Source organism: Lissotriton helveticus, chromosome 2_1, assembly GCF_964261635.1.
Source record: "Lissotriton helveticus chromosome 2_1, aLisHel1.1, whole genome shotgun sequence".
Lineage (NCBI taxonomy): Eukaryota > Metazoa > Chordata > Amphibia > Caudata > Salamandridae > Lissotriton > Lissotriton helveticus.
In genome coordinates this window covers 503215946-503360124 of record NC_136059.1, presented here as the reverse complement: position 1 = coordinate 503360124, position 144179 = coordinate 503215946, and positions in this window count along the sequence as shown.

Below are 144179 nucleotides of genomic sequence, written 5' to 3'. Positions count from 1 at the left end.
GCGAGTGATATCTACAGTCAATAACCACAAAGGAGAGAGAACTTAATACTGGTTACGATTATCATTGCTCATGGTGTACTGCATGCCTGACTATGTATGGCCTGCATGCGATAATCAGAAATTGAGCCAATCTGTGACCAAGGGGACCTAAGGCCAGGACTATGCCACATGGTGTCATGTGATGTTGTATAGGTCGACCATGTAACAGCGAAGGCGGTGATCCTATGAAGTCCTTCACCAGTCAGTGGGTACGGGTGAGGAACACAGGCTATGGAGTCTATCTAGTTATTATTCATGACAGATATCTGTCTTTTTATCTCTTCTGATTCATTCAGGCCCCGTGTAATGGTATCAAGGGAATGTATCCATCTACAGTCACGTTTACTCAGTGTGCTGGCAAAATTACCACCTCTGGGGTTGGGTTTCACTTTCTCTACAACCCACCACGTGAGGCTATCCGGTGCATGGTCAAATGCGATTACAGTGTTGTAGTATGCGGCATTTTATTTTCTTAGTAGTTTGTCCTATATACAGGAAGTCACAAGGGCATGTGATGGCATATATTAAACCGGAGGAGTTGCAGTTACTATGGTCTTTAAGAACATATGTGTGGCTATTGTGAGAGAATTCTGTGATATCCTTGGTCATCTGGCAGGCTTTACACAGACCACATTTATGGTGACCCTTAACCTGTGGAAGTCCCCAAAGTGTGCTTTCTGCTGAGGTATACAGTGAAGGTAAAAGAGATTTCACTACATAATCCCTCACATTCTTCCCTTTTCTAAAGGCATGGAGGGGAGGTGGTATGTTACCTAGTTCTTCTGAGACCAAGTGCCAATGTTTATTAATGGTTTTCTTGATGTTGTTGCTTTTAGTGTTGTATGTGGTCACACAGACCATTTGTTCTTCATTGTCAGTCCTAATTCTAGGGACAAGAAGGAACTCCCTATGGTTGTGCCAGGCTCTCTTCCGTGCCTTTTTTAAAAGTCTTATGGGATAGCCACATTCTAGTAATCTCGTGAGAAGCCCTGCAGATTAGTTGAAATAATCATCATTCTTAGAGCAGTTCCTCCGTAACCTCAGGAACTGGCCAAAGGGTAAGTTGTCCCTGAGATTACGTGGGTGATGGCTAGTGTATCGGAGTAGAGTGTTACGCTCACTATTCTTCCTGTATAGGCTAGTGATGAGTGTACCTGTGTCTTCCTTAATCACGATATCCAGAAAATTAATGGTCGCTCTGTCAAGTTCTAGTGTGAATTGGATATCAACTGAACAGGTATTGAGCCAGGTATGGAACTGGTTCAGTTGGTCAATGGAGCCCTCCCAAAGGATAAAAACATCATCGATGTAACAATGCCATATCGTTATGCAACTCAGGAAGGGATTGTTGGTGTTAAGGACAAATTCTTGTTCATACTCATGCATATAAATGATGGCCAGATTTGGGGCAAAACTTGCCCCCATGGCCACCCCCTACGTTCATTCATAGTATTGCCCTTGAAAGTAGAAGAAATTCTTTGTCATGGCTATAGTGAGCAAATCAATGATAAAATCTGTGGGGACCCTGTGTGGGGTGGGTCTGCGATTAAGTACATTTCTCCTGCATTGGAGTGCAGCTGTTTGTGGTATGTTGGTATAAAGGGCAGCGATGTCCATAGTGGCAAGTACATTGGTTTCAGTGTTATAGGGGAGTCCATCTACAAGTTTGATCGTCTGCATGGTGTCCCTGAGGTAAGTAGAGGTGTTGTCTGCAATCAGTTTAAGGAATACGTTGATATATTTACAAAGAGGCTCAATGATTGATCCACACCCATAGTTGATGTGTCTCCCTGGCGGTTTCTGCATATTTTTATGAACCTTAGGAAGGGTATATATAGTGGGCATCCTTGGGTGTTCATTGTTGAGGCAGTCCAGTTCAAGTTGACTTAAGACACCTTCCTCAAAAGCTTTATGTGTGATGTTAGTTATCATTCTGCCAATGTCTTTGGTGGGATCTTTGTTAAGTCTTACATAGTTGCCCGTAACCTCTAGCTGGGAAAAAATCTCATTTTTGTAATCCTGGGTATTCTGAACCACTATAGCCCGCCTTTGTCGGCGGGCTTGATGACAATATTCGTGTTGGATTTTAAGGAGATAAGGGCCTCTCGTTCAGATTTCGTGGTGTTATATTTTACGTATTGTCTTTCCGTATGTATCTTGTTAACATCCCTCATGACAACTTATTCATATGCTACAAGCTTGGGTGGCATCAAATGGGTTGGGGGATTGAATTTGGAAGGTGGTCTCAGACCACTACCAGAGAAAGTTAGTTTGGGTTGGATTTTAAGAAAATAGTGTTTAAGCCTTAACTTACGAAAAAAATTGATGGAGTTCAACTTGGATATTAAAGTTATTGGGCATAGATGTAGGGACAAAAGATAGGCCCTTCGCAAGTATCTCTTGTTCTTCCGGTTTCAGTACATAGTCTGGTAGGTTGACTATTGGGTTGGTTGGGGTGTAGGCTACCATCTGTAATGCTGCCGACGTGTTTGAATGTCTCGATGTGACTCCTGTTGGAAGTGGGTTTGTCTCCTCCCTCTGCCTCTGCCCTGACCCCATGTTTGGGTCCTTGTCCCCCTGGGACGACCCCAGGGGCGTCCTCGTCCTCTCTGTCCCCACCAAGGTTCCTCCCCTAAAAAAGGCCGTTGGTCTGTATAGGAATTTGTCGAGGACAATGTGTCTGTACTGGGGCCTGGACGGTTGGTCTCACCGTCTGAGCCACTACTTGCAGATGAGCCAGAGAAAGTTTGGTATCTTCTATAGTCCCCTCTGCCTCTGCTTGAGTAAGAGCCCTGTTGTTCCCTTATAATAACCTTCATTAAGGTAGGGGTACGTGTGTTTTTTGTCGTAGATCTTGATATCCCTTAAGACTTTATCAAATGTGTCAGCCTGTGTAAAGAGTTCAAAATCTTTGACGGTATTCTATAACCTTTCAAGGGCTTCTTTAGCATTCGTAAGGGTTCGATCATCAATGATTTCCTTCTTGAGATCTGCGACTTCCTTAGTGAGGCGTTCTACTTCCTCGATAGCTGTTTCAATCCCAAGCACTATCCAGTGCCTGGAACAATTGTTTGAGACGAAGCTAACATTTTCTGTTAACAAGAGATGTTAACAAGATACTTACGGAAAGACAATACGTAAGATATAACACTATGAAATCTGAACGAGAGGCCCTTATCTCCTTAAAATCCAACACGAATATTGTCATCAAGCCCGCCGACAAAGGCGGGGCTATTGTGGTTCAGAATACCCAGGATTACAAAAATGAGATTTTTTCCCAGCTAGAGGTAACGGGCAACTATGTAAGACTTAACAAAGATCCCACCAAAGACATTGGCAGAATGATAACTAACATCACACATAAAGCTTTTGAGGAAGGTGTCTTAAGTCAATTTGAACTAGATTACCTCAACAATAAACACCCAAGGATGCCCACTATATATACCCTTCCCAAGGTTCATAAAAATATGCAGAATCCGCCAGGGAAACCCATCATCTCCGGGAGTGGATCAATCCTCTTTGTAAATATATCGACGTATTCCTTAAACCGATTGCAGAAAACACCTCTACTTACCTCAGGGACACCATGCAGACGATCCAACTTGTAGATGGACTCCCCTATAACACTGAAACCAATGTACTTGCCACTATGGACATCGCTGCCCTTTATACCAACATACCACAAACAGCTGCACTCCAATGCATGAGAAATTTACTTAATCGCAGACCCACCCCACACAGGGTCCCCACAGATTTTATCCTTGATTTGCTCACTATAGCCATGACAAAGAATTTCTTCTACTTTCAAGGGCAATACTATGAACAAACGAAGGGGGTGGCCATGGGGGCAAGTTTTGCACCAAATCTGGCCATCATTTATATGCATGAGTACGAACAAGAATTTGTCCTTAACACCAACAATCCCTTCCTGAGTTGCATAAAGATATGGCGTTGTTACATAGATGATATTTTTATCCTTTGGGAGGGCTCCATTGACCAACTGAACCAGTTCCACACCTTGCTCAATACCTGTTCAGTTGATATCCAATTCACACTAGAACTTGACAGAGCGACCATTAATTTTCTGGATATCATGATTAAGGAAGACACTCATCACTAGCCTATACAGGAAGAGTAGTGAGCGTAACACTCTACTCCGATACACTAGCCATCACCCACGTAACCTCAGGGACAACTTACCCTTTGGCCAGTTCCTGAGGTTACGGAGGAACTGCTCTAAGAAGGATGATTATTTCAACGAATCTGCAGGGCTTCTCACGAGATTACTAGAACGTGGCTATCCCATAAGACTTTTTAAAAAGGCACGGAAGAGAGCCTGGCACAACCATAGGGAGTTCCTACTTGTCCCTAGAATTAGGACTGACAATGAAGAACAAATGGTCTGTGTGACCACATACAACACTAAAAGCAACAACATCAAGAAAACCATTAATAAACATTGGCACTTGGTCTCAGAAGAACTAGGTAACATACCACCTCCCCTCCATGCCTTTAGAAAAGGGAAGAATGTGAGGGATTATGTAGTGAAATCTCTTTTACCTTCACCGTATACCTCTGCACAAAGCACACTTTGGGGACTTCCACAGGTTAAGGGTCACCATAAATGTGGTCTGTGTAAAGCCTGCCAGATGACCAAGGATATCACAGAATTCTCTCACAATGGCCACACATATGTTCTTAAAGACCATAGTAACTGCAACCCCTCCGGTGTTATATATGCCATCACATGCCCTTGTGACTTCCTGTATATTGGACAAACTACTCAGAAAATAAAATGCCCCATACTACAACACTGTAGTCGCATTAGATGCCGCGTACCAGGTGCCCCCTTAGTTGATCACTTTTCCACATTTGACCACGCACCGGATAGCCTCACGTGGTGGGTTGTAGAGAAAGTGAAACCCAACCCCAGAGGTGGTGATTTTGCCAGCAAACTGAGTAAACGTGAGTGTAGATGGATACATTCCCTTGATACCATTACAGGGGGCCTGAATGAATCAGAAGAGATAAACAGACAGATATCTGTCATGAATAATAAATAACTAGATAGACTCCACAGCCAGTGTTCCTCAGCCATACCCACTGCCTAGTGAAGGACTTCATAGGATCACCGCCTTCGCTGTTACATGGTCGACCTATACAACATCACATGACACCATGTGGCATAGTCCTGGCCTTAGGTCCCCTTGGTCACAGATTGGCTCAATTTCTGATTATCGCATGCAGGCCATACATACTCAGGCATGCAGTACACCATGAGCAATGCCAACCGTAACCAGTATTAGGTTCTCGCTCCTTTGTGGTCATTGACTGTAGATATCACTCGCCCATATAGGCTTGGATTGTGAACCCGTTGCTCATTATGTACCGTTTCCGAATTTTGGCTTTTTAAAGATCTAATTTGTATTGCCATTGTCCTTTTTGACTGTTCATTCCACATTATAGATGGAATCACTGTATATATTATGCACGTTAAATGAGGCTTTCATATGGTCTGTCATTCAGTCCACGTATACATTGTGGTCATACATGTCATTTTCACTTGTTGTCTAAATTACCTTAACAGTACATTGTTTATTATGTATGTCTAATGTTCAAACTTCTGAACTAGGCCCATTGAGTATCACTGTATATAATATTTCACTGTCATGTTTTCCTCCTATAAATTATATATTGCCATCCAGTATTCATGTTGACCTTCAATTACTCAAGTTCCCACTATGTATGTTCAATACTTCGATTTATACTTGACACAGCCCATGTTATACCTCTACCCTTTGGACTTAAGTGTCTACAAACCATCGGAGCTTTCCTCTAACTCCCCGGTACCCGCCACTTAGCCACCTGAGTCTTTCGACCATGGCTATTGGCGCACGTATTCACTGATGTTTTCCCGCGGTTCCGGGACTTTATTAACCCCCGACCGGAGCCGCGCACACTCAACCTTTGCGGGGAGACTGAACGCTGACGCTTCATCGTTGGTTCAGGTAATTGATTTTCGTACCCGGGCGCCCCTGTAATTCCTCGATGCCACCTGCCCCTCATCCTAAAGTTTCCCGCATGTCTATTTCCAGATCACAGAACCGTGATTAACTCACGGACCGTGACGGCGCTTTTGTAACTTCAACGCGACTTTCGAGGATTTCACTCAGGTATGTCCGATATTTGCATATCGCAGCCTTGCAACCCCCCACCGCCCTTCTGCCCTTGAGTAAACACAACATGGGTTGACAAGCACCTTTGAGGCTCTTCACCAGTAACGGAGGGTAAACCCTTATTTTATTTTCTACCCAGTTTAATTGTGATGCGCACCTTGCCAACCATATCCACAGACCTGACTCTACTTTATTTCTACTAGGCGATCCAGTCAGCCTTTCCTGGTTGTACAAATCCCCGTTGTCCTGAAGAAGATCCGCACATCCGAGGCAGCAAACCGCCCTTGCGCCCTAAGTCGGATCGAAACGTCGATGCCCTTGTACAGGCCTAGACTTACCACTTCTGTGTCCCCTATCGTGCAAACTTGGAATTTATTTCTGTATTTTCATTTGTATATATAATCCAAACTGTTCATAAACAGATGTGTAGCTAGGCTGCATATGACGGTGAATGTTAACCGTCTGTATTGTTTCCAAAATATAGAATCTCTCTTCTTCTATGCCTTGAAATTCCTTCCTCCCTCTTCTTTCAATCAACAACACTGAAGCACTCCTTTATTTCTCTTAGCACGTTCCCTCTTGGAGCAACCTTTCCAAGAAACTGTCAATTCTTGAATATGTTCAAAACCTTCACCTGACTAAGTACGTTAAATGACTTGGTGATTAAGAATACCCCTCTGGGTCTGTCTGTTTGTTTATCTCTATGCTAAATTGATGCTTAAATTATTGAATAATGATGGTAGGAGCCTGTTTCTAATTAATTTGCTGTCTGGCTCCAGTATAAACATAAGAATCAAATGTAACTTTTGTTATTTTGACTAATATCTTTTTGAAAAAAGGTTTTAGGACCACTGTTTTTTGTACCACACAGTATCCAGGTCCAGGACTAACCTTGGTCATACCCCATTTTTTGAAATGGCTCTCTTTACATTCAGCAGCACACACAGAAAAAGGAAAACATCTCCATTAATTGTCTCTGTCGAGCACAGTGTGCCCACCAATGCAATCCTCCCTACACTGCAGACATCCTTGCACCATAGTGCAAGGGTGCCTGCATTGGTGCATGGCAGACTACTGTGCCCTAACGCTATGAAAAAAGACAGGAATGGGCTGTATCTCATAGATATAGCGCATTCATTTCCTTTTCTTTTGAAAGAGGGAAGCGCAGATGGAAGGCTTGGGGCACTGCCATACACCATAAACATGTAAATTAGGCTCCGAATGTCAACCTTTTAACTCGTAAACAATTGGCATGGACCACCATCAGCATAAACCTTTTCAAATCCAGAAGATGTCACACCAACTCCTGACCAACTGCATATCCTGGATATCGTTCCTGCTGAGGATCATAGACTGCCACTCCTTGACCAGGACACTCTCCAGCACATCCTGGATTCCATTTAAATACCATCTCTGGTTGTGGGAAATGCCAGTAGAATTGTGGGGTCTCCATATAATCTGCTTATCACCCAAAAAACGCCACCTGCCAGCCCACCCCCAGCCCTGGACTCCTAGGACCCTCAACTAGACTTCCAACATTGTGTGATAGGAGTCCAGTGGGAGCTGTTAGAGGAGGTGAGGGGGAAGGGAATCCATAGGTACCTCACTCCGAATAAGAACACCTCAGAGGCAATAGGAGGCACCTACCCTCCACTCCATGGTTTGAAAAAGTCCCTGACTGACATCACTAGTGTCATGAGGCAGAGGCATGATCAAATGCCCTGCCAAAGTGGCACCTGTGAGGTCGCCAACCAGCTGGGGGCAATATGCAACATCTTGGAGTCCATGGAAAGGAAGCAAGACACACACATAGTAACAATGGGTGCTGTGGTATCTTAGGTTACAGAACGTTTGGTATGTTGGCTACTCTAACCAAGGGTGCAGAGTAGATTGTTGAGAGACAAGCTGAGCCAGGGGTTGGATGCCGCTCAAGAATTGTCCTTCAGATGAGGTTTCAGTGTAAACTGTTACTGGAATAAAGAACCTCAAAAACTACTTCATGCTGATTGTGGTAACTTTACATTTGGTGACGAGTGATCCGCGTGCAGACGGTTCAAGAATTTCTTTTATTTAAGGAGGAGAAGATTAGCTATGTCTTACCAGCACGCACGAGAAACTGCCTCAGAGTAGCACAGAAACCTTAATACTAACACCACTTCGGAGAGTGCAACCTGATCTCACGGCACAGTGTTACAGTATTCAAAGATGTCTTTACCTACAACACCTTGTGCGGAGTGAAGGGCAGAATGTTAGAGGCTCAAGCACCTGGTGGAATCCAAATTAGAGTGGCTGCTCAGTGCCGCTTGCGACGATCAGGGCAACAAGATAACGTCAGGAAAACCTCAGACGTTGATGTTGTGGGACAGTCTTTAATTATCATTGTCAAGACTGCAGGGGAGCATCAAACGCCACGAAGCAGGATGCGTACGGGCATGCAAACGTGCAGCAGCCATATTACATCGGGGACCGTCTTGTACAGAATCATGTGCTAGTCCCGGTGTATGTAGGAGCTCAGAAGTAGATCAAGTAGAGGAGCTCAAGATTCTCAGTGCTACAACCCTGAAAGGATTGGAGGACAGCCGTTTCGACTGACTTGGCATACGGTCATATGGCTTTCTTGGCATACATAATACGACCCGTTTGATTCACTTGTGATTGGCGCATATGTAACAACCTGCTTTACAAGCTTGGAAACAGTACACAACAGCAGCTGTGAACAGAGTAACATGATAAATGTAGGCATCATTCTGCTAAACAAGCTTGAAAACAGTGCAAAGTGGCAGCTGTGCACATTTTTCTTACTCCCTTAGTTATTATTCTGCAAAAGCTTCACTGCATCTAAAAACACACCTTTTTCCTGAAGCAGGACAAGAGGGGTTGTTGCCAATATGAAACTTAGAACCACACCTGTAACAATAAGGGTTAGGGTTAGGTTTCTTTTGAAAAGATCTAAAAGACCTATTAGTGTTAACTACACTAATAGAAGTGGCATTGTCATATGAAGAAGAATGAAGAGAAGAATGAGTTTGGTCTTTTTGCATCGCGTTAGAGGTGGTGATGGATCTTTCGATGCTCTTGGCAATGTCAATAGTTTCTTGAAGTGTAGGCTTCTTGCAGCTCAAAAGGCGTTGTTGAATCTTTTTAGAAAAACAAGCAAAAACAAATTGATCCCGAATGTAAATGTCGGGATTAGATTCGAATTCGCAAGTAGAGGCCAAGATTCTTAACTGGGCAATGTACTCCTCAATGGACTCATCTTCTCGCTGTCTCCTTTTAAAGAAGTTATGTCTCTCAAGCATTTCATTAGGTTCTTCACCATAATGTCTTGCGAGTCTGGATAAGGCTTCTTTATACTCATCCCAATTATCACCAGCCTCTCCAGTGGGAGGAGAGGATCTTGGGAGGTTTTCAAATGTATGTTGTGCAGCAACACCCAAGCAACCATATAAAATAGCAACTTTCCTCTCAGGAGTGAACTTGACTGCATCAATCGCTACAATATGGTTGGCAAAAGCTCTAACCCATTGACGCCAAGGAATGGTAGGTTTTCCAGGGAGTTGAAGAAAAGGTGGGGGTTGAGCAAATTGCTGAGAAGAAGCCATTAAAATAGAATGAAAAATACCAAAGTTGTGGTTGTAATTGAGAAGAAATAATGAAGGTGGTTGAAGGTGTTCAAGAAATTATAATCATGACTTGAAGCTTAAAACAACAAATGAAATGCAGGCAGGGGTGTGCCTGTCACCGAAGAAGCACACACAAGAATAAATAAATGTGTCAAATATAACAAAGAATATTGTAAAAGTACCAGTATTTAACTCCAGTGTATGAATGAATGCCCAGGAAACGAAGTGAAGATCGTGCTGTAGCGTCAGGCATCAGGAAACTGATTCCGTGTGAGGAACAGCGCGGAGCGTGTAGATGTAGACAGCTGTAGCTAGGCAACGAGTGAAAAATGGCTGCCGAGTGTAACGTGATGACGTGCCAGCGTGATGAGATGAGGCGCTGGAGGATCACGTGTATCAGTGTCAAGTGCGTGTAGAAATTGAAGACGCGCAAGTACAATGACGCTTTGGAACGTTGGGCACTCACCGGCTGAAGCTCGAGCCCTCAAGGCAACCATCAGCATGAAAGGCAAAGCGGTGGAAAATGATGGAAATTCGCCGGAAGGCAGAGTACCGTCGGCTTCAACAGCAGGTAGAAGCGATGTCCGTGATGTCCGTGAGGAGTAGTGAAGTACTTGGTAGGGGTAGGAGGACGGTTATCGAGGTAGTAGGCCGAGTACCTCCTGGTGGGTGTCTGGTAGGTTCGGGACCCGCTCTTCGCCAAATGAGATATGTTGTATTTCTGGACAAGAGTGCAGGTAAGAATCTTCTTTTATTTCAATTGTAATACACCCACAGGAAAAGACCGCCGCTCGACTCCAGGACTCCGGGCAACTGACTAGCGTTGCCCAGAGTTCTAGAACCGAACGGAGGGGCAGAACACAACAAGAGAAGGCAATCCCTCGTGCTGGGAAGACATATACTACAGGTGCCTAATTGATTTTGAATACATGATTTGGCAGTGTCATTCTCCAAGTTAATTGTAACAAGTTTTGTGAAGGTTAGTGTCAACTTGTAGCTTTGATAACTCCTTAGCTGAATGGTTGAGGGACCAATTCACGTAGGGTTGCTTTATAGAGAAAGCTAAAAAGCAATGTGGGAGAAAGACAAACCTTCACTGCAGCCAAAACACAGGAGCATTCAAAGGCATGCGTCGAATAATTCGCAAAGACGCAGTGCAAACAAGCAAGATTGAAAGTGCTTCAGTCAAAGTGGTGTTAGAGAAAGAGAATGAAAATAAATCCATTCAAGGTAAAAGTGACACAGGCAGTAAGACAAGTCGTACATTTTCAGGCAAATGTTACCACTGTGGTGAGATAGGTCACATGACTAACAGAAAGATATGCTCTGGGTGGAAGGGGACTTGTAAGAATTGTGGAAGTAAAGGTCATGTAACCAAACACCGTAAATCTAAAGTAAGGAATGCGAGGGAGTTGGATTGTGATATTGATCCGGTGGAGGAGGTGGTTGTGCTGCAAAATACGGTTGAGGGTTTACAGGGGACTTTTGAAGTGGTGCAAGTCAATGGGGAAGCAGCCAAAATGCTGTTTGACTCAGGGGCCAAAATAACATTGATTCCATGCATGTTTTATGACGACAAGTTAAAAGACATTGTTGAAGCCAGATATAAAACCTCTAGGGTATGGCAGAGAACCAATAAAGCTGGCTGGATATTTTTGGGGTACTGTAGAGGTACTGTAGAAATCAAAGATCATTTGATACCTGGGAAGATTTAGTTATAAATCTATTCTGTGATACTAATTGTACTTTGACCCTGGTTTCTTACCTTTTTATTTTTTTGTATTAATGCTATTTTAAATTATATCACTAATGGACGGACTAAGTTAACTATCATATCTAATGTTGTATTTCTATGTAATAGAATTGCATGAAGAGAATGTTATGCTTCCCATTTTTATTATGATTTTCTTTTATGATATACATATCGAAATAAAGATGTTATGAAATGAAATTAAATGATTTACGTACCAGTAAAGGGTGACTTGTTAATAATCCAAATTCTAATCCCCCAGTTTGTGTAAAAGAGGTTCCTTCAATTTGCAGTGTCATAGATGGATGTAATGATTTGGTGAATGCATTTTTGGATGCTTTCAGAGAAGAGCTTGGGTATCTTAAAAACTTTGCACATGAGATTAAACTTAAAGTCAATGCTCTTCCAAAAGTGGCTAAAATTAGGAGTGTGCCTTTGGCAGTCAAAGACAGTATGACAGAGGAGTTGGACAGGTTGATTGATGAAGGGATAATTAAGGAGGTAGAAGCTTCTGAGTGACTTGCAGCAGTTGTGATGGCCCATAAGGCCAATGGGGATGCAAGATTATTTGTTGACTTGAGGGACTGAACAAAGCAGTGGTTGTGGACAATTTCCCGTCCCCAACATCATTGAAATGTTGTGTTTGCTGAATGGGGCTAAGCTTTTTTCTTTGTTGGCTCTCAGTTCAGCATACCATCAAATTCAGCCAGCTGACTCTTTCCAAGATTTTACTTCCTTTGTCATGCCCTATAGAACATTACATTTTTTTGCCTATGCCCTTTTGTCTTATATCAGAAGTATCTGTGTTTCAGAGAGGAGATGGGAAGGGTATTACAGGGTGTGATGGGTGTCAAGATATATCAAGATGATATACTAATTTTAGGGTCCAATGTAAGGGTGTGTTAGAAATTGGATCTCTGGTTGGCTAAGGATTACGCCAAAGCCAGGCAGAGACCACCACTCTAGTCAGGGCAAGGGAGTTACACGCCAAAGATAACCCCTGCTCAACCCCTTGGTAGCTTGGCACAAGCAGTTAGTCTTATCCCGGAGGCAATGTGTAAAGCATTTGCGCATGCACACAGCAACAACATCCCAGGCACAATACAAAAGGAACTCCACACAAGGTTATATCAAAAATAGCATTTGTATTCTCATAACACATTATAATAGTAAACACATAATGTATAGGGTGCCACCTGGCACTAGGTCATATCTACAAGGGATTATATACACCTGACAGGGCCCACTGGACCACTGTCACAACCATCACAGAGTAAACTTAGTAAAAGTAAAACATATCATAAATGTACAACCAGTAATCACTGGTAACCACTGTGCTCAGCATCAGCCTGTAACATGAATCATATTATGCACAGTATCACATTAGGTGTCAATTACATTCTGCGCCAACCTCACCAGCATAAACCCATTGTGCTATCATCTCATAAGTCTAAATGCATTAGACCCTCACCTCCTAAGCATGCTCGCATTAGGGGCATAAATCACAGTGGAGAATAACCTCCCAAGCATAAACCATATTATGCAAATAATCTCATACCTAAACCACAGTTAGAGGCATCAAACAGGGTGCGTAAATCATACTACATGAATCACATTTCCTAGCACTACATAAATCACATTTAGCACATAGTCTCCTAATAAAGTCCATAGTAGAGGCATTAATTACATTAGGGCCTGGCGCCCTATTAACCTCACAGTCCCCCTGGCCAACTGGCCTCCTCGAAGGGGCTCAAATGCCTGTGTCCAGAATGTCACGGCTGCTGCCTATGCAGTGAACTCCACGGGCGCAACTGCGCAAATCTAAACTTAGCAGCTGCCCACTACTTGCTGGGCAGCTCGGAAACTTACTGGTACCTCTGTGCCTCTGGTCCAACTCAGGGACATCTCACGCAATTGCCCCTCTCATTGCAGCTGCCCGTGCTGGTGCGGCAAAGCTGTGGCACTTCCCATGAAGGGGGGCCTGGCACCTCGGTGCCGTTTGGACCCCCTTAGTGGCATTAAACACATGCCCCCATCGTTGGGGCAGCCCGTCTCTGGCGGGACCGCCCAGGCACTTACAATGTGCCTCAGTATGCCCCCAAAGAACTGTGGGGCCCACTGGGACTCTCTTTCACCAAAAGAACATGCCCCCAAACATCGGAGCGGCCCGCTGCAAGGCGGAGCCGCTCATACTCTGTGCCTCGCACCGGCACTATCTCCCAGAACCACCAAGGAGCCCCACTCACCAGCTGGGGGCGGAGGCAGGGCTCTTCTCTCTCCGCTGAGGGCCGGCAGCACTTCTCTTGTTCCCCGGTTGCGGCGTGGGACCTCCCTTCCCTCCTGGGAGTCCCACGCTGCCATCCGCTGCCTATGCCGCCTTTTCTCTTTACCCGGGCCTTCTTCTGGGACCCGGGACTGTACCGCGGTGCGTGTGGAGGTGGGGTAAGCTCCCGTCCTCCTTTCCTCGCCGGGGCTCCCATCTGCTCACGGGAACCCGGCTGCACTGCGTGTGCACCTCTTCCAGCCCGTTCGCTGGCCCCGCCCCCGTCCCAGACAGATGTGCCTGTCTTCCGGTTTTGCGGCACAGGCCGCAGTGGTCATCTTCATCCAGATGCGGCAAAGAGGGGAGGCCTTGCTCCTAGTTTAACTAAATGTAAAAGCGGGGTGGGCACCCGCGTTTTCAACATTTATAAAGCGGCTAGGCTCCAGCTCGTGGGCGCAATGTGGGGTGGGAACCCGCTTCTCTCTCTTCCAGCAGGGGGTATCCCCACGCAAGGGTTCCCTTTCAGAGAACGGCACGCAGCACAGCGCTGCACGGCAGTGATGCGGGGTGGGGTCCCGCCTCGAACCAGCAGCGTAGGGGGAATCCCACCCACTTGGAATCTTTCAAAGCCTCACGCTGCATGGGAACTCACTCCTCTCCCCCTGGCAAATAAGGTACAGTGCTACCAGGGCACTGAAAGCAAGCAAAAGGTCCTGAAGATCCTTCGATAAAAAGAAATAAGTCCTTTAGAGGAAGGGGCAATGCATGGCCCAGGGAGGCCAGCACACAGGGCCCTCAAGCAGGGAGGCCACCCCCTTGGCGGTTCCTCCCGGGTCCCAGCAGCAGCAAGCCCCCTCCATCAGGAACAGCACATCAGAACAGGAACATTTTCATGGGGTCACAGCCCCTATATTTATATCTCATTTCTCTTTGTGTCACAGCACAGGGCTTGGGATACCAGTCAGAACTGGTATAGGGGAGCTTTGGAGCACTTTCTTTTGCCAAGCTCCTCTTCCCCTTTGTCAGGTGGGGGCTCAGTTATCAGACACACCACAGGGGGCGGAGCCAGCATTGTACAGCCTGGGCATAATCCTATTCAGCGTCAGGGAATTTCTCCTCCCACTACTCTCAGCCCAGGTGTCCCATTCAGCCTAGCTGACTCACCCTGCCCCTCCTAAAGGCACCCACACCTCTCAGCTCCTGTCACTCACAATCCAGACATGCAATTCACATCAGGCAGGCAGACACATAGCACACAGAAATGCCAACTTCCAAAAGTGACATTTCTACACTAGTCACCATAAATCTGTGCACACCATTGCGCTGCATTTATCCTCACGAGTTCATACATACTATACTCGACCCTGCACTCCTCTCATACCAGGAATTACCATGGACACACTTATCCCCATGCATTCCTATGGGGGGCAGACCAATCTCATCACACTCATTCAAAGAGCGCACAAACATTACACTGGGCCACAGTGCTAAAGTGTCCAGAGGCCTAAAACAACAACCACCATGTCAGAGCTTAAGGCAAAAGGTTCAGGTGTGAACCTGCCAAAAAGGGCCAAGCCCAACAGGGAGCACAATGATAGCCTACGTGAGGTGCTTGAAAAATTACAGAAGGCGGGGCTCACTTTGAAGCAAGAAAAGTGTAAGTTTAATGTACCTGAGATAGACCATTTAGGACACTTAATCACCGTATCCAGGATCAGGCCAAATAAAGGATTCATGCATACCATCAAGAATTTGTCTTTGACTAAATGCAGAGAAGAACTAGTGACATTTTTGGGAATGGCGGAATTTTACAACAGGTTTGTGCCAAACGTTGCTGAGAGAACAGTTCTAAAAGGGGCTCTGTTAAAGAAGGGAAATTAATTTTTGTGGTAAGATGGTTGTGAAAAGAGTTTAGGGATTTAAAACTTGGATTGGAAAAGGCTTCAGATTCAGGAAGTTTTGATTCCAAGGATGATGTCATCATGAGGCTAAGGGGTTGGGAGCTGTTTTGTTGCAGAAGTCTGAGGGTGTACGTAGAACTATTTCATTTCTGTCTTGTGGATAGAGGGGTGCCGAACTTAAACTCTCAGTTATAGAGAAGGAAGCTCTTGGTGTATTTTGGGCAGTGAGAAGGCTGAGAAAGTGTCTTTGGGTACGTAAGTTTGAGATAAAGACCGATCATAAGCCCCTCAAAGAAGTTTTTGGGAAAAAAGGAATTTGACCAAATTTCAAGTCACATTAGGAGGTGGTTGGTTGCGCTTCAGGAGTTCGAGTTTGTACTCACACATGTACCTGGAGCTAGTAATTTGCAAGCTGGCTGTCTTTCAATGTTGCAAGGAGCTCTGGTAACTGACAATGTGTTCGAAGAAGAGGACTTTGGTGAGGAAGATTTTGATGAAGAGGTAAAAGTTTGTGTCATCACCAGAAGTATTGTACAGGAGGAAGAATGGAAAAGAACGTTGCAAGATGATGAGTCTACAATATGTTGTTAAAATGGTTTTGGAGGGATGGTCGAGCAAGAATAGGTGTGACCAGCATGCCCTGGCATATTGGGAAGTGCGTAATGAATTGTGTGTGGTTAATGGTAAACTAGAACCACCTCTTGGTTTTTAGAGATAGGCTGGTCAAGAGTGCTCATGCTAGTCACATGGGCAGGCTACTCATGGCCGTCCATGGACTTAATGATTGAAAGGGAAGTACATGATTGCATAGAATGTGTGCAATGTGACAGGGTGTTGAAGTGCAGGACTCAACCCACGATTATCAGGGAACAAACGTTAGGTTGTTGGGTTGACATTGTGCTCGATATACTTGGGCCAGTAAAAGTAGGTTCACATGACAAATATGTTTTGGTTTGCCTGGATATGTTTTCATGGTGGCCAGAGATCAAATTTGCGAATTCTATTGAATTGAAAGATGTGGTGAGTTTCTTAGAAGAATTCTTTAAAAGAAAAGGATTTTTTATAAGCATTGTCAGCTGACCTCTGTTGGAGTGGAAGACTGTTCGAGTGTGAGAGGTGTGAAGCATCAAAGGGCTGCTCTCTATCATCTTGAGTCTAATGGCATTGTAGAATGCTTCATTAAGGTTTTGAAGGAATGTTAGCAGAAATCTTTGATGTCTGGCATGAACTGGGAGGATGGCATGAGGAAGAAAATGAGGGAGAACAAACTCACCCCACATTGTGCAACAGGTGTGTCTCCTTTCATGCAATTTAAAGGGAGGTTGTCGAGTTGTGAGGTGGTACTGGCTTGGGTCATTGAGAGAAGAGCTTTGGTGGATAAACATGTTAGTGATGTGACAGGATGGAAACAGAGGGAACAGGAGAAGTAGATGTAAGCTAAATTGTCTTATGACAAGTGTAAAGCTGTCAAGGAGACATGAATACAGGTGGGGGAGTGGATAAAGATTAAATCTCAGAGGAAAAAAGGAAAATTGTCAAAATGTAGTCAGCCTTGTAGGGTGAAGAAAGCAAGTGTTCAAGAATGTAGTTAAGACCGATGACAACAGAATCTGGAATCTTAATAGAGATTTCAAATGCAGGCCTGTTTTGGGAGGTGATGTAGCTGGTACCCTCGAACAGGGGTTTGGCTAATGAAGCCTAGAGTCAGCCCAAATGTGTAAGAAGGAGACCAGCTAGGGTGGGTGATTATGTTGAACTTAGTAGCAATATATAGTAATGTAATTGTGTTTGCCTTCATAATGTTCCAGTTCATTGTCCCTCCTCACCCTCTTCTGATCCTTCTTTTGTTTTTGGTTCTTTTGTTGTGTAAATAAGGGAGGTGATGTGGTATCTTAGGTTACAGAACCTTTGGTATGTTGGGTTCTGTAATTAAAGGGTGCTAAGTAAATTTCCGAGAGACTAGGTGAGCAAGGAATTGGATGCCCCTCAAGACTTGTCCTGCAGATGTCGTCTCTGTTAACTGATACTGGAATAAAGAACCTCAAAAACGACTTCATGCTGATTGTGGTAACTTAACAGGTACCTACTACAGCGATGTTGCTGCTGTGCTAGCAAACTAGGAGGTCCTTCTCAGTTCTTTGCTGCTTTACTTGTTGATGCATGGAAATGCTGCTGGGGAGAGGGGATCTACATCTTCAGCCCCTGATGTGTGCCTGCTTCCATCAGGTCCAGGACCATCAACACCACAATCACGGAAGGCGCCACACACATCGGATGTTGAAGATGTGACTTCATCTCTTTTCAATGAAAATCTACCCGGTAGCATATTTCTGACAGTTTCTCCCAAGACCTGTGCTTATGTCCATGCCAGTGCACCTCTCAACAGATACTATCCTCCATTTGCTTTCCCACCTTTGATCTCTAAATCACCCACTTAATGCTCCAACCAACCTAGAATCCGGCCTGGAGAAGTTAGCTTACTGGATGCAACATTTGTATCTTAGACTTAATGCAGACAAAACGTAAATCATGTATCTAGGTAACACTTCCAATGAGGAGCTAAAATTGTCATGGCCTAAATGTCTGGGCCCCCCCGGTCCCAAAGTCTGAAATAAAGAGCTTGGGCATGTGGCTTGATAAGTCACTTAAATTTGACCAGCAAGCAATGGCGGTGTCAGAGGTCTGTCACTGCATCCTTAGAATGCTGTGGAAAGTCCTTCCCCTACTTCCCACGAGTGCAAGGAGAATAATGGTCCAGGCCTTGGTCCTCTCATGCCTGGACTACAGCAACTCATTGTACCTAGGAGCAACCAAATCGACTTGGACGAGGCTTCAGGTGGCAGAGAACTGTGCTGCTCGATTTTTGTCAGGTTCATCCAGAATGCAGTCAGCCATGCCCAGTTTAAAGACCCTACATTGGCTGCCCATAGAGGAGAGGATTACATTCAAAGCCCTATGCATCACCCACAAAACCCTTATGGGTACTGGCCCCCTGCATCAACCAGTCACTTATTAATGAATACCAACCAAGGAAAGTACTTCGCTCCACAAACTTAAATCTAGCCACCATCCCTAAAATTCAAAGGATGCATAACGGGGGTCACTCCTTCTCATACAATACAGCTAACATATGGAATTCCCTTCCCCTGAATCTGCGCTCATCTTACCTTTCGGAAGGGTCTTAAAACCTGGCTATTCCAGAATGGTTGTATGACATAATATCGACAGAGTCATATCTTCATAAAGGTAAGTACAAAAATATCGAAACATTAATATCGTAGTACAAAAATATCGAAATTAAAAATATCGTTTTTTTAAATTTATTAATAATAATGTAAAAATAATGTTAAAATACATATAATTTAACAAATATTAAATAAAACCATTAAAACATGATTAAAAAATTAAAAGTAATACATATACATTAAAAATAAATTGAAAACTTAATAATTTAATGTCATTTTATTTTTTTTAATTTCATTTAATTGATTTAAATTAAATTTACATTTATTTTATTTTTACCCTGTACGCCTGTACCCCAAAAACCCAAAACTGACCCTGAACCCTAAAAATACCCCTGTACCCCAAAAACCCAAAACTGACCATGAACCCTAAAAATACCCCTTTACCCAAAAACTGAAAACTGACCCTGAACCCTAAAAATACCCCTTTACCCAAAAACTGAAAACTGACCCTGAACCCTAAAAATACCCCTTTACCCAAAAACTGAAAACTGACCCTGAACCCTAAAAATACCCCTTTACCCAAAAACTGAAAACTGACCCTGAACCCTAAAAATACCCCTTTACCCAAAAACTGAAAACTGACCCTGAACCCTAAAAATACCCCTTTACCCAAAAACTGAAAACTGACCCTGAACCCTAAAAATACCCCTTTACCCAAAAACTGAAAACTGACCCTGAACCCCAAAAATACCCCTTTACCCAAGAACTGAAAACTGACCCTGAACCCTAAAAATACTCCTTTACCCAAAATTAATTAACATTATTTAATTACCAATTAATTATTAATTAAAAATATGTACAAAATTGTATTAATTAATTAACTAATTAATATTAATTAATTACCAATTAATTATTAATTAAAAATATTTACAAACATATATTAATTAATTAACTAATTAATATTAATTAATTACCAATTAATTATTATTTAAAAATATGTACAAAATTATATTAATTAATTAACTAATTAATATTAATTAATTACCAATTAATTATTAATTAAAAATATTTACAAACATATATTAATTAATTAATTATTATTAAATTACTTCCCACCCTATTCCCCTATAAACCCACAACCCGCTCTAATACTAAAACGCAAAATGTTAAAAAAATTACTAATTTTCAAACATACATTTCTAAACATATTTAGCAAACATATAAACAACAAAATAAAATACATAACACTAAACAACAAAATTTCGATATTACTAACATACATACCTTAATCTCGATATTCTGTCTGTCGATATTATGGCACCTCGATATACTATACCATCGATATTAAAACATCGATATTATTGTATATCGATATTTTAATTTCGATATTTTGTCTGACTACCTTCCAGAATATCAACTGGTAGCCGCTTCCCTAGACCTGTTTTCTGCTGTCAGCGCTGGGATGCCTCAGGGTAGCCATGACTAACATAAGTGTTAGTTAATAATAATCTCATCCATGTGTGGACTGTCTATGTGGACTTTCTTTCCTAATGGCAATTTGATCCTCCTCCTCACTAGAACATGCCTCCCCTCAACATGTCCCATGGCATGTATCACCCATGTGTTTGGACAGCCAATGGCTTATAAACTATGCTGGGTTTGTTGCTCCAAAGATTGCCACTTGCTCCTTGGTTCTTGTGTGAATAAAACTACCTTCCAGAATCAGCATGTTGAATTTGTGGTCATGATTGGAGAAGATAGACCATGGTGGATGTGCTGACTCTTAAGATACTACTTAACATCTAAAGGAAAATGTGTTTCTGTGACCCAGAGGTAACTATGCACTGTGGATGCTAAATTGTTTATGTGATCCCTATCTGCTACTAAACTAGCAAGTCGCTGCCTAAGGTCACATGCATGAAGTGCAACAATATTCATTCAGTCAGTGGTAAGACTGAATGTTGTTTCTGCCCTGGTGGGTGATACATCCATGCATACTCGTCAGCAAACAACAGCGATGCAACTAAAACATGGTGCTAGGGACATTGTGTAAGGGACTGACATCAGTGTGGCACCAAACACATCCAAATACATAGCTCTGTGAATGCTAAAAATGAATACTATGTCCATATGAAGAACGGTAGAGCATGGTATTGTCTGGACGTTGGACTTAAAGCGTAGGGCATTGTTGGAATGCCCTCATGATGGACATATGTATGCCCTTTTTCAGTGTATTCAGATGACAGCATGCACATCATATATGGAGTGCAGACGAAGTACAAGCCCAGTCTAACTTACAACATGGTGCAAGGGTGCCAGGTTTCGATGCATATGTTAAAAGTCCAATTTTTATGACCACACTCGGCATAGTATGACAATGCTGGGGCTTTTTCAAGTTAATACTTACTTTACCATGCTATACACAATGGACAGAACCCATGCTTGTTTGTCTCCTTTACTTAGCTCCTTACGTGTGACCAGTGCACTGTAAATGAAAAATGACCGATCAAGGCCCATACAGGCTGGTAAAGATATGATAATGACTTTATGTAACAGCCATTTATGTGAGACCATTTGAGGGGGAAACAAACACCCTGTCCATTATGCGGCCTGATGACACATGAGCGCTCTCCCCTTCAAAATACATGGCAGGTGGTCCACACAGTTCTGAGTCAGTAATGACCTGGCAGGCTGGGTGACAATACTTCGTGCACAGCGTGGGATGGGTCCAACATCAACAATGGTCTTCCTCTGCACTGCATGGCCTGTTTAAGCTATTGTAATGCCCCTGTGAACTGGCCCTTGTGGCATGTTCAGTGTATGTAAGAGAGTTAAGCCGCATCATGCCATAGTAGCCTATATACATATCTGGCCCTTCCAAAAACGAACCGTTAAAAGTATTTTGCTACAGCCACACAACTACAAGCTCATGGTATAGAGGAGCATACCGATAGCCCCACCAACTTCTAGCTTCAGAAGATCCAGGGGATCCTGCTCCCAGCTGATGATATCTGCACACCAGTGCTTTTATTGGTGGACGGTCCGCTCTACACCAAAGACTCCGATCACCTGATACCGCATCCACAGATGCTGCGTCTTATGGACTGGGTAGCCTAGGCTAGTCCCTGCCTTCACTTCTGATCATGTTAGGCAAGTACTTGACAAACAGCCATCGAAGGCCATCAAGCTCCTCCATAAGGTTCTTGGCCCTGGCCCTGCCCCACATCTCCCTACCTCCACTAGCCATTTAAACCCAACAACAACAACACTATAACCTCCCACTACCCCTATAACTATTAACCCCTCCTGAGACAAACACCCTACTATGCACTACACAAACCAACACAAAATACAATTACAGGACAAATGTGACAGTTTTGGGATACGACAGGGACAGCACAGACGCTAACAAGACCAAGAAACAGCACTAAACTCTCCAGCAAACAGCAAACACCTCCACCAAGCAGCACAGACAGCAAGACAGTAAGTGAAAGTGAAAGGAACTTCACATTTCCTGGTTTGTAACATGACTGAGCCATTGCAGCATTTCCCATGTGGATGCATCATGTTTCCAATGCATGTACCACGTTTCCTACTATAACATAGTTTTTTTCCCATGCTTCACTCGAGAAATATCAAAGTGGCGAGTTACACTATGCCCAATACATTTTTTTGGGACAGTTTGGCGTTGATGCGTGACTTCTGCATAACACTCCTTCTACTCAAGCACCACTTTTAGTGGTAAAGCATCACTTTATCTACAAAATCATCAAGTTTACTACTAGAAAGTCACCCTTGTCTAGAAAAGTGTCACCTTTCCTACTAGACTCACTTTTCCTACTCAAGCATCAAATTTAGTGGTAAAGCATCACTTTTTTTGCTGTAGCGTCACATTTATTACTAGAAAGTCACCTTTTCTAGAAAAGTGTCAGCTTTCCTACTAGAGTTTCATCATTTATACTCAAGAATGTGTTTTTACTGACACATTCCTATGACTCTTTGACGATGGACTATGGCTTCTAACCTGATTGTAAACTTCTGAGGGCTCCTTCTAGTTGATGAGATGTGTGTAAGTAGATGCTTCCTGGGACTGTGACATACATGCAAAGACAAGTAATGGTTTCAAACATTTATTGTCATGTTGAAGCTTTGTGACATGTTGGGTAATGTTCCATTGCCAACCAAGTGGATGAAATAAAGAAATGCTGCATAATGTGTGTGTGTCTGCTATTGCCAGCAGCAGTGTTTTGAATGTGTCCGACATTGTCATCCACCTCCTCCATAGGGTCCTGCTGTTGTAGGTCCCCGTCGCAGGGAACAATAATCCACACACATATATTGTGCAGTAGGGCAGACACCAGTATTATTTTGCACACAACTGGGGGAGGGAGCAATAGAGATATCTACCCTCGGAAATGTCCAGACAGTGAAACCAGGCCTAGTGAAGGCTGAATGTTCGCTCAGCAATATGCTATGTCTTGTTGAGTGCCTGGTTGTAGGCCTTCTCCGGCTCAGTATAGGGGTGTGCATATGGGGTCATGACTCATGGCTGAATTCCATATATCTGGTCAGCTGAAAGTGAAAAGTTAGGACAACGGTCAATACTTCTGCTAACTGTTACTGATACATGGCAGGCCATGTGAGTTATGTGTAGTTACATTGTCATACAGATTTCTAAAATTGTTTTCATAATATGTATTAGGAGAAACGGAGAAACAGCGGCCCTCATCCTCCTGGACCTCTCCGCGGCATTCGACACTGTCTGCCACCGCAGCCTAGTGCAGTGACTCAGCAACGTCGGAATCCAAGAGAAGGCACTAGAATGGATCATCTCCTTCCTCGCCGGAAGGACACAGAGAGTCCGCCTCCCCCCGTTCAGATCAGAAGCCACCGAAGTCATCTGCGGAGTCCCTCAAGGCTCCTCGCTCAGCCCCACCCTCTTCAATGTCTACATGAGCCCCCTTGCGGCCATCGCTTGCCAACACAACCTCAACATCATCTCCTACGCCGACGACACCCAGCTGATCCTCTCCCTCACCAACGACCCCGCCACCGCCAGAGCCAACCTACACGAAGGGATGAAAGACGTAGCCGAGTGGATGAGGAACAGCCGCCTGAAACTGAACTCAGACAAGACGGAAGTCCTCATCCTGGGATCCTCGCCCTCCGCCTGGGACGACTCCTGGTGGCCCCCTGCCGTGGGCAGCGCACCCAAACCGACAGACCACGCACGCAACCTGGGCTTCATCCTGGACTTCTCCCTCTCCATGACCAGACAAGTCAACGCCGTCTCCTCGTCGTGCTTCAACATCCTGCGCATGCTACGTAAGATCTTCCGGTGGATCCCCACCGAGACCAGGAAGACGGTCACCCAGGCCCTCGTCACCAGCCGATTGGACTACGGCAACTCCCTCTACGCCGGAACCACCGCCAAACTCCAGAAGAGACTCCAGCGGATCCAGAACGCCTCAGCAAGACTCATCCTGGACATCCCCGACACAGCCACTTCTCCGGACACCTGAGAGACCTGCACTGGCTCCCGGTAAACAAGAGAATCACGTTCCGACTCCTCACCCACGCACACAAAGCCCTACACAACCAAGGCCCAGGATACCTCAACAACCGCCTCAACTTCTACACTCCCACACGCCAGCTTCGATCGACCAACCACGCCCTCGCCGCCGTCCCCCGCATCCGAAGAGCCACCACAGGAGGAAGGTCCTTCTCCTACCTGGCCGCCAAGACGTGGAACTCCCTCCCGACCCACCTCCGCCTGACCCAAGACCACCTCGCCTTCAGGAAGCAGCTCAAGACCTGGCTGTTCGAGCAGTAGCGGACCCCCCCTCCCCAAGCGCCTTGAGACCCTCCGGGTGAGTAGCGTGCTATATAAATGCTGTGATTGATTGATTGATTGATTGATTAGTTATGTAATTGTTTATAGGTTGACACATTTCTCTTCAATTATTCTGTGCTATAGCAAATGCTGCACATGGGCTAATACATTGTAAGGAAGTAAGTAATTTTTTTATTGTTTAGTTATTAAAACAAATAACAAGTAAGACACATAAAAAACAAATTAGCTCGACACCACAGATAAATAACAGTGATACTTAATGTCTACTGTCCTTCATTATGCTGAGGTGTTATTTAGGGAATACTTAACAGTGTTCATGAATTCCTGCATAGAGGCATGATACACCTTTTGTTTGCAAATCCGTAACGTGTGCAAATGAGCCAGGTAAGGTTGAAACAACTAATCCATCATCTAGAATAGAAATCTATGTGCAAAAGTGAACATGATAAAAACCTAAAGTGCTTAGTGCTAACAAAAGTGCTTAGTGCAGGCGGGCCATCCTATTATAGGACTTCCATAAAACTGCATTAAGGTTAAGTTTCTTGTACTAAAAGAACCTAAAGCACTCTGCCTTCTGTCTTGTACGAGATAGTTGTTCTTCTGATGTGTGCTTTCTTCATAATGTGGTACTTATTCCTGTTACTCTCTCATTTCTTAATTTCTGCCATGTAAAATTGAGTTTTTTTTGTCTTTGTCGACGTCAGTGTTCCTGCTGAGTTGGAGCCCTTAGAGACAGTTGACGGTGTTTTAAGCATTTGACCAGTTTGCAGTTCATTTGTGGATCTGATGTGTCTAGGCCTTTTATAATTGCTGCTCAACATGTCCTTATTCTTTTTGCGATAAAAACTTCTCTCAGTAAGTTGACACATGCGTAGATAGGGGCATAAGCATATAAGGTGAATAAAATCCTCTTTGTTGCTGCCATAAATTCTGAATACTGTGGGTCCTTTGTTCTTCTAAGTCAGTTAGTCAGCAACTGACGGTAACTGGCAAAAGCGGTTTGCTGTCAGTTGTTTCTTTAGAGTGAGAGTCACCAGTGCACATGCTTCTTTCATTTTGTTGTCTACCATGGTTAGAAACCTCACTAATTTGGAGTTCAACTGGGGGTCATCAGGGTGGAAGTACACTATCATTGCTTGCGTGTGAATCCCCCAGACGTTAAATTCTGATTTGAGTAGACGGGCCCTTTCTTGCTTTAGGTGAATACAGATCAAGTGTTTAAATCTATGAGGGATAGAAGAGCGCAATATTTTAATGAGGGCCTACTCCTTTGCTCCTCCTGCGAAACAGTACAATTATTTATTATCAACATTAGGGTAGTTCATCTACCAAGTGGACTCAGAGAGTTGCGCCAGATGGCTAGGGTATGTGTCGCTAGGAGATCTGTGAATCAGATCTTAATGTCCTCACACACCTGTTAGGGTGTCATGCTTCATCACTAGGTGCTCCTCGTCTGGCGAGCGCTGCAATGAATGACAGTTCTGGGGGCTTCTTTATCGGGGATATTTTGATCTGAAGATGCTGTAATGATAAATGCAGGTGAGGGAGTTGCAGTGAGTTTAGTAAGTGAGTGCTGCCTTAGAATAGGCTCTGGTATCCATAAACAGCTAATTTAATGAGAAAAGGGTACCAGGACTAGGTAAAAACAGTGGTGCTATATTGTGGTCCTTAGGTATCAGGATAGCTGCTAGTCAAAAATGGTAACTAGTATCATGAGGTCAACATGTTTCGTGCCATGTGAGCCCAATCTTCATGTGGCACTTCATCAGGACCAAAAGTCAGTTCATCCCCTATCGGGGCTGAGGGTCCCCTCGATAATTGAGGGGGACCTAATAATGAATGCTGGTATCCCCTTCTAGGGTGCCAGTCAGCGATTCCACCTAAGAAAGTGAGACATAAGGTGGAAAGGAAAAGAAATGACACACATTTTTAAATAAAGTGCAAGGTGTGCCATACAAGTGCAATCATTTATATACAGGTGCAGTAGTGTAGTTACAAGTCCTACTGAACAGGGTGACGTGTATCTGCTATGTGTTACAGTAAGGTTATCACTCCTTATCATACAGGGTACATCAGGCATTGTATTTAAAATTAGGAAATAAAAACTGCTTTCGCGCAACAAGTAGGTTGAGGACGTCATTATGTATTGTTAAAAATGTTGGCCTTGTACATTTAACTTGGAGGATGCCATATTATTGGCATTGTAATGACTTATCTTAATTGAGGTTCGAAATGCTTCTTAGGCGAATTGGAGGATCCCGACCACAGTGAGGGACACCTTCATTAGACATAAGAGGAGAAGCATCCGTAGACACTAATTACAAACATTCTCTCATCAGGAGTGTTATCATTAGTGATAAGGTATCAGCGCTTGGTGTTTCTACTGAGTGATCTGAGTCGTATTTTGAGATCCCTGCCGTGAATGGCAGTGATCCCAATAGTCAGACCCACCCTGACATTGCAAACCAAGTTGGTAATTTGTGCTCTGTTAACACAGGAAGTGCTTGTGATTTAAGCCTATGTGGGAAGTCAGCTCATATTTTGGAACCCATGTTCGCTGTACTGGTGTAGTGAGTGCATTGGAGCCTGCTATCCATACTCCAGGATACGTTGCATTGTTTCGTATTGGGGGCCAGGATAAGGAGGAGATGACCCCTCATCCTAATCTTCCTGCTGTTCAAAGAGGTCAGGATGGTGCGGTTGTATATATTGTCGAACAAGAGAATAAGGGCTCCTTGTGTCTCCCGCCTTTATTTTGCCGCCGCCCCCCCCCCCACTGTTAGTACTGGGATTTGTGTGTTTTAATTTTGAAGAAGGCCCATAGAGTCAGGTTTTTGATGAAGAAGTTCAACCGCGAGTAGGATATACAGGCCGCGAGAGCCCCAAGACCAATAAATAGCATTACAGAGTTTCGGAACAGCGCGTGATAGATGTCAACCGACTCCCCTCATGACTTACTTGATAGTCGATCAGGACACTACCATCAAACCTACCGTCCTCGATCCGACCTGGATAGCAGGGGCAGCGTATCGGTGTCCGTGTCCAAGTACCAAAGGTCACGTGGGTCATATAATGTCCCGGTGGCGCTTGATGTAAAAAGGCTTGATGGCCGAAATGGCGGCCATCTTTGAGTGGGGGCCCTAATGAAGTTTTCATTTATGTAAAGTATAGTTAGGGCGTCAGGAACAGGGAACATTTAGTTCATGAAGTTGGTGCTCGTTTTTGTGTCTAGTCTAGTTCATAGGAGATGGGTGCAGACCTGGTGGTCTTCTCTTAGAGTCTGTTGCACGGAAGACAAAAGTTATGTAAGTGTGGCTAGTGTGGTGGCCATCCTAGAACGTTGAGAGTATAGGTTATCCTAATGGTGGTTGTAGTGTTGTGGGGTCAGGGCCAACAACAGAGGGACACAGACACACGGAGTTGCAATAGTGGCCAGCAACGTGCTAAAGCCACGCCCAGATCCCTCGGCTATTTATTAACATACATACGCACGGCCTGCGCAGGCGCTGGGCCAGCTCACTGTCATTACGTTCTCGGGGTCACCGGTGGCTATCCCCCTACAGTGTGTGCTGGTTGGATGAGCCCATCTTGCGGGCAACAGTACATTCTTCCTTTGCCCAAAATACAAAAACATGATAAACAGCTCATGTATGCAAACTTATCAACTAAACATTTCTCAGTCTCTTTGATTTCAACTTATGGAACAGTCTTACTTGGTTTGCCCGGTAGGGTCGTCTCGCCAGTTCACCGCAGCCGGCAGCGGGCAACAAAATCCTGGTACCGCTGGGATGGTCTCGGATGGGGCCGAAGGTTGTACCGGCTCTGACTGTCCCTGGCCGGAGGGGTCTGGAACAGGTTTTGCGAGCCGCCCGCCTCGGTGGTCTCTTGGTTGCTGCTCGCACTGGGCTGCGCCGGAACTTCCGGCTCTGGGGTGGTTAGGCTGCTCCTGCTGCTCTGGGGTGGGCGATGGCTGTAACCTTCTCTTTCTTCTGACAAGTCTCTGGGCCTTCCATGGTCGGGCTCGTCCGGTGTTGGGAGTTCTTCAAGGCTATCCAGCGGCACTTTCTTGAAAAATTAGATGTTCCTGGTGACTTTCTCTCCTCCTCGTGAGGCGGTGACCACGGTGCCTTTGACTCCGGTCACGGTCCATGGCGTCACCTCAAAAGGCATCCGGAACTTGCCGCCTGGGTGGCGATCTCGCAACAGCACTCGGTCACCGACAGCAAGGGGGCTGTCCTGGGCTCTCCTCCTTCGGGACGCATCTTGGTTGGTCTTGGTACTTCGCTCCATTGATTGGTTTGGAGGGGTCGGATACGCTGCTAATGCAGAGTGGTGCGGGATGGTGTCTGTCACGGTTCTTCCGAAACAGAGGCGGCTCAGGGGAATGCCGTAGTGCAGTGGGGAGTTAGCCTATACTCCCGGATGAACTGATAGAGCGCCAGTTCTAGGGCTTGGCCGTCGGCAAGAGCTATCTGGATTGTCTTGTTTAGCGTGCGCATCAGCCGTTCCACTTCCCCGTTTGCTTGAGGCCACCTGGGGGTTACTCGGCAGTGCTTGATCCGGTGGGATATCAGGTATTCAGACAGTTCCGTACTGATAAAGGGTGGGCCATTGTCTGTGCGTAGCTCGCCATAGAGGCCATGGGTGGATATTATTTTCTCCAGTTTGGGTATGACTTCCGAAGCTGCAGTGGAAGTCAGAATTTCCACTTCCGGGTAGAGTGAGAGATCATCCAAAACCACCAACATGTATTTTCCACCTGGGAGGCTGCCGAAGTCGGTGTTGGCTCGTTCCCATGGGTATGACGGGCCATCTTCTGTGATCACTGGTGCCGGACGGTTCAGAAGGCTAGTCGCTAGATACACCGGGCACCGTTGAACAATGTCCTCCACTTGCCGGTCCAACCCTGGGAACCAGACTTTGCTGCAAAGCCGTTTTTTTGACTTTACAATGCCCTGGTGCGCTCCATGTGCCAGGAGGGCCGCTTGCTGGGTCAGGCGCTCATGCAGCACAAGACGTGGACCTCTCAAGAGGCAGGCTTCAGCTGAAACGGACAACTCATTTTGCATTTGATATAGCGCCTTTAGCGTGGCCTGCGCTTCCGGGGTGCGGAACGAGGTTGGGCTTTGAAGGGGCTTCCAGTCTCCTGAGGCAAGAGCCTGGATTGCGATCTGGAGACAGTCGTCGTCTTTCGTGGCTCCAATTACTTCATCCAGGGAAAGCGGGAGGGGCCGAAACCTCTCAATGATCATCCTGACGTACTCTTCTGTGGCCGTGGCTTCGGCCGCTTCCGGCTCTGTGACGGGATGAGCGTGTCGCGACAAGAAGTTGTCCGGGTTCCGAGTGTCTGGGCGGAACTTAACAGTAAACTGGAATTCTTGAAGTTGTAGTACCCACTTCTCTATCCGAGGTGGAGGACGTGATGATGATCCTTGGAACAGAGGGATGAGATGCTTGTGATCTGTGATCACCACGAAGGGGTGTCCGTACAGGTAGATGTGGAAGTGGCGGTACCCCCATAGGATCGCCATGGCCTCCTTTTCGATTTGCGAGTAGCGCTGCTCTGTAGGTGTGAGGGTTCTGCTTGCATCGTGGGACGATTCGACACAGGCTTGCTGTTGAGCTAGAATGGCCGCAAGACCCGTTGGGCTGGCATCTACCACCAGTTGCAACTCATGCTGGGGGTCAAAGTACGCCAGGGTTTTGTCTGCAGAGAGTGCGGCTTTAGTTTTCCGGAATGCCTCCTCCTGTTCCGCTTCCCAAACCCAGTGGCTGGTGGACTTGGTGAGGTCACAGAGGGGTCCGGTCACATCCGATAAGTGTTTGATGAAATGCCCGCAGTACGTGACCATGCCCAGGAAGCTGCGAACACCAGTCACTGACATTGGAGCGGGGGCGTCTTGAATGTCCTTGACCTTGTCCGGGTCTGGGCCTATCCCTTGGTTGGCGAACCGGTATCCAAAAAAACTGATGTCCCTGCATAGGAACTCGCACTTCTCACGGTGGAGGGTGAGGCTGTGGTCCTGGAGCCAAGTGAACACTGCCTGGAGGCGTCTGAGATGATCTTCTAGTGTGGGTGCGTGCACCAGGATATCCTCACTGATGTTTCAGGACGCCGTCCAGCCCTTGAAGCACATCTTGATAATATTCTGGAACACTTCCGCGGTGCTGGATATTTCAAAATTGAGGCGCGTGTACCGCCAGAGTCCGGCGTGTGTGGAGAAGTTTGTGAAGGGGCGTGACTCCGGGTGGAGCGGGACTTGGTGGTACCCCGATCGAAGGTCCATCTTCGAGAACCCTTTGGAACCAGCTAGTTATCCAATAATGTCGTCTACCGTTGGGGTCAATTGGCGCTCGCGTTTAATGGCGAGGTTGGGGATCCGCATGTCCACACAGATGCTGACAGCGTCAGGCTGCTTTGGTTTTTTCGCCACCACGATGGGTGATACCCACAGAGCGGGGCCGCTCACTCTCTCGATGATCCCCGCTTGTTCCAGGAGGATCAACTTTGGGCCGAAGATGGAAGGCAATCCTCCGATGCCGGAGGGCAACAGGGGCGACTGATCGGTCGATATGAAGGCGGACAGCTGGGCCTTTTAGACACCCAATCCCATTGAATAGGTTAGTGTAGCCCTGCAGCAGGTGGTCAAGGTCATTGGCCCGGACTCTGAGGGCGAAGTGGATCAGACTGAGATATTGCTTCATTTTACAACCCAGCAGGAATCCTGAGCCCTCTTGTGAAACGTACACTTTGGCACGTTGGCTGGCAGCATCGTGGGAGAGGTCCACCTGGAACACTCCACACAACCGAGGTGGACACCTGGTGTCGTAGGCTTAGACATGCACTCGGAGGGTTCGGCAAGGCTCTGTATACGCTGACAGCCATGAGGTTGATGGTGGCCCCCGGGTCGATTAGTGCAGCTACTGCCTGGTCCTGCGCATTGACGGTGCACATCGGCGCTGAAGGTTACGCAGCTGAGAGGGTGTTCAGCACTCTGACCACATGGACGGTGGCAGTGTCGGGTTCATCGTCGTCCATGTCACTGCTGGCAGGACTGCTGGGAGACAGTTCCACTGGTCGCACTCTCCGTGGTGGGCCGTTTTGCTTCCTCCTCGGCACTGACCGGCACACTTTCGAGAAGTGGTTCACTTTCCCGCACGAGCTGCAGGTTTTGCCTTGCACTGGGCAGGCTCCATCGTGGGGTGTGGGGCCGCCACACCATCCACAAGGGCGGCCGCATGAAGATTGGGCGGGCCTGGATGACGATTGCCTGGAGGGTTTTGGGTGCGTCTCTGCTGAGTCGGCCTGAATAGCGCACACCGGTTCCGTCTTGACAGAGGTGGCAGGTTTAGGGTCCATATGCGCAGCTCTGGCCTTTGACAGTTCTTTGGAGCGCCCGAGTGTCAAGATATCCCTCATTGGCATGTTGTTCTCCTGCAGAACACGTTCTCATAGCTGCGAGGAAGCACAGCCTTGGATGAATTGGGCGAGAACTTCATTGTCTTCGTCCGGGAGGGTGCACGTACTCTCGAGCTCCTTCAACCTTGCGTAGAACACCTCCACCGATTCTTCCGGAAGCTGGCGGGCTTGACGGAGCAAGAACTGGTCGTAGTCGTGGCTGGCGAACGGCTCAAAATACGCGGTAATGGCGTCGCACATTGAGGCGTAGTTTCTGGGTGGACCACCTTCTCTGACTCTGTTTGAGATTTTGTGAATGTCCGCCCCGCCAAGGTGGAGCAACATGGACCGGCGCCGCGGAGCTGCAATCTCTGCCGCCTCAAAAAAGTTCTCGAGGCGCTCTATCCACTCTTTCCAACGCGCAGCTTGGGATGGGGGTGGCCCTGTGACAGCAAAAGGCTCCAGCGGGGGAACTGTGGCCATGTTGGTTCACCTTCGGGCATGTCAGGCTTATGCAGGCGGCCAGGTGTGAAGATAGGGAGGCGGCGGGGCCCCAGAAGAGGTCCACGGGTGGCAGCTAACGGAAGTTGCGACCGTCAGGCGGTGTGGCAGGTGAATTCGACAGGAATACGCAGCGGCTGGGGTGCCTCGTGGAGCGCGTGGCCGTATCAGTGGGCGCCCTGCAGGATAGGAACAGGGCACTAACGTGGCAGCTGAGCCAGAGGTGAGGCAGGCTAGGCCCACTGCAGTGCTAGCATACAGGCACAGTCTATGATGTACTCCACTGGCTGGTGGCAGGCCAGGGCGTGCAGAGTGCTGATCAAAGTTCGAAATATCGTCCCACAGAGCCCCTGAGGCAGCGTGGGGCACATGCAGTGTGTTCTTGCAGCGCCTGATCACTTGTGCACTATATCAAACTCACCGGGAGCTCCGGGGCTGGGCACCGGGCCGGAAAACAGCATGATGTACTGCCGGGAACGCGTGCATGCGCGGCCGGCGTGCAGCTCGTCGGAGTCGGGGCGGGCCGTCCACGGCCGAGTGCCGGTGCAGGCAAAGGAGCAGGCAGGACGTGGCGTAAGAGCCGTAAGTAGCAAACCAGGTGTATGGAGGCACACACGTCTCCAATTCTGAGCGCGGTCTCCCCAGCGGCGTCTAGCACGTGGGGGAATTCACTGCTGGATCGGAGCAGAATGACCTGGAGTCACGGTGGAGGTGCTCCCGTGACGATCGTGCTGGAGGTAGGCGCAGGGTCCGTGGATGAGGTGCTACGGGGTGGCGCGACCACCTCATCGCCAGTGTAGTGTTGTGGGGTCAGGGCCAACAACAGAGGGACACAGACACACGGAGTTGCAATAGTGGCCAGCAACGTACTAAAGCCACGCCCAGAGCCCTGAGCTATTTATTAACATACATACGTACGGCCCGCGCAGGCGCTGGGCCAGCTCACTGTCATTACGTTCTCGGGGTCACCGGTGGCTATCCCCCTACAGTGTGTGCTGGTTGGATGAACCCGTCCTGCGGGCAACATTGCAGTGGCCTGGCTACCATGAATGATGTGAAAGTGCTGCCCCATACAGGTTCAGGTTTGTAGGTTAGAGATAATCAATGCTAGTGGTTTTTGTCCTGTTGGGATATCCCTAATTTTTCTCTGTGGTAGCTATTGCGTACATACTAACGGAATATGCAAATAGAGAGTATGATAAATTGGTGGGGGTATGATGTGATCTTCATAATTTATATAGTCTGGAAAGGGAATGCATTTGTGCAGATAAAGTTCTAAGCACAACGTTAGAGTACATCTCCACTGTTGTGTGTGGATGAGTAATAAAGTGTGTACTCATTTTTGTGGTGTTTTTCTGACATCTGATGTTACTCCAGTGTTCGATGATACAAGTCTTTACTGTACGGGTAGTCATCCCGACATACCTAAGAGGACACGGGCATTCAATTAAATACATACAGTTCTTGGTGTTGCGGCTAGTATGAGTTTGTTGTGTCCAGATCTATTTTTGTTTGTGAGGGTTACTTCTTTAGTATGTTTAGGCAAGCAGCATACCCTGCATTGACCACATGGGCGATGTCCTTTAACGGGGGTCGAGTTCCAAAGTATTCTTTTGTTTATTTTTGTTTCATAAGTGAGCGTGTGTGAACCAACATATATTGTAAGTTGTTCACGTTTTTCAAAGCGAAGCGTGGCATCGGGATGTCCAGGTTGCCAGACTGGATGATCTTACGGTGTTTTCTAATCACTCTACGTATTCTGTTGGAATCCGGTGTGTATGTAGTTACACATGTGATGATATCTTCCTCTTCTTTGTGCTTGGGTTCCAACAGTGCCTCTCGGTTGTTGTTAAGTGATCTCTTGCGGGATCTCTTTATAACCGATGTTGGGTAATTGCAGGCTTCCAGGTTCTTACTCAGGCCGCATCTTTCTTGAAGCTAGTGATGGTGTTGCAATTCCTGCACAGCCGTTAAAATTGACCGAATGGGTAGTTGTCCCGAAGAGCATTCGGGTGGTGACTCCTGTAATGCAGTAATGTGTTGCAATTTGTGGGTTTCTTGATGGTGTTAGTCGATGTCTCTCCATTTCCCAATGTGTTGGTCAGGTCCAGCGAATGGATCTCTGTGGAGGAAATTGTGCATGTGAACTTTAAGAAAGGGTACAGTGTGTTCAACCACGCAAAGAAAGAGTTGCAGGTAGTTTCCCTTCCAAGAGAAGAGAATATCGTCTATGTAGCGATGCCAATCTGGATGTTGCTGGAGTATGGGTTGTTGTTGAGGATGTTCGTGCGTTCGATCTCAGCCACGTACAGGCATGCCAAGCTGGCAAATGTGCTACCCATGGAAGTACCCTGGATCTGGTGGTATAGGGTGTTTTGAAACAGGAAGAATTTCTCTTGCATTGCTATGGTGGCGCTGTTCATGATAAAGCTAATAGGTGTCTATGAGGTCCAGTTCTCAGCTAGTAGGCGTGCCTCCATGACTCCCAGAGTGGCTTCTTGGGGAATGTTGGTGTATAACACTTCCACGTCCAAGGTCATCAAAAGGTTAATCTCCTCACTTCTCTCTGTGCTTGCAATCAAATTCAAAACATCTTTGGTATCTTGAGGGTATGAACAAGAGGTTGCTGGAAGGGATGGCAACATTTGCTGAGGGGTCCAACAGTGAGCCTATGCCTGGGACAAATCGGGTGGCCCAGGGGAAGGAGTATTCCCTTATGAATTTTGGGAAGAATGTAGAAATATGGGGTCCTCGGTTCCGTATTAATGAAGAATTCAGCTTCATTTTTGAAAATCCAACCCTGTGCCTCAGCTGAATTCACAATGGATTTGATCCTTGTGGACAGTGAGCTAGTAGGGTCACTGGTGATTTGTTTGTAGTGCCTTCCCTCTGATAGTTGTCGTAAGCATTTGTTCTTGTAGTCTGTAGTACGATGATTGCTCCTCCTTTATCATCTGGCTTTATTGTGAGAGACTCGTCTTTCATCAAATGTTTGATGGCCATCCTTTCTATGGATGATATGTTGTTGAAGTGTTTCCTGTTCTCCAATCTGTCTATTTCCTTAATGATGGCTTGTTCGAAGGTAAGGATCTCATGTGGGCCATCATGTCTTCATGTGGGGTAAACCTGGATGGGGCTCTCAGGCCTAAGTCCGTCTCAGTAAGAGGTTCCTTGTCCTGTAAAATGGCTTACAATCGCACTTTTCTGAAGACCCCATGTAGTTCCTTTTTAGTCGAAAACGATCTTCCTGTGGAGTTGGCATGAATCCTAGACCACTCTCTAGCACTTTCAATTCAGTCTGGGCCAATACTTTTGGTGAGAGATTCATTACTAGCTTTGTTTGTTGTTCTTGTTACTCAGTTCCATTCGTTGTGGTGGTTGCGGTTCTGGTTAATCTTGCCACTGGTCATGTTTGTGCCTCTGCCCCGGTCTATTCCCAAAAAAAGGCTGTTGGTTCGGGTTGTATTGGTACATGGGCGGTGGTATTTGGAATAACGGATCTCATGGTGGTTGTTGTCCAAAGTAGGGGCCCATTGGGTATCCAAACAACGGTTGTGGAGGTTGATCTCGGTTGTTCTTATAGCTGTGCCATATCCTCCATTCCGTTTCTACACAGACGACAGTTAGTTATAGCTTACCCCCTCTGCCATGGTGGAAGGTGCAGGATAGATACCGTTTTGGGGTTTTGGGAAAGAGGAGGTGGCAGGGTGGCAGATGAATGATGGCAGCCAGGACTGAGGAAAGGAATGAAGAGAAAGATGGCTGGAAGATTCCAGCCACTCTGGAGGCTTTTATCTGGAAGGACCCCAATCCAGGCATGTGTAGTACTGCCATAAGCCTTACCAGTGGAGGTAGGTTGGTAGACCAGTCAGATGTTAGCTGGAGCCATGGCACAATCAGGTGTAGCAGCTCTACAATGGGCTCCTTCCTCAGACAGTAATAGGTGGTAACCTCATCTTCCCTGAGTACTATTAGAGTAGTTTGCTGGTGACAAATGCACTCCCTTCTGCTGCATTGCCTTTGAGGTAGTTAGAGGGGGAGGTGGGTGGTTGAGGTGGGGGGATGATGGTGGTTGCTTCCTTGTGACTCCCAGCTGCAAAATAAGCACATCCATGGTGTAGTTGTGGTTGCAACACTGTCCTGCCCAGCTTCTCTTTCTGTGGCAATGTCAATGCATCATTTCCTTCGTGCAGGTTTTACAGATGCAAGATTTTTTATGCTATCGGAACTCTGCACCACTCAAGCCGCTACTGCGTCTCTTTGGTAAGATCTCATAGAGATGCATGTGTCAGTTTTGCAGTGGAAATTATGATGGAACGCCTACCTTGCATAGTTTAAAACTTACACTGGTGGTTCCAATGTAGGATCCTTTTGAAGGAGGGCTCCAAAATGTGCCTTATCCTCCAAGATACGTCACCTTGTAAATATGGAGTACTGATAGCACCGGCAATGAGTAAAAAGTTTTTTTGACACACTGGAGGCACAAGCTCCTTGTAAATGAGCCCTCTGGTCTGAAGAACCAGTGACAGAATATCAAAAATACAAATATCCTGTGGACAGAATATCATGAAGGTAACTGCAAATCGGTAAATATAGATTACTATTCTTAACTCCACATCTGCATACTATGAATATATATTTATCATCACAGTACATATTTGTGGAGTTACATATAGTAAAGCTTTGCTTATCTATAGAAAATTACCTTCAGATATTCTGGTCCTCAAGATTTTTGACAGAACATTTTGACCCACGATATTTGCTTTTTCGATATTCTGTCTAAATAAATGAAATTTCATGGCCATGATGATGACACTTAGCTTGAGATGACAATGTCCTATTGACAAATGCATTTGCAAGCTCAAAATGAAATTGCTTCCAGGATTTACTTTTCATGAAAATATGTAGGACCCTATTACAAATTAGGCAGAATTAAATTAAAGCATGCTTATGGCATTACTTGTTAAGTTATTCGACACTTGATGTTTGTGGGAGTGGAAGAAACGGACTCGTTTTTTTTAGTGAGCTGTGCCAGATCGAGGAACCATCAGACTATTCAGAAGCACCCCTTTTGTTGTTTCTTTCCTAGATACTGTGGAAGGTCATATAATTTGTAAGTATGGTTCAATGCTTATTGTTGGACCTGGCCCTTTTGGCAGGTTCACCCCGAACCTTTTTGCTTTTTCCTAGCCTGTTGCTGGAACCTGGTGTTGGTGATTTTTGGCCTTTGTGCACTTTTTCCACTGTGGTACAGTGTAAAGTGCGTGCGCTCTCTGTGTATGTGTGGTGAGTGGCCTGCCCTCCCATAGGAATGCATGGGAAATATGTGTGACCATGGTAGTTCCTTAGGTGTGGGGAGTGCAGGGTCGAGTTTGGTATGTGCGAACTCGTGAGATTAAATGCTGCGTAATGATGTATGTGGCATGGATGTGTCTAGTGTGGAAGTGCCACTTCTAGACATGGGTGTGCATGTGTAGGGAGTCTGCTGGCACGTGATTGGCTGGCGCCTGGCTCCAGGAGTGCCTGGGCCTGCTTGTGGATTGACTGTCTGGTTTGAGGATGACAGAGGCTGGGGAGCCCCCAGGAGGTTGTCTGAGTCACCCCTTGGTTGAATGACTGCATCTGCAACTAGAGTGATGGGAGGAGATAGCACCTGAGAGTGAATAGGGCTGTGCCTGCCCGCCACAATGCTGGCTCCACCTCCTGCTGGGCGGCTGTCGCCTCTGCTCCTCACACTGAAAGGAGTTCCCTCTAACCAGTTGTAGCTGGTTCTCACACTGCCTGCACCCTACTAGACAAAGGAATTTGCTGTATAAAAAGGGGCTGTGTCCCCTTCCAAAATGTTCTTGTTTCTGACTTGAATCCTGCCAGGGGTGTGCTGCTGCTTGGGCCCAGGGGAATCCCTGGGCCCTGCCCAGCCCCTGGATATCTGATAGACTTTCCTTTTCTGGGAGCTGCTGTGCTCCACCTTATGTCCTGGCCTGCTGAGGTCCTGGACTCCTGAAGGACTATGCTGCTTTATTTTGGGCATCTAGCGCTTTGGAGCGCTTTATTTCTCCCCCAGTGCTTGAGAGCGCTTTATTTTTGCTTATAGCGCTGAGAGCGCTTTACTTTGCCCCTAAGCGCTTAGTAGCGCTTTTATTTTGTTTTGATTCCCGAGGGTGGCCACCCCTCCTTTTCCGCCATATAGAATCACCGCCATCGGCCCGAGTCATTGTCGAGGCGGCCGCACTGTGATTGGCTCGCTCCGGGAGGCTTGACTGGAGAAGCCGGGCTGTAATTGTTGCAGCACTGGAGGCTGCACCGATGAGCCGCGCTGGGATTGGCCAGCGCTCTGGGAGAGTGGAGAAGAAGATGGCGCCTGCCGCTGTGGGGCTCCCATGACCAAGGGGGAGCCCCGCACCCAGAGAAGAGGCGGCTGGAGGTACCGGCGGGGCTCCGTTCCCGAAGAGGAGCCCCACGCTGTGAGAGAAGCCTCGCCCGCTGCACCAGCACTGCCCAGAGGAGCCCCCGCTACAGGAAGCCAGTGAGTGGGGCCGGAGAGGAGAAGGGAGGGGTGCCGGGACACATTGTTGGTGTCCGCTCCCCCCTCTAGCAGCGCTGGTGTAGCCACGAGGGCTTCAGGGTGCATTGTGATATTCAAGAGCCCGTCGAGGCTCCAACGCGGGGGCACTTTGTTACTGCTTTGAGTCCACGAGGGACTCCAACGACGCCCGCACCCTTGGTGATTGGAGCCCTGAGGCTCCTGGGGCCAGTTTGTGTAATTAGAGCCTGAGAGGCTCACAGTTGTTTCCGAGTCCTCCCGTGAGGGACTCCAACGTTCCGGACATTGTGTTTGAGCCCCGAGAGGCTCCCGCCCATATTTGATTTACGAGCCCGGCGAGGCTTGAGGTGCCATGGTTTTAAGAGCCAGAGAGGCTCATGGGTGCATATTGGTTCAAGAGCCTGTGTGGCTCCTACCTTTGCCGCAGTTCTGTTCGAGGGCTAATGAGAGACCATGCCATAGTTTTATTGTTGTCCCAGCTGCCCAGCAATTAGTGGGCAGCTGCACCGTTTAGGCCCCTGACTTTTGGACTACAGGGCGTCCTAGCCCCAACAAGGCCAGTTGGCCTAGGGACTGCCACAGGTGGTGGCTTATGTAAGTTTTTGCGCAATTGTGTGGTTTTTCCTTGCACCTCTGAATGTTTTTAGGCATCATGTGTTTCTGCGCTATTGAGTTGTGTTCTGGCACCTCTGAATGTTTTTAGGCATCATGTGTCTCCTTGTTCTTACACCGCTGAATGTATTTTTATGCATCATGTGTTTTCTTTCCTTACACGTCTGAATGTGTTGTTGATACATCATGTGTTCTGTTCATGCTTATACCCCTACAGGTATTGTGATACTTAGGTGGTTGTTTTTCTCCTATGTAGGTTTATGCTAGTGAGAGTTTATTTCACTATGTGAGTTACGCCCCTAAATGTGAATTATGCTGAGGGGGAGAGTCTAATGTCTTTAGACTAGTGAGAGATTGCCTACTGTAGTTTTTACTGGTTAGGCCCAAATGTGAGTGATGCGTAATGTGCTATGCCATTATGCCTGTGACACCTCTGAATGTATTTTATGCATTATGTGTCTTTCCTACACCTCTGAATGTTTTTGGCATCATGTGTTTTTCTTTCCCGCACCTCTGAATGTGTTTTTGATGCATCATGTGCCTTGTTCTCTCACCGCTGAATGTATGTTTATGGATCATGTGTTTTCCTTCCTTACACCTCTGAATGTGGTGATGCATCATGTGTAATGTGTTCTTACCTATACTTGTTCTTTTGTGCTACACTTATTCTAAATTCTAAAAGTGCTGATTCTGACAGTGGCCCATGTGGCCCTGTCTTGTAAATAATCCCTTGTGAATATTGCCCGTGCCAGTTGGCACAATGTACATGTGTGATTTCTATCTGATGTGTTTTGACAATATAGAAGTTATTTTTATATAACCTTGTGTGGAGTTCCTTTTGTGGTGTGCCTAGGATGTTGTTGCCGTTGTGTGCTGGCGCAAATGCTTTACACATTGCCTCCGGGATAAGCCTGTCTGCTCATGCCAAGCTACCAAGGGGGTGAGCACGGGTTATCTTGGCGTGTGACTCCCTTGCCCTGACTAGAATGGTGGTTTCTGCCTGGCTTTGGCGTCAGCCTTAGCCTACCAGAAATAGCCAGTTCTAACACTTATGGATTGGAAAGATGTTGTTTATGTGTACTGGAGAGTGAGATATTGGTAAATATTTGTTTACAGTCACTGAGGTGCCATCTTTTCAAGAAGCACAGTGGGACATGTGAATTGGATTGAATAGTTGCAGTGGAGTAAAATATATAGTGGGAAAGCCTCAGATGACCCCACCCAATGAGGCAGCAGAATAAAAAGCACACCTATCTCAAGGGGTAAGTTGAACAAATACACATGTCTAACATGGAATATGGGAGGTATGTGCTTTATTGTTGAGAGATTGATAATACAGACATTCAAAATGCAGGGAAAATCAGGTTATATTCCTGCTAGAGAGGCACCTCACGAAGCATGATGTTGAAAGACTTCAACACAGATGGCGTGGTCAGTTATATAAATTTCACAACTCGTGCTCGAGTGGGGAATTAACCTACACTACAATCTGTTATGTGTTACATGTCTACTGTATAAATCTCTAGAAGGGATCAAAAAAGATATTGGTCGCCTCACCCACAAGTTACCATGGCATGCTTCATGCTTCGTGCCTTTGCACACCTGAGCAGGTAAGTACCACTCTGGTGGGCTCAATCTTGAAGGGTGTTCTTAGATACTTTTTATCATGACAATAGCTGGGGTCCAGGTGAAGGCTAAAAATTCCTCAGGGTAAAACCAAGGGATTTACTTTTTTGCAGGTACCATTGATATGGTTAAAAAGTGGTGATGATGGCAAACTGGACAGACAGCCAATATTAGTGTCTATGGCCCTAATATCGATTAGCTGGAGGTCCTGCATAATTTGCCTCAGACATTGATCACAAATCCTAAACTTCTAGTGATGTTGGGAGGTGATAATAATTGTAGATTGCACACTGATCTTGATAGAACACATTCCCCCTTCCCAATACTTCTGTTGTGAGTTTGACTCACAAGTGGGTAAATGACAGGGGCCTAATTGAGATATGGAGATACGAGTATGGGTCTGATGGGGATATTCTTATTAACGGATGGACCATGAGTTCCACATCTGATTAGATTACATTTTGTGGTCCAGCGGTGTGGGTACAACTTTGGGTTGATTAGAATATCTGCTGCACACATTATTGGGTCAAAGTCTTCTGGTTACAACACTAGACAGGGTAAGTGCACTTCTGCAATACCCACGGGGAGGTTACAAAACTCCATGTCGGTGGAATAGGGCATTCAGAGATTCCCTTAGAAAAACACAATCAGAAATTACTTTGGAGAAAATTAAGGCACTTCCTCGAATGCACAAATCAAGTGGGAGGTATTTAAAGTAGTGGTGAGAGGTCCTCGCATTGAAGAAGTGGTTTGGGTCCAGAAACCATGACACAAGTGATTAACCACATTGGGCAGGCACTTACATAAACTGGAGTAAGAGGTGTCATATGATCCCCACGAAGGAGCTCAGGGCTGAAAGAGAGAAATGTAAGACAACTGTGGAAAGGTTGAGGTGTGTACAGAATACTTAATATATCAGTAGGGTACAGAACAAGGGTGACAGACATGGGAGGTTATTAGCCTGGCTATTTAAGCCAGAATTAAGAGGCTCAACATTCTTTCAGATTTGGAACATACAATCTCAGTTAAAATTCACCCAAGTGGACAGCAATAACCCATTTCTAGAGTACGATTTAGAGATTTATGGTGAAAGAGACTATCCAGTCAAAAACTTTCCCAATTCCTACTTTGATAGATCCCCTATGAGAACAGTATCAGAAGCATCTCTGGAGGCACTGAATACCCAAGTGAGAGAGAGAGAGAGAGAGATAAAATATGCCTTGAAGGAATAGGAAAACTCTTGGGGCCTCATTTATGAGAAATGACGCATCGCTGCGTGAAAGCAGCGATGCGTCACTTCTCAGTGCGCACTCCTTGCGCCATGATTGATGCGTCATATTTATAAAATGACGCATCAAGTCGCAAGGAGTTACAGATACGTCAGTATTTCTGAGTATTTCTGACGTATCTGTAGGCGCAAAAGTGACTTTTGTGGAGTGTGTCACAAAAGTGACGCAACTCCAGCAAAGTGTACTTTCACTTGGGCAAGTCCCATGTTGTTAGTGCTTGCATCAGTCTTACGCTTGCCATGAAGCAGGCGTAAGATGTTGACGCATTAGTGGCCAAGAAATGGCACAGTGAAATCCTATAGATTTCACTGCGTCAATTCCATGACCCTTTCTTGCGTCAAAACGCCCCCCTTGCATACATTATACCTGGCGCAGGTATAATGTGGCGCAGGGGTTTACAAAGTGACGCATCTACCTAGATGCGTCACTTTGTAAATATGGCGCAACAAGGCACATTTTTTACACCACTGGTGCGTCACAAAAAGTGACGCACCAGCGGCCTAAAAGTGACGCATAGCCTCATAAATGAGGCCCTTGGTACCACAATGGGCTAGAATATATGAAGTCGGAAAGGATCAAGATATATTATCTGCCATAACTAGAGAGACCCTAATGGTATTTCTACTGAAACCATGGTGAGAATCACTGTACACAGTATTCTAAAGGACTATGTACATGTTAAATGTGGAGTTTAAAATTCCTATTTAAGTTCATTCGAGGTGATTATACCTACATCTATTTTGTCATTAGTGCATAAGGACTAAAATGGCTTCATCGGTACAGGTAACACCTCGTTGAACATCAGACGATCATTTTGGTTTATGGATAAAATCAAGAGGAACTCCAACTTAGCACCTTAGTGGTGTCAATTGACAGAGAAAATGCATTTGACACCCCGAAATGGCAATATCTGTAGCTACATTAGATTGCATTGAAATGGGACAGGAATGGCTGAAATGGATCTCATTATATTAATGAGTGCCCAATAGCCAAGGTGAGGACAGACAGGGTCATATTTAGTACATAGAATATACTGACATTGCACATTGTCCCCTATTATGTTGAAAACTGGCCCTCTCTCAAGGGTCACCCCAAGCCTTTTGACTTCCCATTCCCATTTTGTACCTTCATTCAGTTTGCATTAAGATTCTGAGCACTTTACCATTGCTGACCAGTTCTAAAGTGCATGTGATTTCTTCTCTGAACATGATATAATTGGTTTACACCTGTTTGGCATACTGAATTTACTTGTAAGTCCCTTGTAAAGTGGCATACTATATACCCAGGTCCTATAAATTAAATTCTACCAGTGGGCCTGTAGCACTGATAGTGCCACTCACAGAAGTAACATTTCAAACTCAGACCTGCAATTGCAAGGCCTCTGTGTGCAGTTTCCCTCCACTTCGATGTGGCATTTAAAACTACTTCTATCACAAAAAAGGGGGTCCGAGAAGATTTAAAGACCGGCAATGATTGACTCCCCAATCTATAAGACTACCACAATCAAAAAACCATTGGGTCTGTGAAATTAACTGTTACAGATGGGGATGTAGCTAAGGAGGAGAATCCCTTTTAAAAGGACGAATTCCCTTACCTACCATAGGTGGCATGCTTCATCATTGGGAATCTCTTCCCACCGAAATACCTACTCATGGTATGGGCTACAACACCCTCACTGAGAGAGAGGAGCTCATGGATGTTTTATTATAATGGAGTGGTATGCTAAATACTACAATGATGAGCTATAGATGGTGAGGGAAGCAAATCAAGTGAAGATGATAATTAAAACTAGCTACAGGGTAGGCAGTTTCTCTTTATTCATGTTTCCCTGGGACAGGATTAAAAATACTGATTGTATTTTTATCAGGCAGTGAGGAGCATTTTCCACTCTTTTGACAAGTGCTCATCACTTTGGTGTGAAAGGGCAGTTGCTCCTTTTTCTTTTATAAACACTCTGAGCGGGTTACTCTTGTACAACTGGCTGCAAGAGTTTGTGCACTCTTAACATTGCTTCTGCATTTTCACACAGTCATTTCTGTTTAGATATATGTTATCTTTTAATTTACTTCTGTGACATGCCTAAGAAGCCTCAAAGCCCTCAGGGTGATTTATTTTCTTACAATACTCACATGCCTATGATTCCCTTATAGAATGGTGTGTCCCCTGAGCCACATGCCAGGGTGAGTTGAGGCGTGTTTCCAAACATCAGCGGGTAGGCCTCTTACAGTACAAATTTATTGTAACAGGAGTTGGTTCTCCTCTTTGTTTTTATTTCTTCTATCACTTGTACCAGAGATTAAGGACACTGCGGGGCAAATTTACAAGCCGCTTATGCCAGATTTGCGCTGCCGTTGCATCACTTTTGTGACACAGCGGCGGTGCAAAGCCAGCACCATGCTGTGGGCTATTTACAACGTGATGCATCTGGGAGATGCGTCTTGTTGTAAAGCCCTGCGCCACATGTGGGCGTTCCGGCGCAGGAGGGGGCGTTCCGGCACAGGAACGCCTCCTAAAAGTGGCTGAGTAAAATCTACAAGATTTCACTCAGTCACTTTTATGGCCATGCTGTGTCAAAACCCTGCGCCTGCTTGAAGCAGGCGTAAGGATTGACGCAGCATTGTAGGGATAGGGGCGCCCCGAGCCTTGCTGGAGCTGCATCGTGCTTGCGACGCAACTCCAGCAATGCGCCGCCTTTCCCCTGGGGGATGCGACACGCATCTGCCCATCCTTGCGCCACGGGGCGCCGCATTGTAAATATGGCGCATCAGTGGTGGCTCACGGATGGGCAGATGCGTCGCACCTCTTCTGGCGCATTCCTTCTGATTAGCAGAGACGCGCCAGAAGTAGTAAATCTGCCCCTAGGTACATAGCAGATAGATGTGGCACGGTGGGATTCCACTTTCTGATGCCTAAGACTGTTTAGCTTAACAAATCAATGCCAGCAACACTGTTTAAATGTCTGACCTACCTTTTTTCTGAATCACTTGTTATATTTTTTCATGTATATATTGTCTTTTCAGGTACCACCGTGAATCCACCACTCTTCGATGATTTCTTAGGATCCTTCTACAGACATTCTTGATTTCTCACTGTTGTTTTAAATGAGCACATTGAGCAGCAGCACTTATCAGTGGGTCCTGCAGAAAGCTGCTACACCTCTGTGTGAGGGTTAACAGACTGCAACAGTTGACCACGTATTGACACAAACTATGGATATATTTGTTTTCCGTGAGTAGCCTATTTTTAATCCTGGCCCGGGGACGGATGAATAAAGGGAAACCATGTACCCTGTAGCTTGTTTTAATTATCACCTTCACTTGTTCTCCTACCCTCACCACCTTCAGCTCATCATTGTGGTATTTAGCAACCCCACTCCTTTATAATAAAACATCCCTGAGCTCCTCCCCCTCAGTGAGGGTGTTGTAGCCTGTACAGTGACTATGTATCACAGTAGGAGGAGATTCCCAATGATGAAGCATGCTACCTTTGGTGGGTGAGGGAATTCATCCTTTTAAAGGGATTCTCCTCCCGATCTGGGTCCTCATCTGTAACAGTAGATGGTAAACAACCATTACTTAGCAAATTTTACTTTGCTATTCTTTTACTTAGCAACTTTTACTTCGCATAGTTCATTACTACGCATGCTTTTACTTAGCATGCCTTTACTACGCATATGCCGTTACTTCGCATATGCCGTTACTTCGCAGGAGAAGAGTGGATGCATGGTTGAAGGTGAAGAGAGGGACCACGAGGAGAGAGAGGTAAGTGGGGCAGTGTAGTGTTGTAGTGTATGTGTCGTGTAGGGTGTAGTGTTTTAGGGTTAAGGGTAGTGTTGTAGTGTATGTGTAGTGTAGGGTAGTGTTTTAGGGATTAGGGTAGTGTTATAGTGTATGTGTAGTGTAGGGGGTAGTGTATTAGGGTTTAGGGTAGTGTTGTAGTGTACGTGTAGTGTAGGGTAGTGTTTTAGGGTTTAGTGTAGTGTTGTAGTGTATGTGTAGTGTGGGGGGTAGTTTTTTAGGGTTTAGGGTAGTGTTGTAGTGTATGTGTAGTGCAGGGGGAAGTGTTTTAGGGTTTAGGGTAGTGTTGTAGTGTATGTGTAGTGTAGGGTAGTGTTTTAGGGTTTAGGGTAGTATTGTAGGATATGTGTAGTGTAGGGGTAGTGTTTTAGGGTTTAGGGTAGTGTTGTAGTGTATGACTAGTGTGGGGGGTAGTTTTTTAGGGTTTAGGGTAGTGTTGTAGTGTATGTGTAGTGCAGGGGGAAGTGTTTTAGGGTTTAGGGTAGTGTTGTAGTGTATGTGTAGTGTAGGGTAGTGTTTTAGGGTTTAGGGTAGTATTGTAGGATATGTGTAGTGTAGGGGTAGTGTTTTAGGGTTTAGGGTAGTGTTGTAGTGTATGACTAGTGTAGGGTAGTGTTTTAGGGTTAAGGGTAGTGTTGTAGTGTATGTGTAGTGTAGGGGGTAGTGTTTTAGGGTTTAGGGAAGTGTTGTAGTTTATGTGTAGTGTAGGGGGTACTGTTTTAGGGTTTAGGGAAGTGGAGGGGGCGTGGAGGGTAGTGTTGGCGTGTAGGGTAAAAAAAGAAAAAATAATCTGTATGCGTAGTAAAAACCTGCAAAGTAATGTACTGTTAAGTAATGCCACTTTAATGGTTTTCTATGATTTTGCGAAGTAATGGCATGCGTTTTAAAATACTGCTAATTAAAGGCATTTGCTAAGTAAAAACTGCGTAGAAAAGGCATGCTAAGTAATGGCATGCTAAGTAACATCATACATTCCAGTAGATTTCATAACCCAAGGTGTTTTTATTCTGGTAGATTTAAAAGGACACTAAAAGCCACCCTGCATAGCTTTTCCTGTCCTTGTAAACAGCCCTTTTACAAGCTGCACTTTGCGTGAAAGGGGCATTCCATGGGTGTTGCTGTGGGTGTTCCAGGCACATTTTGATCCTCAGTGTACAGATTCTGGGCTGAGTGACCAGTTTCAGGATATCACCCCCAAAGTGGTGGAAAGTAAAGTGGAAAAAGGGCGCAAATCACCTGGGGCTACTGCCCCTTACTCTGAGAAACAACAGAGGACAGAGACCCCTTTTTTTTTTACCCTGGATGGACTTTGGCCTGGGGCCTTGACACTGATAGCTGCCAGTGGCCTCAGTTGGTTGCTGTCCTTGTGGACAGAGTTTTCCTTGGGTTGGGGACAGAAGTAAGACCCAAGGTGTGGATGGGTCCAAAACACTTAGCTGGCCAATGTGGTACTATCTGCCTACTGGGATGCATCTGTGAAAAAATTAAGGTTAGTTACTGCAATGATGGGGCCCACAGGTAAGGAGAAGGAATTTCCATGGTTCGCTGAGTGGCCCCAGGGAGCATAGACCGAGGGATCCAGCTGGGTTCAGAAAGTCATAGAACTGGCAAGGCCCTGTTATAGTTGGCCATTGTCCATATTCTATGGACTTAATCAGGTAAGGCCATCAAGGTATTGATTAGTCTACCCTGGATTTAGGCAGGAGAGTGGTTGTGTTGGAAAATGGCACTCTCTGAAGGGTCCCCCCAAACATTTTGACTTCTTCCTCCCATTTTTCCGAGCTTCTTTTTGTTGGCTTAAGGACTCTGAAAATGTTATCACTGCTGACCAGTGGTAAAGTGCATGTGCTTTTTCCTCTAAGCATAGTATAATTTGTTTACATTTGTTTGGCATATTTAATTTACTTGTAAGTCCCTTGTAAAGTTGTATACCATATACTAATGGGCCTATAGCACTGATTGTGCCACCCATAAAAATAGCCTTTCAAACCTGCCTCAGGCCTGGCACTGCAAGGCCTTTGTGCTCAGTTTACTGCCACTTTGATGTGGCATTTAAAACTACTTGCCAGGCCTTAAAATCCTCTTTTATTACACATACATCACCCCTAAGGTAGGCCTAAGGTATGCCCTAGGTAGCCCATAAGGCATAAGTGCTGTTTAAGTAAAAGGTAGGACATGTACTGTTAACTTTTGCCTGGTAGTAACACATACCCAAATTCATTTTACACTACTGTGAGGCCTACTCCTTCACAGGCTAGCATTGGAAAATCCTTAAAACACTTTTAATTTGCAATCTTGATTAGAAAGGAGTAGCTACATCATGTTTTCTGTCTTTGGGATGGTAAATATAAATACTCTTTACTGGCAAAGTTGGATTTAACATTATTATTTTAGAAATGCCACTTTAGAAATTGGGCATTTCTCTACTCTCACTGCTCTGCGAAAGGGTTCTGATGCAGTAGGCAGAAATGCAGTCTCGGGAGCTGGGGATCCAGGTTCTTGTCTCGGCTCAGCATCCTGTGATTCTGGACAAATCACTCAACCTCCCTGTGCCCATGCACAGCCCTGAAAACCCTCACGGTGATAAGCTGTGGTATATTAATCTTAAAATTTAAATGTATTCACATTTCTGAGTGCCATGCAACCTGTCTCTAATACACATCTGTGGAGGGTGACAGCTACACTTTGTGCATTCCCTCTAGACAGCCAGACACACAGGAAGGGTGGGTGGGACACAAAACTCATCTGCATTAATTTAGGTTCTGATAGCTCTTCCTAGGCAGTGTACTCTGCAACACACAAAGGGCTGATTACTCCCCACAGATAACCTGGCAGACAGGGCTGGGATGAAAGGGGACCTGTGTACTTCAAGTGGTTGCTTTGAAGTCACCACCACTTCAAAGGCACAAGTGGGTATTAGTACTGGGGCTATGATCTGGCTAAGGCAGTACATTACTGAACCTGTGAAAAAACTGGTGTACTATAAGGATTAGAAAATCAAAGTAGGGGAGAATGGACCACTTGTAACTACGTTTCCAGGGTTTATCTTTTCGTATTAAAAAACTCTCACACATGCACGTAGTTCGAGGGTGGTATATCTTGATTCTCCGCCAGTTACAATGTGCTAATGCATCATCATCGGGTCTTTGTTTGTTGTATGCTTACCTCTAGCCAGAGGTAACCACTGGATAGGTAGTAGTGTCCAGATATAGTGTCTACAAGTGCTCAAAAAGGGGAGTGAGTTAAAAATTCTTGCTCATCTCAAAATAATTTTGTTTATTCTAAAAAAGATGAATCAAAATTGTTAAAAACACTGGTGCGTAGATATGGATCGAGTAACTGGATCCTCTATACGTCTAATTAAATATCAGGCTGACATGTTTATGCCCCATTGTGCCCAGCCGGGTCTATGGGGCTTTCATCAGGACCAAAGGTAAGTACTTACACAATTTGTGAAGCTACAGTCAGTGGTTCTTATGTTCCACTAGTAATCAAAGGGAGGCCAAACGTGCCTGTAATTGAAAAAAGACACAAAAGACAAAGACAAATACAACGAACATCAATAGTTACAATCAACTGTTCTAGCTACATTTTAGCTTAGGTTCACGACGTTGCCACTAGCCCTCTTCATTTTCTTAGACATTATAAGATGTTTTCAAACATTGGCAGTACATAGAGGATTTACAAAAAGAGTTGATTTTGTATCTCAGAGTTGTTACCCGAGGCTCTGGATCCTTTGTGTTCACTCTTACATCGGATCCTTAATGCCCCGACTGTGTTGCTATCTGTCATGTTAATATGTGGACTCTTTGCGATGTTATAAGGCTATTTCTAATCATATGCCTAAGCTTTTAGCCTCTAAGTCGTGTTGTGGTCCAATAAGGACTCCGTTCTCTTACTGGTATATTATATTGGTCTGCTTTAGGGTTGTCTATTTCTCTTAAAAATCTAAATGCTAGTTTCGCTATTCGAGATAGGGAATGCAATTGATACGTTCTTAACTAGCGTTAGGGATTTAAAAAAAAAACATTTTGCTCCGATGGTTCATACATGAATGGTTTTCCTATTACGGTCGCTTCTCGCCCCACAGATCGAAATTAACAAATGTACTCTACGCAAAAGAACCGGCTTTGTTATGTATTTAAAAATGGCTGTCGGTTGTTCTCAGTTATATTGTTACCTTATATCACGGAATCGTATACCTCAACGGGGGATTCATGATATTTTCTCCTCGTCTGTATGGAGAGAGGGGAATGCGTATTTAGACTTTAAACTTACTTCAAATGCCGCATAGGAGCCCTCGCTTCCCTCTTACCAACTCGTCGTGTTTTGCGATCTTGTGCTGACTCTGCCCCCGGAAGATCCGAGTCGGGTGTTTCCTCATTCTTTTCAAGGATGCTGACCTCGTTACGGCCATGGTCATAGAAAAGGGACTTTCCGCATATGTAAAGGAATTAGTAGAAATACTTGATAACTTCATTTATATCGAGTCGTGTTTCTAATGTTCTATAATCTCCTGTTATCTGATATAAATCCAAAAAAGGGGTGTAGTATCTCTTATATATACACATTTACTTTTATCAAAAACATATTTGGAGCGCTCTTTTCCATTCTAAAAACTATACAAAATGGGGTATTAGTTTCTATTGTTCCCAGAAGCCTCAGATAAAGGTCATTTGGTTGTGACGTGTTTGCAGTGTTTGTATACATGATTTTTATCTCGTACATGTCAATGGTGCACTCAATAGTTGGAGGCTAGATCTTGTGTTTTTGGTTCTTTCAGTGTAGTTAAAGGGGAATTTTTGAGAACTCTTCCCCATTCTAAAAACTATCCTAAGCGGGGTATTAGTTTCTGTAGTCCTCAGAGGCCTCACACAAAGGTTATTTAGTTGTGACATGTTTATAATTTGATATACATAATTGTATGAGATATCTCGGTCGGTTCAGTGGGGCCTTCAGTAATTGGAGGCCTCATCTTGTGTTTTTTTGATTCTTTCAGTGTAGTAGATGCCATGGTACGCCATCATTAAGTCCAGAGACATTTGTTTGTAGACGGTCTACCCATCTTTGTTCTTTCTCAAATAGAACTCTCTCTGCATTGTTGTTTTTGTTTTGTAGCATTTCAATTACTGTCCATCTGATTTCATCAGCTGTATGCTTTTGTTCCAAGAAATGTTTGCTCATCTTTATTGTTGTTTTCTTAGTCTTGATGTTGCTCTTATGCTCACCCATCCTTATTTTCACTTTCCTGCACGTCATGCCGATGTATTTCATGTTGGATGGGCATAAGATCATAGAAACGATGTGAGTCGAGTTACAATTAGTGTGTTGTCGTTGTGTCAAGAATAAGCTCTAGGACAGATTTAAGGTTCTTGTTGCTGATGTGTTTTTAGATACCATGCAAGTTCCACATGGAAAATGTCCTGTAATTGGGGTCATGTTCCAATTCCTTGTGATGTCTGACAGTGATGAACCAGAGGGTGGCAGTGGTGAACCAGAGGGTGGCAGTGGTGAACCAGAGGGTGGCTGTGATGAACCAGAGGGTGACAGTGATGAACCAGAGGGTGGGAGTGATGAACCAGAGGGTGACAGTGATGAACCAGAGGGTGGCAGTGGTGAACCAGAGGGTGCTGTGATGAACCAGAGGGTGACAGTGATGAACCAGAGGGTGGGAGTGATAAACCAGAGGGTGACAGTGATGAACCAGAGGGTGGCAGTGGTGAACCAGAGGGTGCTGTGATGAACCAGAGGGTGGCAGTGATGAACCAGAGGGTGGCAGTGGTGAACCAGAGGGTGCTGTGATGAACCAGAGGGTGGCAGTGATGAACCAGAGGGTGGCAGTGATGAACCAGAGGGTGACAGTGATGAACCAGAGGGTGGCAGTGATGAACCAGAGGGTGGCTGTGATGAACCAGAGGGTGACAGTGATGAACCAGAGGGTGGGAGTGATGAACCAGAGGGTGACAGTGATGAACCAGAGGGTGGCAGTGGTGAACCAGAGGTTGCTGTGATGAACCAGAGGGTGGCAGTGATGAACCAGAGGGTGGCAGTGATGAACCAGAGGGTGACAGTGATGAACCAGAGGGTGACAGTGGTGAACCAGAGGGTGATGGTGATGAACCAGAGGGTGACAGTGGTGAACCAGAGGGTGGCAGTGGTGAACCAGAGGGTATCAGTGATGAACCAGAGGGTGGCAGTGGTGAACCAGAGGGTGGCAGTGATGAACCAGAGGGTGACAGTGATGAACCAGAGGGTGACATTGATTAACCAGAGGGTCACAGTGATGAACCAGAGGGTGGCAGTGGTAAACCAGAGGGTGGCAGTGATGAACCAGAGGGTGACAGTGATGAACCAGAGGGTGCCAGTGGTGAACCAGAGGGTGGCAGTGGTGAACCAGAAGGTGGCAGTGATGAACCAGAGGGTGACAGTGATGAACCAGAGGGTGGGAGTGATGAACCAGAGAGTGGCAGTGGTGAACCAGAGGGTGCTGTGATGAACCAGAGGGTGGCAGTGATGAACCAGAGGGTGACAGTGATGAACCAGAGGGTGCCAGTGGTGAACCAGAGGGTGGCAGTGGTGAACCAGAGGGTGGCAGTGATGAACCAGAGGGTGGCAGTGATGAACCAGAGGGTGGCGCTGCTAAACTGCCCGGGAGCCCTGTGGGTGTGAGCCCCTGTGCTGCTGAGCTGCCCAGGGGTTGTGAGCCCATGCGCTACTGAATTGCCCCGGGGCCCAGTGGGTGTGAGCCCCTGTGCTGCTGAACTGCCCCGGAGTCCTCTCAGTGTGAAAATCATTTGGGCTCAATTGCCTGGGAGCCCTCTGGGTGTGAGAATACATTGTGCTAAGTGTCCCCCTGCCCCCAGTACATATATACCCGTACCGCACAGCACCATTATGCTCTTGCACCATTAAGTCTGGTGCCTGGATGCTCCTGATCTTTGTAGGTGGTACCACCGTCTGGTGCAGTCAAAATATAAAGTCATAACTTGCTACACAGCACCAATAATCACGTGTCTCCCCTGGCACCGGTATGCGCATGTACCAGGCGTGGAGCACCCGCATGCCACTGCACCCTACTGCCCAGCGCCAGCATATGCCTGTACGGGGCAGTTTAGTATGAGATGGGACAATGTCCAGCAGCAGCAGCTGCATGCGCCTGAACCCACTGAGCAGGATCAGAATGGCTTTGTACCAACACGCGCAGCAGAGCTATCTTGGACATCTGAAGGATTCTGGGGTCCTGTGGCAAACGTTTTTTTGCATCCATGAGTTTCCCGAGCGCCATCCCCGTGTAGCTCCTGTGACCAGGAGGCTGCTTTCTCCTCATCTGCTGCTCTGCATGGTCTCTGACCCTTTATAAACAAGATGCATGTGAACTCACATAGAAACCCCGCCCGTTTGGCCCCATCCACCACACACTAGCGGTATGAAACGTCTTCCCGCCCGTCCCTACTATAATGGCCAGCTCACTCAAGGGACCTCGGCGCCTTTTGGCGCGCTGGCAAAGTTACAGGCACACGTGGTCACATATTTGTGCAAATGGCACAAAATTCCACGAGTTTGCGGGAACATTCGCGAACTCGTGGACCTTTTTTGCAATTTCGCACAAATTCGCGAACCGCGAATTCGCAAATTTCACCCATACTTAATTTTGAGTGCTATAAGTATTGCCACTTTGCTTGGCTGCAGCTCTGAGAGAACTGTTTTCTGGTTTGCTGATCTTCCCTGCTGCCTGCCGATCTCTGCTCTGTTGAGGACAAGAACTGGACCCTTCTTACTTGAACCCAGTGTGACTCCAAGGGCTTGCACACTTGCCCCCTGTTCTGAAGTCTCATGGCCATCAAAGACTTCCTTCAACTCTGCAACTGCACCTGGACTCTGCCATCTGCGAGTCCTCCCCTGCTAAGCAGTGCCAATCCAGTCCTGGGTCCTTTAAAGTTGATTTTTGCTGTCTAAAAACCATCAGCATCAACACAGTAATGACTTTGCGCCAATTGGAACCGATGCTTTACCCTTCAACGCCAACACAGGAGTTGATCAACGACATAGACTCGACAAACTGTGCGACTTGATGACGATGGACAATGCGCCTCCACAAGGCAGTGCCTGCATCGCAAAGGGGTTAGACACCGAAGCCTTCATCAACTGTGCAGATTGGTGCCGACGATACAGCTCCATGCACAGGATCGATGATGACGTGGTGCCTCCTCGACTCCTCGCATCAAGTATTCAATGTCAATTTTTGCTCCATCCTAGTTATTTTTTCAACTGGACCTGTCGGAGTCCTGTAGTCGGCCTGCCCTCCGTAGTGGTTGGCCTGAACCATGGATATACCCCGGAATAGCGTGACCTCAAGTAAGCCCTTAGAGCCATTGACTTCTAAGCAGTATTTTTGGTTTATTCTTTAAAAATATATAAATCTGTTTATACTTATTGGATGTTTGTTATTTTGGCCTTTTTTGTTCATAGAATTATTCTCTATTTTTCTAAACCTTTGTGGAGTATTTTTGTGGTGTTTTCATTATGTTACTGTGTGTGCGTTGCACAAATATTTTACACATTGCCTCTTATATGCCTGCCTGCTCTGTGCCAAGCTACCAGAGGAATCAGGACAGGTTATCTTTTAGTGTGTATCTAGCTTACCCTGACTAGGATTGTGGTCCCTACTTTGACAGGGTTCATACCTCTGACAATTAGAGATCCAATTTCTAACACATGGTCTTCCCTTTGAAGACTCAGCACATTGCTGATATCTTGAGATAGAAGGTAGAAGGAGGGGGCATAGCTTTAACAAAGAAGACCCATACCGTTTTGCTGCATGCCATTGATATGCTTTTGTTTTTGTGGGATGGGAGGCTGACTTGGGACTCTTGGTACAACATCTTGGTGAATTAAGTAGCATTTAAGGACTGCAGGTAAACTGATCAATAACATGTACCTTCTGATTTTCGATAGAGGGAGTTTACCTCACTAAAATCAACATTGTCTGGGAGAACACCTTTCCTGCTACCTTAAAAGTGTATTGAGCTTAGGAAGGAATGATTAATGAAAATGTAGTATAAAAGTTGTGAGCCACTGAAGGATGTGCTGATTTCTGGATGGTCTTACCTTTGTCTATCATGAGCAGAATCGCCTGGGCCAAAATGGTCATGTTACTTTTTCAACACCCTCCCATTATGGGAGCAATTCAAAGAAATCTGATATTTTATTGAGGTCCTTTACATTGGGGAATGATAGGCATAGGGGGGCTTTGGACAAATTGGAACAGTCAATGGTGGATGAGGATTATGTGCCCCAAACTTTAAACTGTATTATCTCACACCCCAAATGCAGTGTTCAGCAAAATGGCTAGATGGGTTCAACCTTGTTGAGGTGGCATCTCGGAAACAGAAGTGGGCCAGAATTTACTGATATGCAGGCCTAACAAAATGTGCTGTTTTTTCAATGTACAAGTACACCACTTATTTGCGTCTACGTTCCCTTTCCAAGTTAAATAAAGACTAGTTTAGATTACAAGTCTGCATCAGTTCTGCAGCTGAATGTCCTCTTTCCAACTCATGAATTACTTAAGTCAGACTTTTGTGTATTGGCCAATACCTTTCCAATTTTAGGAGGCTGAGCTGAACTTGTAGTTGAAGGGTGAGATCAATCATATGATCTGTAATTGTAGGTCAATTGGCTACTAAAAAATGGGAATTTTTTCATAAACCAATTATAAAAGTACCTGCAGCACCAATATTTCAAGTTCCAAGCGAATAATCACATATGTGTGGCGTGTATCACATGGTAGTGTTAAAAAATTGCAGAACACATGGTCATAAAATTGTGAACTTATTTAAGTGATGTAACATAATTATTGGTGGTGCAGCCCAAGCAAAAGCTTCTTTCACTAAGTATGAAGGAGTAAAGGCCACCTTAGATTGATCCTTTGGGGATAAACTGGGATAAGACAAAAATACAATTTGCACTGTAAAATTAATGCTTTAAAACATGTAGGATTTAAAAAAAGGTGCTCATGTTAGGATTGCAAAACGGAAAGGGGTCCTTACGAAGGGGTACCAGCAGACTTTTAGCTATAAGATACTTATAGTGGAAAGTGTAGAGTTTAAAGACGGGTTGTATATTTAAAGGTTAAAGGATTATGACGGGGAAGTGGTGTTGGGAGTCTTTTAGAAGGAGGAGTTACAAATGGTATCGGGCGATCCGCACAGGGTCAGGGCACGAAGAATCCAAAAAATGGTACTAGTCCTGCAGGTCTAGTACCTTGAAACATTTCCTCAACCTAACTGCCGCCTACTTGACCTCCGTCTCTGAAAGCGGAGCAAATGTGACAAGATCACAAGATTTAAAGGCATCTTTAGTGCTCATTAACTTTGTGATCAATAAAAATGCCTTTAAATCTGGTTATCTTGTCATCTTGTCACATTTGCTCCGTTTTCAGAGACAGAGGAAAAAAGTTAGTTTGTCATCCCACTCGCCAGAAAGGGCAAGTAGGACCTAAAAACAGCCTGCCCTTGTTAAATTTAGCTCGCATATGCGAACGGTCGAGTGGATTTTTCTAGCCCTGAGGGTGTATAGTGTTGAAAAGATTCTGAAAAAGAAATGCAGTGGATTTAAAAGACAGACATTTGTCAAATGGCGGGGATGGCTCATGAAATTTAACAGTTGGGTGTTGGCCAGCTCCCTGCAGGGTGTGTGAATTTTGGACTGTCTCAAAGCTGTCTGTAAGATGGAGACATTTCCTTTTTATATTTCCCTGTCATCCAATGCCTCTAATGACATGTTCATTGACAACCAGATTTCTAATTACACTGTGACATTGGCTAAGCCTGTTGAACTGAAAGGGGATTAGGAGGTCGCCCTAACAAAAATCCAAAACCCGAGAACATGGAATACATTTACACCAAATGAGGCCAAATTTACATAAAGCTCAGCATGATCCCCTCCCTCCCGCATTAGGTTGTCTACAATTACCATGTTTACAAAGTTTGTCAGCAACAATGCATCATCGTTGAGATTATTAGGTATACCTTCTATAAACATGATATGTGGAAAACTATGGGATAGTTCAATATAAACATCTTGTCAGCAAGAATAATGCCACACAATATTGTTTGGGATAAAAAAAACTGCAGGATTTTCAAAGAACTTCTTCATAAAGTAGCTTTTACCACAGCTTGAGGGACCTGCTAAAACGCAGGAGAATGGATGCCAAAATCTGGTGTCCATAGTGTAGTGGTCGTCTGCTCTAATGTTTCTAATAACTGAACAGCTGTGTTTTGCAGTCATCAATCAGGACCCTTTTATCAAAAACTATGGTAAGGCTTTATGTAAGGGTTGAGTTGTAATTTCCCACTTTTTTTGTACCTGACTATGCTAGGCTAATTCACAACTATATTTTTATCAGTTTCACAAAGTCTGAGGCTGAGTATTCTTGCACCAGGTCATTCAGGCTATCAAAATTGACTTTGAGGACGTTGTTGACATTTAGGGGCCGATTCCGATTCGGGAAATCCCTTCAAATAGCCGTACGGAGCATATTTCCCATACAAATCGTACCCGTAAACGTTCCTGTACGTACGATGAAGTACGATTCGTATCCAAAGCAGATCTCTGTACGAACCGTACTGAACACCGTACGACAAAAAAAATACGTGTGAATTGTGTCCGGAACACGCATTATGCTACGTCCGTATGTAAACAAGCAGCCGTTTTCGGCCCAGCAAGTACGATTCGTCTCTGCGACACTCCGTACAACCCTTTTTCTACGGGATCCGAAAATATCCATAAAAGCAGAGTCCAACCCAAACTGCATCCCCGGTACGCAAAATACACGGCATGAACCCCATTGTCCGTGTCATCCCAATCCTGTACGCCTACAACCTGGTGCACAGAAACCGACGATGGTGCATACGGTGAGAACAACGTACCGCAACAACGGAAGTGTACTTGTACGGTGCGTCTTACTCGGTCATGTATAGCACCATTGCAATAGTAATACGAGGTGCGCACACACGCCATGAATGTTGGGGTACGGTGCATTTCACGCGCTCACGTATGGCACCATTGCAATAGTAATACGATGCGCACACAAGTGATGAATGTTGGGGTACGGTGCGTTTCACGCGCTCGCATATGGCACCATTGCAATAGTGATACGAGGCGCACACACGCCAGGAATGTTGGTGTACGGTGCATTTCACGCGCTCGTGTACGGCACCATCACAATAGTGATACGAGGCACACCCAGGCATCAACCCCATGTGGCCAACAGTATGGGGGTGGGTGGATATGGCTCCCAGCAGAGGGCAGACACATGAGAGGTGGGTGGATATGACTCCCAGCAGTGCCCAGACATATGAGGGGTGGGTGGATATGACTCCCAGCAGAGGCCAACAGTATGGGGTGGGTGGATATGACTCCCAGCAGTGGCCTACAGTATGGGGGTGGGTGCACAGGACTCCCAGCAGAGGCCAGACAAATGAGGGGTGGGTGGATATGACTACCAGCAGTGCCCAAACATATGAGGGGTGGGTGAATATGACTCCCAGCAGAGGCCACACATATAAGGGGTGGGTGGATAGGACTACCAGCAGTACCCAGACATATGAGGGGTGTGCGGATATGACTCCCAGCAGAGGCCAGACATATGAGGGGTGGGTGGATATGACTCTCAGCAGTGCCCAGACAATTGAGGGTGGGTGGATATGACTCCCAGCAGAGGCCAGACATATGAGGGGTGGGTGGATATGACTCCCAGCAGTGCCCAGACATATGAGGGGTGGGTGGATATGACTCCCAGCAGAGGGCAGACCTAAGAGGGGTGGGTGGATATGACTCCCAGCAGTGCCCAGACATATGAGGGATGGGAGGATATGACTACCAGCAGTGGCAAACAGTATGGAGGTGGGTGCAGAGGACTCCCAGCAGAGACCATATATGTGCGGGTGGGTGGATATAACTCCCAGCAGTGCCCAGACATATGAGGGGTGGGTGGATATGACTCCCAGCAGAGGCCAGACATATGAGGGGTGGGTGGATATGACTTCCAGCAGTGCCCTGACATATGAGGGGTGGGTGGATATGACTCCCAGCAGTGGCCAGCAGTATGGGGGTGGGTGCAGAGGACTCCCAGCAGAGGTCAGACATATGAGGGGTGGGTGGATATGACTCCCAGTAGTGCCCAGACATATTAGGGGTGGGTGGATATGACTCCCAGAAGTGGCTAACAGTATGGGGTGGGTGGATATGACTCTCAGCACTGGCCAACAGTATGGGGGTGGGTACAGAGGACTCCCAGCAGAGGCCAATAGTATGGGGGTGGGTGCATATGACTCCTAGCAGTGCCCAAACATATGAGGGGTGGGTGGATATGACTCCCAGCAGTGCCCAGACATATGGAGGGTGGGTGAATATGACTACCAGCAGTGCTCAGATATATGGGGGGTACATCATCATCAGCATACCACAACTACATGGGGGTATGTGCACATCCCTAACTTGTGACTGCAATGATAGTGCCATAGCAACACATCACTTACAGCAGTGTCCCACTCCCTGGAAGATGGATTACTTTCACACACTGCGTGACACACCACATGTGGGTGTGATGTCAAATTCCACATGCATACCCACCCATGGAGGCTGCAGGCAAAATACACACCCTACATAATGACACAATAGTGTATAGTGATGTAACAGCCTACCAAACAAAGAGAGCGAAAGGGAACACACACTGTCACGCACATCCCAGGACTGGTATGAATGTCCATATGGTGGTCGGACCACCAAGATGTAGTCTCTCATGGAAGGAATAGGGTTGAAACCCCTTAGATACAATGCACAAAATTGTGAGTCATGTGCCCAAATACCCTGCATAACCAGGGGCGGTGGGTGACATTTTAAAGTGGTGGGGCGCAAAGTGATTTGCATACAGCACCATAGCGAGCGAGCGCAGCGAGCGAGCCTGAACCCCAAAAGGGGGGTTTCGGGGGATAACCCCCCCCAAGAAAATTTTGAAAAAAAAGAAGAAAAATCGTGCATTTTCAAGCAAATTTGAGAAAGCAGGAAGGTTAATAAAGCAATTGTGAAAGTGCAGTTATTACATTAATAGATGGCATAACATAGGTAGCTGCTTATTCAGTATAACCACAGAGCTTCATACATTCCGTCCTATTATGCTCAGACTGAATCCTGTCACCAGGCCAACTGGCTCACTTTCAAGAACAGGACCGTATTCAAACCACTTACATGGACATACAAATAAGCAAATGACATGGCATTCAACCTACTCTCTGACACCCTACCATGCTACACACCAACTCGGAACTTTAGATTCACCAATCACAACTTTCAAATCAGCAAATGACACGGCTCCCAACACCCTCTCTGACACTCTACCATACTACACACCAGATCAGAACCTTAAATCCACCAATCACAACCTTCAAACAACACCAAAGCCACCATGTTTGCCTCCTAGTTCTGGGACTTTTACATCTCTGTCCTTCTACACTGAAACTCCACATCACCCAATATGTGGCCCATCCAATCGCTGCAGGAATTTCAGATGGCATTGAAAAGACATGTGCTTCAAGGAAAAAGCACAGCGGCATGGCGGATGTCGACAATGGCATTTAAAGAACGTGCAATACAAAATAACGTTATATGGGCAAACATTTTTTATTAAGTAAATAGAACACTATGAGCGATCCGTACAGGAGAGCTGCATAATTGTGACCAATTGACTACAATCAACAATCAAGGGGAGAGGATTTAGCCTTACGGCTAGAGCGGTCGGCTTCGAAGCTGGGTAACCTGGTTAGAGTCTCAGCAACAACACTCTACATCCTGTGGTTCAGGGGAAATCACTTAATCTGCCCGTGCCTACCAATAAAAAAATGAAGGTGTTCATCTATAACGAAACTGGTGCTCATGTAAAGCGCTCTGATACCCGATGTCTCAGGTCTAGTTCGCGCTATATAAAACTCAAAAAAGAAAAAATCTGAACTTCAAGGTCTGCTTAGCCATACAATATGACTATTCAATGATCAAATTATACATGTCCTACACACGGTCACTGCGAGGAACCTATGAAGCAATGACTGATGACTCATATGCCTTCCCCATAGGCCTATACACCCAGGAAGCAGCACGTGACTCTTGCTGTAGCTACTCTGCGAGTCACTCTTGTGGAATGCTCAAGAGGAACTGACCCTTTTCTAAGCGGAACAGCTTTGAAAAACCGGAAAGAGAATGAGCTTTACTCTGTAATGCTAGGAGTGTTGTCTTTATATCTTTGGCACCTCACCTGTTCTAGGGCCCTCCGGTACGCATGCTTGAGCCTGGAACTTCCCATTATCAGAATAAGTGAGTGGATGTGGTTGTCTGCTTGTTGGTCTCTAGTGTTTGTGGCTGTGTGCATGTGTGAGTATGGTTGAGTTTACATGTGCTGGTGTTTGTGGCTGTTTGCATGTGTGAGCAGGTTTGCGTTTACATGTGCTGGTGTATTTGGCTGTTTGCATGTGTGAGTATGTTTGAGTTTACATGTGTTTGGGAAAAGAATTACAATCAATGCAATGAACTCCCCACTGTATTTATGTCCTGAGTAATTTGCCACAGCCTCCTGTGCACTGAGATATCTACACAACAATATTAACCTCCTCCCTGCAGCTAGGCAACATGCAGAAATGCAATTTCATAAAAACTCATACTTACAGGCCTTGGGGATAGCATTTATACCAGATAAAAGCCAGCCACTCTGTTTCTATTAATGTCAGATTTCTGCATCCGTTATCTCTCTAGAGGAACCATGACCAAGGCTGAGAGGTAAAGTGGGCGTAAAATTAGACTTTAAATTTGCTTTTGTAGTGAGATCAAATCCAAACATTGGCAAAGCGAATGTGTTTGACTTTTATAGTAAATACAGATACACACCATCCAAGCACATGTTGACTCGACATAGATGATACATGCATGTAAACATCCATGCACTCTCAGACTAACACAACTACAGTACTACATGCATACATACCATCGGGCAGACCCCCATGCCAACAGAACAACAGACCCCAGGCAAACAGAACAAGAGACCCCCCCACACACAGAACAACAGACCCCCATGCACACAGAACAACAGACCCCCATGCACACAGAACAGACCACCCCAGTGACACAGAACAACCGGCCCCCTGGCACACAGAACAACCGGCCCCCTGGCACACAGAACAACAGACCACCCCAGGCACACAGAAAAACCGGCCCCCAAGCACACAGAACAAGAGACCGCCCCAGGCACACAGAACAAGAGACCGCCAGGAACACAGAACAAGAGACCCCCAGGAACACAGAACAGACCCCCCACACACAGAACAACAGACCCCCCCACACACAGAACAACACACCCCCATACACACAGAACAACAGACCCCCATGCACACAGAACAACAGACCCCCCAGGCACACAGACCAACAGAACAGACCCCCAGGCACCAAGTTCCCTATTCCTATTGAGCAGCAGTTCATGTTAGTAAACGGAACGCGTGTCATGTCGAATCGGACAGCTGGAGAAAAACAGATCGGGTGTGCCCTCAGTCCTGGTGACAAGGCCACACATTAGTGTATCTGTGTTATTCATCAGGACAGCGACATGTGGCACACATGACATATCACACCCAGTCTCTACATACTGCTAGCACTGGGACGTGTCTATAGAATAAGGTTGTACAATAAAGCTTTTGTTCTAAAAAAAAACAAAAAAAAAACGGACAAGACAGATTACTTTTGCAGTTTTGTACAAAGCGAACTCTTCCCGAAGGTATTACAATGTAAGGTATTATTGTGAGTTTTACATTACAGACAAACAAATTCATTTTTGATAGGCGCGAAGAGATTTATGAAGTGGTGGTGCCCAAAAACAACTGCCGGTGGGACCCACCTGCAGCCACCGGTACAAATTAAGCACTGCACATAACCCTAGAAAAGTAAGTAGAGCACTCCTTGTGGGATGCGAGGTCTCAGGATCCGTACCCAGAGTAAACACTTTGTATTTTTTATTTGTAGGGAACAAACAATGGCAGACAGTGCAGGTGTAAAAGCATATAAACTACCAATGTGCAAAAATTTCACACATAATAACTCAGATCAACCGGCTAAATAAATTAGCAAAACATGCAAGTGGAGTACAAGTTACACATAATAGTACAGTTTATGGTTAGTTAATCAAAGTAGTCATACATTTACATAAAATAAAATGTATAAACTCTCTGGAAATAAAGTTCAAAGGTGCTTGATTAAAATCTACAGCCCACAGATTGCAGACCTTATCAAAATCCAAAAATAAAATTAACAATTGGTATAAATTAAAAAGGTAACTGCAGTACACCCCGATGAACCACGATATACTGATGAGGATGATTAGAACAGAATTGAAACATTGAATTCAATTAAAAGGAAGACAATTTGTGAAATCATTTTAGAACAACCTCTTAACTTAAAATTCCACCTGGCCATAGTCATTTCTGAATCAGTCCAAAACCACACAGATCTGTTGTACTTGTTACAATGTGCCAGGTTCATCAGGTTCAACCCTTGCACAGGATCTTCCCTCATTAGACTACAAATGACACGAATCACAGCAGTTTGCAATATCTCAAGCCTTGGCAGCAGCACGCTGATGACAGTGCTAACATCTAGCAGTAAACACTGCTTGTACTAGCACTGTTTGTCACCCTGGGACGACGACTATCCAGTTAGCGGCATCAGATGTAGATGAAATGTGCAGCTTTAAACCCTACTTGAATCTGTGTTTCAAAGGGTGAGTGATCATCAAACTGAGAGCATGTCTCTTGGAGAACAGTAATGATAGGAGTGAGAGAGTGGCCCTGGAAGGCGGTGAAATAAAAGGAAGATATTCCTACTACACTCCAACACCAGAATCCCAAAGTCATCACACTTTAGATATAACCACTGATCTTCCACCCAAGCATTGGTTGCTGTTTGCCAGTCTAATACCTGGGCGTCATCTTGAGAGTGTGCATGAAATACCACTAAGCATGACCGTGAGCAGTCAAGACTAATTAAACCTGAAGAAGAAATGGGAAAGTTTAGAACCTTTACGGACTCAACAACTGAGCGCGACCACTGGAGCTGTAAATTGCCCACATGCACCTTAGCCTAGTAAGAAAGACAAAATCTTGTGCATACCGACTACTAATTCCGAAACCCCAGTTGGGTCTGATGGCTTGGTAAAACTACAGCGACATGTGCTTGATCTCAAAGTCACTGGTTCAAATTCTTGCAATCCCACTCTGCCTTTTATCCTTGCGAGGTCAAGAAAATGAATACCAAGAATTGGGTGACAATAAACATCTGCTATGCAGAAACAAGATTCTCTTCTGGGTGAACATGCACTACAAATATTCATCTGTGTAAGGCTGTTGATATCACTGTGTAATATTCTCTTCCATTGCTTCGGTCTCCAGTAGCAGTATTAACATTGGCCTGATGTTTGCTGGGTTCGAATGGACTTTTTTAGTAAAATGAGAGAGTAACACCTTGTTCTATCTCCCTTGGATGAGTGCATCTCTTTACAGAGGCATTAATGAAATAAGATAAAACCTCAACAAAAAGACCTTTTTTTTTTAATCAATGTATGTGGTTAGATAGATGTTCTTGAGCCCGAGAAATGTATGGAAAGCTGCAAAAATTCATTACAGCGCAGGCGTGGCACAGAAGAGAAGGGTTTAGGATGTGCATAATTATCTGTGGCTATATTTCAACAGTTGTAAATAATGTGGCCCGACTTAGAGCACTACAGTGAGTTAGAGACAATAGACGAAATATTAGTGTTAGGAAAAGACGGCTCTCAATACACTCGGCAGTCTAAGTGCCCAGGTGTCTTTACCATTGATTCAAGCGATCACAAGAAAAACGGCACCATCTGTCATAAGGACTATAGGAGTGCGGTAAATATTTCACTATTCAATTTATTGAGGAAAAGTGTACTACGTTTCTCAACGCCCAGCTAGGTAAAATACGGTATTATGATGCATTTAGCACAACCCATTGAATTCAGCTCGTCCATGATCTTATGTGGTAGCAACTAGGAGGCATGCCATGTTTGTCACCTCCAACTGTGTTTCGGAAGGGTATTGTGATAACAAAAACTATCCATCCATTCAGTTTAATAGTCCTGGTTATAAAAAGCCAATAATATTTTAGTACACAAGTTGTCCCAAGTAAACATGTTGCATTCTTTTACATGCAATTAAGGCATTGGATAATTATGTGAAATACTGAGAGTACATTTTTTTGGGAAAAATAAATGCTTTTGCTGACAGACGTCCAAATTGAATAATTGTTTTCCTGATGGTTGATGGCAGAATTCATATGTCTGAATGCAATGCAATGTAAAGTGTCCTTTTGTTTTTTTTCTAACTCGCTGTGGTTCTGAAGACATCCTGCAGACTTTCCCGCGCCTGTGCTTCTGTCAGTTGTCTCCAGTCCTCTGGAAGATCAGCTGGCTGGGCTGAGTATTCCTTTGCATAAGCTTCATTAAAGCGACTAAAATTAAACTTCCAGTAATCTGAGGCAGCGATGCTGGGATCCGGCTGAATGGACCAATCAGGATACAATGATCGATAATCCTTGTAGGGATGCCATTTGCCTTCAGTGTCAGAATTTGTAAAATTTGATTCTGATGCTACATCAGAAGAGCATAAACAATAAACAAGTTTCTTGGTGTCTGTATCCTTGTATCTACCTAATTCCTGCGATCGATGGACGGTTGCGAAGTGTTCGGTGTGCGCCTGACCTCCAGCCTCACAGGGGGCTTTGCAGAACGGACACTGCTCCCCGCATCCAAACACTTTATTGAAGAGCTCGTCCTGTGGCCTAATGGTCAGTTTAGAGAATTTCGCCTCTATGTCACAGGCTTTAAAGGCTGACAGAATATCACGTTCTATATCAGATAGAAAGAACAGAACCGCCACACAAAACTCGTGAATCACCACTTTAAAATGTCACCCACCGCCCCTGCTACAAACTGCTTGGTTTTATATCCCTTGGGCTACATTTGTAGCCCAAACATAGCCCAAACACCGGAGCAGTCGCCCGACTGCTCCACTTCCCCAAATAACCCATGGATAGACTTCCCTATGGTCAGCTCCCCACTAAATCTCCAATGTGAAAATGAAAACAAATTATTCTATTCAGGATGTAAAAAAGATGTTATCAACACATTCAGAATTATTGCCCTTGTATTATTCACAGATCACAGTCCTATGATACATAGCGCTGACACCTATGAACTGTGTTGCATTTGTTTTTCCTTGGCAGAAACTGGGCCTCAAATGTGGAGGACAAATGCACTGAATGGCAGCACTATATAGGTTTTGCCAAGGCTACATCATAGCGAACATGATGGTGAGAGCAACCACAGTCGGCGCCAGCGCTCGTGACTTCCTGGGGCTGCATCACAAAAACGTCACACTTTCCTTGTTTGTGGCACGCCGCACCTTTGAAAAGTTGCTGCTTGCGCAAAAAATCAAAGTGCCCCATATTAAAATAAATGCTCACTTCCAGTGCAGCTGCAAACTCGCACTGCCCTTGGGGCCACACATTCAAGTGAAATACCTACGGAGCAGCTATTTAAAAGCTGCTCCATGTTTCACTGTGCAGGCGGTAGTGATGTAAAATGTGGGTCCAAATCCAGCCTTTGACAAAAACCACGTAATTGTTAATGAACTCAACATAGTTTGTAAAAATGTTTTCCTCCAGAAGCGTGTCCAGTACAGTGAACTGGAAAAACATGCGGCTGCTGTATTCCTTGGACCGCCCACTGCTGAGGATGTCGTCCACAATGTCTATAATCCTAATACCCAGCAATCAACATATGTTTCAGTATCAATATGATGTGAAGGCCGCTACTCAGACTTTTACCACCCTTTGGCTTAACTTTTGAAATATCTTCTAGGCATTAATAATTACGTTGAAACCTCTCAGTGTCTGAGACTGAGGCTGTACTTACCCGAGCAGAGTATTCGGGGAGATTTTTGAAATCCGCCTGCAGAATGCTCCCAAGAAGGGCAGGGACTCACGACCACGAGGAGGCGAGGCGAGTCGACTGAACCGGATCCTCCAACGTCAGCAGCTGCGAAATGGCCAATCACTGCATGACTACATTCCAGTCAGACACAGTGATTGGCCATTATGCAGTGCTGCTGAGCAGCAGTGCACCACCACGCGCGGCATCCAATAATGGATTGCTGCGCGGTGACCGGCCAAGCCAGGATTGGGTAGGGGGGCCCACTGTCTGCTCGCCCTCTGCCCTTCCTAACGCTGGGGGCTGGCCTGCCCGGCTAAACCTGCACCACCCCTGGTCATTCACTAGGAGGGGAAACTTACTGCGCATGCTTGGGCAAGTTTAAGCCCCAAGCTTCACATGCGCTAGGAAGGTGTACCTGACTGTCTCCTGCTACAGCGCTGGTGACGTCACACTGTCAGTCAAGCTGTGCAGGACAGCCCCCCTGCGCGCAGCGGGTGCTGCCCGGATTCCAGGCTCCACACAGGAAACGACTGGACTTAGAGTGAAATCGCGTTTCACCCCAACTTCAAACATTCCAAAACAAGTCATAGCCTTTGAACAGGCTGTACTGTCTTCCCTTACCAAACTCGAGAGAAAACAAAGTTTTTCCAAGAATAACATCAGCAAGGGCGTACAAAAAGCTATTAGTGATCTGAAATCTGACACTTCAATAGTTATCAAACAAGCCGATAAAGGCGGGGCTGTGGTCCTTTGGCCACGCCCCATGTACCTTGCCGAAGGTTTAAAACATGTAAATAACAGGGAATGGTACAGACCGTCAAAAGAAGACCCAGTCCACGCAATTCAGGACAAAATATCACGACTTACTAAGGAGGGTTTGGACCTTGGTTTCCTAGGACCCAAAGAGTATGAATTCCTCAACAAGAAAATGCCTCGAACTCCGGTTCTCTACTTCTTACCGAAGATTCATAAAGACGACAAGGTACCCCCGGGCAGACCCATTGTCTCGGGTTGCGACTCGGCGCTCGAACCAGTGTCCATATACATTGATTTCTTCTTAAAGCCATGTATTGCCAAAGTCCGATCGCACCTCAGCGACACAACAGCTTTCATCAAACACATTGAGGGACACCCATTCGATGACCAGACTGAGTTGATGGTGACACTTGACGTCGCCTCGCTCTACACCCAGATACCACAGGATGAGGCGCTTGAGGTCATCGAGCTATATTTAGACCAAAGGGAGAGACCCCACCGGGTACCCACCAACTTCATTGTGGCATTAGCAGAAATAACTCTTCGTAGTAACTACTTCAAGTTCGAAAATAGCTTTTACGTTCAAATCAAAGGGACAGCCATGGATTGTCCCTATGCACCGGAGCTGGCTGTGCTATACATGGCACAATATGAGGAGCGTTTTGTCCTTAGTGCCAACCCCTTTTCAGGACATATCATTCAGTGGCTAAGATACATCGACGACGTCTGGCTCCTGTGGCAGGGGAGCCAGGCGGACGTCGAGCAGTTCCATTTGTGGCTGAACGCTCGGCACCCAGACATCCAATTCACACTCAACCAAAGTCCAAAAGAAATGACTTTCCTGGACGTCACAGTAAGCACCCATGAGGCTAAGCTAATTACCTCCTTGCACAAAAAGGAAACAGACCGCAACACCATTTTGCATTATACCAGTTCGCATCCTCAATCGTTAAAAAATAATTTGCCTTATGGGCAACTGTTGAGGATCAGGCGAAATTGCACTAATCTTTGTGATTTTGACTCTCATGCAACACGATTCTGCAACGAGATGGCAGAACGGGGGTACCCCAGAAAGCTGTTAAAACACTCTAAGAACAGGGCCAAATTTACCCCTAGGGAGACATTGCTTGAAAAGAAAGAAAAGAAAGATTTGCAAAAATTGGTTTGTGTGACAACATTCGGCCAACACACGAATCAATTTAAAAACATAATTAGGAATAACTGGCATCTTCTTGAGTCTTTAGAGTATCCTCTCCAAAAACCCATCTTCGCTATGCGTAAGAACAGAAGCATAGGACAACATTTGATCAGAGCAGACAGTCATATCACAGCACCCAAAAGCGACCTTGTCACGCAGTGGAATCTGAAACCCATATGCGGACATCATAAGTGTGGCAATTGTGTTTCCTGTTCAAGCACCATTGAAGGTGACGTTTTTGTAAACAATGGCATCAGATGGAAGCATGACAGCTTCACAAATTGCAAGACTAGAAATGTCGTCTATGCGGTGGTCTGCCCATGTGACAAAGTATATGTTGGCAAAACAAACCAACCGATTAATGCCCGGATTACCCAGCACCGCTCCCGGCTTAAGAAAAAAGTCATCACAGCCCCAATGGTGGAACACTTTACCAGTAATGGCCACTCTGAGTCTGATTTTAAATGGACTGTACTGGCATGGATTGACCCTAAACACTTTCGTGATGTGGATACAATGTTGTTGCGCAAAGAGGCGTACCTAATCCTAAAGTTTGACAGTGTAAATAAGGGTCTCAATAGCCTCAGTGAAATCAATAGAGCATAATCATTTTGTGCATGCTGTCAGACACTACATGTCCCACAATGCACTTTAATGGTCAGCCAAAACTTGAATTCACGTTTCACACTACAGGTCCCAGCATGCCCCATTACTGTGCCCTCCGCCTGATTGGCCCAACACAAGTTTGTTGGTTTGGCCACCTGACCGGCGATGCCCAGAGACATTCACATCTCTGAGACAACGCTGTGGAGCAAGTTCGTTTGATTGGAACTGACACTGTGGTAAGCATGGAAGCAGCCGTTTTTGTAAACTGTTCACTTAACATTGACATGACAATGCGGTAATGCATCCCCCTCCCATTCACCTGCAGATCTTGATTCGAGCGTTTGGTGAAGGACTCGCAATAGAACCCCCAATTTGGACACAGTGAATTTTTTGTCCAAGTAAGTGGTCTGATTTTTTAATTTAAACGCGACTAGCGCTTGTAATTGAATTTAAATAGCAAAGCGGTAACAGGACACCTCCCGCTTTTCCCAACAGAGGTACAACTGTCTCTCTGCATGGTAGAACAGGGACTACATAACAGAACCCACCTTGAGGCTTTTGCAGACCATCGTCCAAGTAAGTTTTTTTCTGAACACCAAGGGGCCCATGCGTGTATTGAATTTGTGAATACACAGTGCACTAAGACGCATTCCACCGCCTTTTTTTCCAGAAAAGTAAAAGAACTTCACCACCAGCGACATAGATGTGGCTTGGCTTCCACACAAATGCAGGTAACTGAGTAACAGATGGTTATTCAACCTCCCCCCCCTGCGCATCTGGCCAACGCTCACTGACTCTATTACTTTGTTGCAGTGCGGGCCACCGAGCACAGACGACATTCCTTTCAATTCGTGATTAACTGTGGGCAGGAATCATACAAGGTACAAACTGTTTGTGTTACCTAACTGCCTGGAGATTAATGGTTAGAAGTCGCGCCAGTTAGTAAAATCATGCTTTTGTTTTTCATTTTAAACAGTGCCCATGGACTAGATAGAATCCGCCCTGATGAGAATCCTGAAAGCTGTTAATCAGGATTCGAAACGCGTCGGCAGTCGTTTATTTGCCAAATTGTCATTTATTGCGGAAATCTCTTTTGGTTCCTGAAATTCATTTGAATAGCTCCCATTCAGGCTCTGTGAGCATAACAATTGGTTCAAATAAATGTTTCTCACTTTCTCTCTGGGTTTCTAGACATTGACAAAGAACCCTGGTTTTTCAAATGTAATAAGTTTTTATGGTCCATGTATTCAATGTGATGTTGGCATTTGTGAATATGCTAATGTTTTTGTAAATTGTTCACTATTTTGTTGGGTTTTGCACTTGTGATTTTGATTTGTTTGTGAATATATATATGACTCAACCATGAGGTTGATAGTGATCTGAGTTCTGCTTATTGTGATTTTCTCTCTTTTTGTAAACTGACCATTCAATTAACAAACATAAAATGTTTTGTGTAAACTAACAAATTGTGGTTTACTCGTACTGTAAGTCAGTTTGTACTTTAATTCACTTGGGGGCATAGGCAATTTTTTTTTCTATGTTCATATTGTGAGGCCCTGCCTACCCTCCTTCCCATTGGGCCCAGCCACATTTGTGTGTTCCGGATTCCAGGCTCGGCGGCGCAAAAACAAATTACTCCGACCTGGTGGCGATTTATTTCAAAACAAGTTAAGTAGACAAGTATTTCAGCAATTCCAGCCGCGGGTCCATGTGGGCTAGTGGGGCTACGCCCCTACGCCCCAATGGACGCACCGCTGCTGTGCATAACTATTCCCAACATAGGGGTAGGCTGTGATTACACACACGCGTAGTGGTGAAAAGGGTGAATGTGTCCATGAAGGCATTTGTACATACTTAAAACACAAGTACAGTGAGTTGCAAGCATGGCACAGACAAATGAGCAGTAGACATCTGTGAGCAGGCATGGCCATTGTTGAAGGGAACGTCACCAAAAAAGGAAATGTGCACACATGTCAGCACAGCAATTGTGCAACTGTCTGCAGTGAAGATGTTAGGTGCCACAGAGGAAGGAACACTCCTTGGGACAATGTTTCTAGCCAAACTGAACACACACAACCAATGATTAATTGCAGAGACATTGTGATGGCACACAGATACCATGGTCCACCTCATGACCATCAACAAAAAACATCTTTCAGAACCCCAAAACATTACCATGACACCAACTCCAGGCCCCTCATCACCAACATCAAGTACCTGAAATGCAATAGTGTTGAACGTAAAATAAAAGGCTTTATTCAGCTGGGAACAATAAGATGTGCAAAAATGAGTCCGTGCTCAAATAAGGCCAATGACAAGTCTACACAAATGTCCTTGTAGGGGGACGTTGGGTAGGCCGTCTACTCCTAACTTGCCTGCACATGGAGTAGCTAATGGGATGTTGACCCTTGGGGGACATCATCGGGGGCAGGACCAGGCACCGCAGGGACAGGAGTGGGAAGGATAGGTGTGGTAGGTGCAGGGGTGGACGTATCCTCCTCAGTGGCTTGTGCAGCGCCAAAGGTGGACAGATACTCTGCACTGCACACTGCAGCCAGTTCATCCAGACCAACCCATGCACCCGAGGGCACTATGGGAGTGGAGGGAGAGGGCTGTAAGGGTTGCAGACTGTGACTCTTGCTGCGTGTATGCGGTCTAACCCCAGTCCCTGTGGGTGTGTCTGCAGACCCCTGAGTGTACGTGCCAGGAGGTGTGCGCTTCGCCTTTTGTGGGGGTGTGCTTCCTGTGTCTGTTGGGGTGTTTGATGGTGTCTTCCTGTGTGTGCGTGGGACAGGTGTGGGAGAGGGGAGTGTGGATGGGTTTGAAGGAGGGGGGACGGACCCCTGCAGGAGATAAACTGCTGCCGTCAGTGATGAGTCCATGGACTGCATAATCCGATGTTGGTCAGACATCGTTGCTGACATGCCCTCCATGAAAGACAACTGTGTCAGGATTTGTGTGTGGGCATGGAGGACATTCAGCATCGATGTCTGACCAACTTGTAACTGGTGGAGTAAGTCCACAGACTCCGCACTGAGGGCAGCAGGAGTGACAGGGGCTGCGGTGCCGGGGCTGGAGGAGACATTGGGGGCTGCATGGACAGAAGGGACGGAAGCAACTGGGAGGGTGGAGATGGTGCTGGAGGGGACGGGGACAGACTCGGTGTTGCTGCAAATTCCCCCTCCTCCTGGGAGTCAGAATCGGGTCAATCGGCGTGGTAAGATGTGTCACCTTCCAACAGGTCCGCAGACTGACTCCCCTCACCCTCCGTGCCACTGGCTCTCTCTGACTCCTCCACGCTGGTGGCACGGGGGCTGGGTCCCTCCACCTGGTCCGTGCAGCTGTCTCTTCCAGTTTCGGGTGATGATGCTGTGGGCAAGGGGAAGAAACAGAAATGCATCAGTCACCTGTACACATCTGACACATGAGCACAAAATCAATAGGTCACACTGCAAATCATGCCATGCATCATGAGTTACAGCCAGATAACTCTGCACATATTTGAGCCTTGTACTGCCCAGTTGGTATAGACACAATTCTTTTTGGACACAAGGATCCAAAGAACACACCTGGCCTCAACTTGAATGAGAAATACACAGAGAAGCTAGTGATTGTTTACAGGAGAGCAGATCAATACAATAAAGTCATGCTACCTCTTGTTCACCAAGAAAAAAACAGAAGTGGTACCCCTAAGAGCAAACTAAACAACCTCACTCCCCAAGGTGTCACCACACTCAGAGCCCTGTAAGTACATTAGTCAAAAATTAAATTTAAATAAATGTTGGTACCTTGGGACGCACAAAACTTTACACAATCGACATGTATTGAATGTGGTAATTTGCCATTTTGTGAAAAGAACACTTATGTGCCTGCATGAAAGATGCCTCACAAGGAAATACACACTAAAAAACATTTCCACATTTATTGAAAAACCTGGCAAAATAAAACACTGTTAGAAACAAATGGCATTGCAGATTGTCCATATACATGGGCCACGCGGAGGTCTTGATGTCTTGACACTCATTAGTTTGTATAATCGACAACTAAGGACTTTCAAGACCCCAAGACCACTGTGGGAACATGTATATGGAGATCAAGGCACACCATTTATTGCTAACACTGGCCTCTTTAAAAAGTTTTGTGTGCACTACCTTGTGAGACATCTATCATGCAGGCACATAAGTGTTATTTACACAATTTGTCATATTAACACATTCTAAACATGAACAACTTTTAACAAGTGTTGTGAGTGCCAAGGTATAATTCATTCATGTGTCACAACTTCAAATATGTCAGTCCTCACATGGGCATCCATTCCCTGATGACACAGTTGCTTGCACATAAAACATACTGGCTGTCATGACTTGTTGGGAAATTGTATACTAGAGGCAGCGGAGCCAGCGCTGACCCTGCACTCTGATTGACAACACTCCTCGCGCCACGAGCCGAGGCCACGCCCCTTTTTAGGCCACGCCCCCTGCCGTCGCCTACTTATAGATGCCGAGTTAAGGGCTCTAAGTAGAAGCTTGAGACACACTCCTGAGGCGGAAGCCGGGAGTGATTCACTTTTAAATATTCTTAAAACTGTCACAATTTAACCTGTGTATTGTTGATTTAAAAACTTACTTGTTGGGAAATTGGATACTAGAGGCAGCGGAGCCAGCGCTGACCCTGCACTCTGATTGACAACACTCCTCGCGCCACGAGCCGAGGCCACGCCCCTTTTTAGGCCACGCCCCTACGGTCCCCACCCATTGAATCAGCATAAATAATGTGCCTTTTCCGGACGCGCAGCGGGCGCGACGTTTGCGCGCCGAAGGCGCGCCTAAGGCAAGCCCGTCTGCGCCCGTCCGCGACCGGCCGGGGCCAGGGGCCACCCCCCCTGCCCAACTATCACGCCAGACCATCACCTATCACCCGCAATCCCTGCTTCAATTAAACCAGACAGTTGGGCCATCCTGTCTACACACATGGGATCCCTCTACCCAACACTCCGTCTGCAACCATTGTGGCTTTCACCTTTTTCATGGTATAAAGAATCCCACTTCATTCTCCATGTTGTTGCTTAACTGCCGTTCGCTCCCTAAACACTCCGCAGAAATCTCTCTACTATTAGAGGAAATAAGTCCTGATGTCTTTTTCGCTACCGAGACCTGGTTACAGGAACATTCTGAACCTGACCTAGTACAAGCACTTCCCCCTGGCTATCAAATATTCCGCCTCGACCGGAAAAAAGGCATCGGCGGTGGTCTGGCTATAATTCACAAAACAAATTACACTGTCACCAGCACCCCCGTAGACTTCCCAGACTGCGAATGCCTCCCATTCTTCATAAAATTAAGTGCCATACATACCTTTTCGGGTATGCTTATATATCGTCCCCCTGGACCACAAAGGCAATTTCTTTCAGACCTCACCTCGATAGCGGCAAGTCTTGCAGTCAGCACTGCTAATTTCACAATTCTGGGTGACCTTAACATCCACCTGGATGACCCAAACGACTCTATAGTAAGGGATCTGTCTTGGGGCCTAAGTGCCCTTGATTTGCACCAACGTGTCACCGGGCCTACTCATCAAAAGGGTCATCTCCTGGACCCCGTTTTCAGCAACTGTAATAACCTCCAAATTGGAATTTCCTCTCCCCTCCCCTGGTCAGACCACTTCCTTATCCCGTTCACCTGGACCCTGCCCGATCACTCCCCCCCCCAACCCCTGTTGGCGCAACGCTCACGTAACTGGTCTAAACTCCACCTAGCTGAGTGGAAGGAACTCCTACTAGGCACTAAACCCACCAACACATCTATCCCCACTCAAGACAATGACAACTTCAACCTGTGGATCACCAGTTCCCTGGATACAGTTTTGCCACTAAAAAATTCCCACCCTAAACGGGGCAATCCTACAGCCCCGTGGTACTCAAACGAGCTACGAGAGGCAAAACGTGTATGTAAGCGACTGGAGAGGAAATGGCGCCTCAGCTACCTCCCTTCAGATAAATCATACTATAGAACAGCAATCAAAAACTACAAAACGGAAATACTTCGAACTCAAGATTGAAAACGCAGCGTCCAAACCCAAAGAAATCTATCGAATAGCCAAAATCCTTCTACAACTTCCGGAACCACCGAAGGACCACAACAATACTCAGGCCCATTGCGAGGAAATAGCTGAGTTTTTCCACCAGAAAATTGAAACGATCAACTCCTCTTTCCCCCTCCTCGTCACTCCTCCCACAGATTTCGTTAACACAGGTAGCCCACCAGTCCCTCCCCAGGATCTGAACAGCTTTCCTCCTTTAGAACTTACTAATTTGGGGAGACTTATGGGACAGGTCAAATCTGGATCACCCGCCGACCCTGCTCCCCCCAGTACCCTCACACAGATCAAACCTTTGATCTCGCCTATTATTCTAGACCTGCCCAACTCCTCACTCCATACTGGGATCGTCCCTTCCCTATGGAAAAGAGCAATGGTCAAAGCCCTTCTAAAAAAAAACAATCTCGACCCATCTAACCCCGCCAACTACCGTCCCATCTCCCTCCTGCCATGGCTCAGTAAACTCCTCGAGAAGCATGTCAACTCAGTTCTCACCAACTTCTTAGAAGTCAATAACATCCTCGACTCTTCTCAGACCGGCTTTAGGCCCCGTCACGGAACCGAGACGGCATTGATTGCAGTGATGGAGGAGGCACGAAGGATCCTGGACGATGGCGGTTCTACGGCCATCGTCCTACTCGACCTAAGTGCCGCCTTCGACACTGTCAATCATAACATCCTACTCCATCGTCTCGGAGAAATAGGAGTGACCGGGACCGCCCTCAGTTGGATGAGCTCCTTTCTGACTGACAGATCCTTCAAGGTTTTTGAGAGAGACTTCTCCTCGGCCAGTAGACCACTTAATTGCGGAGTGCCTCAGGGCTCGTCCCTGAGTCCCACCCTTTTTAATGTCTACCTACGCCCCCTAGCTGATGTCGTCCGCCCATTTGGTGTAAAGATCGTTTCCTATGCGGAAGACACGCAGCTAGTGGTATCTCTGGACCCCCCCCTAAACTCTCAACACAGCCTACACAGATGTCTGGAAGCAGTCGCCACCTGGATGTCCAGCTCTTGTCTTAGGCTTAATGGGGAAAAAACTGAGATAATGCTCCTGGGTAATAACATCGCCAAAACCATCGACCCCATCTGGCCCTCCTGCTTAGGCAACTCCCCGCAACCCAAGGAGCAAATCAAGAGCCTGGGCATCTGGCTTGACCACACTCTGTCCTTCAACCATCAGGCCACTAAGCTAGCTGCGACCTGTTTTGGCCTGATGAGACTGCTCCGCAAAATTCTCCCTTTGCTTCCATTCCACTCAAGACGAATCGTGGTTCAAGGACTGATCCTCTCCCGCCTCGACTGTGGAAATGCCTTATATCTTGGAGCACCCCAATCCACAATCAACAGACTCCAGGTTATTCAAAATTGCGCAGCAAGAATTCTTCTGGATATCCCCCGCCGAACGTCAGTAAGAGCCAGACTGAGAGATCTTCACTGGCTCCCGGTGAGATCTAGAATCGAGTTTAAGAGCATGTGCATTGCACACCGCTCTTACTGGGGAACAGGCCCCCCCATTAACTCTCCCCTTGTGAAAACCTACCAGCCCACTCGTTCTCTCAGATCTGCGACCTCCTACCTCGCCTCAGTACCACGCATCAGGAAGGCCAGATGTGGAGATCTGGAACTCCCTCCCTCTCAATCTCAGATCTGAACCCAACCTCCTAACCTTCCGAAAAACTCTCAAAACCTGGTTATTCAGCAAAACCTCTGTTTAAAACCAAACCTAGCCTCCCTCTTCCTACCCCTCCGGATTAGCTCAAATTTCCCTACAGCGCTGGGACGCCCCTGGGTAGCCATCGCGCTCTACAAATCCTCATTCCATTCCATTCCATTCCATTCCATGTGGAGTGGCACACATGTCCCAACTCAGGACAATGCTTAAGCTAATGGGCCTGCAATTGTGATGAACAAAATCATTGCTGCATTGTGAACACACCCTTATCCCCAGGCAAAATGTCGACACAGATGTCTGCACACAAAGACAAAACAGTGTTGCAGCTGAACTACATACATGTGGCAAAATGTATGAGTCTGAATCATGTCTGGAACAAAACAACAAAGGCTGCAAAGCTCCAAATGAAATCACTGGCCACCATCATAGGGGTAGTTCATGGTGAATCATTGTTCAGCCAATTCTCTCCAACAGGTCACACCTGGCAAGGCTAAATCAGGCGGGCCCATGTAGACCTCTCCCACACAACACCCCCATACCTCAGTCAATGTGATTGATACAGCTCAAGAAGTGAGACCTCTGAATCGGGGTTACAAAAACTGGGCAGCAACAATTCCAAAAGTAACCCAACATCACCTTGTGGGGCTGGCAATACATATGTGTGACAAACAACCATCAACAGATTGTTGTGAATAGGCACACAGGCACTGCCCAGTGTGAGTACGCACAAGCCAAATGTTGTATCCCTGTCCAGTGGACACATGTAGCAGACACAGGAAAAATATAAACTATGCCAGGGGCCAATGCCACAGAGGAAGACCCTTGCTGAACTCACATAGAATGGGCACAGTGTTGGATGACACACATGATTAGGAGGCCAGGGTGTCTCAGGGGACTGTAGTGGGTACACTGGTCCGTGGGTCTGGAATGAGCTGACTGTACCATGAGCAACCGTCATGGCACTATGCTTATCTCCCACTGATGTACATCATGTCTGAGGACACTACATAGGTCATGCATGCTGCAAAGGTGTGAAGTTGAAACCTTACACTCCTATGTTGAGAGTCATCATCAGTGCCGACAAATATGGAGCCCCAACACAGTGCACAGGTCATGGCACAGGGAAGGTCCGAACACATGTCACAGACCACGTTCCCACATGATGCAGAAATCAATGTGCTGTCTGATTTTCTTGTACCCTAGATGAACATGTGCAAATGTGATTACACACAGACCAGGGGACACATGTTAAGGAAGGGAAGGGATGAAAATGAGCACCAGGTGACTATGGGGAGCACTGCACATATAACCTGTCTGAGCTGACACCTCAACTGTGGGAGTGAGCACGGCTACAGAGCACTTCAAAAAGCAGGTGACCCACAACACAATAAACAGCCATATACGTACCCCCCTCCTTGCTGCTGTCTCACCTGCAACTGCCCATCGATGTCTGAGAACACAACCGCCAGGACACGGAGCATGTGGGGGGTCAGGCGATGGCATCCACCTGTCGTAATTTGACAGCAATGGGTTAGCATTTTGCTGAAGCCATCCTGTATTTAGAAGTTATCTTTTCCGCTTTGTGAAAGCCATTTTGTATTTCTGGCAGCCATTTTGTTTGCCATGTGCTCGTCATGTGCTCTGTCCTACCTTTCTGTTAACTGCTCTTGTAATCTGCCTAGAGACAAACTATACTTAGCATCTTCTACTTTCGCACATGCCCAGAAGGGCCTAGCTAGTAGAATGCACCTGCTCCTCTAGTATAACTGTCAGGCTATTTTTGCTGCTGTATGGAGAAGTAACTCTCCTCCCACTTTGTTGAGCAAGAAGATCTTGTATGCCCATCTTAGTCATTTTGCATGCTTACATGAGCCAGGACTGCCCCTTGCATTTATGCTTACTATGTAACCCTAAGCATATATAAAGCCCCAGTTTTCTGTACTCCTCAGACTGCCTCATTCAGTTGCTAAGGCTTCTGTGTGACATAGTCTCACTCATTTGAGGTTAATAAAAATGCTCTTTTGTATTTCAGCTTCTGTGCCAATTTCTTCTTTGTTGGTTTAAAAGGACCAAGTATCAGTGAGACCCCTGTTTCAGGTTTCAATGTTCTTCACACCATGCCGGCGTGGAGGTGACAACTTCAGCTGGACCCGGGCAATACGCCGGGTCCTGCACCGGATGTCCTGCCACCTCTCCTGCATGTTCCTCAGGTGCCAGCGAGGGCCCCCCGCACACCTGATGGCCCTGACGATGTCCCGCCAGATTTCCCCCTTCTCGTAGGCAGTTACCACTCAGGAAGACACAGTGAAACAACATCACTACACCTGCTCCATGTCCCAGAGACACACACTTGCACATCTTTGATAATGTGACCAGGGCATAGGATGCTGACAGGGCTTGCATCATTGTCCATGTGAATTTGGCCTGTGTGAAATGCACTACATGGCATTGAAAGCCAACAGATGGCGTAACGGGTGCAACACACTCACTGATCATGGCACACACTGGGCAACACATGCAACTTCAGGGTGTGGGACAGCACGTGCCAAGCAGTCACATATCCCACTCCACTGAAGCACCCTCAGCAGACCAGACAGACATACCCTGGCACAGATCACTCGCCTGTCACTGACAACAGCGGATACAACCCTCACTTTGCACATGTGCCACTTGGGACTGGGGTGTCACAGGTGTCGTGCCAGCTTTGTAAGTCAGGCAGACAGCACTGCTTACTTGTCACATCAGATCGGTAGAGCTGCTGCATACACCATGCAGCAGTGGTGCAACACATCACAAACACACTCACCCACATGACAAGGCACATTCACACACATCAATGTCCATGAGGCTGTACACATCATTTGGACAATCTCACCACAGGTCCCCTCAAGTCATAAACATCTGTGAGTACAGTCACCTGTCACTCCGGGGGGACCACTGTTCCACCTCAGGACATTTGGAAATAAAGCCACCAAGGTCTGGCACGGCTGAATGTGTCTTTCACTATGCAGTGAATGTCACAGTAAGCACAATGCAACTGAGGAGTGAACACACATGAACTACATCATGCTCACTCTGCATGAGAGACACCACCATGTGCATCACCTGGGACTCACTCCAAACCACATTGCATGTCTGTCCCACCAATACACAATGCCTGTTGTGACACTCACACAACAGGTGCACAGTCAAAGGTAGTGGAGTCAGCACTCACCTGTTCCTCTGGTCTCCCATACAGCTTGCTATACTGTGGTAGGAGGCTGTCCAGCAGGGCCTGGTTCTCCTCCTCTGTGAAGGCTGGGGCCCTCTCCATAGTACGTGCCATGATATGCCAGAGGATGCAGTGTGGTCTACTCCAATGTTGTGCAGGCAAGTGCCCTCTCAGGGGTTCATGCTGCCTTAAATCAGTGCTGCTGAGGGGCTTTCAGTTTGAGGAGTACAGAGTGATAGGTCAGATTAGTTTGCATCGTACGTTTCCTCCAATCCCTTTAAACATATGGCTTTGACACACATTCGCATCGTTTAAAATTTGAGCTTCAGCTCAACAATCATTTTGCAACATTGAATTTTTGGGGCCAACTGACTTTTGCAGGACACCAGTTGGACACATAGCTACTCAAAACTCAGTATCCATGACACCCAGGATGCATTCAGGGCCTACTACTCGTCCCCTAAGTAATTTTGAGATCCACACGCGTGTACTGGGCGTTTCATGCACTCCTGTATGGCACCATTACAATAATGATACGATGCACACACACGCTTGGAAAGTAGGAGCACGGTGCATTTCACGCGCTGATGTGAATGCAGGGGTACGGTGCATATGCTGCCTATCAGCATATGGAGTCCCACAGGGATCCATTTTAAGCTCCCTGCTCTTCAACATCTATGTCAGACCTCTGGCAGAGATTGTGGAAGAGGCGGGTCTTTCCCTATATTCGTATGCGGATGATACGCAGATTTTCTTTTCGCTGTCCACCACTAAAGACGCTACGGCATCTGCCCTTCAGTACGGCTTACGGCAAGTGACAGAGTGGATGCGCCTTAACTTTTTGAAGTTAAATGGGGATAAGACTGAGGTCCTTATCCTGGGCAAGCACAAGGCCCTATGGGGCCCTCACCACTGGCCTCAGGAAATGGGATCCTTTCCCCTACCTGTCACCCATGTCCGCAATCTGGGCATCATTATTGATGATAGTCTCTCCATGAGACAACAGGTGGCGAGTGTTGCTGCCATCTGTTTCTCGATCTTGAGGTGGCTTCCTAAGATCATTTGGATGCTTCCTGCCATAACCGAATGCACGGTAGTCCAGGCACTCATCACCTCTCGCCTCGATCACGGCAATGTTCTCTATCTCTGTAGCTGCCAAACGGTATTGAGAAAGCTACAAGTAGTCCAGAACTCTGTAGTATGCCTTCTTTGTCAAGTTCCTAGACATGCTTACATCTCTCCGTATTTACGTGACCTTCACTGGCTTCAAATTGATCAAAGAATTACATTTAAAACCCTGTGTTACATCTTTAAAATCAAACAAGGTGTGGCACCAGCGTATCTGCAAGAGCTCATCCATCCTTACATTCCTTCTCGTCCCCTGCGCTCTACAGCCCATGGAGACTTCGTGATTCCCAGATTTAAACTTGCAAGAATGGGAGGCCGTTCCTTTTCTTGTCTTGGCCCTAAAATCTGGAATTCTCTTCCAGTGTCCCTGAAGAAATCTTCAAACCTGGCTTTTTTAGTAGCAAATGGTTCTTGACTGCTCTTTTCTAGCAATTTGTGTGATAGGCGCCGGGGAACCCTTTTTGGGTAGCTGCACGCGTTACAAAACTAATTTAATAATAATAATAATAATAATTTCACATGGTGCGTTTCACACGCTGATGCGAATGCAGGGGTACGGTGCATTTCACACGCAGGGGTACGGTGCGTTTCACACGCTGATGCGAATGCAGGGGTACGGTGTGTTTCACATGCTGATGCGAATGCAGGGGTACGGTGCATTTCACATGGTGCTTTTCACACTCTGATGCGAATGCAGAGCTACGGTTCACACAAGAATGACTATCAAGTACTTGTCATTGCATACTTTCATGTGCAGGCCCTAGGTGTGGCAGACAGTGACATAGCACAGGGCATCTAATCTTGTTGCACAATCGATGTGTGGACACATATCATGTGTGATGGGGCACTATGTGGCACACATCACCTTGACACTTGTCACATGTGTATCAGTCCGATTTTGTCATGCACAGCAACACTGGGATGGCACAGTCATCACTACCTGCACCTGTCTCCTAATGCCAGGGACTGGCGCACTTTGTCAACTGGCATGTCACGCTCAGCATGACCCTATGTGAGGTAAACATCACTTACAACGAAACTTTTACAACGCACTACCATTACAACACGGTCATTACAACGCAAACTATTACAACGCATTGCGCTGGGGGCGCTCTAGGATAGGGAATAGGTTAATTTACTATCCAATAACCTTCTCTAGTGTCCACGGGGACTGGAGTTGGAATAGTAAATTAAACTATTCACTATCCAACACCCAAAAGCGCTATGCGTTGTAATGGTATGCGATGTAAAAACCGCGTTGTAAAGGCAGGCGTTGTAATAGCCTGCGTTGTAACGTCATACATCCCTATGTGACTATGTCAGGTATGTGTCATGTGTTATATTGAGGTTGCTGTTTGTGTTCCGTAAACTGCATCTGCTGTTGGTGCATCTAACATGGGTCTGTGTTGAGATGGGAATGGTTTCACATCTACGCACACCATGCCACATGTGGATTCCCATAGCTGTTGGGTCTGTGTGCATCAGACATCATATTTCCCCAGGCATACATGTCTGCGTCGTGTCAATGGCTGTGTTGTTTTGTTGTCACATATACACCTTAATCGCAATGTGTTTGATATGTACAATTGACATTCCATGTGACCTGTGCGTGTGCCTTGCAGTCAGCTGTCTGTATGGGATGACAACCTTCCACTGCAGGTATTGTGACGTGTGTCACTCCGGTGATATCTCGGGCTGTTCACTCAGACCGGCCCAGCAGCTAATTTCAGGGCATGTCATGTTGAGTTGTCAATCAACAGGTGTATCTGGCTTTTCATAGGAGTGCCAGCAAGCTGGTATATGTGTCCAGGATGTATTGCACACGCCAGACTCCATAGTGACCTGATGTCTACTAGCAGTTTTGCATGTCCTATGTACATTGCCATTGATGTTGGCTGACTGTCAATCTCCATTATTCCCAAATATGTCCTGCAGGGCACCGCCTCTACCAAGGCCATTCCCAGACTTGGCTACCATGAGGGAACGTGCCTGCATCCGACGTTACAGATTCACTCAACAGTTGATTCAGGAGTTGACAAACAAGCTGGCACCACTTCTCCAACCGCAACACAGGTATCCTACTGCGCTGACCCCCAAGATAAAGCTGATGGCAGCCCAACATTTCTTTGCAACAGGTACGTTTCAATAAACCATAGCTGATGTTGGTGGAATGTCACAGACGATGTTCAGCCATGTCCTGCGTGATGTTTTGGCAGCCATGTTGGAGCACATTGATGAATTCAGCAAATGTCCGACTCCTGAAGAGTTGAGAGATGTCAAGGGTGATTTCTATGCCTTGGGAGGGATGCCACATGTCATTGGGTCCATTGATGGGACGTATGTGGCTTTGGTGCCACCACAGGCACAGGAGCAGGTTTACCGCAACCGTAAACATTACCATTCAATAAATGCCCTTGTGGTGTGTCTTGCTAACATGCTGATTTCCCACGTTTGTTCACGTTTTCCAGGATTGACACACGATGCATTCATCATGAGGTGTAGCAGGGTGCCACAAATGATGCTGCAGCTGCGCATCGAGTGGGCATGTCTTGTTGGTGGGTAAACTCTGTTAGTCCTGTGCGTTTCAGTATCTTTTGCTCTTACGGCATCTCCTGACTCACTTATTTACATGATGTATCTATGTAGGGGACTCGGGATATCCCAACATGCCATGGCTAATGACACCTCTCCGCAACCCAAGAACAGCGGCAGATCAGCGGTACAATAATGCACACGGGCAGATCAGGCGAGTGATTGAGAGGACGTTTGGCCTCCTGAAGAGCAGATTCCGGTGCCTCGATAAGACCGGCGGATCCCTCCCATATGCACCGAACAAGGTCTGTAAGATCTTCATTGTGTGCTGCATGCTGCACAACATGGCAGTTGAGAAGGCAGTGCCAATCATCCTGGATCCTGAGGAACAGGAACATCCACCCGTTGAGGATCAAGGGCTTGGTCATGATGCAGGTGATGAGGAGGAGGAGGATGATATCCGGAGTCAGCTCATACGCAACTTCTTCTCATAATTGTGAGTCACTGGGTATGAGTGAGCAAGCTTGTAGCATTGAGTGGCATGTGTTGCAATGTGTGTGTCCAGCTGACTGTATGCAAAGTGACTTTGATGTGTGTTCTGATGTGTCACTCGAATGCTGATGTCAGGCCACACAGTAATGCGCATTGACTTTCTTTGAAATTTGCATGTGTCCTACATTGTTCATGTTTCGTAACTGCCCATGTCTATTGCAAAGATTTTTACCGCTGACCTCTTGTGTGTCTGTCATTCCCAGGCTGCTGTACCTGTGTCTGCTTGTGTCATCTTTGTCCTCCTACTATTCCTCATGATGATTGCGACGTGGGCTGAATCAGCGTTCCATGCACGGACATGTGTAAATGTCAATTCAGGTAAGAGATCCAAACAGGCTTTTTGGTGTTGGTACGCTTTGGGAATGTGTGGAAACTGTTTCTGTGCATGTTGTAGTACCATGCATACATGTCTCATTACCATGGATCAAATTACATGTTGCACCACTCCCATGACATGACAATCACCCTTCGTGACACTCATCTGTATTGGAGTGTGGACTCTGGTGAAGGCATCAATGTATTTAAACCGTGCCCCTGACACATTGGGGATGCCATGGGTTGACATTGTGTGGGACATCACAACAACAGGCTCTATGGGGAATTGCAACCTCTCTGTGTGCAGCAGGATGTGTTTGGCTCATCCACTTAATCTTGTGTGCCAGTACAATTGGGTTTCCAACATCCATGTTGTGAAGGGGGCCAGCGTATGTCCCACATGTTCTGTCAACTGTGCTGTGAGTCTGTACGTATGGATGCATTGCCCTTTGTGCCAGTATGTCATGTCACTGCCACGTCGCTTCCTCAGGGTCGGTGGAGAACACTGCGGTGCAAGCCTGCTTGGTAAGTGGATGAGAAATTTCATTTCCCATGAAGCCAAGAACTTGGTGCTGATGATATCAAAACGTTGCGCGGAAGCGAATGTAAATGCTTCCGTGGCACCAGTCGGGTGCCGTTAATTCCAGGATTCTCTTGTGGTGTGCTGCATATCCTGGTCACGGTAGGGGTGCATTTGCGCCATCGCTCCTCATTACTCTCTGTTGAGTTCTGGCCCAGCAGCTTGTTATGTTTGGCATTTCAAAGCCCAGTTGGACGAGCCGATGACTGGCTCTTGTGGGGCTTCCTTGTGTCTACCTAATTCCCTCCCTCATTTGACAAGCTTCTTAAGGCTCTTGCGGGGGCTGTGTAATTTCCCTTCTTGACCCTCTCTGATTCCCTGGGGGAACTATGGATTGTTGGCTTTGTGTGAGACACGCAGCAGCACATTTGAATTTCTGTTTCTTGGACTTTATTCATACAATGTAAATTTCTGGATTACCGCTTGCCTTTAATTTTGTTGCAGCAGCCTGCAGAGCGTTATACCCCCTCATATCGCTGCAGTACTCTGCTACCTTTTATGTTTCTCCTGTGATCCCTGTGCTAGTTGCACAATCCTTGGAACAGGATCATAATATTGGCCATTTCTTTTGCAACTCGTACAACATTATCTTTGGTGTGTTATGGTGTTTCATCAACTTTACATGTGCTATGAATTCATGTGGATTGTTCATCTCTGTTTTCACAGCAGGGGCTTGTAGAGCTCGTCCGGAAGAAAGCTCCAATTCCCCAGGTACGTGGCTCTTAAGGCTTTTTTGGGTATGTTGCTAACTGCTGGATAAATACATGGAAACGTATGGATCTGCCTTCTTTGTAAGTGTGTAGTAATGTCTTTGTTCGATCCTCAGATCCACTAGCACTCTCATTACTGTGATCCCAACTAGGATACAGTGGCTGTTGTTTTCCTTTACAGGTATTACTGTTACAGTATAGGTCCTAAGGTATTCTGTGATTCAGTGACAAGAAGTGTGAATCCTTATGCTTGTTTACCTTTGTTTCAGAACTCCCTCCCTGCTGTTCCCTTCCTTTCCTTTCCTCGCCTGATCACCCTTTTGAGTCTGTCATTTCTACTCAGACCAAGGAGCTATCGGGAGATGGACCCCTTTGAGCATCACATGTTTCCGACGATTCAAGGCCCTGACAGTCACAGGCAGTCCTGTGCACATTGGATCACCAGCAGTACAGGTAGACTCATTACATGACTGTTAATTTCAGCAGACCAATGGCACTGGCCATGAACATTGGCTCATGCAGCATGGCCAATAACACATTCTTGATCCGTTTGTGTAGTAAATGTGTTCACCACAGTACAATGTGCCTCATCTCTGTCACCGCAGATCTCTTTCCACTTTGCATGCGTCATGTATGGCATAACTGTCAAAGATAGTGCGTATGGGAGTATGTGTACTTTGGCAACATGCATGCAGTTCTTCATGGCTAATGATCCCTATTGTGCATGAAGTACTTGGTTGTGTATGTATTTGTGCAGCTTGCTACCCACAACTGGCAGGCAACACCTGCTGACGCTGTGTGTCCTGTGCACAGCTTGGTCTTTTGGAGCCTGATCCTGTGCCCGTCATTTTTGGTTATTGTTCATCCTTTTTCTTTGAGTGACCCATGAGTAACCAGACACTCCTTCCTTTCCATATACCTGTTACACTGAGGCTTTCTAACCTCCTTGTCTTTGTGTGCTAGTTTTTGCCTAGTTTCTCACCCCTGCCGCCATCAGGTGTTCACGCATTCCTGCTGCTGCCTCCCCTGCGGCACCAACCACCGAGGGCCCTGATTATGCAACACACACGCCTCCCAGATGCTCCTCCCTCCCTCCACCCATTCTTGATGCAGTAAACAGCTTGTCTGTGCCACTGTTGCACCAACGCCGTGACAAAGGCAGGACCGTCAGCGCCCGTCAGCGCCTGCAACATGTACAGTGCAAGTCCCTCTGGTGCTTGCATGACCCACGTAACACAACAGACTCATGCTCCAGCCACCCTCCAAGCAATGAACACCAGACAATCAACCACCTGCAATCAGGCAACCCATAAGCGCACACACGACAGCTTTGCATGCTAGGTGTGCAACTCCTACTCCCTACACAATGCTGCCCCGCCTACCAGACCATGTCCGTACAACCAGGTCATGTCCCTCCTACTCCACACCCGCCTCGTCCACCAGCACGCCATTGGACTCTGTTACCTCCTCAACACAACAGCCCCACACATCGCCTTCCTTACAGTAACCTGGTTGAACACATCCTCAGCACACAACTTCAACATTGCCATCACAGACGGATACACGATCACCTGCAGGGACCGCACCATCAATCCAGGAGGATGAATTGCAATTCATTCAGAAATACACCCTCAGAGTCACATACAACACCAAGGACACACTCAGCATTGTCAAGCACCTGTACTTCAGGTTTCACACCAACACCCTGACCACCCTCAGACTAACAGTCATCTACAGATCTCCAGGTCTCCACCCACAATTCCACTAAGCCATCAACAAATACATCAGCACGCATGCCCTCGCCTCCACAGATTACATGTGGCTGCGGGACAGCAACTTCTGGCTGGAGGACAACCACACCACCATCCTTCATTGGTACATCAACATTTGCATCCAGTTCTCCGACAAGCAACACACTGCCCCACACTCCGCTACAGATCCCCAAAGACGCTTGATCTAAGTCACCACAGATGAGCTGCGTGGCACCCTCACCCAGGACACTCCAACCAACGCCACCGCCACTCCCTGAAACCTCACACACTGGATCAGCGACTGATCCAACATTCTTGCCACATTGGCAGACTTTCCTGTGAAACACAGCAACAGTTAAGCCACCTGGGACAAGGCAGACATATTGGACTCATACAGATCTAGCCGGACTCTCGTGCATACCTTGCAAAACAAATTTTGGAAAAGGGGGGTGGTGATGGACAGAGTTTCTGAATGATGCAGAAAACTCTTACCAAGTCAATAGATCATGGTTTTAATCCATCACCGTTTTTTAGCTCACTGCACCATCCCAGCTCAGAACCTGGCTATATGCAAATTAGTCTGTTCCTGTCCCAGTGCATGATGGGGACAGGGCAAACCAAACTACCAAGCCAATTCTTATACTGGGAAGGAAAGAAGCTTCTGGGGACCGGTTTCTGGCATCACAGCCTTCTTCGGCCCGGCTTGCTTGAATCCTGATGGTGCAATGAGCAAGGGACTCATGTCTGAGTATACCCTCCCACACATAGTGTGGATAAAACCGATTTTGGAAAAGGGGGGTGGTGATGGACAGAGTTTCTGAATGATGCAGAATACTCTTACCAAGTCAATTGATCATGGTTTTAATCCATCACCGTTTTTTAGCTCACTGCACCATCCCAGCTCAGAACCTGTCTATATGCAAATTAGTCTGTTCCTGTCCCAGTGCATGATGGGAACAGGGCAAACCAAACTACCAAGCCAATTCTTATACTGGGAAGGAAACAAGCTTCCGGGGACCGGTTTCTGGCATCACAGCCTTCTTCGGCCCGGCTTGCTTGAATCCTGATGGTGCAATGAGCAAGGGACTCACGTCTGAGTATACCCTCCCACACATAGTGTGGATAAAACCGATTTTGGAAAAGGGGAGTGATGATGGACAGAGTTTCTGAATGATGCAGAATACTCTTACCAAGTCAATAGATCATGGTTTTAATCCATCACCGTTTTTTAGCTCACTGCACCATCCTAGCTCAGAACCTGGCTATATGCAAATTAGTCTGTTCCTGTCCCAGTGCATGATGGGAACAGGGCAAACCAAACTACCAAGCCTATTCTTATACTGGGAAAGAAACAAGCTTCCGGGGACCGGTTTCTGGCATCACAGCCTTCTTCGGCCCGGCTTGCTTGAATCCTGATGGTGCAATGAGCAAGGGACTCACGTCTGAGTATACCCTCCCACACATAGTGTGGATAAAACCGATTTTGGAAAAGGGGGTGGTGATGGACAGAGTTTCTGAATGATGCAGAATACTCTTACCAAGTCAATAGATCATGGTTTTAATCCATCACCGTTTTTTAGCTCACTGCACCATCCCAGCTCAGAACCTGGCTATATGCAAATTAGTCTGTTCCTGTCCCAGTGCATGATGGGAACAGGTCAAACCAAACTACCAAGCCAATTCTTATACTGGGAAGGAAACAAGCTTTCTGGGGACCGGTTTCTGGCATCACAGCCTTCTTCGCCAGGCTTGCTTGAATCCTGATGGTGCAATGAGCAAGGGACTCACGTCTGAGTATACCCTCCCACACATAGTGTGGATAAAACCGATTTTGGAAAAGGGGGGTGGTGATGGACAGAGTTTCTGAATGATGCAGAATACTCTTACCAAGTCAATAGATCATGGTTTTAATCCATCACCGTTTTTTAGCTCACTGCACCATCCCAGCTCAGAACCTGGCTATATGCAAATTAGCCTGTTCCTGTCCCAGTGCATGATGGGAACAGGGCAAACCAAACTACCAAGCCAATTCTTATACTGGGAAGGAAACAAGCTTCCGGGGACCGGTTTCTGGCATCACAGCCTTCTTCGGCCCGGCTTGCTTGAATCCTGATGGTGCAATGAGCAAGGGACTCACGTCTGAGTATACCCTCCCACACATAGTGTGGATAAAACCGATTTTGGAAAAGGGGAGTGATGATGGACAGAGTTTCTGAATGATGCAGAATACTCTTACCAAGTCAATAGATCATGGTTTTAATCCATCACCGTTTTTTAGCTCATTGCACCATCCCAGCTCAGAACCTGGCTATATGCAAATTAGTCTGTTCCTGTCCCAGTGCATGATGGGAACAGGTCAAACCAAACTACCAAGCCAATTCTTATACTGGGAAGGAAACAAGCTTCCGGGGACCGGTTTCTGGCATCACAGCCTTCTTCGCCAGGCTTGCTTGAATCCTGATGGTGCAATGAGCAAGGGACTCACGTCTGAGTATACCCTCCCACACATAGTGTGGATAAAACCGATTTTGGAAAAGGGGGGTGGTGATGGACAGAGTTTCTGAATGATGCAGAATACTCTTACCAAGTCAATAGATCATGGTTTTAATCCATCACCGTTTTTTAGCTCACTGCACCATCCCAGCTCAGAACCTGGCTATATGCAAATTAGCCTGTTCCTGTCCCAGTGCATGATGGGAACAGGGCAAACCAAACTACCAAGCCAATTCTTATACTGGGAAGGAAACAAGCTTCCGGGGACCGGTTTCTGGCATCACAGCCTTCTTCGGCCCGGCTTGCTTGAATCCTGATGGTGCAATGAGCAAGGGACTCACGTCTGAGTATACCCTCCCACACATAGTGTGGATAAAACCGATTTTGGAAAAGGGGGGTGGTGATGGACAGAGTTTCTGAATGATGCAGAATACTCTTACCAAGTCAATAGATCATGGTTTTAATCCATCACCGTTTTTTAGCTCACTGCACCATCCCAGCTCAGAACCTGGCTATATGCAAATTAGTCTGTTCCTGTCCCAGTGCATGATGGGGACAGGGCAAACCAAACTACCAAGCCAATTCTTATACTGGAAAGCAAAGAAGCTTCTGGGGACCGGTTTCTGGCATCACAGCCTTCTTCGGCCCGGCTTGCTTGAATCCTGATGGTGCAATGAGCAAGGGACTCACGTCTGAGTATACCCTCCCACACATAGTGTGGATAAAACCGATTTTGGAAAAGGGGGGTGGTGATGGACAGAGTTTCTGAATGATGCAGAATACTCTTACCAAGTCAATAGATCATGGTTTTAATCCATCACCGTTTTTTAGCTCACTGCACCATCCCAGCTCAGAACCTGGCTATATGCAAATTAGTCTGTTCCTGTCCCAGTGCATGATGGGAACAGGGCAAACCAAACTACCAAGCCAATTCTTATACTGGGAAGGAAACAAGCTTCCGGGGACCGGTTTCTGGCATCACAGCCTTCTTCCGCCTGGCTTGCTTGAATCCTGATGGTGCAATGAGCAAGGGACTCACGTCTGAGTATACCCTCCCACACATAGTGTGTATAAAACCGATTTTGGAAAAGGGGGTGGTGATGGACAGAGTTTCTGAATGATGCAGAATACTCTTACCAAGTCTATAGATCATGGTTTTAATCCATCACCGTTCTTTAGCTCACTGCACCATCCCAGCTCAGAACCTGGCTATATGCAAATTAGTCTGTTCCTGTCCCAGTGCATGATGGGAACAGGGCAAACCAAACTACCAAGCCAATTCTTATACTGGGAAGGAAACAAGCTTCCGGGGACCGGTTTCTGGCATCACAGCCTTCTTCGGCCCGGCTTGCTTGAATCCTGATGGTCCAATGAGCAAGGGACTCACGTCTGAGTATACCCTCCCACACATAGTGTGGATAAAATCGATTTTGGAAAAGGGGGGTGGTGATGGACAGAGTTTCTGAATGATGCAGAATACTCTTACCAAGTCAATAGATCATGGTTTTAATCCATCACCGTTTTTTAGCTCACTGCACCATCCCAGCTCAGAACCTGGCTATATGCAAATTAGTCAGTTCCTGTCCCAGTGCATGATGGGAACAGGGCAAACCAAACTACCAAGCCAATTCTTATACTGGGAAGGAAACAAGCTTCCGGGGACCGGTTTCTGGCATCACAGCCTTCTTCGGCCCGGCTTGCTTGAATCCTGATGGTGCAATGAGCAAGGGACTCACGTCTGAGTATACCCTCCCACACATAGTTTGGATAAAACCGATTTTGGCAAAGGGGGGTGGTGATGGGCAGAGTTTCTGAATGATGCAGAATACTCTTACCAAGTCAATAGATCATGGTTTTAATCCATCACCGTTTTTTAGCTCACTGCACCATCCCAGCTCAGAACCTGGCTATATGCAAATTAGTCTGTTCCTGTCCCAGTGCATGATGGGAACAGGGCAAACCAAACTACCAAGCCAATTCTTATACTGGGAAGGAAACAAGCTTCCGGGGACCGGTTTCTGGCATCACAGCCTTCTTCGGCCCGGCTTGCTTGAATCCTGATGGTGCAATGAGCAAGGGACTCACGTCTGAGTATACCCTCCCACACATAGTGTGGATAAAACCGATTTTGGAAAAGGGGGGTGTTGGAAATGGGATCCCTGGCTGGCCAGGGCTTGCGCCAAAGTCAGTCAGAGACCACCACTCCCAAGTCAGGGCAAGGGAATTACACGCCAAGATAACGCCTGCTCACCCTCTAGGTAACGTGGCGCGAGCAGCAAGGCTAAACTCGGAGGCGATGTGAGTTAAGTATTTGCGCACGCACCCCAGCAACAACACCCAAAGGCCCACCACAAAGGAAACTCCACACAAGGTTATACAAAAATAGCCTTTGTATTACACCAAAACACATTAGATAAAAACACACACTTTACAATGTGCCAGAGGCACGGGCAGAATTTACAGGGGATATGTACAAGACAGGGCCACCTGGATCACTGTCAGGAATCAGCACTTTTAGAACTTAGCATACAATACTTATAGGCCTAGAACTTAGAACATAGGGCCTATAGGACAGTACCTTCCGTCCTGGTTGCGCAGGATAATGCGAGTGATCTCCTTAGTAGGCTTTAGCGGGCGACCGGCTAGCTACAAGCGTTTCTCTGGGGCGACCAATGTGTGCGGCTCAGAAGAGGAGGGGGAGGCAGGATGCGGGCGGCCCAGCGAAGCGGCGCGGCTCAGGGGAGAGCGGCGCGGCTCGAGGCTTGGACGGGCGGCCGGGCCGAGCTGCCGAGGGGAGTGAGCGAGGCACACTTCAGCGAGGCCCCAGGGGCCCAGGGAGATCAGACAAGTCCCAGCAATTTGTCAGGGAATGCACAATAGAGTCTACTGGTCCTGGGACTCTGGTCAGGGGGCGAGCTCAGTATCAAGCCCTTGAAATATCACTTAGAACATAACAGAAAATCACTGTAACACAAAATAGGACATAAAGCACACAACCAGTACCCACTGGTAACCGGTAAGTACCACCTACGCAATCCTAACCACCTTAGGAACAGGTCACGCAGGGAACCAGGACCTCACTAGCACCACCTGTACTAGCAAGAACAACCACCTCAGTATCACAATACAAGTAGGGGCATAGACCTGGGGGCAAAACACATGATGCAGAACCTACATTCAGCGGTGTAAGAAACACATGACGCATCAACACACGTTCAGCGGTGTAAGGAACAAGGCACATGATGCATCAACAACACATTCAGAGGTGCAGCAAAGAGAACACATGGTGTATAAACTACACATTCAGAGGTGTAAGGAACAAGGCACTTAATGCATCAACAACACATTCAGAGGTGCAGCAAAGAGCACTTTGCAGAAATCACATTAACATGAACTTACATCAAAGTCCAGGGTCCAGGTTGCGCCACTGCGCCAAAACCTAAACGTGGCAGCTGCCCACAAAGTGCTGGGCAGCTGAGGGACAGAACAGGGGGCCTAAACGCTGCAGCTGGCACTAAGTGCTGCGCAGCTGGGGAAGGCCCGGGTAGGGATGAAGGAGTGCGCCTCACTCCTAAAGTCCAGGGTACATGTCCCTCGAAAAGCAAGACCTAAACGGTGCAGCTGCCCACTAATTGCTGGGCAGCTGGAAAACAAATCTGCGACTGGGGCTCTCACTAGCCCCTCAGGAAGCAAAACTGTGCAAACTGGGAGCCCTCTAGGCTCTGAATAAATCAGGGGCATTTTGGGGGAGCCCACTGGCTCTGCACGCACCTGTGCATTTTTCCTAATAAACATGCCCTCAAAGAGCCACGGGGCTCTGGAAATAAACCAGGTCTCATGGAGCGTACTGGCTCCTCACATGACAAGCATTGGCCCCTCTGGGCCCATGCAAATAGGTATGGCCCGACGCTGGAGCCCACAGGCTCACCCAACACAGGTCCCCAAGCTCGGGATCACAGGAGCCTCTCAGGCTCGAACGATAAATGCCCCCAAGAGCCTCGTAGGCTCGACGAAGATGCGGCCGTTGTTGGAGTCCCCCCTGGACATGGCAGTCCCGCTCGGGGGACGCAAGATACAACTGTGCCTCTCTTAGGCACGGTCCCCCCAGCCCGTGACACTCACCGGGCTGCTGTCTCTGGGGACGCCGCTTCTTTGCTCCTCTTCCCGGGGCGGACGGCTGGGCTCTCTATCTCCGGGGCTCCCTCCTCTACATGGGAGCCCCGCAACACCGGCTCTGGTTGCTGGCGGCCCCGGGGCTCTCCCTCACTCCTGGGAGCCCCGGGCCGCAGGGATTCGGCCGGCTTTCTTCTTCGTTTTTCCCCCGGTTGCAGCGAGCAGCCAATCGGGGTGCGGCAGCAGGCGGGACTTCCCTCCAAAACCGGAAGTCCCACCCCGCGTCAGGCACCGTAGTGCCTGGCTTCCTGTTTTCACGGCCATCGTCTTTTAACACGGCTCGGGCCGCGGAGGTGAATCTCGGGGGGCATTTAAGAGGGGTGGGCACCCTCGAGATGAAAAATAAACGTAGAAGCGAGGTGGGCACTCGCTTAGGACACATAAAAAAGGGGTGGCACCCTTATATAAAAATAAAGTGCAATGAAGCACTCTGGGGCATAGAAAGGGCAGGAGCGCTTCCCTCAGAGGGAAAACGACAGCGCTCTGCCCAGGCAGGCAAATTAAAGCGCTCACGGGGCGCTAGCGGCAGCCACAGCCCTGGGGCAAGGACAAAGGCCCAGCAGAAGGTCCTGGGCATCAGGAGGGGCATGCAGGACCCAGGGGCCAGCGCACAGGGCAGGAGACAGCCCCCATGGCGGTCCATCCTGGGCCCCACCAGCAGCAGCCCCCTCCTATCAGGATCCTGGAAGAGAACCACCTCTGTGGGGACACAGCCCCATTTTTATACTAGTAAATCCTTTGTTCTTTGGGCAGGGTGGGGGCAGAACCAGTCGCAGCTGGTCTGTGAGCACTGTTGATGGGCTCAACCACCCTCTCTATTCACTGGCAGGGCTAGGGTCGTTAGACGCACCACAGGGGGGCAGAGCCAGCATTGTCAGGGGAAAACCCAGCCTCATTCAGGACACAGGTACACTCCTCCCCAGCCATCAGCATGCTAATCTCCCACTCACCACCGGGCAGACCCATCCAGACTTCCTGGAGCCTGGCATGCCAGCCAGCTCCAGCCAATCACGCTCCAGCACCCTCACTGCACACATACATCAAGGTATAGAAGTAGCACTTCCCCACTAGACACATACATGCCGCATACACCATCTCGCAGCATTCATTCTCACGAGTTCACACATACCAAACTCGAGCCTGCACTCTCGACGCATCAGGAACTACCAGGGACACATACATTCCCCATTGATTCCTATGGGAGGGCAGGCCTATCTCACACACGCACTCAGGGAGCGCACACACTTTACACTGCGCCACAGTGTCAAAGTGCGCAAAGACCATAAATCACTATACTTCAAGGCAAAAAGTTCAGGGGTGAACCTGCCACAAGGCCCAAGTCCAACACAACCCCCTTCCAGCCAAAACGCAGGGTAGGCCAATCACCACTGTGATGGACTTCCCTGCTTGGGGCGATAGAACACGGACGCGGGCCCGCACTGCAGGGACACCCTCCGGTTCTACGCCACGTTGATCCATAAGCCAAGCACATCCTTAAAAAAAACAGGCCCAACTAGGCTACCCCACTGGTACTCCTTAGTTGTCCACGGCTAGGACCAGGCCCTAGGCCACCCAGATACCACTGGTCCATGCCCATCCACAGAGTGGGGGGTAGTAACCCCTGGCCTACACTAGCCATTCTCCACTCCCTTTCTCAGTGTAGTTCCAAACTACCACTGATCCTTCAACCTAGGGTCCGCACCCTCAGGCTGACCAGAGGTCACGGGCACCCTCCAGAACACAACTCTCCCACCAGTTTAGGACCTGACTTCCTCAGCAGCAGTGACCACAGTCAGACCACCACAAGAACGGTGTAGCGAGGCGTTGCACGTTGCGGAGCCCCCCAGTTGCGGTGCAGCCTATGGCTCGTTGACGGCGTCGAGACGACGTCGGTGAGTGCAGAGGCGGCGTTGCTCGAGGGGGACGTTGCTCAGTGCGGTGCCTACAGGACACCAGGGTGGTCATGACGGAGTCACAGCTCCCTTAACTGGTTTACCACCTGGGATTCAAATTCACCGGATGCACAGGGGTCAGTCTCCCTCTGACCCCCTTCCAGAGTTCTGCACCCTCCCACTGTAGAACAGGGTCCCTCCACTTAAGGTAGGCCCCACCTGCTCTCAGGGTAGTACCACAACACTCAGCCAAGAACCCTAAAGATCCCTGCTAGGCCTGTACCACCCCTTCTGGGAAACACAGGGTCTCTTCACTCAAGATGAGCCCCACCTGTGTTCACAGGGGTACCCCTAGAAGACAAACCGGCCAGGACACTGGCTACAGTCGCCCTGCTGTCCAGGACAGGCAGCCACCTGAACCTGGCTCCCTAACCTAGGGACGATACCCTTTGGTTAGATGCCTGGCGCACCAGGACTTCTACAAGTTGAAAACAAAAATCTAAGACTTTCTCTCCTCCTTCGGCAGCAAGGCAACCACTGCAGGTCAATCCCCCATACAGCTTACCCGGTTCCTTCTCTTCAGGCAGGAGTTCCCTCTTGTAACTTCAGGACACTACCTACAGTTGCCCTTACGTCCAGATCCGGAAACACCGGCTACTGGCTCCCCAACCAAGGGACGTACCCTTTGGTCAGATGCCTGGCGCACCAGGACTTCCTTGAGGGTGACACAACTAATGTGTCGTGTACAAGTCTGCCTGACACTCAGGACAGAAGTGGCATCACCATGGTCACTCCCTGGCGACACAACCCTTCTGGTTGGCCCCTGACCCACTGGTTACTCCACTGGGGAACCTATCCCACTCGTACCCCTCCATCTGGACTTCTGCACCCTCCCAACTGGAGCGGTACTGCCAGACACCAGAACTACTGGAACCCTGGTTACAGAGGTTCCACGTTCTCTAGACACTCTGGAAGATCCTCCTCAAATGACCTATTGGTACATCCTAGGCCCCCGACCTGATGTTCCCTTCAGAAACATTCCAGGCCCTGACACTGGGTTTCGGGCACCTGGAGACATGCAGTTCCACCCACTCCTTCTCCTCTTGAGACAGGACGTGAGCCCCTACACCGAGACCTAGCTGGGCTACACTGAACCTCTTCCACCACGCTGGGCTGGAAGACACCTCAGACACTCCTTTTGGAACCACTCCATCCCCTATGCCTCTCTCCTCCCAGAACATTACCAACTCCAAAATTCTGTCTCCAAACAGACCACAGAAATCAAAAAACAGGCTCCACTGTCTGCAGATGTTCTTGGGAAAAGTTTAACACACGGAACTTTGGTATCTGAACAAAACAAGAGTACACAAGCCTTCAGCAAGCTCCCCATCCAGAGAACTCACAAACACGTCCAGTGCCACACACCATTCATCCACACACACCCCTCCCCAGACTGGTAAGGCAGTTTCTACCACCCCTGACTTCTCAACCTGACCACACTTGACACAGGTACCATTACTCCAGGACAGGGACGGGGGACACATGCACTGGACACACTTATGCTGCCACCACTGGATCCCACCCTTCTGGTGAATCCAGATAACACACTGCACTTAGGGGGATGATCCACCCTCCCGAGCTAGGGACATCTAACTCAAAGTGCACAAGAAACACATTTCCACAGAAATGACATTTTCAGCAACCTTAACAAAATAATCCCCACAATGTGATTTATCTAAAATGCAGAGTTTTGTAGTGCGGCCAGTTGCCACTTTGGTACAACGCAAACACAAATCCTCATCCTCTCGCTGCGTCCAATGTTGGAAATGGGATCCCTGGCTGGCCAGGGCTTGCGCCAAAGTCAGTCAGAGACCACCACTCCCAAGTCAGGGCAAGGGAATTACACGCCAAGATAACCCCTGCTCACCCTCTAGGTAACGTGGCGCGAGCAGCAAGGCTAAACTCGGAGGTGATGTGAGTTAAGTATTTGCGCACGCACCCCAGCAACAACACCCAAAGGCCCACCACAAAGGAAACTCCACACAAGGTTATACAAAAATAGCCTTTGTATTACACCAAAACACATTAGATAAAAACACACACTTTACAATGTGCCAGAGGCACGGACAGAATTTACAGGGGATATGTACAAGACAGGGCCACCTGGACCACTGTCAGGAATCAGCACTTTTAGAACTTAGCATAGAATACTTATAGGCCTAGAACTTAGAACATAGGGCCTATAGGACAGTACCTTCCGTCCTGGTTGCGCAGGATAATGCGAGTGATCTCCTTAGTAGGCTTTAGTGGGCGACCGGCTAGCTACAAGCGTTTCTCTGGGGCGACCAATGTGTGCGGCAAAGAAGAGGAGGGGGAGGCAGGATGCGGGCGGCCCAGCGAAGCGGCGCGGCTCAGGGGAGAGCGGCGCGGCTCGAGGCTTGGACGGGCGGCCGGGCACGAGCTGCCGAGGGGAGTGAGCGAGGCACACTTCAGCGAGGCCCCAGGGGCCCAAGGAGATCAGACAAGTCCCAGCAATTTGTCAGGGAAGGCACAATAGAGTCCACTGGTACTGGGACTCTGGTCAGGGGGCGAGCTCAGTATCAAGCCCTTGAAATATCACTTAGAACATAACAGAAAATCACTGTAACACAAAATAGGACATAAAGCACACAACCAGTACCCACTGGTAACCGGTAAGTACCACCTACGCAATCCTAACCACCTTAGGAACAGGTCACGCAGGGAACCAGGACCTCACTAGCACCACCTGTACTAGCAAGAAAAATCACCTCAGTATCACAATACAAGTAGGGGCATAGACCTGGGGGCAAAACACATGATGCAGAACCTACATTCAGCGGTGTAAGAAACACATGACGCATCAACACACGTTCAGCGGTGTAAGGAACAAGGCACATGATGCATCAACAACACTTTCAGAGGTGCAGCAAAGAGAACACATGATGTATAAACTACACATTCAGAGGTGTAAGGAACAAGGCACATAATGCATCAACAACACATTCAGAGGTGCAGCAAAGAGCACTTTGCAGAAATCACATTAACATGAACTTACATCAAAGTCCAGGGTCCAGGTTGCGCCACTGGGCCAAAACCTAAACGTGGCAGCTGCCCACAAAGTGCTGGGCAGCTGAGGGACAGAACAGGGGGCCTAAACGCTGCAGTTGGCACTAAGTGCTGCGCAGCTGGGGAAGGCCCGGGTAGGGATGAAGGAGTGCGCCTCACTCCTAAAGTCCAGAGTACATGTCCCTAGAAAAGCAAGACCTAAACGGTGCAGCTGCCCACTAATTGCTGGGCAGCTGGAAAACAAATCTGCGACTGGGGCTCTCACTAGCCCCTCAGGAAGCAAAACTGTGCAAACTGGGAGCCCTCTAGGCTCTGAATAAATCAGGGGCATTTTGGGGGAGCCCACTGGCTCTGCACGCACCTGTACATTTTTCCTAATAAACATGCCCCCAAAGAGCCACGGGGCTCTGGAAATAAACCAGGTCTCATGGAGCGTACTGGCTCCTCACATGACAAGCATTGGCCCCACTGGGCCCATGCAAATAGGTATGGCCCGACGCTGGAGCCCACAGGCTCACCCAACACAGGTCCCCAAGCTCGGGATCACAGGAGCCTCTCGGGCTCGAAAGATAAATGCCCCCAAGAGCCTCGTAGGCTCGACGAAGATGCGGCCGTCGTTGGAGTCCCCCCCTGGACATGGCAGTCCCGCTCGGGGGACTCAAGATACCACTGTGACTCTCTTAGGCACGCTCCCCCCAGCCCGTGACACTCACCGGGCTGCTGTCTCTGGGGACGCCGCTTCTCTGCTCCTCTTCCCAGGGCGGACGGCTGGGCTCTCTATTTCCGGGGCTCCCTCCTCTACATGGGAGCCCCGCAACACCGGCTCTGGTTGCTGGCGGCCCCGGGGCTCTCCCTCACTCCTGGGAGCCCCGGGCCGCAGGGATTCGGCCGGCTTTCTTCTTCGTTTTTCCCCCGGTTGCAGCGAGCAGCCAATCGGGGCGCGGCGGCAGGCGGGACTTCCCTCCAAAACCGGAAGTCCCGCCCTGCGTCAGGCACCGTAGTGCCTGGCTTCCTGTTTTCACGGCCATCGTCTTTTAACGCGGCTCGGCCGCGGCGGTGAATCTCGGGGGGAATTTAAGAGGGGTGGGCACCCTCGATATGAAAAATAAACGTAGAAGCGAGGTGGGCACTTGCTTAGGACACATAAAAAAGGGGTGGCACCCTTATATAAAAATAAAGTGCAACGAAGCACTCTGGGGCATAGAAAGGGCAGGAATGCTTCCCTCAGAGGGAAAACGACAGCGCTCTGCCCAGGCAGGCAAATTAAAGCACTCACGGGGCGCTAGGGGCAGCCACAGCCCTGGGGCAAGGACAAAGGCACAGCAGAAGGTCCTGGGCATCAGGAGGAGCATGCAGGGCCCAGGGGCCAGCGCACAGGGCAGGAGACAGCCCCCATGGCGGTCCCTCCTGGGCCCCACCAGCAGCAGCCCCCTCCTATCAGGATCCTGGAAGAGAACCACCTCTGTGGGGACACAGCCCCATTTTTATACTAGTAAATCCTTTGTTCTTTGGGCAGGGTGGGGGCAGAACCAGTCGCAGCTGGTCTGTGAGCACTGTTGATGGGCTCAACCACCCTCTCTATTCACTGGCAGGGCTAGGGTCGTTAGACGCACCACAGGGGGGCGGAGCCAGCATTGTCAGGGGAAAACCCAGCCTCATTCAGGACACAGGTACACTCCTCCCCAGCCATCAGCATGCTAATCTCCCACTCACCACCGGCCAGACCCATCCAGACTTCCTGGAGCCTGGCATGCCAGCCAGCTCCAGCCAATCACGCTCCAGCACCCTCACTGCACACATACATCAAGGTCTAGAAGTAGCACTTCCCCACTAGACACATACATGCCGCATACACCATCTCGCAGCATTCATTCTCACGAGTTCACACATACCAAACTCGAGCCTGCACTCCCCACGCATCAGGAACTACCAGGGACACATACATTCCCCATGCATTCCTATGGGAGGGCAGGCCTATCTCACACTCGCACTCAGGAAGCGCACGCACTTTACACTGCGCCACAGTGTCAAAGTGCGCAAAGACCAGAAATCACAATACTTCAAGGCAAAAAGTTCAGGGGTGAACCTGCCACAAGGCCCAAGTCCAACAGGGGATGGTGATGGACAGAGTTTCTGAATGATGCAGAATACTCTTACCAAGTCAATAGATCATGGTTTTAATCCATCACCGTTTTTTAGCTCACTGCACCATCCCAGCTCAGAACCTGGCTATATGCAAATTAGTCTGTTCCTGTCCCAGTGCATGATGGGAACAGGGCAAACCAAACTACCAAGCCAATTCTTATACTGGGAAGGAAACAAGCTTCCGGGGACCGGTTTCCGGCATCACAGCCTTCTTCGGCCCGGCTTGCTTGAATCCTGATGGTGCAATGAGCAAGGGACTCACGTTTGAGTATACCCTCCCACACATAGTGTGGATAAAACCGATTTTGGAAAAGGGGTGTGGTGATGGACAGAGTTTCTGAATGATGCAGAATACTCTTACCAAGTCAATAGATCATGGTTTTAATCCATCACCGTTTTTTAGCTCACTGCACCATCCCAGCTCAGAACCTGGCTATATGCAAATTAGTCTGTTCCTGTCCCAGTGCATGATGGGAACAGGGCAAACCAAACTACCAAGCCAATTCTTATACTGGGAAGGAAACAAGCTTCCGGGGACCGGTTTCTGGCATCACAGCCTTCTTCGGCCCGGCTTGCTTGAATCCTGATGGTGCAATGAGCAAGGGACTCACGTCTGAGTATACCCTCCCACACATAGTGTGGATAAAACCGATTTTGGAAAAGGGGGGTGGTGATGGACAGAGTTTCTGAATGATGCAGAATACTCTTACCAAGTCAATAGATCATGGTTTTAATCCATCACCATTTTTTAGCTCACTGCACTATCCCAGCTCAGAACCTGGCTATATGCAAAATAGTCTGTTCCTGTCCCAGTGCATGATGGGAACAGGGCAAACCAAACTACCAAGCCAATTCTTATACTGGGAAGTAAACAAGCTTCCGGGGACCGGTTTCTGGCATCACAGCCTTCTTCGGCCCGGCTTGCTTGAATCCTGATGGTGCAATGAGCAAGGGACTCACGACTGAGTATACCCTCCCACACATAGTGTGGATAAAACCGATTTTGGAAAAGGGGGGTGTGATGGACAGAGTTTCTGAATAATGCAGAATACTCTTACCAAGTCAATAGATCATGGTTTTAATCCATCACCGTTTTTTAGCTCACTGCACCATCCCAGCTCAGAACCTGGCTATATGCAAATTAGTCTGTTCCTGTCCCAGTGCATGATGGGAACAGGGCAAACCAAACTACCAAGCCAATTCTTATACTGGGAAGTAAACAAGCTTCCGGGGACCGGTTTCTGGCATCACAGCCTTCTTCGGCCCGGCTTGCTTGAATCCTGATGGTGCAATGAGCAAGGGACTCACGACTGAGTATACCCTCCCACACATAGTGTGGATAAAACCGATTTTGGAAAAGGGGGGTGTGATGGACAGAGTTTCTGAATAATGCAGAATACTCTTACCATGTCAATAGATCATGGTTTTAATCCATCACCGTTTTTAAGCTCACTGCACCATCCCAGCTCAGAACCTGGCTATATGCAAATTAGTATGTTCCTGTCCCAGTGCATGATGGGAACAGGGCAAACCAAACTACCAAGCCAATTCTTATACTGGGAAGGAAACAAGCTTCCGGGGACCGGTTTCTGGCATCACAGCCTTCTTCGGCCCGGCTTGCTTGAATCCTGATGGTGCAATGAGCAAGGGACTCACGTCTGAGTATACCCTCCCACACATAGTGTGGATAAAACCGATTTTGGAAAAGGGGGGTGGTGATGGACAGAGTTTCTGAATGATGCAGAATACTCTTACCAAGTCAATAGATCATGGTTTTAATCCATCACCGTTTTTTAGCTCACTGCACCATCCCAGCTCAGAACCTGGCTATATGCAAATTAGTCTGTTCCTGTCCAAGTGCATGATGGGAACAGTGCAAACCAAACCAAACAACCATCAGTTACCTTTCAGCCCTGAAACCCGCCACACACAGCCATCACCATATCATCAGCACGGACAAGAGGACCTCCTTCAGGTAGGGCATAGGCACCAACACACACAACATCAAGGAGCTCATCAGCACCATTAGTGACCTACCTAACCCCTGCTCTCCATCCAAAAGACATCCCCCTCAGGTCCTGGACTCCCGTCAGCAGCAAAGACACCACCTGGCTCATGTACACCATCCCCTCCGGTTCTCCATCAGGACCCTTCCCTCACAATATCTCAATCACAGCATACCCCATCCTTGAATCCCACCTCTGGCATGTCATGAATGTCTCCTTTGAGTACTCCACATTCCATGGTAGCTGGAGGCATGCAGAGACCCAGGCCCCTATTAAACAACGGACGGCAATACCGCAGGATCTCCTGGAACATCACCCTGCTTCCCTACCCGGCAAATGTCATCTCGAAGACAGTCAACGAGCAACTGACTAACTCCCTCCATGCAAACACCTCCAGGTAACCCGCCCCAGTCCATCTGCCACAGTAATCAGACCACTGCAACTGGCCTTATTGCCACCACCAACGACATTTTGGACGCTGCTCAACAATGGTGAGACCACCACCCTCACCCCCTCGACCTCTCAATGGCATTCTACACCATGTGCTACCACACTGTCAAATCACACATCTCCAACACTGGGATCCAGAGGAGGGCCCAGGATTAAATCGGCAAGTACCTCACTAGCAAGGCCCAGGGAGTTTCCTACGCCCTTCAGCAGGTAGTTCAATGGGGTCATCTGGCCCATGCCCCAGGGCTCATCTCTCAGCGTGACGATCTTCAATGTCTCCATGACCGCCCTCTCCACCATCACATGCGCACACAACCTCATCATCATGTCCTATGCCATTGACACCCAGCTGCTCCTCACCCTCAGCAAAGACCCAGCCACTCCCAGATCCAACCTTCAAGAAGGCATGAGGTCCGTTGACGAATGGATGAACATTAGCCACCTGAGGCTGGACTTGGACAAGACTGAGGTCATCATATGAGGATTATCCCCTTACGGCTGGGACAACTCCTTGTGTCCCACCGGCCTGGCAGCGCACCAGCACCCAGTGGCCACGCACGCAAGGTGGTGTCCATCGTAGACTCCTCGCTGACAATTACAATGCAACTCAACACCATCTCTACCTCATGCTGCAACACCCTCCGCATGCTGCAAATGATCCTCATATAGATCCACTCCTAGGCAAGACAGACAGTCACCCAGGTCCAGGACACCAGCCAGGTCAATGACGGCAGCGCCCTCTATGCAGGAACAACAGCCTGACTCCAGAAGGACTTGTACACATCCAGGGTGCATCCGCACACCTCATCCTCAACATCCCCTGCCACAGTCACATGACCGTCCACCTGAGATACCTACAATAGGCTCATTGTCAACTGCAGGATCACCTTCAGACTCCTCAGCCACACTCAGGAGGCACTCCACAACCCCAGACTCAAAAACGACCATGGACGTCTCTCATCCCACACCCCATTGCTCCAACTCCGTCCAGGCAACTTTGCCCTGGCCACCATTCATCACATCCACAGAACAACTGCATGCGGGAGATAGTTCTCCCACCTCACCAAACAGACCTGGGACTCCCTCCCCGGGCACCTCCACATGACCCATGACCTCTACGCCTTCATGATACTCTTCAAAACCTGTCTGTCCGAGCAGTATGGCAAGCCCCCCCCTCAGCAGCTTGAAACGATCATGGGTGAGTTTTGCGCTCCATGTATGTATTTGATGATACAATGTGACCTATGTGTGTCCTTGACCGGACTCAGATCCCAGTGTATGGATGGCTTGAGTTTGTTCCACACTCAGGCATACTTTGACATGTCCACACACGTATGTTGTTGACTCATGCAAAATGACTGCAACATCAATTTTCTTTGTGATTGTTTTGTTTATTTATCTGTCAGGTGTGTGAATCGTGAGTAAGTGATAGGTGCTGCACAAAAATGCCGGGAATCCAAAGTTCACAGGGGGAGATGTGATGCCTTGCAGTTGGAGACAGTCAATGAGGTGATGCTGTTGCACACAAAGTCCAGGTGCCAAACCAGGTGACCTGGGAGATGCGCATGGCCCGCTGCCTCTCACTGTCTTTTCCGTGGACGACCCACCTTCCTTGGGGGACCCTCATATGCAGGCCTTGACGATGCATGGGATGCTTCATCGGACGATTCCTCCTCCTCCTCCCTCCCTGTGCCTGGTGGCGGTCTTTGCCTAGAAGTGTCTTGCCTGGTGACACAGCGAGGGTGCTCCATGTTGTCTGCGATCCGACGGAGTGAATGGCTTATGTCCCTTTGCACCGCCAGGAGCTCAGCCAGTCTTGCTTCCATCCATCCTTGGTGTTCTTGTTGACTGGTGTGTTGCTTGGCCTGCAGGTTTTTGATCTCTGTGAGGGTCCCCACTACCTGGCTGATCTCCCTGGTGTCCCGCCGGTATGCCTCCATGATGTTGCGTAGTTCAGACATACCGGGCCCTACAGCTGGCTGGTCAGGTTCTCGCCTCCGCCTGCTGCCACTCTCACCACCCATGTCCACACGAGCCTGGCCTGCCATTGTGGGCACATCGGGTCGACGGAACCCCTGAGGGATGGCAGTGGTGGTGTTGTCTGCCACCTCCTGGGTGCCCGGCAAACCTTGTCCCTCATTGTCAGACTGGCTCAGTTGTGGAGTGTGGGCAGAGCGCCGAGATGTCTGCTGGGATGTGGCAGAAAGGGTGGTGGTGGTTGGCGCAGATGTTCCTGATCCAGCTGCTGCACGGGTTTGGCCACCAGAGGTGCCAGGTTGGTCGGGTCATCCGTGGAGTGGTGAGAGGCGTCGCTGTCGGTGGGATCAGGATCCTGCGTAGCCTGGGACTGCGATTCATCTCCCCCATTGTTGGTGGTATTCCGCACCTTGCCCTGTGGGTGTGAGAGACAGACAAAGTTAATGTCATTTAATGCAACATCCATTTTTCATACACATTTTAGTTGGTACTGTTCCACCTGGTACTTGTCTATGCTTTGTATTGTCCTCAATGTTCACTTGTGGATGGGTATGTTGTGGGGTCAGATTGATCTGTGCTCAGAAGTCATTGACATGTGGGGGCATATTTACAATCACTGGCACAGCCCTGCATATCAGAATGGATTCGCCAGTCATTGTGCACCACTGCTATGCCAGCATGGATGCAACACATTTACAATGAGGAGCACCATGCGGGAAAGACGGCACAGCTGCATCACGCATCTATGCCATCAAAGTGGCGCATTGCTGGAGTTGCATAACCAGCGCAACGCAGCTCCAGCAATGCTCTGTGGGGCCCTATCTGCAAAATGCTGTGTCAATCCTTATGCCTGCTTCAAGCATGCGCAGGGTTTTGACGCAACATGTGCTTAAAAGTGACTGATTGAAATATTGTAGATTTCACTCAGCCACTTTTGGGAGGAACAACCACCCCCCCCCCCATCTGCGCACCTACTTCTGGTGCAGGGCTTTAGAACGTGACACATCTCCCAGATGCGTCACCTTGTAAATACCCAGAGCCATGGTGCCACTTTTGTGCAGCCGCTGCATCACAAAGGTGACGCAACAGCAGCGTGAAAGAAGCGCAAGGGGCTTGTGAATCTGCACCGTGCATTTTTTGCTTTATTTATTCATTTGTGTGTTTTATATAGCGCAACAGCTACCCCAACAGGGTGTCCTGGCGCTTTTGCTCAACGTACTAGATCATGTCCTTAGGGATGTTTAGCAGAAGAGAAGAGTTTTCAGCGCTTTGCGGAATGGGAGTTCCTCCTGGATCATACAGAGGGGGACAGGAAGTTTGTTCCATTGAAAGGAGGCGCACACTTGAAATGTTCTACCTCCAGAGCGTGTTTTTTTAAATCTGGGTGTGCTCAGTAAAAATTTCGAATTTGATCGAAGATTTCTGGCATTACTATAGGGACGGAGACACGATGATAGATAGGCAGATCTGTGACCTTTTATTGCCCGGTGTGCCAGGGTCATTGCCTTAAACTCTGCCCTTTTATGGACAGGCAGCCAATGCAGTCTCCTCTGATGGGGAGATATGTGCTCTCGAAGAGAGATGTCACAGACCAGCTGGACTGCAGCGTTTTGAACAATTTGTAGTCTGTTACACAGACCAGCGGCTAGTCCGAGATAGAGGCCATTGGCATAGTCCAGGTGTGATGTTATTAATGGTTGAATTATGACTTTCCTGGTATTACTGGGGAGATAATTAATACATTTTTTAATCATCCTAATCTTGGAGAAGCAGGCGGCAGAGACTGCGTGAATTTGACTATGGAAGGTGAGACCTGTATCCCATCTAACCCCTAAGTTTCTTACTGATTTCTAAGGTAAAGGGGCCGCACTCAAATCTACTGGCCACCAGAGGTTTGAGTCCAAGGGGGAAGATTGATGAAAGAAAAGGACCTCAGTTTTTCCTGCATTTAGCCGAAGGAAGTTATTGTCCATCCAGCAGGCTATGTCGCGGAGACAATGCTTCGGAGGATCAAAAGTAGTCGGGGTAGGATCATCATAGGAGAACAGAAGTTGAATATCATCAGCATAAGAGGTCACTTTTATACCTGTTTTTGGAAATTAATTCTGCCAGGGGGGAAAAATAAACATTAAAAAGGAGAGGACTCAATGAAGATCCTTGAGGTACGCCCCATTTGAGCGGGCGGCTGGTGGAAGTATAAGGTGGTGTAAATACAGCTTGCGTACGGTTGGACAGAAAGGAAGACAGCCAGTTAAGGGCCCTGCCCTGGATGCCTATAGACCGCAGGCGGTCTAACAGGACAGGGTGGGAGACGGTGTTGAATGCTGCAGAGAGATCCAACAGCACCAACACCGCCCTTGAGCCCCTGTCCAACGTCCATCGTACGGAGTCGGCAATCTCATTAAGGGCCGACTCAGTGCTTCAGCAGATCTGTATAAGTTTTGTTGTGTTACATGGCCAATGTGACAGTGGGGCACTCAATTGCCTGTCCCAGGAGGCTATGTTTGTGTAAGGGGTGTGTGTGAAAGGCCGTGCTGGTAGTTGGAGTCTGATTTGGAACTGGGCCTCCCTCGTGGTGTGGCTGTCCCCCATGGAGCATGCTGCCATGACAGTGGTTGTGAGTTCCTGTCCAAGATATCTGACCTTGTTGTTCTGGTGTTTGTGTTTGCACTGGTCGCAAGAGTGCCTTGTGCTGCCTACACCAGGGCCCAGTGTCAGCTATCTTGTCAGTACTTTCCCACCCCCTGTGCATTGAGCACGTTGCATGGGTGTGTACCTGGGCCACATGGGATGAGGGAAATTGGGCATTGGCGTCCACAGATATGTTTATTGGGGTGGGCACATTTTTTACTTTATCACCATCCCCCTTGCACCCTTCTCCACACTGCCTTGCGCTCTTCTCGCCCTCCCCCTTGCACCCTTCTCGCCCTCCCCCTTGCACCCTTCTCCCCCTTGCACTCTTCTCCCCCTCCACCTTGCACCCTTTCCCCCCTTCACCTTGCACCCTTCTCACCTCTGCCTTGCACCCTTCCCTACCTTGCACCCTTCTCCCCTCTGTCTTGCATCCTTCTCCCCTCTGCCTTGCACCCTTCTCCCCTCTGCTTTGCACCCTTCTCTACCTTGCACCCTTCTCACCCTCTGCCTTGCACCCTTCTCTCCCACCCCCTTGCACCCTTCACACCCAATAGAGGGGGCTGCCACCTGGAACAATTGTACCATTTCAAGAGCATGATGGACTAGGGCCGGCCCTGACTGGGCTCACACCAGACACACTGGCGATCCAGGCAATTGGGTCTGATTTGGAGTTCCACAATGCATTTTGTGACACCCACCCTCCCAGCATACCAGACGTCCATTTTTGTGTCTGTGCTTCCTATAGAATGGGACATAGCATGGCCTTGCTTTCTCAACGGAGCATACACATGTTAGTGGCATTAGCGTTGTTTTTGGATGTAGTTGTGGGCGGTGGGTGCTTGGGGGTTGGTGCGAGCATTTTTTGTACTTGGGGTGTGGATGCCATTACCCCCATGTTACATGAGTTGTTTGTGTACTCACCAGGCTCTACGACTCCTTCAATTCCATGTACTCCCGCCGGTGGTAGCAGGGCCACCACCTTCTCCTCCCAGGGCTGGTACTGTACTGGTCTGCGGGGACCACGACCTCCAGTGTGCTGGCTCTGTAGGTACTCTTTGTCCATTTTCCGCTTGATCATCCTCCGCAGATCGTACCACCTGGCCTGGCACTCCTTCCTTGTGCGTCTGATGGGTGCAACAGCATTCACCCTTTTCACTATCCTCTCCCACAGGCATGTTTTCTCAGCTATGCTGGTCCGTCTGACCAATGCGCCAAACAGCTGTGGCTCGACTCTGATGACTTCATCTACAAGGATCTCCATCTCCTCCTTTGTGAACTTTGGATTCTTCTGTGCGGACATGGTGTGGAGTGACGGTGTGTATGGATGTAGGTGTGTGGGTCTGAATGTGAATGGGGGTTGTGTGGGTCTGAATATGATTGGGCGGTATGTGTGAAGGTGGATGTGAGCAGTTGGTGGTGTGTTGTCAGTGTCTCTTGCAAATTGGGTCTGTTGCAAAGGATCATGGTTTGTGTGTGGGGGCCCTTTTTATTGGTCCATTTGTGGGTGGGGCTTAGTTTGAATTTTTGGTGGGTGTGTTATAAGGGGTGGTTCTGAGTTAGCCCCTCTGTTTGCCTGTTTGGATCTGCCCAGGACATTCATTTCCATGGTTTGTACACTGGAGACGTGTTTTGTGGTGTTGTGTGAGTCGTTTTCACCCTCCTTGTGCTGTTTTCCTGTGTCCGCGTGGTTCAGTACGGCTCGTTTAGTTGTATTTGCTTGTGTTTATTTGTGTGTCCAACGCAACGTTCTCGTGGTACGGGTCGTTTTCAACCTCCTTGTGCTGTTTTACAGGGTTTGCGTACGCTTCGTTCAGTGTGGGTTCGTCTCGTATTTGATTTTGTGGCTCGCTCATACGCGACGTTTTTACGAGGTTCGCGTGCGCTTTGTTCAGTGTGGGTTGTCTCGTATTTGATTTTGTGGCTTGTTCATACGCGAAGTTTACCATACAAATCGCAGCTCATTCGTGAAGTTTTCCGTACGAATCGCATTCTGATTCCCCGGTCTGGATCGTACTTGTCGGGTCGTACAGCATGTTTACGATTAGTACGGTTCACTTTCAGGGTCCATATCGTATGGATTTTCCCTTGCTTTTTGTACGGTTCGCAAAGATTCGGACGTATTTTTTTCCTATGGATCGTACTACGCGATTCAGTCAGATTTGTACGATTCGTACGGAAAGGGCTACGAATTCGAATCTAGGTACGGATTTGTTTCCCGAATCGGAATTGACCCCTTAATGTTATACCTTTTACTTTTGTACATACTTTGTTGTTGTTGGTTTTATAAGAATACGTCTTGGGCCCTGATGGCATGAATTCAACTACACATTCATTCTTATTGAGCTGGTCAAATTACCTAGACAATCACCTAGCGGAGGGTCTTCATCCCCTACTTTACTCACAAAAATAACTGTGTCTGTAATTTGATACAAGCAACGGTCCTGTAGTTTATCCATAACCCTATAAGGCTCTAAGCATGTGTGAGTGGTAGTGAAGCATGCTATGAAGATGTTTGTGTTGTTACACATTGTGGGGTACTCTTTTGTATATTTCCAAGACAAGCTGTGGTCTCGTCATCGTTAACCTCACAGCTGGACACATCGTAACACCTCGCAAAAGGTTCTTAAACAGTTCATCAGGAGCTGTGATTATGGTCGTGTTTGACAGGTATACATGGTGTGTGAATTTTCTCCATAAGGAGTTGAGAAAGAGTTTGGTTAACTGTCATCTGGCGGGGTTTACCTCTATCAACTGGGGCCATAAATGTATACGCTCGTGAGCGTAGTGGTCCTCGATGTATTTTTGCATTGCATCCTGGCCAGTACGCTATTGGGTAACCCTGATGCATCCTGCTTGTCTCTGAGAAACAAGTTAATATGTGCAGCAAAGAATCATGTTGTGGTCCTCTTAAAATGCCAAACATCATGTACCCTGCCTAGCGGATAGCCTTTCTCTAAGGCAGCCGGTCCCTCGATGCTACACCAGGTCCCTGTAAGCATCCTTTGTTCTTCAGTGTGCCTATACTAGCTAGGCTCATTACTCTCAGGACATGTTCGACAGGGGAAACTATAGCTTCCCATCAACTCAGTATGGTAATACCGGAAAGTAAAGCTGCCTTGAAGGGTAGATTTGACATTTAAGTAACCCAAAGTATTTGTATATGGGTTTAAAGTCTCTATATATGTTGGTGGGGTAAACTAAGGGGTATAACTTCATGTTGTTTACAAACAGATACAGACTATTGAAAGCATAGTAATGTATCTTCTTACCCTCACCCATGGCCATGTGCAAATGTGTAGTATTTATACGACCCCCAAATTAGGAATTGAGGGGCTACAGACGCTACTGTAAATTGCAACCCTTAATTAAAGAGCAGAGTTTCATATTGGATGTTAGCATATCTAACCACTTATGCTCCCAAAGGGACCTCATAACAAAGCCACATTTTTCAACATATTGGCCCTTCACCAAGTACGTCTGTGTAGGTGTTCAAACTTGGTACCCAGCAGTCTGTTAAACATGTGGGGTTTGTAACAATGAGAACAACCTTGGTAAAAACACCCATTGTATCTAAAGGCAGTTGGCACACCCTTAATTACAGCGTACCCATCCAGGTAATAAGGCCCCAAGCTGTATTCAGCACCCTGTAAGGCGTGTTGGTTATGTATGTAATCTTTTGCAGATATATACGTGAGCCATTGGATAGATGGGGTTGAATAATTTTTCTGTTTACCGTTATAGTGGTCTGACGGGACTGGAGTGATACCTTCAGGTTTTAAAACATGTGCTTGTAGATAGACATACACATGGAAGCCAGAGTGATGTTTTGAAAGGGGTCTTTGTATTATATGGATTTTGTCATTTGCGGGGTGTTGGCTTTCAAAACCTTTGCCTTCTTAGTTATCTCCACCACACCATCTCTGAAGAGATTGCAAGCTTTTCACAGGATCATTACATCAGCCTGATAATAAGCTTTCAATTCTGCTTGAAAATGGAATTTATTTTCACGTTTTTCACCATACTATTGTCGAAAGCTCTCTTTATCAGTTGGCATCATATACTCAACACCGTAGCTGTCGTGAAGTGGCATGGGCCCCACATAATTCTGGTTCACCCAGGTGTTAAAAAAGTATCTGAAAATAACCTTTAAATCTGGGAAAACAAAAGGCTTTTGGCAGCTTGCAAATTTAATGGGCAGAAAATTCAGGATGCCTATAAAGCTCATTTGTATTGTTCCAGCCATTGACAACATCATTTTGGAGCCCTGAGTAAGCATGAGCGCTAAATCCACTCCGCTCGCGGATTTTGCGGATTTTCGGTAAATTCGCGATCCGCGAACTCTCGCGAATTTACCGAAAATTCGCAATCCGCGAGCGGCGGATTCCTAGGTCAAAAGTTCAAGCCTTGCTGGCCTGTTTTTGTAACTATTTTACGATGGCGCCGGCAAGCTGCCAGCGCCATCGTAAAATAGTTACTAAATTAGCTTCAACAGGAAGCACTAATAGATAAAATCAAGCAGGCGCTCGTGCATCTGCTTTATTTGATCTATTCGCGCTTCCTGTTGAAGCTAATGTAGCAACTATTTTACGATGGCGCTGGCAGCTTGCCGGCACCATCCTAAAATAGTTTACAGGCCAGGCAGCTGTGCCTTCTTCCCAAAACGGTGGCGTCTTCTTGAATAAATATGAAGGGCAGGGTTCATTCTGGCTAAATGGTCCTGGGCTGGCACAAAATAAAACCTCAACCGGAAGCACTTACAGATATCATGTAAGCATGAAGCTTAAATTCAGTGACTCATTTAGCGGCCCCGAAAACAATCGTGAGCGTTGTCAAGGCTGGGCAGCTGTCTCTGATCGGTATCTGACCTTTTATACACACAAGAGGCATGTGCACTCGCATGGAAGCCCCGCCCCAAATCCGCAATTACGAAAATCCGCAAATACGCGGATTTTGCGGATCCACGATCCGTGAATACGCAAATTCGTGAATCGTGGATCCGCAAAATCCGCCCATGCTTAGCCCTGAGTCATAAGTTCTACACTCATCTATTCCCAAATCATATTTTTCAAAATAAGAAAGAGTTGTATGCTTTTGAGTTATGCACCAGCATGGTATACCCTTTGAATTTTGGTTGAATTAATGTGTTGAGGAAATTGCCCATGCATGAGCGCCCTTCAAACACCCAGTTGTCATCGGAAGTTAGATGGTGGGTGTAAATATAGTTAGACTGGTGAATCCCTGTCTCTTGTGTACACTATAATCGAACACTATGTAGTCTTCTGTTTTGGTCAGTGGTCGCCCTTTAACCATGTAACACTGGTGTTCTGTTCCAGCCTGAAAAGACACAATACACCTTGGACATTTTATGATTTTTCATTTGTGATCTCCTGTCATAATCCACCCACACTCCCTGCAATCTCTTTTAAGGATGCACATAACATCCATGTTGTGTATGTGCTAGCAGTTTTGCAAGCGACAAAACAGATTACAGGTGCAACACCTCACCTTCTGGCAACATCTATGACCCAAACATCCCTTTTACACATCTTACACTGCATTTCACACTGGTGATTTGCCTGTGGGTTGTACATGTGATCGCAATGGGTACATACGTACTTTGCTCCTAGAAACTTTTAAAGTGCATGAAACAGTAAAAGTGATTTTCATGGTGGAGGACATATACAGTCATTTTTGACACGCTCCCCAGTTGTAAAGTACTTCCAAGGGCCGTTGCGATAAATAACTTTCACTGTAATGGGGGAGTAGTTCTCAAACAAATCTATGTTCCCAAGGCTAACCAAGCGGTCTGAGGTTTTTCAAGCATCGCATAGGCTTCAGTCGCTCTAGACATAATGACAGCATCAGGGGTGCTGCGAAGCAACAATAACCCCATGATGTTGCCCGCCAGACATGGGTTGGTCACTCCGCTATTAAAGTTGGGCAAAAAACGTTGTTTCATTCCAATGATTTTACTGTACAGTGCACTCTTTAAAAGCCACAAAACGCCCCCCCTCAAGGCCAAGTACAATGATGAGGGCGTTGACTCTGAAGGTACCATAGGTGACTAGTTCTGCCTTACTCTGTAAAAGCCTAGAGAGGTTTTCTAGAAATTCCACAGTGGCAAGCCCATTGCAGGGTGTTCATTTGGTGAAGAAAGGGCTGTCAATGCCCTGCCCCTGGAAGCATAGAAAGAGTAAATCATTAGGACCCACAACGTGTAACAACCTTTCTCTAAGTGTTTGCACAGCCTGATGTATGGCTAAAACCCCACGATCAGAGGACCTTATGTGCTCTAGGTTAACAAGCCTAAATTCCTCATAATTGTCTGTAGCATTAAATCTCACAGTAAGCCTGTAACTTGTTTTGCTCTCTACAAACACTGGCTCTGAATCCTCAGCTTGCAGAATATTGCCTGTAGGTGAGCTCTCGGATTAATCATTTTGGGAGTTCGGATTTAGATCTGTGTGTATTTAAGCCGCCGTGTAGTGCATCTTCTGGTTTTCTTTAATTTACTTATTAAAAGCCTGCACTGCTTAGCACTATTATTCCACTTTACTGGGCCATTCATTTTTTTCCATTACATTTGTGTTTGTGAGCGACGTACTCGCAGATGCCTCTGCTACAGCCCTTACAGCTGACCCTTCTAGGTATTCCAGGTGTTAGAATCTCACACCTTTATCCCTTGAACGCATCAAACGTCCTAACCTTGGGAGGCGCTCTCCTACAATTATGTTTTGAGGTCTATTAGGGGCTGATTTAAATGTTTGTGTCAAGGGATCTGGAACTTCAAGTCTTTAACTGTGAGGCTCTATACAACTTTTCCTAATAAATTAGGAACCAGTGTACTTTAGGGGACAGCACAGGCCTAGTCACACTAATATAACTCCTATGTCTGTTGCTGCTGCTTGACAAGTTTGTAGGACATCTCTGTTACACATTTACACCCTGTGAAGTATCTCACGCCGGGCGTCCGACATTGGCCTGTTCGCACTTTCCTCCTTTCCCAGTTTTAAGGTCATAGAGTTCACATGTTGTTTTAGATTTCTAACAGCCGACAGTATATCTGTGATCAGTGTCCTTAGTACAGCTTTCAGGTCTAGAGAATCATATTTTGGGGTGTTAGGGATGAACATTGGGAATAGTTGTATAACACCCTGCAGCATTTCAGGGCCGTTCTCTGGCTGCCTCAACAAACCCATTCTGCGAGGCGGGACTTGGTGGGATCAAAAGAAATGGGGTCTCAATGCGAACACCCTGAGGCTCCCGAGGACGGCTCCCCACTAGACACGGCTTCCAAACTTTTGTTTAGGCAACCACTCTAGCCTGTACTACTATCGGGGTAGGTTGAGGTGGAGCATGGGAGTTTACACTAGACCTGGGGCTGGTTGGGTCATATGTACTTGACAGTGTGATAGGTCACAGAGAGTACGGTGAGTTGGTCAAAATAACACAGGACCTCAGAGGTGTAGGAATCAACAGGACTGTGGTCTGGTGTTTGTCTAGTAGATGCCTGCAACCCCCCATTGTCTACATTAGAAGAACCATTGTGCACAGCTTCAGAGGGTTTTTCAATACTTTACATTAGCCCAGCCAGGGCCTTGAGAAACCCTATGCACTCGGTATAAGGAGCGTCTAAGGGTTGATCATTTTCAATCAGAAAGTCCCAAAGACTATTAGGACTGCTCGTAGTGTGTTTTGGGGTTAACCGGACGGGAAGCACGTCTACTTCAGCCATCACAGTCTTTAAACATTTAGAGTCCTTCTGGTTATGTGGCAGGGGCTGTGGTGTAACTGTATTGTTTAAGGTGCTTGTAACTCTGTGACTACCTGCTTCTTCTTATGGTATTTTAAGGAGAGGATATTCACTTTTGGGATCCAGCGCTGCTTCAGATCCTCTACATTAGACGATGTAGCCACTGAACATTTAAAGGCCTGTGGAGTATTGGGGCCAGGCTGCAGTTTAGCACTCTTTTTTAAGGATAGATCAAAAGGTGGTGTTTGCAACTCTGGGACCTCCTGTTTCTTCTTTTGGTATTTTAAGGAAAGGCCTGGGATTTGGGGTTGTTTCAGATTCTCTTCAACGTTTTTACACAAACCCTGCGAGGATGTGTCTGGGACAGTAAGCTTGCAACCTCTAGGAACTCCAATCCCTTGTATAAATGATGTTCCTGTAGGAATGCACCACGTGTTGGATGTGGGCTTGACTTTAAATGCTGTGTGCTAAGTACCAGCATTGTAGGGGCAATGGCATATATAAGTAGTGGCAGAGCACAGCTTGTCCTAGCGCACATGCCTACTCACACCGTTTGCAGTGGGGTTGACGTTCTGCAGGGTCTTTGAAAGGTCCTTTAAAGGGGTAGATGTCCTCTTAGCCTTATACAGTTCTTCTCCAGAGAGCTTTTGATATATTTCTAGGATATAACCATACAAATATATATATTAGAAATAAATAAAGCAACTGTAGAAAATGCTTGCATTAGCCCTCGACACCACCACTGACCCCATAAATTCTACACAACCTTTTAACCACCCAATACTATATTTTGGAGGACCTTTCTATTTGATAGAATAAAACCTGAGAGTTCTTTCGACACCTTTTGTAAAACACACCTATTATTTGTCGTTGCGCAGCTCCTTTCTTTGCAACCGGTCCCTCTTTAGACCCTGAAGGCTTCCTTTTTACTAGCCCTTTTTTTGCTCATGGCTCTGCCTCTTGCACCAGACCACCGTCCTTGCAATCCTTCTAGGGACCTGTAAAGAAAAAGAAAAAAAAGTCACATTTAAAGTATAAAACAAGACCGTAGGAGCCGTTCTGAGGAACCCTGTAACTGTTCACCTATGGAGTTATTGGACTATTACAGCCTAATGCTTACACATCGTTTAGAGCAGGGCCCTTTTTTATTTACCTTGAAGAGCACCTCTTCTTGACCCTCAAGGATTTGATATAGAGTGTCCTCTGCCAGTTGTAGTTTGGCATCATAACCTGTAAAAATACACATACGTAAAAATACAATTAGAAAAATAAAGGTGCTGAGACACCATTGTTAACAAACTAGCTCAGAACTATAGAACTCTAAATAACTATACCTTGCTGTAAAGCGAGCATTTCATCATCACATATAGTTATTTCTGAGAGATCCTTTGGGGTAGAGTAGACAGGTCTGTTTTAAAAATAACTCTAATAAACAACTAATTACCACTTGTTACATTTACTGCAGAAAAAGATAATACATGTTTAACATAACGCTATGTCTACAAGCACATTCACAGTTTGCAAATAATTTCTCACTGATAATGCACAAGAGATAGTTCTTTATGGCAGCTTTTAGCACCCTGTTCTATATTAGGATTTTAACTTATAAAGTAAAAAACAAAATTGTTTCCCTACCAAAAATCAGCAACCCTCCCTGAACTAACAACATTATACCTATATTATGAACTGCAATGTAAACGTTGTTTGCAACAGACACATTAACACCGCTGGCGCAACTTTAGAAAACTGCAGCTGCCACTCAGAATTCCCTCACCACCTACACCTTTTAATAATGCCCCTCAAGGCTCCACAATCACTCTCTTTCAAATGTATTTAATTAGTTATATAGCACCACTCCTACCCACGTAGGGTGCCAGAGCACTTGCAACACACACACATTACATAGAGACACACAGACATCTCGGGCCTTATTTATGAAAAGTGACGCATCGCTGGGTGAAAACAGAGATGCGTCACTTTTCACTGCGCCCTCCTTGCGACAGCAATGTTGCGTCATATTTACAGTATGACGCATCATGTCGCAAGGAGTTACAGATACGTCAGTATTTCTGACGTATCTGTAAGCGCAAAAGTCACGCATTGCTGGGGTGTGTCACAAAAGTGACGCAACTCCAGCAATGCGTCCTTTCACATGGGGAAAGCCCCATGTGAAAGGGTTTGCGTCAGTCTTACGCCTGCTGTGAGGCAGGCGCAAGATTTTGACGTAACAGCGTCCTAAAAGTAACGCAGTGAAATCTCATAGATTTCACTGCGTCACTATTACGAGGCTTTTTGCGGGTGAACGCCCCCTCTGCATACATTATACCTGACGCAGGTATAATGTAGCGCAGGGTTTTACAAAGTGACGCATCTGCTTAGATGCGTCACTTTGTAAATGTGGTGCAACAAGGCACATTTTTTACTCCACAGGTGCGTCACTAAAAGTGACGCACCAGCGGCGTAAAAGTGACGCAGGGGGTCATAAATGAGGTCTCTGGGGTTTAAATCAACCTGTATAAAATGGTACATAGGTCAGGGGACTGCAGGATGTAGGAGTCACATGTCAGTTATAATGGACGACAGTATAGTTAAAGTGGGCATGGTTTGGAGAAACACAAACTCAGAATTGAAAACGGAGCACCATAGTTGGGGGATTCTTTTTAATAATAATTTAACAAAAGGATTTCTATCCTTAGGGAGCCATTTTCTCAACATCAATCTATGCTCTAATCTATAGATTGCCGTGTGTATGCATGTCTAAGATGAAAGTTAATATTTCACACTTCAATGTTAGGATTTTAACTTATAAACTGAAAGTCGCAAAAAGATATCTCTTTAAAGCAGGCATATTAATCTTATGTATAATTTTATGATCAGTAAACACCTCCACTAAACAAAATACGTATCTCTCACCATGAAGAACATTAATCAAAGGTGTCATTCTCACATTTTTTTTAATAGTTTTTAATTTTTTGTTTGCGACCTTGAAATTGTTGGTGAAAGGGAACAGTGCCACATACACTTTGATTTACAACCCTCTGGGACCGCATTAGCAGTCCGGGGGCTCTGCTAATGTGTCAGCATGCATTTGATTGCCCACCCAGGGGCCACATTAGCAGAGCCCCTGGACTGCTACTGCAGTCTTTGGAGGGCTGTAGACCATATGCAGGCTGCCTTAAGGCTTCATGTAGGGCTAAGGCAGGCCTTCGCCATCTGTGGTGAAGGACAGACCCGCCACCCATGACATCGACATTGCTGGTCCTGTGATGGGGTCATAGGCAGAGCCAGTACCAGATACAATCATCCTCAGAGCCCCAGCATGGGAGAAGAGGACCATGGGATGGCAAACCAGGGACAGAGCCAGGATACCCCGAGGCTGCTTCAGCACCCAAAGAGGAATCCCTGTATGGAGTTTCCCACAGCTTTACATGGCAACGCCGAAGTCCCGGTGGATGAACAAGGTCTTCATCAGCGAAGGACGGACCCACCCCCATGATGTTGGCTGTGTCCCACAGTGGTGACATCGTAAGGGGCGGGTCCAGCCTTCCTGTGGATGAGGAAGCCAGACCCTCCGAATACACCCTTGTGCATCATCCCATGCTGGACCAGATGCTCCCGCCAACACCCAGGCACATACCCCCAGAGCACAGCAGGGCTGCAGTGGTCTGTTGGGGCTGGATATGTTTTTGCCTTTTCCAACCATGGGGCCAATGGCCCCCACTCAGGCCACTTCTGCAACCAGCCCCAGAACACCGCCCAGCATACCGTGGCCTCTCTGAGTGTATTTAAACTATCTGGGGCCAGTTAACCCTCACCGAAGACCAGCCAGCACCTTTGGTCTCTGGGGGTTATATTTAAACAGTCTGGGGACAACGCCCCCCCACACCATGGACCAGCCAACATTATGGCCCCAGCCCCCAGAGCACCCGCTAGGGAATTGGGCTCTAGGGTGGAAGCCATCTCTCTGGGTTAGAAATGCCTGTTTTTGTGACTTTTTGCCCCCAACAAGGACAACTAACACTGTGGCCATAACCCCAGAGTACTGCATGGCGGAAGCGGTCTCTGGGGTTGGAAATTCTGGCTTTTGGGACTTTGACCCACACCAGTGCCCCCATGACAACACCACAGGACCCAGCGTGGCATCCTTGGGCTCTGGTGCTCGTACACTGTAAATGTTTTACATGTGGCTGTAAAAACCTTAAGGTTACAGCCACATGTACCAGCCTAAGGCCTCTAGAAATAATCACCTTAAATAAACATCACTGCAGCAAGTGTGCACACCCATGAAGTGCTAAACCCCAACCTCAAAATCATCAGCATTACTCACATTAAATGCACCCCCACTGTGCTTTAAACGCCCTTTAAAACCATAAGCTACAAGCTTGGGTCACCTCAAATCATGTGGCATTATTCACCTTAAATGCACCCACACATTTATTTACTTTTTTATTTTATTTAAGAAGTTTTAATGTAGCGCTGGCCTGACCTGAGGATATCCAAGCTCTTTACATCAGTTGCGCTGCAGAAAATCACACAATACAATAAAAGTATAGGTCATGGATGGGAAGCTCCAATTCATAGCGTAACCATGAGGCTCTGAGGTCCAGGAAAGTCTTAGAGGAGGGTTGCTGTCATGAGCTGAGCTCCACTTTCGGGGAGGAGTGATGAGAACGGGGTCAGGGGCAAAGCGGGGTTAGACGTCTTGGGGACGCATAGTGGATGCGGTGTGAGGTGTTTGCTACAGTGCTCTGGCTGCTCCTACCGGTTCACTAGGGAACGGTTAAGGAACAGGACTTTGAGCTAACTTTTGAATTTTACAAAAGAGGGAATAGTTCTGATGTGATGGGGAGTAGAGTTCCAGATTTTGGGCGTGTTCCTGGTGAAGGACCGGGCTGCCTTTTTTTTATTTGCGTGTTTTCAGCGGGATGAGTAGAAGAGTGTTCGAACTTCTGAGGTTCCTGGACGAACCAACTTTTTTGAGTTTGGAAGCCAGATATTCCGGTTTGCCGGTGTGCAAGGCTTTGTGTGTGAGGCAGGTTGTTCTGAAGCTAACCCGCATTTCAACTGGGAACCAATTTAGTTCTCTGAGTGCAGGTGAAATGTGATCAAATATCCTGATTCCGGTGACCATTCGGGCTGCTGCATTGAGAGTTGTTTTGAGAGGAGCAAGATTAACCCTTGGCATAGTTTGCGTAGCAGCACTACACGTAGCAGCACTACACGTAGCTTCACGTAGTATACTTTGAACTTCACGTAGTATACGTAGTACTGCGTAGCATAGCTGATGAGACTGTGTACTTGTCTGCACTGTGAAATAATTGCAAAATTATTGCAAATGGCATCCTGCACAGTGCCAGTTATGATGAAATAAGTACTCTATCTTTATATGCTAAAGAACATATAGTACTTTCAAAAAAGTGAAACTGAAAAATTAGCAAGCAGTGAGAGAGGTGATAATTTTGTGATCCTCCCTAACCTAGGGGGAGTACCAAACAGATGCCTTGAAAACAAAAAGCACATCTTATTGAACGATTCGGTGGTGGTCCCATACTCTTGGGACCACCCCATGCACAGTTATTGCCAAAAAAACATTCCCAACCAAAGGCCCTGCAAAGCATTATGGGATGAGATTAGCAGCGGGCAGTGAATATTATATAGTAACCAATATTAAAATAATTCTATAAAGAACTGCAGTTCAACTGGTGTTTACTAGAAGTCCATCACAAGTCAAATGCAAATGCTTGATGAAAGGGTTTCAATGGTTTTGTATTTGACTTGTGAGGAACATTTAGTAATGACTAGTGGAACTGCAGCTTGATGTAAGAATAATTTCAATGCTTTGCATTTGACTTGTGAGGGACATCTAGTAACGGCTAGGCGAACTGCAGCTCTTTGTAGAATTATTTTGATATTGGATAATATGGGGCATATTAGCAAGGGCACTATCGCCGCTTCAGGGGGACTTTTTCCCACTAAAGCGGCGATAATTTTATCGCCCTATTAGCAAGCTAGCGACAGTTTTCCGGCGATAGCGACCATGTAAACTATCGCCATGCATGGAAGCGATAAATATCGCTAATGATATGTGAAGTAGACGTACCCTCGCTAAATATCACAAAAAAGTCGATAACGCACTTTTTCACTATTAGCAATGATCGCCTGGACCTGCTTAGAGATAAAAAAAGTCGCACTAAGGCCCCTTAGCTGGAGATAAATAAGAACTACTAAAACCAGTTCAAAAACTGAAAAATTGGTGATAAAAGGAGTCAAATAAGGGAGACCAGTCCGGACACAAAGCTGAGGACTTGCAGATGCCATGGAGGCACTAATCATTCAGCTTGGAGAACCACAAAGGCAACAACCATCACTGCCAACGCCACCACTTCCTGGACCACCACCAAGGCTGCGCCGAAGACGACAGCGGCCCCTGCGCAGACGTCTCATCCTTGGTGACCTACAACCAGAGGATGTCATAGCCCACTAGAGGCTGAAACGGACATCCATTGACTACATCCTGAACCAGATAGCCCACAGGCTGACTCCACCAACCCAGCGGATACCTAATATCCCCCCGCAAACAAAGCTGCTGGCCGTGCTGCATTTCTTGGCCTCAGGGACTTTTCAAACTACAACATCCAGACTTGGAGGAGTCTCACAGGCATCCTTCTCAATATTCCTCCCAACTGTGTTGGATGGCATAATCAGCCTGATACCCCAGCAACTCTACTTTCCCAACACCGTGTAGGAACAGCTCCTGGTCAAGCAAGGATTCCATGCCATAGCAGGATTTCTACAAGTTCTGGGTGCAATAGACTGCACACATGTCCGATTTGTGCCCCCTGTAGACAGGGCACACATATATCGCAAAAGAAAGCACACTCACTCCATGAATGTGCATGCAATAGTGGACCACCGTGGACTGTTCACAAATGTCATAGCCAAGTTCCCAGGGAGTGTGCATGATTCGTACATCTTCCAACAGTCCATCATAAATCAGCGCTTCCAGGATGAGACATATGGAAATTCAGTCCTAGTTGGTAAGTAACAATCCAACATCCCACTTGCATCAACATTACACACATGCAAAACAGAAATGTGCAAATGTCCATGTTACAATATCCCATACAACAGGTCAAACAACATCACCCCACACCAGACACACTAACACCATGAACTGTGGGAACTGCAGCTAGATACATTGATCAACCTCACTCTAAGGCGTAGACCCTTGTCCCCATCCCAAGCAAATGTGGTGAGAGGTGGGAAACATGCATGTGTGATGGAGAAACATTACTCACAAAGAAAGTTGAAACACAAGGCCCACTGTGCATGTCTTGTGCTGGACAGGAAGGATGAATCCCACAGCAGATGTGGACTTCTTGACATATAGTGTGCAAATGTAGCCCAGCTTGAGGTCACTTACTGTCTGTGACCCAGTAGCACACAACAATGTGGGAAAACTTGTGAAGGCTGCATGGAGGATGCAGAGGCAGGTGAGGCAGATTCAGGCCACTGGGTACACCTGTAGGTACATGAAGATGGAGGTTTCAAATATGATGTACATGTACCTAGCTTAGTGGTGTGTACATCTGAAGGCAATGGCCAACCAGGTGATCACACATGTTGAAGGTTACGTCACCAGGAGGATGGCCCATATATTACCTGTGTAGATGATGTACCATCTGCAGAATGGCAATGTTGCAAATCATAGAAAACCCACATGGAAGAGCATTTGTGTGTGTGTGTGTGTGTGTTGTTGATGTTGGTGTTCACTCAGTTGTCCTCCAGTGCCTGCCGTATGTAGCAGTTGCACAATGGGACATGGGTGAATGGCCAGTTGTAGATACATGTATACAAACATGTAGTCTTGTGCCATTGCTGACAACTGCAGTGTTGTGGCTGTTGCTGTTGAAGGTGGTGTGTACCATACCACAGTGTGACTGTGCATCACCAACTCAGTGGTGGCCTACATGTACTCAATGGTGGCTTGGGGTACAATAACACAGTTGTGTGTGCGTAAGTGGACAACACACATGCGTTCAGTGTGCCTGATGATGTAGTCCACACATGCAATACATTAGTCTCACATTCATCCTTTGTAAAGTGTATCCTCACCCTGCTGTTGTGTCCCTGTGACAATAGCAGATACACAGATGGTGGAGCAAGATAGAGGAAACAGCATGCATATCTGACAGTTCTTGATGTCTTTTGCGAAGAGCCATGTCATTAGCCTTTTACAGAAGGCGGCTTCCCAGGGCTCAGTGCCCAGCACCACTGGCTACGAGCCCCAATGTCTGGCAGCCACAAGACTGATGGGCATATAATCAAGACCAGTGTCAACATTTTTGCAGTGTTCAGCAACGAATCGAATGCCCTACATGATAATATGCCCCAATCCATGGTTGGATGTATAGAATGCGAGCTGCTGCATATTCAATAGGTAGTACTGTTTCTCAGGTCAAATCATTGATACACCAAGGTACCAGAGATTCCACAAATCAATATGAGATGTGACCACTGCATGTACTACGGTTTGCTGGCCCTGATGGGAAGTAGGTCCCGGACCTGACTCAGGACTTGCAGTGTTCATAAACATGTCCCTGCTACTTTACTAATTTGGCTCCCATACAGAATTTGGAGTCATGCCGTATAAGAAAGTAATTCTATTCTGTTTTGTGATTTGGGAGTTGACCAAGTGTATGAGGCCACCAGGCAGATGTCCATACCAATGAAGCTCCTACTATGAACATCACCTCTGTTGAACTGCCATTAAGTGTCAGGCAGTGATTAGCAATCCATGCAGTAACAGCCGCCATACAGGGGAAAATTGTTAGGCGATGTGGTCTGAAATTTGGAACAGTGTGAAGATAAGCAGAGTATCATCAACGTATGATACAATTGAGACCCAGTGCACCTACACCATGCTGGAAAGTTGTTACAAATATAGATCAAACCGTTTGGTTTTCTATATCGAGCCCTCAGGGCCTCCATGTAGGAGGGGAGTACTTTCAGAAGAGAATCTCGCTTGTAACACATGAACGCCCCTTGATGTAATGAAATAACTCATCCATCTAAGGGCTAAGGTCTTGACTCCACATGACTCCAGTCACAGGAGAATTAGCCCATTGAGAGACGGTGTCAAATGCTGCATAGAACAGCTACAGGATCTGTGCATCAGTCTGGCCAATGGCTGATCGTTGTCGCAGGGTTATGTGGAAAAGTAAATTTTGCCATGTTATATGTGCCTACGTGTTCCCCATGTTATGTCATATGTGCATGATCGATATGCATGTATTCCCCTCTGATCGATTAAAGACGCAATTACAGTTGTGTCCATCTCTAGTATGCCAGTTTCCAGTTTTCGTAAATATAACGAATATCAGGCCTATGTAAAGCTACGTTGCCACGTTTTACAGTGTGCACGTTAATTCATTGAATTGTCCCCGTTTCTAGGCCTCAAAAGGGCCCGGACTCAGATTCAGCTCCTGTTTCCTGAACTCTCCGAGGAGCGATACAGCCCCCACCTGTATCCCTGACCCTTCACTTACTTTCATGCCTCGCAGTGCCCGGCTAGGCCTGGCTCTGCCTCCCAGTCTGCCAAGAGTATGTTATGTTTCTAGTTATCAGTCCAGCCCTCCTTCTCTGCATTCCTAAGCTACTGAATCGCATCAATAGTTTCCGTCATGGTCTAGCCTTTATGTCTCCATGTAAGAGAAATACTGTATTCATATTCATAGAATATTCCTCGCACATGCAATACATTTAGAATAATGCATGCACCAGTCTTAGTGTCTGTTAGCCTTTATCCTGATAACTAGAAAAGGTCTGCTCGAGGAAGCAGTTCCTGTCCCGCCTAGGGACAGTCCAGGTCATTTTATGTATCATAAACATGGCATAAGTGCCATATTATATCTAGATTTATGGGTAGAGTACACCAAGGAATTAGAAGAGAAATATAGATGGCCTGTATCAGGTACGTGGGATGCCGAGTGCATCATGCGAGTAGAAGAAGCATTATGGAAAAAGAAAGCCAGACAGTCACAGAAAGATGCCATCGAGTTATGGCGCAAAGAATCTCATAAAAGAACCGAAAAAGAAATCAGAAAGTTAGAATTAAGTAGAGAATCCTCAGAAAGAGCCCAAGAAAGGGAATTAATCGAAGTAGGTGAACGAGTTAAAGCCGAACAGTCAGACAGACAGAGAAATGCCCTCATTAAGGGTATGTATCCTCTTCTTGCCGAGGGCTTGCCAAAAGCAACCCCGGAGGCATCCAGTAATTTTCCGCCGACATTGGTTCCGATTAAGCTACGTCACAAACCGACCGCAGCTGATATTTTTCTCTCGTCCTATTTGGACGACACAGTCCCAGAATATGCAAATCCTGTTCCGCCTGCTCCTGTAAATAATGTAATTCCTGTTCTTCCAGCCACCGGGGCACCTGTTACAGCACCTGTTACGGTACCCCCGGTCCAGCCCGTAGTACAAGTTCCCGCTACATCGGTCACTCTGCCAGCACGAAGAGTATCAGTCGACGATTCCAGTTTAGGGGCCGCGGGGGGAGGTCCTCCTGGTACCCCGCCGCCACACAAACGTGTAACATTAGTCGAGTTACATGAACGTGCGTTACAGCGTACGCCCAAATATCAGTCCGTTGCAGATATCAGACGAGCTCTTACCGAATGCCGTTATGATCCAGTCCCAGGCGATGATAATATGGTTATATATTCATTGCGCGTAAGACGGGTGACCGAGTATTTGGACACCCTACCGAATATGAAAGAAGATCTAGACAGAATATATCGTTTCATCCGTACAGGAGACGATCCAGAAAGTATTGGCGAAATCATGTCTCTAAGGAAAGCTGAGACCCAGCTCATGCTATTAAAATTTCTAATCAATTGTTTAGTAAGGGAACAAGATTGTCCGACTAAAGATCCGACCGAAATGAAAGTCCTGACAAGGTGGAGTGATAATATAGCTGAGGGTAGACACAAGACACTCAGTAGTATAGAAAGTATGTACAAGAAAATTCGTAAGGAAATAATAAGGTTTCACGAGAAACGCAAAGCAGCACAAGTAAGCGAGAAAGAAGACAACTCTTCTACTGAAGAGGTAGACGACGAGAATCCTTCCAGAATAGCGTATGTAGGTAGAACTAGACTTTCCGACCGACATTCACGTCTAGACTACAAGAAAACTTTTCCTTCTCCAGTACCAGAACAGTGTTCCCTCGAACAAGTATTCCAAGCTACCGATAAAATCCTGAAATCACGAATCGGTTATAGTGAACTTAGTACCATGCATGAACAAGAACTAGCCCGATCAGCAGTCCGATGGGTTACTGATTCTACCACTTTTCCAGACGAAATAGTGGCACAAATGTTTCTGAAACTGCCCCCAGCCGAGCAGCGACTGGTGGGTATGTATATGATCCAGCACCTCATCACACTGTATGAGGGACAACATTCTGATCCAGGTCCGTTACATGATGTTCTGAATGAGTTACTCCAGTATAGATGGAAAGGTTTAGGTACCGATTTAATTAGTGTCATTCTAGAACAGCGCCACAAATACCGAACGTTTCTGAATCCGCATTTTGTTCATGTCTCACCTCCAGACAGTAAACCATTCTATATAGACAGACAGCATCCGTTACGAGAAGTCCACCCAGTTAGAGGAACGGGTGGCGATCTAGAACGAGTATTTGTTTACACCCCGATTACCAAGATGGAACTCTTAGAGATGAAGAAGTTAATTCCCTGTCACGACAAAGATCCAGCAGGGTTCCATCGAGAATTAAAAGACATGCTCCGTATGGGAGAATACACGTATCCAGATATCATTAAAATGTTAAAGGTCCTGTTGCCTGCGGGCATATATGAAAAACTCAAGGAAAAAGAATGGGAGGTGGGAGAGAAAAAGATAGATTGGACAGCTCTAGAAGCTGAAGATAATGCACGTGTACCAGGTACCGGTCTTGGAGATAAATGTAAAGAATTACCTGAGTTATTGATACAAGTTTTGCCAAGATTACTAGCCACGAAAAAGGAAGACTGGGATGCCATCTCAGCCTGTAAACAGAAACCAGACGAAGATACTAGTGATTTTTATTCTAGATTCGAGAAATGTTTTATTATTAATAGTGGTTTGAAGACAGGTAGCGAGTCATACCCTCATCTTTTTGTTACTAAACTAGTCGAGAATTCAAGTCCACAAGTTAAAAATCGAGTTTTGAAAGTCGAAAGTACCTGGCAAGCTAGTACCCCGTCACAAATGCTTCAGATGCTCCAGTATCACCAGAATAGAATCAGAGAAGAGCAAGAACACGAAAGGAAACGTATGAAAGATACGAAAATGAAAGTATTAGTTGCACAATCTGTTCCCCAAGACAGTCAGAAGAGGGGTCCGAATCAAGCCAGTCATCCTGCAGCTCCCGTTAAAGGGACATGCAATTATTGTAAACAGCCAGGTCATTTGATAAACGAGTGTACAGTTCTGAAACACAACATAGCTACTGGTAAGACTAAAGAAAGACCACGTCCGCCTAGACAAGAACAAGTTTCACAGACTTCACCGTCATCACAGAATGCACAACAGACAGTTCCAGCATCGCAGCCCATTGCTGCAACACAGCATGTTACACAGCAAATGTACCAGTATGCTCAGACAGAGTATCCAGAGTATCAACAGTATTCATGAAACAGCCTAGAGAGGGAGGTAGGCTTGCCTCTTGTGGAAAAGTAAATTTTGTCATGTTCTGTGTCCCTACGTGTCATCCATCATATGTTATGTGTGCATGATTAAATATGCATATGCATTCCCTATGTTTGTTTATAGACGCAATTACAGTTGTGTCCACTTCTAGTATGCCAGTTTCCAGTTCTCGTGAATACTACGAATAACAGGCCTATGTAAAGTTACGTTGCCACGTTTCTCAGTGTGCACGTTATTTCATTGTAAAGTCCCCGTTTCTAGGCCTCAGAAGGGCCTGGACACCAGATTCAGCTCCTGTCTCCTGAAGCCTCGCTGAGGAGCGATACAGCCCCCACCTGTATCCTCGACCCTTCACTTACTTCCTGCCTCGCAGTGCCCGGCTCAGCCTGGCTCTGCCTCTGAGTCTGCCAAGAGTATGTTATGATTCCAGATTATCAGTTCAGTGCTCCTTCTCTGCATTCCTAAAGCTACTGAATCGCATCAATAGTTTCCGTCATTGTCTAGCCTTTACGTCTCCACGTAAGAGAAATACTGCATTTAATGGTCATTTAATATTCTTCATCACGCACTACATGTAGAATAATGCATGCTCCAGTCTTAGAGTCCGTTAGCCTCTCCCCTCCTGACTTCTAGTTTATATCAACATGTTCTCTAAACATCAGATACTAGATACTGTTTAGGTACATGTCGCCCTGACTCTCCAGACTTCAGTCTCTGCTCCTAGCACAGAGTTCGAAGCCCCCAGCTTCTCCTAGTAACACGTCATTGCCAGTTTGCGCGCACCATTAGGTCAGAGGTCCCGGCTCCTCAGGTAGCCCCCTCCATGGTTTCCGCCCCATTCATGACATATTCTGTTACGTTTGCATCACATGTCTATGTATACGCCCTGTTACACCTCTTTTCACCCTTATCTTTCGCGACTGCTACGCATCACGCCTATTGCTCCACCCACTGCTACGCCTATTGCAATGTAATGCTATGTGTTTGCGTTATGTATATATGATCGTGCACTGTTATTAAAAAGTTATCCTTCCTTAGCGCGCTCATCCCAGATCCAGCCCCAGCAGCTGCTGGGCCCTGCCTTCCTATTCCTGTGCAGGTCGTCCTGTTCCTGTCCTTATGCTGTATTAAACCTGCAAAACTCCTACTACCTCGAATCTTGACTCTTATTTATTGAGCTATCTGTTATTCATTTATTCATTCAAAAATAGGGTATTATTTATTTATTTACCACATAATGGCGCCCGAATAGGGACTTGCCCTTTCCCCACGCGTCGGTGAAGCCACGCCGACCCCCTGACCCTCTGCAGTCGTGACGGAACTCTTCTGCGCACCGGCAGATATTTCTGCTTCAAGTATCCCTCAGGCCCACGGAGGAGACGGAGGAGGCGGTCCAGCATCCAGACGAGACGGTGGAGGAACGCGGCGAGTCCCGACCAGAGCCCAAGCCGAGAGTCCAAGGTTCGAGGTATCCGGAGGCCCACCCGTAACAGAAGTCCGAAGTTCGTCCGTCCGACGTCGAGGCAGTCCAGTCCAGTCTGAGGCCTTCCGTTCTTGCTGCCCGGTGAGTACCGTTACTGGGGTAGTATCTAGACAGGGTCAATCTGATTGACTCTGGTCCGTGGGTTGGTGGTACACAGACCCACAAACGAAGTGTCCACTTCGGTGGATGCGGGTCCTGACGTGTCTCTTTATGAGACCGGTAAGTTTCGTACTGTTTCAGCAGTGCATCTAGTTTCTGTTCCAGTCAGTTCTGTTCTCGAGAAAATTCATGTATTCTGTGTTCCGTATTCCAGGTAGTATTCTGTTCGAACTGTTATTTTTAAATGTTCTTCATGTATTTTAATGTCGTGGTATGAATGGGGAATAAGTATCGTGTTCATTGTGTATTGTATTGTGTCTAGATTACAGTCCAGTCATGCCCTTGTTTTCTAAGTTACGTCAGTTAAAAACTAGAAAGGGTCTGCTGGAAGCAGCAGTTCCAGTTCCGCCTAGGGACAGTCTAGGTCATTTTATGTATCAGAAACATGGCATAAGTGCCATACTATATCTAGATTTATGGGTAGAGTATACCAAACAGTTAGAAGAAAAGTATAGATGGCCCGTATCGGGTACATGGGATGCCGAGTGCATCATGCGAGTAGAAGAGGCATTATGGAAAAAGAAAGCCAGACAGTCACAGAAAGATGCCATCGAGTTATGGCGCAAAGAAGCTCATAAAAGAACCAAAAAAGAAATCAGAAAGTCAGAATTAAGTAGAGAATCCTTAGAACGAGCACAAGAAAAAGAATTAATGGAGATAGGTGAACAAGTTAAAGCCGAACAGTCAGACAGACAGAGGCATGCTCTTATTAAGGGTATGTATCCTCTTCTTGCCGAGGGCTTGCCAAAAGCAACCCCAGAGGCATCCAGTAATTTCCCGCCACCATTAGTTCCGACCAAGCTACGTCACAAACCGACCGCAGCTGATATTTTTATTTCGTCCTATTTGGACGACACAGTCCCAGAATATGCAAATCCTGTCCCCGCTCCACCAGTCCCTGTAAATCGGGCACTTCCCGTTCCTCCAGACACCGGGGTACCCCTTGCAGTACCTGCTACGGTCCCCCAGGTCCAGCCCGCCATACCAGTTCAGCCCGCATTTCAATTTCCTGCCACACTAGTACGAAGAGGATCAGTCGACGACTCTAGTTTAGGGGCCGCAGGGGGAGGTACTCCTCAAACCCCGCCGCCACACAAGCGTTTAACGACAGCCGAATTACATATGCAAGCGTCACAGCGTACGCCCAGACATCAGTCTGTAGCAGAAATAAGAAAAGCCCTTAATGAATGTGGCTATGATCCAGTCCCAGGAGAGGATAATATGGTTTTATATTCATTACGTGTAAGAAGGGTGGCCGAGTATCTAGTCACCCTACCGAATATGAAAGAAGATCTAGACAGAATATATCGTTTCATCCGTACAGGGGATGATCCAGAAAGCATTGGCGAAGTCATGTCTCAAAGAAAAGCTGAAGTCCAGCTCATGCTATTAAAGTTTCTGATTAATTGTCTAATACGAGAACAAGATTATCCGACCAAAGATCAAGCCGAAATGAGAACCCTGACAAAGTGGAGTGATAATATAGCCGAGGGTAAGCACAGAACCATCAGTGCTATGGAAAGTATGTACAAGAAAATTCGTAAAGAAATAATAAGAATACACGAACATCTTAAAGCAGCACAAGTAAGCGAGAAAGAAAGTAACTCTGATCCTGAAGAGGTTGAGGACGAGAATCCCGACAGAATAGCGTATGTAGGAAAATCTAGATTTCCAGATCGCCATTTACGCCTAGAACACAAGTCTATTTTTCATCATCCAGCACCAGAACAAGGTTCTCTAGAACAAGTGTTTCAAGCTACCGATCACATTCAGAAATCACGAATCGGTTACAGTGAGTTAAGTACCATGCATGAACAAGAACTAGTCCGATCAGCAGTCCGATGGACTACCGATTCTATCACTTTTCCAGATGAAATAGTGGCACAAATGTTTCTAAAAATGCCCCCAGCCGAGCAACGACTGGCGGGTATGTATATGATCCAGCACCTCATTACATTGTATGAGGGTCAGCACTCTGATCCAGGTCCGTTACACGATGTCCTGAACGAATTACTCCAGTATAAATGGAAAGGTTTAGGTACCGATTTAATTAGTGTCATTCTAGAACAGCGTCACAAATATAGAACGTTTCTGAACCCGCATTTTGTTCATGTCTCACCCCCAGAAAGTAAACCATTTTACATGGAGAGACAGAATCCGTTACGAGAAGTCCACCCAGTTAGAGGAACGGGTGGCGAACTAGAACGAGTGTTTGTTTACACTCCGATTACAAAGATGGAACTCCTAGAGATGAAGAAATTAATCCCCTGTCATGATAAAGATCCAGCAGGGTTCCATAGAGAATTAAAAGACATGCTCCGTATGGGAGAATACACGTATCCAGATATAATTAAAATGTTAAAGGTTCTGTTGCCCGCAGGGGTGTATGAAAAGCTCAAGGAAAAAGAATGGGAGGTGGGAGAGAAAAAGATCGATTGGGCAGTTCTAGAAGCCGAAGACAAGGCACGAGTACCAGGTACCGGTCTTGGAGCGAAATGTAAAGAATTACCGGAATTATTAATACAAGTTTTGCCTAGGTTATTGACAACTAGAAAAGAAGACTGGGATGCAATCTCAGCCTGTAAACAGAAACAAGACGAAGACATTAGTGATTTTTATTCCAGATTTGAGAAATGTTTTAGTATCAACAGTGGCCTCAAGACAAGTAGTGAGTCATACCCTCATCTTTTTGTTACTAAATTAGTCGAGAATTCAAGTCCACAAATTAAAAATCGAGTTTTGAAAGTCGAAAGTACCTGGCAAGCTAATACCCCGTCCCAGATGTTGCAGATGCTCCAATACCACCAGAATAGGATCAGAGAAGAGCAAGAACACGAGAGAAAACGTATGAAAGACACGAAAATGAAAGTACTAGTTGCACAATCCGTTCCTCAAGACAGTCAGAAGAGGGGTCCGAATCAAGCCAGTCATCCTGCAGCTCCCGTTAAAGGGAACTGCAATTATTGTAAACAGCCAGGTCATTTTATAAACGAGTGTGCAGTTCTGAAACACAACATAGCCACTGGTAAGACTAAAGAAAGACCACGTCCGCCTAGACACGAACAAGTTTCACAGACTCCTCAGTCACAGAATGCACCACAGACAGTTACAGCTCCGCAGCCTATTGCTGCAACACAGCACGTTACACAGCAGATGTACCAGTATGCACAGTCTGAGTATCCAGAGTACCAGCCATATTCATGAAACAGCCTAGAGAGGGAGGTAGGCTTGCCTCTCATCGAGATACCTGTAGATCAAGAAGGTCCCTATGTTCACAGTCAAATATTAGGGAAAGACAGAAAGTTTTTGATTGATACAGGGGCAAGTAGGACCACTATAAGTCACGCCGAAGTTCCAGGGGCTCCGCTCTCAGGCTCAAGAAATGTTTCCCTTGGATTTTCAGGAAAACCCATTGTAAATGAAATATCAAAGCCAGTTACTCTAGAAGTAGGTCCATTGTCCCGTACTACTGATTTGTTACTTACTAAGTCCTGTCCAGAAAACCTATTAGGCATTAAAACACTGAAAGAGTTAGGTGCAGTTATATGCTGTTCCCCAGAGGGAATACGTCTGTTCCTACGTGACTTTAAGGGTCACTATGTATTACGAGATTTTGATCCCAGATTGTCCAATGTTCCGCAGCATCTATGGGCGCAAGGTCCAACTGATGTTGGTTATATGCAAATCACACCCCATCGTGTGACTCTCAAGCCAGGTGTGGTGTTACCACGAATCAGACAGTACAGATTGCCACCTGAGGCTGTAGCAGCCTTATCCAAAATTATTGACGAGCTCATCGCTCAAGGAGTGGTTGTAGAAACTGACTCCAATGTATGCAATTCTCCGATCATTCCAGTCATGAAACGTACTGATCCAAATGCACCCCCAGTATATCGATTAGTGATTGACTTACGAGAGCTTAATAAATGTATTATTCCTCAGTACCCAGTCGTTCCAGATATCTCTTCCCTATTGACAGCCATTGATTCCGAAGCCACGTTCTTTACTGTAATCGACCTCAAGAACGCGTTTTTCAGTGTCCCTATTCATCCAGACAGCCAGTTCCTTTTCGGATTCTGTTTAAATGGAAGGAGCTATATGTTCACACGAGCTCCTCAAGGTTTCACAGAAAGCCCTAGTATTTACAGTCAAGCACTTAAGAGACAACTAGACAACATTCACATGCCAACTGACACTGCCCTGCTCCAGTATGTCGATGATCTACTGGTCACAGCCCGTTCTGAACGTGCTTGCGAGCGAGCATCCCTTACAGTCTTGTATATCCTAGCCGAGATGGGGCACAAGGTGTCCCCTTCTAAGCTTCAATTCTGTGTCCAGCAAGTGGTCTACTTAGGACACTTACTGTCCAAGAGGGGTAGGCAGTTGACACCTGACCGTATCCAGTTAATAGCGAGTCTTCCTCAGCCCAAGACCCAGAAGGAGGTACGTGCCTTTATCGGCCTCACTTCTTACTGCCGACAATGGATTCCTCAGTATGCATTTCTAGCCAAGCCACTGATACAGTTAACGACACAGGAGGCAGCCGTACCGACTGTCCTCCCTTGGACATCTGAACATACACTCAGTTTCAATGAGTTAAAGAAAGCCCTATGTCAAGCTCCAGTTCTAGCTACACCAAACTACAGTAAGCCTTTTACACTTTTCGTCACTGAACGCGAAGGTACAGCATTATCTGTTCTCACACAAGATCAAGCAGGACAATACAAGCCATGTGCTTATTTTTCGAGCACATTAGATCCTGTAGCCCAGGCTCTGCCTGCGTGCCTCAAGTCAGTTGCAGCCACAGCACTAGCTATCAGACAAAGTGATTCCATAGTATTAGGACACTCCCTGACAGTACAAGTTCCACACTCCGTGGAAGTTCTTTTAAACCGAACACAGACTCAGCACTTGACAATTGCACGTTTAACAGGTTATGAATTGACACTGTTCCAGCCACACATAGAAATCAGACGCTGCAACGTTTTAAATCCTGCTACATTGTTACCATCAGTTACTTCGAATTCTGCCACACATGACTGCGTGGAAGTAGTTAACATTACGACAAAGCCAAGACAAGATCTGACAGATATTCCGTTACCAGACCCCGACCTGACACTTTATGTGGATGGTTCATGTATGAGAACAAGTGCAGGAGAACTAGTCGCCGCATATGCAGTGACTACCGACACTGAAGTTATTGAGACACACCGTATTGACACCCTGTCCGCTCAAGCAGCAGAGCTAGTTGCTCTGACACAAGCCTGCATACACGCCAAGAACTTGAAAGTTAATGTTTACACAGATTCACGTTACGCATTTGGAGTTGTACACGACTTCGGAGTGCTCTGGCAAGAGAGAGGTTTCACGACTTCTCATGGAACCAAGATTCAGCATGGTCTCCTTATTCAAGCTCTGTTAGATGCAATACATTTACCGACATCCATTGCTATCATGAAATGCAAAGCACATACGAAGGTTACTGACACTATTTCCCAAGGTAATGATCTAGCAGATCGCACAGCCAAGCTTACAGCTCAGACCCCAGACATTCCAGTTAACATGACACACACCCTAGATCCGACTACATGTATGACAGTTAAGGACCCTACTCAAGATGTCATAGATATCCAGTTACATGCTACTCCCGAAGAAATCAAGAAATGGTCCGAACAAGGAGGGGTCCAGACAGATCAAGGATGGTTAACGAAGGGTAGAGCCACATGGTTTCTCCCCGACTCTATGGTTCAAGTCATTATTAATACTGCACATAGTCCAGCACATTTAGGAGAAAAAGCTATGTTAGACAGTATCCAGAACATTTGGTTCAACAAGCATTTACGAGCTGCAGCCAAGCAGAAAGTCCGTACCTGTATGATATGTTGTCAGTTTAATCCAGGTAAAAGTGTCCCGGTGGAACAAGGTGGATTCCAACCTCCTGACCACCCTTTTGAAGTCCTCCAGATGGATTATATTCAGATGGAGCGATGTCGAGGTTTCAAGTATGTCCTTGTAGTCGTATGCGCTTTGTCCAGGTGGACAGAAGCATATCCAGTCCCAGATTACACAGCCGCGACCACTGCCAAGCAGCTGGTTCGTGAGTTCTTCCCCCGTTATGGACTCCCTAGGGTCGTATATTCTGATAACAGCCAGCCATTCTCCTCAGAGTTGATGAAACATGTTTCCCTTTTGTTAGGGTACCAGTGGAAGTTTCATTGTGTACGCCATCCTGAAGCAGCAGGTCTCGTAGAGAGACATAACCAGACCCTGAAAATCCGTATTGCAAAAGTATGTAAAGAGAAAGGTGTGGACTGGCTAGTAGCTCTGCCAGTCGCTTTGTTCTATATGCGCATGGTCGCACATTCCAGATCAGGTCTGTCCCCGTATGAGGTCGTTTTCGGCCGCCCCCCTAACATGTGGGGTACTCCTAGACCCCGAAGTATTACCGATGTTTCAAGTAATATGCTGACAGATTACCTAGCTTCCTTGATGTCTGCCCTCAACTCTTGTCGTTCACAGGTTGCCGCCGCATTTCCAGACAATACCGAGGTGGCACCGCATGAAATCGTTCCAGGATCCATGGTTCTTGTCCGCAATTTTGACCGCTCAAGTCCGCTGGAGCCACGCTGGAAGGAGCCCCGACAGGTCCTCCTCGCCACCCGTACAGCCGTGAAGTTGGAGGGTCGCAAAGGCTGGGTGCACCTTTCACATGTAAAAAAGTTTTATGGACTGAAACCCGTCTCAAAGAACATTTCCCAGGATTTGAAGGATTGCCAAAATATTGTTCTCAAGGACTGTCCCGCAAAAGACATTGCTACAAACCCTCCCCTGTTAGAGAAAACTCCGCAACAGGAGTATAAGTTGAAACTCCGGTCTAGTAAAATAAGTCAGCCAGTTTGATTGTCTAAGTCCTCCCCTAGGTGAAACGGTTAGACTGTTTCTGACATGTATAAAATAGACCCCCATAGTGAGAGAGTTAGTCAAAACTCAATTCGATGTATTGTTTTTCTATGTTTCATATTATTTCTCAGCATTATGATTTCCTGCACCAGTTACGCATTTTACCTGTATTTCCCAGTTCTTCATGTAAATAAGTCTGCTAATGCTACAGTAGAGCATACGTTTAGTGATCTACCTCCTCATGAGCTCTCTTACCGCCTCGCTATGCGAAATAACTCTTTCATCCGCATGTTACATTATTCACACCAGACCAGCAATGCCACTAATTGTTGGCTGTGTGGCCGACTCCCCCCTTTCCAGACACCGAAGGGAGTTCTGCCACTTTTTCCTTATCCTTTTTCACATAATGGTTCGTGTGGAGCATGGTCCACGTTAACGTCATCCTCAACAGATATGTCTTTTCTTAACAGTACATGTTTTCCAGACAAGCAAGGTCTTCCCCACAGAACAGGGTTAGATCTAGAAAATGAAGTGTATAATTTAGGTAACTATTCTTCGAATTTCATGGTCCTGAATGTTCAGTCTGATTCCACTCCAGACTTACCTGCTATTTCAGTACTACCAGTTAAAGGCGAATTATGTGTCCGAAATAATGGTTCCGTACACGTAGGACATAGTGATTGTACTACTATTGTCAAGTATAGTGACAGTGGGAAATCTATTTTCAAAGCTTCACGTCATTCTTATTTTATTTGTGGTCAAACTGCATATGTTCGTCTGCCCCTCGATTGGGAGGGAACCTGTTACATTGCCTTCCTACTGCCACCAGTTTTCCTAGCCCCACCTGATTATCATAGAAACACACATCTAGTACACATTAGACATAGAAGGGAGTCCCCCATTGTCGATTATACTGAAACTGCCCTAGAACAGTATACAGATTTCAACAGAGGTTTCTTTTTCTTTATAGGACCTATCCAGAATAGTAAGCTAATCCGTAGGTTAACCAGAACCCTTGAAGCTGTAGTCAATGAGACTGCCTCTGCTCTAGGTAACTTAACTGAAGAGCAATCTGCTATGAGATTTGTCGTTTTACAGAATCGTCTCGTCCTTGACGTCATATTGGCCGATAGGGGCGGGGCCTGTAGAGTCATCGGATCTAGTTGCTGCATTTTCATTCCAAATAACGCGCCGTCTGTTTATTCAGCTATAACCAGACTCCATAAAATTGCCCATCTGTTACACCAAGATCCAGGCACCTGGACATGGTCCGGTTGGTTCTGGAATATAATTTCCGCCTGGGGATGGAAAGTATTGTCCTTTCTAGGTATTGCAGTAGCGATCATATTCAGCTGCTGCCTCTGTATACAATGTGGCCCTGCGATTTGCGGCATTTGTGCTACATCATGTATTCCTAGTCCCAAGCCCCGTTCTAAATCCCGTTCCAGGATAATTCGAGACGAGCAAATGATACTGTATGAAATGATAGATGGTTTCATGAATATTGATGTTTCCTGATGGAAACGTAGTGACAAGGAGGGAATGTGGAAAAGTAAATTTTGTCATGTTCTGTGTCCCTACGTGTCATCCATCATATGTTATGTGTGCATGATTAAATATGCATATGCATTCCATATGTTTGTTTATAGACGCAATTACAGTTGTGTCCACTTCTAGTATGCCAGTTTCCAGTTCTCGTGAATACTACGAATAACAGGCCTATGTAAAGTTACATTGCCACGTTTCTCAGTGTGCACGTTATTTCATTGTAAAGTCCCCGTTTCTAGGCCTCAGAAGGGCCTGGACACCAGATTCAGCTCCTGTCTCCTGAAGCCTCGCTGAGGAGCGATACAGCCCCCACCTGTATCCTCGACCCTTCACTTACTTCCTGCCTCGCAGTGCCCGGCTCAGCCTGGCTCTGCCTCTGAGTCTGCCAAGAGTATGTTATGATTCCAGATTATCAGTTCAGTCCTCCTTCTCTGCATTCCTAAAGCTACTGAATCGCATCAATAGTTTCCGTCATTGTCTAGCCTTTACGTCTCCACGTAAGAGAAATACTGCATTTAATGGTCATTTAATATTCTTCATCACGCACTACATGTAGAATAATGCATGCTCCAGTCTTAGAGTCCGTTAGCCTCTCCCCTCCTGACTTCTAGTTTATATCAACATGTTCTCTAAACATCAGATACTAGATACTGTTTAGGTACATGTCGCCCTGACTCTCCAGACTTCAGTCTCTGCTCGTAGCACAGAGTTCGAAGCCCCCAGCTTCTCCTAGTAACACGTCATTGCCAGTTTGCGCGCACCATTAGGTCAGAGGTCCCGGCTCCTCAGGTAGCCCCCTCCATGGTTTCCGCCCCATTCATGACATATTCTGTTACGTTTGCATCACATGTCTATGTATACGCCCTGTTACACCTCTTTTCACCCTTATCTTTCGCGACTGCTACGCATCACGCCTATTGCTCCACCCACTGCTACGCCTATTGCAATGTAATGCTATGTGTTTGCGTTATGTATATATGATCGTGCACTGTTATTAAAAAGTTATCCTTCCTTAGCGCGCTCATCCCAGATCCAGCCCCAGCAGCTGCTGGGCCCTGCCTTCCTATTCCTGTGCAGGTCGTCCTGTTCCTGTCCTTATGCTGTATTAAACCTGCAAAACTCCTACTACCTCGAATCTTGACTCTTATTTATTGAGCTATCTGTTATTCATTTATTCATTCAAAAATACGGTATTATTTATTTATTTACCACACTCTCATCGAGATACCTGTAGATCAAGAGGGTCCCTATGTTCACAGTCAAGTATTAGGGAAAGACAGAAAGTTTCTGATTGATACAGGGGCAAGTAGGACTACTATCAGTCATAACGAGGTTCCAGGGGCTCCGCTCTCAGGCTCAAGAAATGTTTCCCTTGGATTTTCAGGAAAGCCAATTGTTAACGAGATTTCGAAACCAGTTTCTCTAGAAGTAGGTCCATTGTCCCGAACTACTGATTTGTTACTTACAAAGTCATGTCCAGAAAATTTGTTAGGCATCAAGACATTAAAAGAATTAGGTGCAGTAATTTGTTGCTCCCCAGAGGGAGTTCGTTTGTTTTTAAGGGACTATAAAGGTCATTATGTATTACGTGATTTTGATCCAAGATTACTGAATGTCCCCCAGCATCTATGGGCACAAGGTCCAACTGATGTTGGTTGTATGCAAATCACACCCCATCGTGTGACTCTGAAACAAGGTGTTGTCCTGCCACGAATCAGACAGTACAAATTGCCACCTGAGGCTGTAGCAGCCTTATCCAAAATTATTGACGAGCTCATTGTTCAAGGAGTGGTTGTAGAAACTGACTCCAATGTATGTAATTCTCCTATCATTCCAGTCATGAAACGTACTGATCCAAATGCACCTCCAGTATATCGATTAGTGATTGACCTTCGAGAACTTAATAAATGTATCATTCCCCAGTACCCAGTAGTTCCAGATATTTCTTCCCTATTGACAGCCATTGATTCTGAAGCTACGTTCTTCACAGTTATAGACCTCAAGAACGCATTTTTCAGTGTCCCCATTCATCCAGACAGCCAGTACCTTTTCGGATTCTGTTTAAATGGAAGGAGCTATAAATTCACACGAGCTCCTCAAGGTTTCACAGAAAGTCCTAGTATTTACAGTCAAGCACTTAAGAGACAACTAGACAATATTCACATGCCAACTGACACTGCCCTGCTCCAGTATGTCGATGATCTACTGATCACAGCCCGTTCTGAACGTGACTGCGAGCGTGCGTCACTTACAGTTCTGTATTTCCTAGCCGAGATGGGGCACAAGGTGTCCCCTTCGAAGCTCCAGTTCTGTGTCCAGCAAGTGGTCTACTTAGGACACTTACTGTCCAAGAGGGGTAGGCAGTTGACACCTGACCGTATCCAGTTAATAGCGAGTCTTCCTCAGCCCAAGACCCAGAAGGAGGTACGAGCTTTTATCGGCCTCACTTCCTATTGCAGACAATGGATTCCTCAGTATGCATATCTAGCCAAGCCACTGATACAGTTAACGACACAGGAGGCAGCCGTATCGACTGTCCTCTCTTGGACATCCGAACATACACTTGCTTTTAATGAATTAAAGAAAGCTTTATGCCAAGCTCCTGTTCTAGCTACACTGAACTACAGTAAGCCTTTTACACTTTTTGTCACATAACGTGAAGGTACAGCATTATCTGTTCTCACACAAGATCAAGCAGGACAATACAAGCCTTGTGCTTATTTTTCGAGCACATTAGATCCAGTAGCCCAGGCTCTGCCTGCGTGCCTCAAGTCAGTTGCAGCCACAGCTCTAGCTATCAGACAAAGTGATTCCATAGTGTTAGGACACTCCCTGACAGTACAAGTTCCACACTCCGTGGAAGTTCTTTTAAACCGAACACAGACACAGCACTTGACCATTGCACGTTTAACAGGTTATGAACTGACACTGTTCCAGCCACACATAGAAATCAGACGCTGCAACGTTCTAAATCCTGCTACCCTGTTACCATCAGTTACTTCAAATCCTGCCGCACATGACTGTGTGGAAGTCATTAATACTATGACTAAGCCAAGACAAGACCTGACAGACATTGCATTACCTAACCCCGACCTGACACTTTATGTGGATGGTTCATGTATGAGAACAAGTACAGGAGAACTAGTAGCCGCGTATGCAGTGACTACTGAAACTGAAGTTATAGAGACACACCGTATTGACATCCTGTCTGCTCAAGCAGCAGAGCTAGTTGCTCTGACCCAAGCCTGCATACGTGCCAAGAACCTGAAAGTAAACATATATACAGATTCACATTACGCATTCGGAGTTGTACACGACTTCGGAGTGCTCTGGCAGGAGAGAGGTTTCATGACTTCTCATGGAACCAAGATTCAGCATGGTCTCCTCATTCAAGCTCTGTTAGATGCAATACATTTACCGACAGCTATTGCTATCATGAAGTGCAAGGCACATACGAAAGTTACTGACATCATTTCCCAAGGTAATGATCTAGCAGATCGAACAGCCAAGCTAACAGCTCAGACACCAGACATTCCAGTTAACACGACACGGACACTCACTCTAGATCCGACTATATGTATGACAGTTAAGGACCCTACACAAGATGTCATAGACATACAGTTACATGCCACTCCCGAAGAAATCAAGAAATGGTCCGAACAAGGAGGGGTCCAGACAGATCAGGGATGGGTGACGAAGGGAAAAGCCACATGGTTTCTCCCCGACTCTATGGTTCAAGTCATTATCAATACCGCACATAGTCCAACACATCTAGGAGAAAAAGCTATGTTAGACAGTATCCAGAACCTTTGGTTCAACAAGCACTTACGAGCTGCAGCCAAGCAGAAAGTCCGTACCTGTATGATATGTTGCCAGTTCAATCCAGGTAAAAGTGTCCCGGTGGAACAAGGTGGATTCCAACCTCCTAACCACCCTTTGAAGTCCTCCAGATGGATTATATTCAGATGGAGCGATGTCGAGGTTTCAAGTATGTTCTTGTAGTTGTATGCGCTTTGTCCAGGTGGACAGAGGCATATCCAGTTCCAGATTACA